Source organism: Diadema setosum, chromosome 14 (assembly GCF_964275005.1).
Source record: "Diadema setosum chromosome 14, eeDiaSeto1, whole genome shotgun sequence".
In the NCBI taxonomy this organism is placed as follows: Eukaryota; Metazoa; Echinodermata; class Echinoidea; order Diadematoida; family Diadematidae; genus Diadema; species Diadema setosum.
The window spans coordinates 15,641,391-15,785,569 of record NC_092698.1 but is presented as its reverse complement, the minus strand read 5'-3'; the positions used below and the strand labels follow the sequence as shown (position 1 = coordinate 15,785,569).

The following is a 144,179-nucleotide window of genomic DNA, read 5'->3' as shown; positions in this document are numbered from 1 at the left end:
ATACCATTTACAAATCACTTTCATTTCGTTTTAGGAGTGATCCAATCAATGTCAATTCTTGAGGTAAATGCCACGTGGGTCGATCATATCATATTGGAGCTCCGTCATGCTTGTTATCGATCCGTGTAATATCCGCCGTTTCTTGTTTCGGTGTTGCGCCCTCCTATCAAAACTTGCATGTCACTCATATATATAAATATACACACTTGTACCTGCATACAAAAATCCTCCAGCAAGGGGTAATATGACTCCAGCCTGGATGGTTTGACCACGGAGGCACCACCTCCTTGGACTAGCGGACAAGACATGCGCTGATTATTATAACTCAAATAACTCTCCTATTGGCTTGTATTTTTTATGTGAAAACCACATCTGTTTTTAAAGCAGAGAACAATTTGTGATGTCACAGGTGGGCAGTGATACAAAGAAACTAGAAAAGAGATTTTTTTTTTTTTTGGTAGCAGAATGAAAGAGCACCTGACTCTTTCAGAAAGCAGAAGGAATAATTATTGCCCATAACAATTTTTGTAGAACGATTTTGTTCCCTCAGACTTCACAAAGGATTATTAGTATGTACTAATAATATTGTTACATTCATTTGAATCCAAATGTAAAGGAAAATCTCCCCCTGTTAATTTTTTTTTTCTGTATGTGAATCCCTATGTATAATACACGTAAATTCGATCCCCCTTACATTTGTTTTTTCTTCATTCACTCAATCCACATGCATACTGAGGTTGATTTTCCTTATCCTTTTATGCCTCCGCCACGAAGTGGTGCGGGAGGCATTATGTTTTCGGGTTGTTCCTTCTTTGTTCCGTCCTTCCGTCCTTCCGTCCTTCCGTCCTTCCGTCCTTACCTTCGGGTTGTTCCGTCCTTCCGTCCGTCCGTAATTAACTTTGTGGACAGCGTAACTAAAAAACCTTTTGAGGAATCCTAATGAAACTTGGCATGTATGTGTATTAGGGGGTGAAGTTGTGCTTATCAACTTTTGGGTGCACATGCTCAAGGTCAAAAGGTCAAGGTCAAATAGGTAAAATTTCATTATTTCCACCATATCTATGCAATGCCTGAAGATATTTTCTTGAAACTTAGTGTATACATGTATTACCCACTTAAGGTTCCCTGGTGAAAGTTTGGGGTCATGTGGTCAAAGGTCCAAGGTCAAAAGGTCAAGTAAAATATTAAAACTTCACTTTTTTCTCCGTACCTTGGAAATTGTTCAAGGTATCTTCATGGAACATAGTATACAACAACTATATACATGTACTGACTGGCAGTGATAGAGAATTTAGGGCTCATGGGGTCAAAGGTCAAGGGCAACACTTCAAAATTTTACTTTTTCCCTCATATTTATGCAATGCCAGCAGGATTATTTTTTTTTTCAATTGGTGTATGCATGTATAACCTAATAGAGATTCTTTCTTTTTTTTTTGCCTCAAAGGTCAAAAGGTCAAAGATCAAGGGAATGTGCTGAACTAACTTTTTCCTCCATATCTCGGAAGTGGCTCAAGTTATATTGAAACTTACTACATATTTATGCATGTTCTGCCTGACAGTGATTATCCTATGAATTTTAGGGTCAAAGGCCAGATGAAAATGGTAACAATGTACTTTTCAATACAGAAATTGTACTTTTTCTCCATACCTTGAAAATTACTCAATGCATAAACTTATATGAATGGGTCAAAGCCAAGTTAAAGTCCTTAAATCCCCAAATACATGCTGTCCTATTCATCCAGGAAGATGAACATTCAACACATTTGTGACAAACTTGTCATTTTAATATTTTGCCAATTTTGTGAAAATGTAATCACACATTGTCCACATGTACTATAGACCTATTAGGAGAATCATGCATTATGGTGGAGGCATACCAGTCGCCTTAGCGACATTTCTAGTTTTCCACCTAGTGTTACACCTATCTTTCTACGTCCGCTGAGTCCACATGTACGTATAAATATGGGTATAAGTTAACCCTTCAAACATGATTAGATACTGTATTGCAATGACATCTAGCTGTTTGATTATGACATACGGGGGAAACCCCTTCAATATTGAAGGTGATATTGATAAACAATACTCTTTAAAGTTTATTAGTAATAATAGTTAAAAATGAAATGACCAAAAAAAAAAAATATGTCATAGAATTTTCAAAACTGTCTCACTTTCTCTCAATATGAAATCAGTTAGACTAATAAACATAAGCAAATTGACTACAGCGATGATGCCATTGTTTCAAAATTTTCTCATTGGCTTTCATAAGCACAGCTATAGAAAAAAAAAGTGACGTAATTCGTGAATTAATATAGCTCAATCAAAAGAGGTTCAACATTACTTGCAACTCCAGAATAAATCAACGCGAAGAATATGATTCCTATCAATCACTAGAAGAAAGTACGGAGTGCATGTGAATATTACTGATCGGTTGACCGTCGGTCAACTTGAACACGTTATGATTTTTTTTTTTCACTTGAAGTAGGCCTATAACGGTTGCCGTCTCACTTGAGATGAAGGACATCCGGTCGTCTTTTGCCCCTTGTTTCCCAGTTCCTTGAAGTCAACACTCTCTACGGCTATGACCTCCCCAGGAGTAACTTGACGCGCAGATTCGTGCTCGTATGCACAATGCATGCGATCACGTACGTGGTAAACTCACAGAATCTCACGAGTTCTGAACCCCGTTACACCTGTTCGATCCGCGTCGCGATTTCCTTTGTGCGCTTCCCCACACGCGGGTAACATGCGTGCGTGCGGTGCACCGCAGTTCTTCGTCGTGCCAATGTGCTGTCGGGTCGTGATCCATCACATCACGTCTAGGGCCGGTGTCACAGGCGATCCGTTCCGGCCAGTAGATAAGTTCCGCCGGTGTTACAGGCGATCCGTTCCGGGTTCCGGGGGATCCGATATACTGGCCGAATTCGGTCGATTGGTTCCGCCGGAACGATACCGCACAATTAATAGGTAGTACGCAGAAACGTTCCGCAACCGCCGATCCTATCCGGGTTGCGTGTTTTTTTTTTAGACGGCACAGATTGGGGAAACTAAAAATCTATCGGGGACCCTATCACTAAACCTAACCCTAATCCTAATCCTAACCCTAACCATCAAACCCTAACCCTAACCCTAACCCCAATCCTAACCCTAACCATAACCATAACCATAACCAAAAACCCTAACCCAACGTTTTTCCCATAGGTTTAACACGCGCCATGCCCCAATCTGTGCCGTCTTAAAAAAAAAAAAAAACGCATCCGGGTTGTGCGAGTAGGCCTCATTAAAAACAAAATAATATCTGTTTATTGTAGATGCCTATACCAGCCAAAAGAAAAAAAAAAAATCTAAGCAAGTTATTTCTTTATTTTTTAACTAATATTAATGACAAACCTATTTTTACGTTGTGATAATGTCCCTTTAAATGAATCATATTATAGCCTCGTACAAGTGGCGCGAAGAAATGAATTACTGCACAATGTATTAGTTAAATAGCATGCACACATACGTACGAGTCGATCTCTGGAGCCGTTGCATAGACAGTGTGGTGCAATTAGCCTTTACTTAGATAAAACTTCAAAGAATAGTTCAACGAAAGAGCATGATAATACTGAAGTTATATAGGCCCTACATTTGTAAGAAACTGCTTGAAGTGGGAAGGAAAAGAGAGGGAGGTTTTGCTGGTAGGGTACAGCGTGGAAAAACATGCTTTTTTAATGAGCTTTGTTCTGATGATACAGCTGTACTTTAAAAAAAAAAGAATGTTGCTTATGTTTAGTATGCAAACAAATTGTTAATGTGTATGCAGGGGACTAATGGAGCTGTACATGTGGATTTCATTTCATTTATTTCATCTATTTAATTCATTCTTATTTTTCTTTCAACAAAACATAACACAAAGTAAATCAAAAATTCAATCATAAGCATATATACATTACAAAGTTTGGCAATCAATAGTAATCAACAAACTAATAAAGATATGCACAACTACTGGAATTACAAAGTTATGTTTCAAGGGTAAAAATGAGAACTGAGAGGTCCACTAAAAAGCATTACTTGTAGATTGTGGACCACTCTAAATTATCTTCAAAAATACTTATTATAATTACATGAAAGTAGGCCCTACATAATAATACAAAAAAAGACAAACGAAACAAACAACAGAGACATAACAACTTGACATGACTAAACTAAGGGGGATACGATTGAAAGGAATAGAGCAAAGACAAAATTAAAGGAAGAAAGGAAAGAAAAGAAAGAGAGAGAAAGCCTACACGCTGAACAAGAGAAATGGAAGAGGGGGTTGAGGAAGTATTTCAGACAGCTGGTGACTGCATGCAGCTGTGGAAAAATTATGGAAATAATGCCGAATTTTATTACTTTGTAATGCTTTTTTTCATTGCGTAAGGATGAATTCAATAACTGATGATGAACCTTATGTTTGCTGTAACCTATAGAGATAATGAACATGAATATCTCAGCCAGAATTTAACACACATTAAAAAAAAAAAATCAAATTACGCTTAAAAGAGTATAACGATGGAGAATCTTTTATTTCAGAACTTAATGAATTCCAAAATGTAGGGCCGGTGTATATAAATGTATTCTGAGCTAATAAGGTTCTCAAAAGCGGTTGGTAAAACTCATTAGACCGCCTAGTAGGATAATCATGAAAACATTGATTTCGTGGAAACATTGAATTAAAACTTTTGAGGAGAGCATTTGTGTTGTGGTTGAACATGATCATTTACCCAGTAGAAATAGAAACAAATCTTTAATTTAAAAAGAAATAAAAAAGAATCTTATATTTGATGAATAATGAATCCGAGTGGGAACGTGGTGAAATCTCACAAATAATACGAAGTACTTTTTTTTTTTTTTTGCAATAACGATAATTATTTATCTAATAAAATTTGATGGGCGCTGTCCCATGCTAAAATTTCGTAATTGAGATAAGGTAATATTAAAGAAAATACAATGTTAACAAAGAAGACGATGGAATGTGAAACTTAAGTGTGTTAATAATACCAATATCACGTGAATTTTACTTATGTTAATGATATGAGGCCTCCACGAAAGTTTATCATCCACTGTGATACCAAGAAATTTTATATGGGATACACGTTCTAATCGAGTATCATCAAAATGATATCTGTGCTTAATATTTGAAGAGTTTGTTGGCAAAAAACCGATAAGTCCATATTTACCAAATGGAGATATTTGCGATTAAAGGTCAAGAAAAATATAAAAGAGAATAATAAGAAAAATGTTGCTTCTTTTGACCATAACTTTAAAAATGTGCCTTTATATGTAGTGACCGATATATCATTCAAAAGGTATTATTTTGTACTTTATGACAGAAACCGTACTTCAAAATCTTCAAAAATGGACTTATCTGTTTTTTGCGAACAAACTATTCATTCCTAAGGATTTACTAAAAAGCATATACTTAATTTTCTGAAGATTTTATGAAGATCTTATCCACTGAGTTACTTTTTTTTTCAATTCAGAGTTTACGGTGTCTAGAGTAACTGGGTTTTATGAGAAAAAAAAAAACCACATTTGAATCATCAGCAAAAAGTATAAATGAGATTATGTCAGACAATGATTTGCAGAAGTCATTGATATAAACAATGAAAAGTAAATGACCTTATATACTACCCTGAGGGACGCCACATTTAATAAATTTAAAACTTGAGTTATTCTCATTCAGAGATACATATTGTTTTTCGGTTCTCCTGAACCACTCCAAGGCCTTCCCCCGTATGCCATAATGAGACAATTTATGGATTAAAATTTAATGATTTAAAAGCTGTTGATTTAAAGCTGTTGTAACTCGAGATGAATAACATTTTCCTTTGTATCCTTTTCTCCTTATTTTTCTCCTTCGCACTCTCAATCTCTTCATTATTTTTTTATTTTTAACCATTTTCTCCGCTAGCCCACAGCTTTTACCATTTTTACTCTTTATAGATTCCATTTTGGGGTACATCAAACCATATTTCTGTCTGTTTCCTGTCAATTCATGTTACAGATACAATGTAGTTTAGTAGCTGTTTTTCGATTTTTTTTATCTCTTTTAATTTCTGTCTATCCCATTGCCACTATTGGCTTCACACCTTTTGCATGTGCATGTAATATGTATTTTCCATCGAAAAATGCATATAATGTATGTATGAAACTTAATGTGCACGAAGAGAAAATGCAACTTTTTTGTGGAACACCAGATTTCGGACACAGGTGCAATGTTTGGATATTCAAGGTAGGGTATTATTAGAAATCAAAAATTTACGTGAGTTTTTGATACCCCTTATTTTGCATGCACTCTACTTTCTTTAAACATCACAGAAGATCTGTTTAGAGGCCGCAGTCCCTATCATGAAAAGGGAAGGCGTTCAAGATTAGATGGATGGTACAGTATTGACTGAGATGGGGGTTCAGAACAAACAGATAATGAGAAACCTGCAATATAAAATAGCATTCAATTCTTTTAGGAATTCAGAGTTCATTTGACACAAATTAGCTTCAAATTGCTGTGCAGTGCGTATCCCCCTCACACAAAAATAAACCGCAACAATTTAATTTCAAATTTGTGAAGATTGTGTTAACTTACACCAAAGTGAGTAGCAACATCTTAAAGCCACATATCTCCTCTTTCCAATGATATCTTATTTATTCTTACACGGTCATGGATGGCTGAGTAATCATTCTTTTTGAACAATGGGTCAAATTGGACTTGGGACCAAGTTTCAGTCAGTAAGACCAGCATAAATCCTTTTCAATTCTCCTTTTTTTTTCTTTTTTGAATGTTCAGACAGGTGAGACATTATACCTAGGGCCCTTCTTCTTTGAAAACAACATGAACGGAAATGGATACTTACAAATTTTAAGTGAACATGTGATTCCTGAATTGATGGAGAATTCTCCTGTGCAACAAAGGAGTGTGTTCAGACCACGACTGACAGTGGTTCAGACGCCTATGGTTGGCACAGTATGGCGCACCAGCCCATCGATTAGTTGCAGTTGATAAAGAAACAGATTGACAGAGGTATTTGGAAATCGGGTGATTGCCTTGTATCATGATGTGGAGTGGCCACCACGATCTCCGGATCTGACTTCTTGTGACTTTTTTCTTTGGGGTTATCTCAGTGTTCATTACCCCTCCACCTGACATTGCAACTCTGAGACAAAGAATCATGATGAGTTTGTACGCCACCAAGCAGGGCTGTGCGTGAGATGGAGAAATCTCTGTATGGAAGGGAATGGTGGCCATGTTGAGGGGCATGGGATCTAATGTTAAAAAGAGATATCCGAAAGAAGACAATGGTTATAGGTTGCGATTATTAATTTCATTATTCCATTTGTTAAGTTATTTCTAATAAGGTGCATTAATTCTTGCAGTGTCTAAACTTTGTCCCAAGTCCAATTTGACCCATTGTCCAAAAGAATGATTACTCAGCCATCCATGACCGTGTATGCATAAATAAGATATCATTGGAAAGAGGAGATATGTGGTTTTAAGATGTTGCTACTCACTTTGGTGTAAAGTTAACACAATCTTGTTGCGTTTTTTGTGTTTTTTTTTTTTTGATACGCACTTTATAAACAAAGAGGCCCTAATTAAAGGATGGACCCACCTTATCTGCCCACTACACATGTATTTTTTTTCAGTCCAAACCGATTTTGTATAATGTGCTCTGAATTTGCTCTCTAATGTGCTCTCTAATGCTCTCTAATATTTCATATGTGCTTTCTGATTATCTTGCAAAACGTTAACTTTTCAATCGCCCATCTCAACCAAAAATATACGGTATCCCTTTAGAATACCTTGCCTGTTTGAAGTAATCTCTGTTTAAGACATTAATACCCCAGAAGAGATAGACCGCCCCCCCCCCCCAAAAAAAAAACCACACATACACACACAGACACACACATTCATATGCACATACACACGGACACAAAATAGAATGAAGACAACTGAACACACAAAAACAAAATTCACTCCGTCATTTGAAGTTGTTTACTGATTAAAAAAACAAAAACAAACTTGCATGTATAGACGTTGGCGATTATATTGATCGTTATATCGTACTAAATGATTAGATTCTGAACGCTGAAAAAAGACATTAAAATGAAGGTGGACTATTTGAGCTCATACGTGTATTTAATATGAAGCTCCTTGTATTAGTAGTTAACATGAAGCATGTCGAACATCCCGACTACAGTAACTCATTCGGTTATTCTGTTCAAGACGATTCAAAGCAGAGAGAGGTTGGCATGATCAACGTCATATCCTGCATGTACTGTATCATGGCCACCATGACGACAAAAGAGATAAGGGAGAAAAAAAAAAAAGAAATCGCTTTGTAGTCCGGGTCTCAAATTGGCAGCTTTGTTCGATTGGCTGGTTAGCGAGATTTGGAGAAGTTCATTGGCTGTGGAGGGAGACTGGAAGAGTATATTTTACTAAAGGGGTGTTTCCCCATTACCACTCTGTATGCATTGTACGGTAGAGACCCGGATCGAATCGGCGGTGGGGGATTGTATCGGCGGTGAGGCAAAAATCCCGCCGATTGGATCCGGGGGATCCGATATAATGGCCAAATTCCGCCGATTAGTTCCGGCGGAACTTATCTACTGGCCGGAACGGATCGCCTGTGACACAGGAACGAATCGGCGGAATTTGGCATCCGATCCCCCGGATCCAATCGATGGGATTTTTGCCTCACCGCCGATACGATCCCCCACCGTCGATTCGATCCGGGTCTCTACCGTTTACGATGTATACAATGTATACAAAGTGGTAATGGGGAACACCCCTTCAGTAAAATGTACTCTTCCAGTCTCCCACCACAACCAATGAACTTCTCCAAATCTCTCTAACCAGCCAATCGAACAAAGTTGCCAATTCGAGACCCGGACTGTACAAAGCGATTCCTCTTTTTTTTTCTCCCTAATCTCATGGTGGCCATGATACAGTACATGCACGCACCGGGTGCCGATATGACGTTGGTCATGCCAACCTCTCTCTGAATTGAATCATCTTGAACAGATCGAATGAGTTACTGTATAGTCGGGATGTTCGGCATGCTTCATGTTAACTGCTGTACTATAAAGGAGCTTCATATTAAATACACGTATGAGCTCAAATAGTCCACCTTCATTTTAATATCCATTTTCAGCGCTCGAATCTAATCATTTAGTATGATATATAACGACAAATATAACCGCCAACGTCTATGCATGCATGTTTGTGTGTTGTTGTTGTTGTTGTTGTTGTTGTTGTTTTAAATCAGTTGTAACAACTTCAAATGACGGGGTGAATTTTGTTTTTGTGTGTTCAGTTGTCTTTGGTTCTATTTTGTGTCCGTGTTTATATGCATATGAATGTGTGTGTCTGTGTGTGGGGGGGGGGAGGGGGGCGGTCTATCTCTTTTAAGGTATTAATGTCTTACACAGAAATAACTTCAAACAGGCAAGGTATTCTAAAGGGATAATATAGTTTTAGTTGAGATGGGCGATTGAAAATTTAACGTTTTGCAAGATAATTAGAAAGCACATATTAGGCCAAGAGTATTAGTTTTTACCTGGACAAAACTGGTAACAAGCTGATTTTTTTTCTTCAGGATAGCTCCAGGAATGTGTCTAGAATAACATACTTAAAGTCCTCATAAATCCTCTTTGAGCGTTTTCTGCAATCCAAGATGGCGTCCAAAACGGCCGCCATTTCCTGGAATTCTTATAACTTTTCAACCAGGTATCCTAAATACAAAATTCGAATGTCTAAATATAGTGTTTTGAAGCATGGAAAACTCAATAGAATGCATATTACGAGATGTTGACGCACACAAGTACCGTAATCCAAGATGACCTCCATTTTCTAAAATTCTTATAACTGTTCGACCAGGTAGCCCAAATACAAAATTTAGATGCCTAAGTCTATGTTTTGAAGCATGAAGGACTCAATGAAATACACATTAAAGGACAAGATCACCTTCATTAACATAAGGATTGAGAGGATGTAGCAATACAGTGTATTAGTAGAACACATCATTGAAAGTTTCAGGAAAATCGGACAATCCGTTCAAAAGTTATGAAGTTTTGAAGTTTTTGTGCAGTCACTGCTGGATGAGAAGACTGTACTGTAGTGTATGATGTCACATGCGTACAACAATATAAGGAAAATATAAAGAGAATTTCACAAAATTTCATTTTTTGAAAAAAGTACACATTCCCTTGACTCGTTACTGACATATGTTATGGGTAATATTATTCCCATTGCCTTTATAAAGAGGCAAGTCAAGTGCTGTTTTTTATGCGAAAAAAGTGAAAATATGTTGAATTTTCTTTACATTTTCTTTATGCTGTGACATCACGAGCCTTAGTAGTCTCCTCATCCAGCGGTTCAAACACAAAAGTTTTAAAAATTCATAACTTTTGCATCGATTGTCCAACTTTCCTCAAACTTTCACTGATTTGTTCTACTAATATTGCTGCATTCTCTTAATCCTTATGTTAATGAAGGTGAACTTGTCCTTTACGAGTTGTTGAAGCACGCAAGTGTCACACTCCAAGATGGTGTCCAAAATGGCAGCCATGTCCTCTTTTTCTTTTCTCATAACTTCGCAACTGGATTTCATCTGTACACACTTCAGATGTCGAAATATACATTTTGAGTCACAAGGAACCAAATAAATTACTTTTTCAGAGGTTCTGAAACACACATAAAGCGCTTAAGTGCTTTCAGAAATCCAAAATTGTGTCCAAAATGGCCGCCATTTCCTGTCTTTCTCATAACCCTGCGACTAAGTAACCCCGATACGCACTTAAATGTCTAAATACACATTCTAAGACATAAGTAACGCAATAAAATACTTATTCAGAGCTCATGAAACACCGTGACGTAAATACCAAAAAAAAAAAATAACAAACAAACAAACAAAACAAAACACGCGACTTCTTCCCGGAAACCAAATAGTGCCCAAAATGCCCATTTCCATAGTTTTATCAACACATTGCTGTTTTTAGCCTGTTTCAAAAGACAAATAAATTCAGTATTACAATGTTAGAGATTCAAAAACTCTGAAGGTCCAGCAGAATCTTTACTTTAAATGTGCACAACATGAGTATGGGTTGAGTTGGATTTATCCCCCCCCCCCACTTCCCCCCCCCCCCCGCTCTCGAGGAAGGGGGGGGGGGGGTGGCCTGTACAATCATTATTGTCCAATTCATTTAATCAGGACTATAATGCACTTTATCGTCGAATTGCAATCATAAAAATGCAAAACGTCCCTCGCTCGGCCCCTTAGTAGACTTTGTACACTTTTGCGATTGACAAATTTCCGAATATGTCATTAAAAAGTGCTCACCAGATCTTTCACTTACAAAATTATAAAGTTCCCTCATATTGGAGGGTGATATGCCCTTCCTATGTAACCCTTCAGCCGCTCAGTTCCCCGATATAAATTAAGTATCCCTTTGATTAACAAGTCCCAAATATTCCATCAAATATGTGTAAACTATGTAACTATTTTTATTTCAATTCAAGTGCAAAAGCTCCCCCGTGTTAGAGGGGTTGGGGATATACTGAGACTATGAATTATCTACTCTGAGAGGACGGACAATTTTCTCAATATTATAACATCAAGGGTGCACTGGGTCGTTTAACGACGATCATAAAAATGCAAGAACTCCCTCCAGTGGAAAGGGGTTTCCCCCTCCGAAATCTTCCACCAGCTCATTGCCTTGAATATGCTAGTCTTTATTCTACTTACACTTTTAATGGAAACAGAAATTCAGTTTTTCATCAACAATGTTCAATAATAAAACCCGAGATTTTCAGGTCTGAAAAAAAAAAAAAATCTCCCTCTTGTGGGAGGGTGCATCACCTCCTACACATTCCCCCGCGTATTTCCATAAATGTAAATTTTCTTACTTTATGATAAAAACAAATAAGAAATATTTCACCAAAACTGAGCGCTAAATCTCTGAGTTTGAAGTTGGAAAATTACAAAATCTCCATCGTATGGGAAAGAATATTCTCCTCCCACACCCCCCTCCCGACATTATCCTGAATATATATTGTCCAATTCTTTTTAACAAAAGAAAACAAATATCAAATATTTCACCAAAAGAGTGCACCAGATCTTTGAATTTCAAGTCTGAAAATACGAAAAATCTCCCTTGTGTGAGAGGGGGCAACCCTATACCACCACACCCTTCCATGCATATATCTTTTTGTTCCCTTCTGATGGAAACAAAAAATCGAATATTTCACCAATAGGGTGCATCAGATGTCTGAATATCAGGGGCCCGTTGCATAAAAGTTACAATTATGGTAACTTTCCCATTCAGTGGTAACTACCATGGCAACAATACTCAACAGCCAATCAAAATCAAGAATTCCATGGAAGTTACCATTGGATGGCAAAGTTACCATAATTGTAACTTTTATGCAACGGGCCCCAGGTCTGAAAATGCAAAATCTCCCTCATGTGTGTTTGTGGGGGGGGGGGGGTGATCCCCCTTCCAAACCCTCCTGTTGCCTGTTTCTCTGAATACTACTTTATATTTTTCTTACTCTTTGATGGAAACAATTCAACATTTTACCAAACGTGTGCACTACCATGTTTCAGCTTCAAATCTATAAAAAAAAAAAAAAAAAAAAAAAAAAAAAATCCCTCGTGTGGGAGGGGAGTATCTAATCTACATGAAATGAATGAAATAATTAAATCACTATGTTTTTTAAGTGGAGTAATAGACTGCAACACAGAAATTTACTGTCATGTGATAAATTGCACATTATTTTGTGGCACATGTATATGAACGTGTATGTAGTACAGATACCAAAAAGAATTGTTTTTACTTCCTAAGTGATAATTGACAGTTTCAATTGGAACTCACTTGATGGTAGACATCAAATGCGTTGGAAAAAAAAAGAAAGAGGCTAGCACTAAATTTTCATCTCATGTGCTTGAGGTGACGAAAATAGACCATTATGGTAAAAAATAGTAGGCTGTCTGTTTAGCAACAAAACAAAATAATGGTGAAATGTTTCTCTCATAACAAGGACACACTCCTTGATTTCAACATTCAAATCTCTTAATTTGTATACTTTACACATAAAAACTATTCTTAACAAAAAAAAAAAGTTTTTGAATATTTTTCGGATGAAAAATTACACGTTAATCATATACTGATATGTATTTACATAATCGTGAGATTAAATTGTTATTGCCGGCCATTTTAAACGCCATTTTGCATGCTAGGTAAAGTTCGAGCGGTTTTATCGGTACTTGAGTGCTTAAACATCTCTTAATATGTATTTTATTGTATTCAGCATGCTTCAAAACATATATTTAGACAATTAAATTTGGTATTTGGGTTACCTGGATGAAAGGTTATAAGAATTTCAGAAAATGGCGGTCATTTTGGACGCCATCTTGGATTACGGTACTTGTGTGAGTCAACATCTCTTGCTATGTATTTCATTGAGTTCTGCATGCTTCAAAACATGATATATTTAGACACTTAAATTTTGTATTGGGTTTCCTGCATGGTTGAAAGGTAATAAAGATATACAGGAAATGGCTGCCATTTTGGAGCCGTCTTGGATTACGGAACTTGTGTGCGTAAACATCTTTTAATATGTATTTTATTGAGTTCTTCATGCTTCAAAACATATATTTAGACATTTCAATTTGTATTTGGGTTACCTGGTTGAAAGGTTATAAGAATTTCAGAAAATGGCGGTCATTTTGGACGCCATCTTGGATTACGGTACGTGTGTGAGTCAACATCTCTTATCAATGGCGGTCATTTTGGACGCCATCTTGGATTACGGTACTTGGGTGAGCCAACATCTCTTATTGTGTATTTCATTGAGTTCTTCATGTCTCAAAACATGATATATTTAGACACTTAAATTTTGTATTGGGTTGCCTGGTTGAAAGGTAATAAAGATATTCAGGAAATGGCGGCCATCTTGGATTACGGTACTTGTGTGCGTAAACATCTCTTGACATGTATTTTATTGAGTTCTTCATGCTTAAAAACATATATTTAGACATTTGAATTTTGTATTTGGGTTCCCTGGTTGAAAAGTTAGAAGAATTTCAGGAAATGGCGGCCATTTTGGACGCCATCTTGGATTGCGGAAAACGCTCAGGGAGGATTTATGAGGACTTTAAGTATGTTATTCTACGCATCTGGACCTATCCTGAAAAAATCAGGTTGTTGCAAGAAATGTCCAGGTTTAAGCCTATTTTGAACTAATGCTCTTGGACTATATGAAATATTAGAGAGCATACGATTCTAAGAGAAATTCAAAGCACATTATACAAAATCGGTTTGGACTGAAAATAAAATATACATGTGTAGTGGGCAGATAAGGTGGGTTCATCCTTCAATTAGGGACTCTTTGTTTATGCATATTTATATCAGCAATTTGAAGCAAATTTGTATCAAATGAACTATGAATTCCTAAAAGAATTGAATGCTCTATTATATTGTAGGTTTCTTATTATTTGTTTGTTGATTTTTTTTTTTTTTTTTAGTTTTAAACCTGAACCCCCATCTCAGTCAATATTGTACCACCCATTTTAATCTTGAACGCCTTCCCTTTTCATGATAGTGACTGCGGCCCCTAAACAGATCTTCTGTTTAAGAAAGTAGAGTGCATGCAAAATATGGGGTATCAACAACTCACGTAATAACTTCTAATAATACCCTAACCTGAATATCCAAACAGTACCTGTGTCCAAAATCTGGTGTTCCACAAAAAAGTTACATTTTCTCTTCGTTCAAATTAAGTTTCATACATTCATGTCTACGCATTTTTTTTTTTCAGATGTGAAGCCAATAGTGGCAAGGGGATAGACAGAAATATTAAAAGAGATAAGAAAATGAAAAACAGCTAGTAAACTACCTGTAACATGAATTGACAGGAAACAGACAGAAATGTGGTTTAATGTACCCCAAAATGGAAACTATATGAATAAAAGTAAAAAAGGGTAAAAGTTGTGGGCTAATGGAGAAAAAAACAAACCATAGATTTAAGAATAAAAAATAAAGAAGAGATTGATAGTGCGAAGGAGAAGAATAAGGAGAAAAGGAAAATGTTAGTCATCTCGAGATATAACAGCTTTAAATTCACATGTATAGCTCCATTTTAGTCCCCTGCATACAAATTAACAATTTGTTTGCAGACCATGCAACATTTTTTTTTTAAGTACAGCTGTACAATCATTTTCTTATCAGAACAAAGCTCATTGAAAAAAGCCTGTTTATCCACGCTGTACCCTATAAGCAAAACCTCCCTCTCTTTTCCTTCTCACTGCAAGCAGTCTCTTATCAGGGGCGGATCCAGGGAGGACCGCAACCGGCGCACGCCCCCCCCCCTTTATTTTTTGTTGAAACAAAAGAAATAAAAAGAAAAAAAAATGGGGGGAGGGGTGCGTGCGCCCCCCCCCTTTAATTTTGTAAACACGCCCCCTCTTTACGGAATTCCTGGATCCGCCCCTGCTTATAAATGTATAACTACAGTATTATATATCATGCTCTTTCGTTGAACTATTCTTTGAAGTTTTATCCAAATAAAGGCTAATCCCATCATACTGTCTGTGCAACAGCTCCAGATTATCGACTCGTAGGTATGTGTGCATGCTATTTAGCTAATACATAGTACAGTAATTCATTTCACTTGTTCGAGCGCAATTAAAATTTAAGTACAATCGAGGCTATAATATAATTCAGTTAAAGGGACATAATCATATCATAACATAACGTAAACATAGATTTGTCATTAATATTGTTTAAGAAATGAAGAAATAGCTTACTCGGGTTAGGGTTTTTTTGTTTGGTATAGGCATTCACAATAAGCATATACTATTTTGTTTTTAATGAGGCCTACTCGGACCACCCGGATAGGATCGGCGGTTGCGGAACGTTTCTGCGTACTGCCTATTGTGCGGTATATTCGTTCCGGCGGAACCAATTGACTGAATTCGGCCAGTATCGGTTCTCCCGGATCCCGGAACGGATCGCCTGTGACACCGACAAGTGAAATGGAAACATCCATGGTTTAGTTCAATTCAGTAATGATATTAATAATTAGTTTTATTTCATTTTTTTTTTGATTTGTACAAATTTACACTCGCATGTTCGCATAAATGGAAAACGCACTCACACAAAAGCACACCACCATCCACGTACCTTCTACACATTTCACGCACTCGACGCAGCACATAATATTATTGTTGCTGGTGTTCATAATATCTCGACCCCACATTCTTCGATCAAAGTGTGTATTCCTCGACCGTACTCATGCACTTGTAATCCAATCTAACCGCAGGTCAACAGGTCATGCTTTTTCTCGGAATGTCGGAAAGCCGCAAGAAAAAGGAGGACGCAGAAACGAAAAATAGAAAAGAAGAAGCTGGGGGGGGGAATCATTTATGAAAAATAATACAAGAATCAAGTAAGCCATCGGGGAAAACATATACGAGTCAAATATGATAAACATACGCAAAATCATGGAGCGATATGTGTATACAGTGTATTGTATAGCGCTCCATGATAGAAGTATATATGTTTCCAATGTGCATGACTGCGTTTTCCTTGCATGTTGGCCTACGTATCATAAACTCCAGCATGACAACCAGCCCATTTCATGACACCTTTGCATATGAAAGCAGTTGATGGATATATTGACATTGAGCAGAGAAAGCACGGTGCTACATAACTTTATTTGACCACTTGCCCGGTCTGGCAAGCAGATTTTCAAATTTGCAGTGAAACACTTGCCCGAATATCAATTTTACTTGCCCGAAAAAAGAAGAAGAAAATAATGCAGAAAATAATTATTGTAAGCAAGGGCTTAATAGAACAATCAGTTGAATGAACAGCACACATTGATTCGTACGCTTGAAAACAATGGAGTTACAAACTTGGTCTGATCCAGTGTTGCCGTTGCATTGCATTGGGGCTTCTTGACATATGTGTTTGAAAGTTGCTAAAATAAGATATAAAGTGTGCTGCATCACTAAACAGCAATTATCTTTGGGCTTCTGTATGGTTGACTTTGTGTTTTTGTTGGGGGAAATAAGTGAAAAAGAGGTGGCTTCAATACTTTTTGCTTGCCCAATTCGGGCAAGCATTAATTTTGTTCTCATTGCTCAAAAACACTTGTCCGAATTTGATTTTTCACTTGCCCCAGGCAATCGGGCAAGTGCTTATATAGCACCCTGAGATAAAAAGGCGTAATCTTGAATATTTTCTGTGGGGATAAAGAGTCCCTCGAGCTAGTTATTACGCCTCCTGACAGACAGACAAGCAAAGGAGGAGATCGAGGAGGAGGACGGGAGAGGCGGAAGAATGTAAAAAAAAAAGGGGGGGGGGAGAAGTAACGACGGAGTTTGATAAAGATTTCAGTGGGTAAACTCACGTGTGGTACAGGTGCCATTAGTGCTGGTCCGCCAGCCGTCACAGCAGCCCAAGACCGAATTCTGTCGCACCTCGGTTATAATCCTCGTCTCTCTCGTTGTTCCTATTCTGGAGGTGACAGAGAGCAGGAAGTGCGATTTCATCAAGATCAGGAAAATAATATCCTCTCTTTTTTTCCCCAAACTTTTTAGTCCTCCATGGACTATTTTATTGTCTCCATTTCAACATAGTACAACTCAAAATATTCAACCATAATCTCTTTTTTTTTCTTAACATTTCTCTCGTAAACCTTCACACAATCAAAATTATTGTTGTTTGTGTAAATATCCTCTCTGCCATGTCTGCAGGTCGGACAGATTCTCGTCCCGAATGCTTCGACACACACACACAGACATTTTTTTTTGTGTGTGTGTGTATTGTTTTTGTTAATCTTTTATTTTTCTTTCTTTTTCATATGGACAATATAAATATAAAAATTAACAAGCTCCTTTCTTTGTTATTTATTTGGACACATGTCAACACAGTGGTGTGCAGACTATGCTAAGGGAAGTTTGATATTGTGCTAATGATGCAATCTGAAGCCACTCTCAAGTTAGTTCCCATTTTAATAAGATTATTCTTGTTTTTTTTTTCTTTTTTCTTTGCACAAAATCTTATCACTAGGGTAGTTCGATTACCAGTGTAATACCTGTTAAAATAGAGATAACATTCGGAGTTTTACATTGGCTGTACGGCGGTTTGATTCGTGGCTTCGCCCTCTTTTTATCTCCAAATTTCATGTTGCTCCATCATAGCGAGGTGCTAAGTTGCCGCTTGGTGGCGCTTTGTGCAAAACTGACAGTACATCATGCAGCACACAGCACTGTGAAGTTCCAATACCGCTAAACAATGCAATCGACATTTTTTTTTTTCCGGAGACTCTTATTATATACGCACCAGAGGTGATAAAGTAGATCTAAGACAATGTGTTTTGTATTGGAATTTGTTATTTTGTTTGTTTATTTACTTATTTTGATTTTTTTTTCTGGAAAAGAAAAAACTAACTAAAAACAAAATCGAAGGCAATAATAGTTGAAACGCCAGTTTTAGCAGGATGGAAATGATGTTTGGGTATATTTAAGTCGGAATCACAAATAACACCTTGTTGTTCAAGGACTAAAAGTAGATATCCATCCCAAAAATAAATAAACTTCAAAAGAAAAAGGAAGATATTCCCTACAGAACAATGCAAAAATGAAACAAAAAGAAATAAGAAAGATATGACAATTTGAAATTTCACATTTGTTCTTTTTTTTTCGGAAAATTGACCAGCCCTTATGAATATTCAAATGAGCGAGCAGCTGATGTCATACTCTCATAATTTTTCATGTATGTTATGTATGAAATTCGGGGAAAAAATTAATTTTTAACTAATACCAGTAAAAGAATGTTCTCATACCAAAATATATCAGAGTTAACATCTGTTCTTTTTTTATTCTTGGTGGTTCCGATTCAGTTGAAATATATGACATTTTTGTCATGTCTGTATACGAAATGAATAAGAAATTGTGAGAGCATGACATTAATTTGCTGATTTCAATATTCATATAACGACTGGTCAAGACTTGAAAATTGAAATCTCAAAATTTCATATCTTCTTTATCTCTTTTCCGATTTTTGTCATTTTTGTATCGTTCTGTAGGGAGTATGATATTTTCCGTTTTGAAGTTTATTATTTTTTTTGAGTGGATTTTCTCGTTAAAAGTGGTTGGTGAAAAATGAAAATGCTGTCGAATGAAATTAATGTTTTTGGAGCTCTGACTGACTGACTGCTTCGTGCGCCATAATATATGTTGAATAAACGGACATTTTTCTGTAATCAGGTACATAACTTTCAGTTTAAAGGCGCATCACGTGTTCAAAATCTACTAAATTCTTACTGTCTCAACTTGTTGACCGGACTCCGTGACATGTTTGAGTTCAAACAGATTGTCGGAGCTGAAGGGAGTTGACTTTGTGAGTTTATCTAGTATCTATTTACCTTTTTGCGGATTTATTTTTATTCATATTTTTGGAACGGTTGTTTCCCATTTTGTTCACATCTAACAGATTCGATCATGTTTTTCCTCCGATCTGTGCTGCTCAAATTAGGAGGTGCCAATCTAAGGAAGGGAAAAAATCTAAATTTCTGCTACTTGATGGGCTACTTGATGGGCTAAATTAAAGGGATGGTACAGTTTCAGTTGAGAGGGCCGGGCTTCACTTTTCCTGCATTCTTTGATGATGATTCTTTGAGGTAATGAAAAACCTCTTAATATGGAATATGGAAGAATGTATGATTCTAAGAAGAATTCTAAGTTTATTTGATGAAAATTGGTTTTCAAATGAAATGGCTGAGATATCCAAAACAAAGCGATCATGTAAAAGGTGGGACATTAGGATCGCTTTATTTTTGATTTGTTTTTGTATATCTCGGCCATTTCAAAACCGATTTCGTAAAATTAGTTTTTCGTTAACTTTTTCGTATTTTCGTTTGCCACTCCTACAACCTTCACCCGATTTCAGCCAAATTTGGTGACTTGACCTAAAATCTTATTGCACACATTTTGATGTATAATTTAGCTATGTCCGATATTGATGGTTGCCATGGCAACCATAAACTGACAACCATGTTCGTCAGATTTTGCATGATTTTCTGTTCTAATTTCAGTTAACAATATAATAGTGGATGAAATTAGGGTTTTCTTGGCTGTGATTTGCTGAAGGACCAAAGGGTGAAGTAATTATGGTTGCGAATTTCCCTGAAATGGTCTTCTTATTATTTCCTATATTTTCTATATGACATAGGCATCAAACAATAGATATGATAGAAATAATCGAAAATACAGCATTTTCCAAAGACTACCCTTTTATTTTGTGTTATCTTCACACAAGCTTTGCCTGTAATATCATTTGTTTATCATATCATCAATCTGCAAACTCAAAATTTCAATATTTTGGAAATATGAAATGCGATATCAATACACATCCATTCCAAGCAATACATCATAGGTTTTATATATTTCTTTATATTGTAATGAATGGCGTCCCCATATGTTGACCTTTAGAAATTTCAACCATAACAAAGAGTGAAGGTTGACTTGCTTTTCCTTTGTGGTAAATATGAAAATGACTGATATAAAATAAAAACATATATACTGGGGATAAAGAAATAAAAAGAATAAGCATGATTTTAGCGTATTGTCTGTGTATTTCTTTATATTTTGGTAAATAGCGCCCTCAATGGATGACCTTTAGAAATTTCAAATGTTGGGTCAAGAAGAGTATGAGTTACTACCCATGTGCTAAATATAACGGCCATACATCATATAATAACGAAGTTATACTAGGGGGGCACAATGTGTCCCTCACCCCCTTGAGCCTGGAAGGGATCAAAATAGCTTGGGCTTTAGGGTTAACCCTATAAAGCCCAAGCTATTTTGATCCCATTGTGCCCCCCCCCCCCCCCATATAACTTCTTTATTATATGATGTATGACCGTCATATTTGGCACATGGGTAGAGCAACTCATACTCTACAAGACCCAACATTTGAAATTTCCCAAGGTCATCCACTGAGGGCGCTATTAACCAAAATACAAAGAAATACATAGGAAATATGCTAAAATCATGTTTTTTCTTTTTATTTCTTTATTTCTTTCTTCTGAAATTTCTAAGGTCAACATGTGGGGGCGCTATTCAATACAATATAAAGAAATATATGAAACCTATGATGTATTGCTTGGAATGGGTACATATATTGGTATCATATTTCATATTTCCAAAATATTGAAATTTTGAGTTTGCAGATTGATAATATGATGAAGAAATGATATTACAGGCAAAGCTTGTGTGAAGATAACACAAAATAAAAGGGTAGTCTTTGGAAAATGCTGTATTTTCGATTATTTCTATTATGTCTATTGTTTGATGCCTATGTCATATAAAAAAAATAAAGGAAATAATAAGAAGACCATTTCAGGGTAATTCACAACCATAATAACTTCACATTTTGGTCCTTCAGCAAATTATAGCCAAGAAAACCCCCATTTCATCCATTATTATATTGTTAACTGAAATTTGAACAGAAAATCATGCAAAATCTGACGAACATGGTTGTCAGTTTACGGTTGCCATGGCAACCAGCAATATCGGGCATAGCTAAATTATATATCAAAATATTCGCAATAAGATTTTAGGAAAAGTCACCAAATTTGGTTGAAATCGAGTAAAAGGTGTAGGAGTGGCAAACGAAAATATGGTAGGGGGGGGCACAATGTGCCCCCCCCCCCCCCTTGGGCTTTATAGGGTTAAGGGGCGATGACTAACTTGGGCTTACCTGTACGTCACACAGTGATACCAGCCACATCTGTCTAGATAGCTCGTGAGTCTTGTTCTTGTGAACTCAACGGTAGATTGGATAGTTTCGCTTTGGTTGGGGGGAAAGGAAAGCATAAAGAACAAAGAGTTATCTGACAATGCCCTGATTTGCCCTGAAAGCAATTTCAATCAAGAAGTAGTAGCGAAACATTTTGGCGGGGCGTCAACTTTTTGAAAGATTGCTTACGCGCAAAACAAACAAACGAACGGAATCAAAACATAACAAACATAAGCACACAAAACGTTTATATATCTAAGTGAGTTTAGATGAGTCTTTTCTCACATTTAAAACTGCATTTTCTCCGGCTTGCTTTCTGGTCCTGAATAAGGCGCCTAGGTGAGATTTTAATTAGAAGTCGCCTTTATGCCTATTTATCTAAAACGCAGCGAGTTTCTTCTACAGCGGCCGCCGAAAACATACGTACCGATTAAAAAGAAAAAAAAAATAATAATGAGGCCTTTAATCACAAAACGGATCCGTCAAACCATCATCATGGCATTTTTTATTAACAGAGTGAATAATGCTTTATTATTCACAGAATTAAGTGTCTCATTTATCAGATCACCAATCAGGAAAATTCGAAGTGCAAGATTAACTGGAAGTTAAAGTATGGTTTTGGGGAGAAAATGAGATGTCAATTTTGGATGTCACAGGCGAAAAAAAAAAGAAGAAAAAGAAACAGTGATTTGGAGACATTTTATGAATTTTCCTTCGCTTCTGTCTTTTCAGATCCATTAGACAGTCTCTTTGCTTGAGTCTGTTATTGTAGGTGAATGCACGATTATATAACTTGCTGTTCCGGCAGAGTAATATTCCTCCCATGGCTCTCAATACACCCAGTGTAGAAGGTATACATGTATACATCAAGTGTTCTTTCCCTTTAGATTATGCACACAAGTAAAACCACAGCTTAGCCGTACCTTATTAAGATTATTCATTGTTGTATTACTTATACGTTTTGCTGTACATTGTGTATCGTTATAAAGGCAATGAAGAAAAATATTATGTGAACAACTTATGTTTATGTATGTATTATACATGAATGTGCATGTACAACCATGATACAGAAACCAATAAATCAAATCAAATCAAATCAACAGATAACAGAGTTTGGTTGCCGGAATTTGGTACACTGGAGGAGAGTTCTCCAAGATTGTTAACATCAGAGTAGGGGAGAATGAACACTGATGAGAAGAGAGAACAAAGGAACCTCTCTTCACTGCAAGGGGTTATTAGGGGAGTGTTCTGTTGTCTCAAGCCGATAATGTGCCACCATTCAATTGAAGACCGAGCAGTCTACAGCAGTCACTTCTGTTTCCATTAGGAAAACGGAGTTTAAAACAGTTGGTAAGTTCAGCCAATTCATTGTTTCATTAAATTATGTTTAAGCCTTTTCTCAATATCATATATTATCAGGGTAGCAACAACTATACAGCAGCTACCATAAGGTTAAAGTTATGAGTCTCAAAGAATACTCCATCATTTGATTATGGATCGTATGGAACTCATGACAAGATAGATTGCAATATTCAATACAGCCTTTTGAGTATACTTTGCTGTAAACAGATATCTAACATGAAGAGTGAACTAACTCTGTCGTTTGTTTTAGACAGAGGATACATACATGTAGCTGATCAAACATTATATAGATGATGACTGGCGGGGGAGGGAACATACCGAATGTTCCACCCGAAGGGTTTGAAATGCTATTGAGGGAGGTTATAAGTCCCGAGACGAAGGCGAGGGACTTATAGCCTCCCGAAATAGCATTTCAAACCCTGAGGGTGGAACGTTTGGTACATGTTCCCGACAACAAAAGTCATCATCTGTTATATTATATGGGTTAGTCAAATACGTAAAATACGTCAACGTCAATCCACCAGCACAACGCACTCGATCGCTCGCTCGCGCAGAGCCAAATTCACTGTGTGCGCGCGGTCCTAGGCCTTCTGTCATCTTGTTACGTGAAAATGTTTTCCCATGGGAGAACATTACAAGAATGTTCGCCCATGGGCGAACATAACGAATGTACCTTCATCACGTGACTGTGTTTAGCCAATCACTAACCGGTATTTGACTAACCCATTTAATATTGTAGTATGGATTTAGACCAGATTAATGGATAATTCATTGAAGTTTGCTACATGCTCTGATGTAAATAACACATAAGTGAGACGTTGTCGAGATGTTGTATGTAACAGTATCATACATTGTATTGTATATTCATGATCGATATAAGCTTATAATCGATATACTTGCATGCTGTTTACGAAGGCTCATATTTAGTTTGTATGATATGTTTTGCAGGATAGTCTGTAGCTTATTGATGTGTGATACATACACAAATATTGAGTTACATATTTACTTGGGTTGAGATACAAATTCATTGGAATTGTTACTTACAAGAAATACATTTTCACTTTCATATGGTAAGTTAATTGCTTTGGTTTATAAATAAATAAAGGTTATGTATTGAATAAGATATATTGAATTATATTTGGGCTTATCGTGCTTATGGCGATGTATACCAAATTCGCAGTAATAATGACAAACCATTATATAAGCTGTGTAAAATCACACAACTACACATGTATGCTTCAAGTGTAAATATGTAATATATTTGTAGGATAAGAGACCGTTGAACAATAGCTATAGCTATGAGTCGATTGGTATAGGAACCTGTATAATTCATTATTTGCTTATTTCAGTAAATCGTCTACACGTCATACCGTCAAATGCATCATCGCATAACGTTATCGTTGCATCGCCTTGTCAAGTCATGTCAGCATTACCTCTAAAACAATTTATGTGAAGCTACGTCACATCATATGATGTAACTGTCAATAGAAGTTTATACTGTAGCAGCATCGTTGTAATTTGTGTATGGTAATGATCATTGGGATCATCGTCTGACGCTGAATAACAAGAATCCAAGTTCAACGAAATTATGTGCGCTGACTGATTTATTGTTGTTGACGCGTTTGCAGAGTGATTAACCCCGGAGTTAGCAGCTTATGTAGCAGAGGCTACACTTGCCTTCCGCATTTACGACGAAAACTTTAGCAGAAGTATAATTATATTGATATTTATTATGGTACAATATATATATATAATAACACTGATATGCGTTCTGCTTCACCTTTGACTGATCAGATAACACGTAGACTGGCATTTATGATTATGTTAAATTTACCTTCTGTAAAATTTACTTTTATTATCCATTACCATATAGGCCTATATACAGCTAGGCCCTATTATAATGTTTAACCCTTTTTCCTGTCATGTTGATACAACTTTTGAGCTGCGCATGTTTGTAAAACAGTTGTGAATTCATCAGAAATAATTGCTTGAAAGAGTTCGAAATGCAAATATGACGATATCCCGCTTGGAATTTGTCCGGGAAACGAATCAACTGAATTCGGGGTATACTTGAATCATTCTAAAGCGTTTACGTATGTGAAGCCAAAGTCCCACTCCACGTTTGGACGAAGCACTGCACAGTGGCGGATCCAGGGGGAGCGCACCTGGCGTGCTCCCCTTATTTTTGTTAAAACAAAAGAAATAAAACAAAAAAATGAGGGAGGGTTACGTGCGCCTCTCTCCCTTTACGGGATTCCTGGATCCGCCCCTGCTGTATACTATAGTACGATCATCTCCAGTGGGCTTGAACCATGACCTTAAAGAAGAAATCCACCCCAAAATAAATAAATTTCAAAAGAAAGAGAAAATATTCCCTATACAGAATTATACAAAAATGACAAAAATTCGGATAAGAAGTAAAGTAAGGAAGATATTTCTTGATTAGTCCCTGTTAATATTCAAATGAGCGAGTTGATGATGTTATACCGTCACAATTTTTCTTGTATGTTATTATAAAGAATTCGGAAAATTAATGTTATTTTTAGCTAATACAGGAAAAAGCATGTTCCCATACCAAGATATCATATGAGAGCAAACATCGTTCTTTTTTTTTATTTTTTTATTTTTTTTTTGGTTATTTTGGCTTGAGACAAGTTTTATATTCAATACAGCTGATGAGATTTTTGTCATTTCTGTGTATTAAAGATGAAATGAATAAGAAATTGTGAGGGCATGACATCGTTAACTGACTGATTTTGGATGTTCCTCAAAAGGACTGGTCAAGAAATGTTCCCGAAAATTGTGAAATTTCAAATTGTCATAATTATCTTCCTCATTTCTTATCCAATTTTTGTCATTTTTGTATCGTTCTGTGGGGAATATTTTTCTCTTTCTTTTGAAGTTTTGTTATTTTGGGGTAGGTTTCTTCTTTAAGATGAAGAGTCCATGATAATATTATGGTGTTATGTCAACCGAGCCACAATGGTTATCTATTTGCTTTCATCATAACCGCTAATCAGTAGGACATTTTTTTCCAAAGTACCACTTTACGCCGGCCCAAGCAGCTTTAAAGGCAATGGAACAGCAGTGTTATTAATTCAACATGATAATCATATCTGGTACTATCTGTATCCCTTCTTTTATAAGTTGCCATAGTGAAAAGTTTTGTCATGCTACATTCAGGCACAAGTTCATGCGATAATTATAATCGGTCAAAACACAATTCTCTATCATCATCACTATAAATCTTTATCTGACATTCGAAGGACAAGAAATGGACAATAAAATTTACAAACTTATCATTTATCATCATTTAGATTAAGCGAGATAAACGAATAAGTATTTTTGCGTGTTACGGACCCTTTTCACAACAATGGGCTGGGGGAAAAAAAGACCCACACAATGGTTTGATTTTTTTGTGAAATAAAAGAGATAATTCAACGTACTTGACAGTTCTATTGCAGACGTTTTCATCATCCAGGGAGAGGGTGATGGCATCGCTGTGATGTAGAACAAAGGAGAGAAGGGCAACGCCGAGCAGCGTCCTGTAGCACCAGCTGGCCTTCATGGTTCCTCCAAGGCATTAATGATGATGTATTCCTCCGAGAAGTACTAGTATACACTTCACCCGATTCCCGCTCGGTTGTTATGGAATCTGCGAGATCGCAAACTTTTTAGGGAGCGTCCCGTTTTGTTCCCACCGTTTTTTGTCTCTGGTATATAAAGTGAGTCTCAGCGCGTAAGTAAAGTGATACGTCTAAGGTGTTGAGCTTCAAGAATCACAAAACGAATCTCTTCACTTGTCATTTATACATGCTGTCTTATCCGCTACCTCGGGAAAATGGGGTTAATACACGCGGATTTCGCAAGCAATCGACCTTTTCGTATGGGACTCTGACATGCACCATAACCCTTTCCATATAACTATGGGGAGATTTCATATAACACCGCTTGTTTTGTTGAGTTTCATTTGGAATAATCTAGACATCGCCAAAGAAAGAGCAAATTCCGAGATCCTGATCTACGAGCACAACGTCACAGTTCCATAAAAGATTATTATTCTATCCAACTTCTTGCGTCCTTATGAGACAGTCCAAATTCCTGTAAGGGCGATGATGGTCTTTTTTGTGACGTATGAAGGATTCCTGCAGCAACCTGAAAGGGACTCACGGATCTTCTATTATAGGTTCATGTGAGGTGGGCACAGCGGTCATGTCTAGACCACTGCTGATGGCACAGGTGGTCTGTGTTCGACCTGTGCAAGATAAAATAACAATCAATCAAAGTCACTGATCCAAGCGAGCCGATTTCAAACAAGAAGACGTACAATTGAAAGTACAATTACTATATACTTAGTATAATGCGAGGAGCAACATATCTTGAATGAGTGACTACCAGAGACAAAGCGAAAAAGAGACGGACCACAGAAGGGAAGTCGATTATATGATTTCATTCAGATAGGACTTTATACTTGTTTTGTCAAGATTAACCATTTTAAACTTGTCAAGACTAACCACTTTACACACTTCCATAGCTGTGTATTCTTTCACTTCGAAGGTGCATAACAACTTGTTTTTCTTTTTTTCGCAACGCGAAAGTCATGTGATCTGTAAACAATTTTCCTGTCATCCCTCCTTTTGACGTGAAACATATCAATTGCTGTGGCGTGTACCCAAGTTCTTTGGGTTTCTTTTTTTTTTTCCTCTTGTGTAGTTCGACACCAGCTAGAATCATGCGATGGTTGACAATGATAGAAAATAACCAAAATATGAGGAACAACAACAAATGTAAGGAAATAACAACTCGATTGCGTGTATACCGGAAAGTCTTGATCCTCTAGGCATTTTCCCATATTTTATAAGAGAGAACTGATACGAGCTTCTTTGTTGAAGGAAGTTTGATCAGGTACAACCGGATGAATGCCCGTGGATCTCATCATTCTGTTGCCAGTTGTAAATCACAAAGTGAGATGTTAATGAACCCAAAGTGCCGGTGACTTCGGTTCAATTGAAGTGAAATAATGTACCTACTGATTGCAACAGTTTTTATCGATATTGATAACACTGATTTGTTGTTATTTTAGTTTTTTATGTCTGTCTGTTGATGTGTTTGTGTGTTTGTGCAGTTGTGTGTGTCCGTGTGAGTGTGTGTGTGTGTGTGTGCGTGTGTGTGTGTGTGTGTTTTGTATAAGTCGGGAAGGAAAGACAATGGGTCCTGACATGGATGTTATTGCAGGGAGTTTTCAATAGAAAGATTCCTCCCTTACTTCCATGATCAGTACTGTTTATTATGCTGGGGTTTTTTATGTAGGGGATGGGGGGGGGACGTTTTTTGATTTGTTCGTTTGTAATTGTGTAATTAGTAGTTTATGCAGTAAATGATTTGTAAATGTAACTGGACCCTCCTGAAAAACAATAAGCCATGATGGCAATATTTACTGAGTGAGGCTCATCCAGCCGCTCTTAACATTGCATTATTTTTCATATTTGTATATGCCTGATTGATTGTGACGGAAATAGATCAACAAACAAAGAAACTGTGTTCTCTATAGGTATTGTTAGGTAGGCCCTCCCTACTTCAAGGTGGTTACAATACCCCCTCCTTGTTCACGAAATACAAAAGGGAAGGCATCATGTCTGATATGACACTTGGCCGGATACTTGCTGTATTTCGTGAGAACAGGAGGAGGTAACGATTTTATCTTCTCGTGGTATGTGATAGATTATGTCATCACGGAATACGGAAAATATTCATGGATGGAGTAGTTAATGTGCATAAAATATTAGCAATTATGCAAAACATAAAAACAACAACAGCGACACGGGACCTAATTTACGAAACACATTTAAAGCAAATCTTCAGTGGAAGATTAACCAATGATGATGCCCGGAATATACAGTCATGAAAAAAGTAAAGACAGTCACTTCTGCGCATTCCCTATGCTTTATAGAAAAAGGGAGCTTTCGATTTTAGACGCGCGGACGTTCAAAGAGAAAAAAAAACACGATCTGAGCGTGCGCAGTAGCGCGGATCAAGTTACTGCGCACACTCAGATCATGTTTTTTTCTCTTTGAACGTCCGCGCGTCTAAAATCTAAAGCTCCCTACCCTAGGCGAGCAGAAAGTAGGTTGTTATGACGTCACTAGCAAGCGCCATGTGGTATTTTGACGCGCGCTTCTATGGTGCATTATGCGCACTGAAAAAAGCATGACAGTCATCAAATGAAGATTGATCGTTGATGAAACAGCCAGGATTTCCATTACATTCTGCATCTCCGACTGATTCAACACAAAAAACCCAACGTCACAGCCTACAACGAAACGTGAGTAATATTATCAGCCTTCGTGTTTGCCAAAAGGGTCAACAGTTACCAGCATTGGTGCCTAATTAATGTTAATAATCGACATCATATTTCACATTTGGTTGGGGGGGGGGGGAGGTATAGATGAGGAAGATGCATCCAATTTTGGGTCGAATGTACCCTTCGATATTATTTCCTGGCGGTGGTTTTCCGAAAGCTTATCCGTGGTCTCGGGTTAATCGATCTCGTTGTCCTTTAACCCATAAAATCACTGGTTATTTCCTCGTTGTTTCTTCCTTCCTCATTATGGTGGGGGGGGGGGGGATAATAAGCCTCCCGTACTGTTTCCCTTAATACTGTTTGCTCGAGGTTCACGTGTCACTACCTCTGTTGCATCCTTCATGATTCACAAATTAGATTGTTACAATAATTGTTGCAAACTTTTGCAACATTTCTATGATCTGGAAACATAAAGTGGAAAACTTAGTCACGCCGTGTTTATTTAAATGTAGGCAGTGGCGTATCTAGGGAAAACGGCGCCCGGGGCAAGCAGGAAAATTGCGCCCCTAATTTCTGAAAAAGTGTTCAACCCCAACCCCATCCCGGTAGGGACTTTAAACAAAGTCCACATGATGCTTTTTCAAGCACTTAAAAGGGATCTTTTGAGGGTGATTTAAATGTAATGAATTTTGATACATTTTGGTGAGCGAGCGCAGCGAGCGAGCCGAAAATTTTTGTATTTCAGCTTACAAAACATGGAATTCTTGTCATTTTTTGCTTACCAAATCTTACAATTCTAATCAAGATATAGGGACGGCCTTATAGATAACGATTTATACCAAAAAAACTGAGGACTTAAAAAATATTCTTGATTAGTGCGCGCGAGTGAGCTGAAATTTGTATATGTCCTTGTCATCACCACGTATGTTCTCATCTTTTTTTATATAAATTTTGGCGAGCGAGCGCAGCGAGCGAGCCGAAAATTTTTGTATTTCAGCTTACAAAACATGGAATTCTTGTCATTTTTTGCTTATTAAATCTCACAATTATAGTGACGACCTTATAGATATCGATTTATACCAACAAACTGAGGACTTGAAAAAATACTCTAAATTAGTACGAGCAAGTGAGCCGAACTTTGTATATTTCTGCGTCATCATTACGTCTTTTTCTTATCTTTTTTATTTTTTTTTTGCGCCCCCTCCCCCGTATGTTTGAAACCGTTGGCGTCCTCTTTTGATTCAATCGGCGATCGCTTCAGAACGAATGAAATTGCAGTCGCTGCTCCGTGTAACATTTTTCCTGCTGAATATAAAATGACATGAGTGAACACAATATACATTATCATTTTGTCCGCCTCATCGTCACGTTTTGTTCTTATCTTGTTCTCTTTTTTTATACAAATTTTGGCGAAGCGAGCGCAGCGAGCGAGCCGAAAATTTTAGTATTTCATCTTACAAATCATGAAACTGTTGTCATTTTTTGCTTATTAAATCTTACAATTCTAATCAAGATATAGTGACGGCCTTATAGATAACGATTTATACCAACAAACTGAGGACTTGAAAAAATACTCTAAATTAGTACGAGCGAGTGAGCCGAAATTTGTATATTTCCGCGTCATCATTGCGTTTTGTTATTATCTTGTTTGATTCGGGGGTTTTTGCGCACCCCCCCCCCCCCCGTATGTTCGAAACCGTTGGCGCCTTCTTTTGATCCAATTGGCGATCGCTTCAGAACGAATGAAATTGCAGCCGCTGCTCCGTGAAACATTTTGCCTGCTAAATATAAAATGACATGTGCGAACACAATAGACACTGTCATTTTGTCATTATCACGTTTTGTTCTTACCTTCCTTTTTATGTACATTTTGGCGAGCGAGCGCAGCGAGCGAGCCGAAAATTGTTTTATTTCAGCTCACAGAACATGGATTTTTGTGTGAACACAATAAACATTGTCATTTTGTCCGCGTTATCTTCATGTTTTGTTTTTATCTTGTTTGATTTGGTTTTCTGCCCCCCACCAATCTCCCTCCCCCTTCCGGGCGATTTTTTTTCCTTCTTCTTCTTCTTTTCTTTTTTTTTTTCTTCTTCTTCGGTTTTTTTTTTCTTCTTCTTCTTCGTTTTTTTTTTCTCGTTTTTTTGCGCCCCCAAGGAGTGGCGCCCGGGGCACGTGCCCCCCTTGCCCCCCCCCCCCCCCTAGATACGCCTTTACCATAAACGTCATTCATTATAGTCATTTTAATTTTCCTCTCCTGTTTTTACCGTTTCACTCGATTTGGGCGACATCACGGTCATAGTAAATTTGAACCTTCTCAGAACCACTCCCAGCCGATATACCCTTGTAGTTTAAAATATGTTGTAGATCTGTATAGCAGTGACCTTCAGAGCAACGCTAGACACAACTGGGATGAGCTATCCAGACCACGGATGTTATATATCATACATGGCCACAAGGCCTGTGGTTCGAGTCCCATACAGCAACAGCTTTGCTCTCCATGATGGGGAAGGCACTTTACCAGCATTCCTTTGGAGGAGACTTCAAGCCGGTGTCCCCATTTTGCTTGCTTACTAGATATCATTGCTTTTTAAGTGACCACAATGAGCAAAAAAAAAATGATAATAATAATTTAATTCAATTCAATTCAACATAAAGCCCACCTTAGGGCCCCCTAGGATAACAGTGTGCAAACCACTGATGGGGCTATACCCTGGGTAAAGAAAACTGAAATAAATAGATAAATAAATAAACCTGATGGGAGCCAGAAACAAGGGTTTCCGAATCCTCCCCAACGTGATTTTCTTTCAAGACTCATTCACTACTTGTATATAATAATAATAATAATAATAATAATAATAATAATAATAATAATAATAATAATAATAATAATAGTGGCTACTTGTATAGCGCACAGGTCCACTTTTCAGTGCTCATGGCGCTTCAAAAATGAAAAAATTTCATATATTTACATGCATATACATATTCAAACATTTCAACAAAGAAAAAAAAATGGTAAACAAAAGCAAATATATACCAAATAAAGAATACATCATATATCAATTTAAAATACAATATTAATCCAATATTAATGACATACAGCAATTACATTCCTCAGTATGAAAGGAACAGATAAGTTTTAAGTTTGGATTTGAATGACTCTGTAGATGACAGTTCCCTTAACTGAAGAGGTAACTGATTCCACAATTTTGGTCCCATAACGGAAAAAGCACGATCACCATACCCATGTTTTACTCTGGGTGTTTGGAGTAAGAATGCATCTTATACGATTTTATATATATTATATACGATTTTAGATTTTGTATTGGACAAAAGTGGTACATGTAAGTGGTGAAAATTTTGTTGATTGTGATAAGATTTGGCGCCTAGCCCAGGCATACTCAAAACACAAAATGCACGACTTGAAATCTTAAAAAACTTCTTTTTAGGTTCATGAATGTATGCTCAGATCAGCTACAGGATTTGATGATGGGCGACACGTTCGTGCCATTCGTGCAAGTGGAATGCAACGTGCCACAGCCTCGTCACGAACAGGGAATTCCCCGCTTTATTCACCGGAGCGGTGGGGCTGCCCCTATAGTGCCTTCGCCCGGCGTTCTCATGACAACCCCACCTGAGGGAGTCGTCACCATTGATCGCAATGCTAATCAACCCTTGGCAGTTTTCACCACTTCGAAGCCTCGGTTACCAATGGCACCGCCAAATCTTCAGCCACCTACATATCCGCAATTTGGGTGTGGAATTCCGGGCTCCCAAGGGGTACCGTACGGAAGCTGCGACGGCCCGCAGAGCCCGTCTCAGTCCTCAAGCACGTCTAGCGTAAGCGTGTACGAAGACTGCATGTCGCTTCCGGCGTCATCACCACGGCAACACATGCCTGCTACTTTTGGCAGCAAACCGGATACCTTCACGGGGTCAGGGATTCGCTACATGCCCCAACATGGTCCGGATTCACACTCCCAACCATTCTCCGACATCACTCTGGGAAGAACGCCATCACTTGGTTCCGTTAGCAGCGATCACAGCGGCCAGGAGGCCGTAGCCGCCGATCAGGCGACATCGATCAAACCCGAGCAGGCAATGACGATGGTGAACGAGAAGCTGCGCGACAAGATTGCCGACCTGGAAAAGCAGCTTCAGCGAGCATTGGTGGAGGGGACGTTTTTGGGCGATCGTAACTGGCGTCTCGAAGCCTACCTTGACTCCTTGATGCACACTATGGAGCTGCTCAATATCACGGATGTTGAAGACTTGACCGGGAAATCGGTAGGTTTATATGGGACTAATGCATGCCGCTAGTGCTACTTTTACTACTACTACCACTACTACTCATGGGCGTAAATCCCGGGGGGGATGGGGGGGGGATATATCCCCCCCCCCCTGAAATGGAGGAGGGGGGGATGGCCTGTACAATCATCCCCCCCCCCCTGAATTTTGAAGGGAAAAAATGGAGGAAGCAGAAATGTGATTGTATCAATTTTGGCATATAGCATGACGTTTGTACGCCGGCCTTCAGACAGGTAACAGAGCTGAACAGTATTCTATCTTGTAGGAAAATGTATAATTTTCTCAAGCGCTCGCTCGCTTCGCTCGCTCGCGAAGAAAGTAACATCGACATACACTGTAAGGTATGGCTCAGGCGTTGACAACGTCAAATAGTATAGGTCTACATGTAAACATGCTATGACGCGAGTAACTGGGGACCATCTGCAAAATATGTACGAAAACATACAAACAAACAATAACAACAACTTTATCGCCATAATTGAATCCCCTCCATTTCCTGAATCATTCCTGAGAAACGACAGTGACTGATGACTCAGTCAGGATACATCTATGGGCATACCAAGGGAAGATCAGGGACGTCGAATCTATGGGGGGCAAAGGGGCATTTGCCCCGCCCCAAAGGAAGTGTTTAGACAGACAAATCATTTATCCCCCAAGCAATTCCCGAGATGAGGACAAATCTCGAACTTTCTTAATGGAAAATTATCCAAATATCGCCAGAACTATGCACCAGATCGTTGTATTGCAATCATGAACATGCAAAAGGTCCGCTATACAGGATAAGGGATAAACTTTGTACACTTTTGACATAGACGTATATTCCCTAATTTATCAAAGAGTGTGCAGCAGATCTTTCACTTAACAAAAGCAACCTAATTGTATAGAGGCGTCGATGGGGGGGGGATGGTTCTCAAATAAAAGTGGGACAAACAAAAGCGAAAAATATAGCTACAAACGGCAGTTTTTGGAGTGTAAAATTTTAAAATTTTAAAGCTCGCTCGCTCCGCTCGTTCGCATTTAACCGCTTTGCCATTCTCCTGATGTTGCTGCCAGTGATTGACAGCAGGCGCAGCCGGTGCGCCCCCCTTAATTTCCAAAGCGAAAATATAGCTACAAACGACAGTTTTTAGGACTGGAAAATGTCAAAATTTTCAAGCTCACTCGCTTCGCTCGCTAGCATTTAATCAGTATGCCATTCTCCTGATGTTGCTGCCAGTAATTGCCGGCAGTTGCGCCCGGTGTGCCCCCTTGATTTCCAAAGCGAAAAAATACAGCCACAAACGGCAGCCTTTGGACTGTAAAATGTCAAAATTTTCAAGCTCGCTCGCTCCGCTCGCTCGCATTTAACCGCTATGCCATTCTCCTGATGTTGCTGCCAGTAATTGCCGGCAGTTGCACTCGGTGTGCCCCCTAATTTAATTTCCAAAGCGAAAAAGTCATGATAGCTACAAACGGCAGTTTTTAGACTGTAAAATGTTAACATTTTCATGCTCACTCGCTCCGCTCGCTCGTATTTAATCGCTATGCCATTCTCGTGATGTTGCTGCCAGTGATTGTGAGCAGGTGCGCCCCCCTTAATTTCCAAAGCGAAAAATATAGCTACAAACGGCAGTTTGGGGACTGTAAAATGTCAAATTTTTGAAGCTCGCTCGCTTCGCTCGCTCGCATGTAATTATTATTCCACTCTCCTGATGTTTCTGCCAGTATAAATTGCCAGCAGTTTTCGCCCGGTGCGCCCCCTTAATTTCCAAAGCGAAAAATATAGCTACAAACGGCAGTTTTTGGACTGTCAAATGTCAAAATTTTGAAGCTCGCTCGCTTCGCTCGCTCGCATTTAATCATTATGCCATTCTCCTGATGTTTCTGCCAGTAATTGCCAACAGTTTTTACCCGGTGCGCCCCCTTAATTTCCAAAGCGAAAAATATAGCTACAAACGACAGTTTTTGGGACTGGAAATTGTCAAAATTTTCAAGCTCATTCGCTTCGCTCGCTCGCATTTAATCATTATGCCATTCTCCTGATGTTGCTGCCAGTAATTGCCAGCAGTTTTCGCCCGGTGCGCCCCCCCCCCCCTTAATTTCCAAAGCGAAAAAATACTAGTACAGCCACAAAGGACATGTGGGACTGTAAAATATCAAAATTTTCAAGCTCACTCGCTTCGCTCGCTCGCATTTAATCGTTATGCCATTCTGATGTTGCTGCCCGATTGCCGGCAGTTGCGCCTGATGCGGCCCCCCTTAATTTCCAAAGCGAAAAAGTATAGCTACAAACGGCAGTTTTTAGACTGTAAAATGTTAAAATTTTCATGCTCGCTCGCTCCGCTCGCTCGCATTTAATCGCTATGCCATTCTCCTGATGTTGCTGCCAGTGATTGACAGCAGTTGCGCCTGGTGTGCCCCCCTTAATTTCCAAAGCGAAGAATATAGCTACAAACGGCAGTTTTTGGACTGAAAAATGTCAAAATTTTCAACGCAAAGAGATTTTACCGTAGGAGGGGGAAACCCCCCTACCATACCCTCCCCCCTCGCTTTATTCGTTCCCTCACATAACCGCTCCTCCTAAGATCAAATCCTGTCTACGCCGATGATAGGCCCCATTATTTAGTAGGCCTTCACAGTGATGTCGCACAGCAAGAGCTGAAATACCACGATTTTGTCATTCAATTCAATTCGCAATTCAATTCAATTCGCGTTTATTTCATTCAAACAGATAAAAAACATTCAGACAAAGTATATAAATAAATTCAAATTGACAATAAAAATGTAACAGAATGTGGAGACAGCAAGAAAAACAAAGTTTTATAAGCAGCTGCCACCATAGCAAAAGCATTTATAATAAAAGTCATATCAAATTGTACAAATAAATATGCATAGATATTAAAACATATTCAACAATAGACACATAGAGACAAACAAACAACAAACAAACACAGAGTAATACCCGAATGTGTAGATTACTTTTCTTTTCCCAATAAGAATAATTTAAATCTTCGTTTAAAAACATTTAAAGATGGACTCATTTTAATTGACTGTGGCAAATTATTCCAAATTAGAGGTCCTCTATACAAAACAGAATATAAACCAACATTTGTTCTATTAAGAGGTAAATGATAATTCAGAGGATTTCTCAAACAATACGAATGAATAGCACTATTTAACTGAAACAAGGAAGAAAGACTTGGGGGAATACAATTTTTAAAACATAAATACATAAATACACCAATAATATATTTGTTCAATTCAAAAATATCTAAAACATTACATTTCATAAAAAGAGGTTTAGTGGAGGCAAGATAATTGGCGTGACATATAATTCTCATTGCTTTCTTCTGTAGACGGAAAAGTCTGACCATAGAATAATTTGATGTATTTGCCCAAGCAATGTTTCCATATTGAAGTTGACTTAATATAATAGCGTTATAAATCATGCATAAAATATTGTGAGGAAAATATCGTAATTTGTATAAAATACCGATACATTTAGAAATCTTATTGCAGACCGAATCAATATGTTTATGCCAAGATAATTTATTATCAATAATAACGCCAAGAAATGACAATGAACTCGTAATTTTCATAAGATTGTTATTCATATAAATTGCTGAATTCTGTATATCAATTTTCTTATTAGTAAAAATCATACATTGAGTTTTCTTTACATTCAAAACTAATTTGTTCATAAGAAGCCAATCATAAATTTTTTGAATCTCTTCATTAAAACGTAACAATAAAGTATTAATATTATCATCAGACATAAACAAACTGGTATCATCTGCATATAAAATGAACTGTATTTTTTCTGTGACATTGCAAATATCATTGATGTAAATGAGAAATAAAAGTGGACCAAGTATTGAACCCTGAGGCACTCCACATCCCAGGCTACACAACTCAGATTTACATCTATTAACCAATACAAATTGTTTCCGATTATCCAAATAACTTGAAAACAATTTGAACAAATTACCTCGGATACCATAAATATATAACTTATCTAATAAAATAGAATGATCTAAAGAATCAAAAGCCTTGCTTAAGTCTAAAAACAGACCAATAATTGATTGATGAAAATTAAGTGCATTAGTTACTTTTGAAATAAGGTTAATCAAAGCATGGGACGTGGAGTGCCCAGAACGAAATCCATATTGACATGGTGTTATTATATCATATTTGTCTAAAAATAACAGTAATCTATCATATATACATTTCTCAAGAATTTTAGAAAAAACAGATAACACAGATATAGGTCTATAGTTATTAACATCATGACTTTGACCACTTTTAAAAACTGGTATTACTTTGGCAATTTTAAGTTTGTTTGGAAAAATACCAGATTCAATAATATATTGTGAATATTTCATTTTCTTATTGTTTTTTTAAAGAAAAGAAAACAAAATTTTCACCACAAGTGAGCACCAGATCGCTGAATTTCAGGTCTGAAAATGCAAAATCTTCCTCGTGTGGGAGAGGGATACCCCCCCCCCCCCCATACACACCCTTCCCCCGTTCGGTCGTTCCGCTCCCTCTCACAGATATTTCCAAAAAGAAAATGTTTTCATACTTTTAAGGTCTGATTTTCCGCCGAAAGTCGTCTGACAAGGAAAAAAAAAAGCAACAAGAACAAAAAGTCTTTATGTTGTTGCTGCCACTTTTCTCCCACTTTATATTTCATGCAAAGGAGTGGGGCATCCGATCCCTGTAAAGTGTGTGTGTGTGGGGGGGGGGGAGGGGGGCACAAAGCTTCTCCCCCACCCCCCCCCCCCCAAAAAAAAAAGGCTGCGCCGGTCCGGTTATGGGCTTGTAATCGTGGTGATGGTGACCATCCCCCCCCCCCCCCCCCCACTCCTCAGTATGGATTTACGCCGTTGCTACTACTACTTACTACTACTTCTACTACTACTACTACTACCACTACTACCACTAATACTACTACTATACTACCGCTACCACCTGGGGCCCGTTGCATAAAAGTTACTATTATGGTAACTTTGCCATCCAGTGGTAACTTCCATGGAATTCTTAATTTTGATTGGTTGTTGAGTATTGTTGCCATGGTAGTTACCATTGGATGGCAAAATTACCATAACTGTAACTTTTATGCAACGGGCTTCTACTATCACTATACACCACTACTACTACTACCACCAACACATTACTACTACTACGTACTACTACTACTCTGACATATACCAACACATTTTGATTACGCATAAGACAATGAAAGCTGAATGCAAACCTGAAAGAAGTAGAATCACTAAAAGTTCAAATACAAATCAACTTCGAAATGAAAGTAAGTATTATACACTGTACAGCGGAAATATTATAACTTCATTAAACCAAGCATTCTCCAGGTAAAGTCAAATCGGGTAGAGCACAATCATTGCATAACTTCGATGTTGATTGTCATTCAATGCCGTCATGATCCAATTGTGACTTTCTAAGGTCATTATATTTTCTATCATGTCTATTGACGTTTTCAGAAGGTGTCATGCACCGATAAATCAATCGGGAACAGGCCAAACTCAAACACACTGCTCCGAGACTTGAACCTCGATTATAAAAATGACTACAACTTCTCATTACACCTATAATAGCTCCATGGGTATAGCCATCCGTCGTGCCCCAAATGAAAAAAAAAAAGATTTAGGTCTCACACAATCCGGTGTTTTGTAATGGACCAGCCCGATCGAACCCCATCATTTATTAAATTTTCGTACAAGAACTAAACGAATCTTGAAATAATTTTTTAAAAGCCGTACAAGCTAATTAGGTGTGGATGATGACAATGAACCCCTCTGCAAAATACACTTTATTCGGGGGCTGGACACGCTTTCGTTTAGACACGTTAGATAGAGGAATTCATTTGTTTTGGCTTCTCACAGATTCAAAAAACTTATGATATTTTTCAGTGGAAAAACCATATTCTTTATTTTTTTTTATATATCGATACGGATCTCTGGGAGAGGTTTTAGCTAAATAACAAGAAACAAAAACCCTAAAAATAACCCTTGGAAATGTGAGAACTGTATCGAACTGTAAGATGCTCTACAGAAGATAGAAACATGCCAAACACGAAACGGACTGAATCTTTCAATGTGTTTGCATGTGCATACGTGTGTGTCGCTTTCTAGTTGCCGTTGCCGATGTTCCGGGTGAAGGTAAAAGCCGGATACCGCTTGGGCCCTTTCAACCGTCTCCCGCGTCGCGCAGTGTGGAGTTTCGAGGAGGACGGCAAAGCATCCCCAAACATCGACTTGAGTGCCGACAGAGCCACAACCTTGCCGCCGGAAAAGACTGGTATGAGATTGATTTCCTTGATACATAGACAGAATGATCGATGGATATATACAGATGAGTAGATGGAAAGATAAATAGATAGATAGATAGATAGATAGATAGATAGATAGATAGATGAATATTACATACATAGATAAATAAATAAGCAAATAAAATAATAAAACAACACTACAAAAACAAACAAGATAAAACTTGCTCGTATTGTTGTACTGTTAATCTGATTTCTTGTTCCAAAGCATTCACGTGACATTATAACAACAAATGGATTTCTTTCTTTTTTTTCTAATGTTGCAATATTACCTAGAGCGATCTTCCTAATCAAACTAGTCTCGTGTGATTTACAACACAGGACCTTTGGTTGTAGGTTGCTTCCAGATCTGTAACTCTCTATTGTGATTATCAAAGGTTGTTTTATTGTAGCAGCCCATTATTTGCAAAGCCCCCTTTTGAATCACACTTCTTTGTGGTAATATGGCAGCTGCTATTGGAATAACGCTTAATACTGAAAAAAAAAAAAGAGAACACCTTGCATTCCTTGTTTAAGAACTCTTTAATCATATCACTTTTTCACTTGACTGCCAGGTTTGATACAAACCAAGAATAGCAACAACAGCATAGTCGTCAACATCATCTTCATCACCATTATTTCTGGCAGGGATCACATTCCAAAAAGAAAATCTCCAGTTTGGGGTATAAAGAGCTGGGTATTATATTTGACCAGTATTTTTCGTAAAATGTATATTCCAGAACTACATTACACCTGCAATTCTTATTCTATTGCTCATTTCTCGTAGCATCACACGAAAAGTGCGGAATATGACTTTTTTTTTTCTCTGCTGAATTTTCAATTCTTGTACACACTTTGAAATACGAATGATTGATAAAGTCATGGATCTGATCTTGTGATATTTAGCACAAGAATCCTTGCTGTAAGCAGATGCCACACATAATATCATCTAGAAAACCCGTTAAAATCACCAAAAACGATTCGCCTGACCGTGGTGTCACTAATGCTTCAAATCCGGTGGTGGTGGTGGTGGTGGTGGTGTGTGTGTGTGTGTGCGTGTGGGGGGTATATGCCAACAGACAGACACAAAGAGAAAAGGTCGATGACTCCCCTCCACCAACCCTCTCTTCCCCTCATACTAATACAGCTTATAAGTAGCTATCCAGGGATAGATTGCCTGCTGTATAGACTACCATGTGAAATGTCTTTTCTCATGATTGTTCCTACTCCTTGCACATTTTTTTTTTTTTTTTCGACGGTAGCCTTCCTAGAGCGAGACGACTTCCAGGTACCACCGGGGTCCGATATCGGTTTGAGTGTTCAACAGATGTTCCACTACGAGAGCCAGATCGAGGAGCTTCGGAGACAGAATCACGAGCTTTCGGCGAGACTCGGTCAGTCGGGAAAATCCGAGCAAAGAAGTAAAGCCGAAGCAAAGGAATCGCGACGGGGAGACAAGAAACTGAGAGCAGAACTTCAGAAAACTAAGGTATCTTTGTCGTTTGTAATACGTAAATGTTCATTATTCAATCTACTAGTAGTTGTTGTTGTTCTCTTCCCACCTTCAAAACACTATGGTCTTTTCAGCGACTGTGGTATCATTATCATTGCAACCAGTGCAACATACGACACTAATTGCAACGTAAGGTGCTTGTTGTGAATGGCCTCGGAGCTGCCCTTTATCAGAAAACAAAGGGGAATCCAAGGAAGTGAACATACAAACAGGAAAATGTAAATGCAGTATAGACTTCTTTCCCCCTCCCAGAATGAACTTCAACGGGTTCAGCAACGTTTGATCGTCTATGAGGATCGTACCAAAGAACATGCATCAATGCCACATCCTGACGACTTCAGCGATCGCGGCAGTGAGTCCTCGTCGTCCTGGTCGACGGTGTCTTCGTCTTCACACGGCAACCACCTTGAGCAGGACTACCGCGCGTGCGATGGCCGTGAGGTAAATTACCAGCAGTCCAGTCGCCCGGGACCGTACTACCGGCGAACACGAGCTGTCGCGACGGAGAGGGGAGGAAGAAAATACCGCGACTTCAGGGGACGTCACGGTGGATCAAGGAGAACGATGGTTGCCAATTACAAATGAATAATTCGAATATACATGAGGGCGCCAGCTATTGCTGAGGCATTGTTATGTGCTCAGATTCCCTTATGCCAGTCATAAAACGTATGTAGTCAAATGGAGTTATGCTTTCTTTTCGCTTTGATTTTCACTTTTTTAGGTGAGATATCTTGAAAGGAGGAATTTTCAAAGAATTAATTATTTATGCTGATGAATGATCATAGATTTCTGATAAACTATGAGAGATACAATTCTGGGATAGTGTCAGACTGACATTTTCACGAAGGTGTCCTTGTCATGTGGTGGCAATACCCTAAGAATATAGACATGAAAAATCATAAATCCTCACTTTCTTCTATTTCGCTGTATTTGAGCAAGGATGTTGTGGATTTTAAATACACCACAGTCTCCCTGATCGTGATTGTTCATTGCTGTGTTATCTTTGTTGACACTATATAAACAGAGAGATCAAAAAAGTTTATCAAGGCTTAACGTACACCTAAATTTAGCAACGATAGTTTGACTGGAAAATTATGACCAGTAGCTGACCTTTGAGTGAGTCTTATGGTGTGCATATTCAAGTGGTATCTCAATTATAAGGTTAAGTCATCATCACTTAAAAAAATAAATCACAAACTTTTGGCAAAGAAAATAGCAGCCTTGTGCCTTAATCTTTCTATCAATTTTGTCAATCACGTTTATCATCATTATCAAGGTTACATAATAAGATTCTTGAGTACCCTATGAGACCAAAATCAGAGTAACGGTCAACTGTCCTTTTTAGTCTCGTCAAACATTGAAGTGAACTCAGGAAAAGTTGATCATACAGACGTACTGTATAACATTACGGGGAATGAAATTGTTTATGTACGTATTTATTTCATATTCAATCGTTAAATTAATTTAATGATTCATTTTATTTATCTATTTATGATATTATTAATGAAATTACAGATGAAATTAATCTGTATTCAATTCTGCTGTAATTTTCGGGAAAATTTCCCAATCATAACCGTATAGACCGAACAGGAAGATGGCTCTATCCCCGTATAGTTTGTGTATTTAATTCTGTTTGATCGATGGTACACACGCCACTTTCTCAGCAGCATCAACTATATATCAGCTGTGTGCCTCACTCACTGTGATGTGGTCATACAATAAGTGAATAAATAGGCAACTCGTCAGCATCACATCCATTCTTGCAGTTTAAACAATTACTAGTATCATATTGATCGCTGAGCCACCGGTGGAATATTCATAGGTCGCAAAACAGTAATTTTTCATCCTTTTTTGAGTAATATTGGCTGCCCTGAAATGACTAGACATGCTAGATCGAGGTACGTATACACAGGTAAGCACTGCGTGACTGTACTTGATTGCGTTGTGTGGTTAGTTTCAGTCTCTAAAGCAAGGTGTATGGGAACCGTTTGGCATAAATTGTTCACATGGCAACAAGAATGGGCGTGGCAAATAGTCTCTGTTTGCTGTGGGTTGGTCTCGGAGCAGCCGTTTCATCGTGAAATCAGTGTGATGGAAGTGTTTCTAAGATAATATTGTAAGAGGTCAAATAGAAATAAAAGGGCTGGGAAGAAAGCTACAAGGTTCTTTCCATTCAAGGCATTTGTTTTTCTGAAACCATTGCTTCGAAACTCGCTCTTCTACTTTTCTAAAAGAAGTTTCTGTATATACATGTACATGTATAGATTGTTTGCATTATACACTTTGTACTAAGGAGGATTGCGCAATCTATATGATACAAACCTTATCAAGTTTTGAATTATGCCATGATCTATAAGAGGAAATGATTAATTTTGTAACACCAGACAATATATCTGTCGGTATTTTAAAGATATATTTCATTTCATTTTAATTTCATTTATTAATTCTCCGCACAAATTATACATTGTTGTATGTATAACATACATCCGGGACACCAATGAAAAGTGACACATATTTTGTAAATTCAATGTATGTGAAGAGTATGATAATATTACATGACACCAAATGAAATTAAATCAGTCTGAAGTAAGTTACATTCATACTGGATGATTAAGATTATGTGCAGGGGAACCTATACATGGAAACAGATGCTTGTGGGGGTAGGTCCCCAGAAAAAAAAAAAAGAGTCAAATACAATCAGTTACACTCACACATGCCACACTGCACGCACGCAAGTGCACACACACACACACACACACACATGAGTAAAGAAGGACATTACTTGCATTTCCATGCAGGAATGCATGATGCCAACACTTGATATGAAGATATGAATTATAACAAGGATATTCTAATCTTATATAACCATGTAAAACACATCTTTCATATTTATCTAGTCTTTGTGTGCGAGCGTACTCTCGTGGGAAATAGGAAAACTAATCACCGACAAGAAGGCACTGCAGGATAATGATGATGATGATGATAATAATAATAATGAATAATAATAATAATAACAACAACAATGATAATAATAATAATAATAATAATAATAATAATGCTCGTTTGAAACTGTCAGATGGAAACTCACGGGTGTATCCGATTAATATTGACGCAAGTTTCCTATTTGGACATGTAGTCACTCATATTTTAAGACAGATTGGGCAATGGGGAAGAAAACGTAACTTTATTTACGCTATTATAAGTTCACGCCACGTCACAACCGAAAACAAATATGCTCACGACACATGCTAGACATCCGCTGTTTTATTGTGACCAAATCTTACAAAAGCATTATGAGCAATATATTTCTTACAGTGCATTACGTTTGAACGTTTGGAAGAAACTTTTAGAGTAATAGGCATATTATAATCGTATTTTCTAACAAACACATCTCTCGCCGTCATTACTTATGATTCTATGTAGCGAGCGTCACTTTTGAGAAAAAGACGCAAAAAAAAAAGAAAGAAGAAAGAGATGTTATGAGACCAGACAGTTTCTTGATCAATTTTGAATAATGTATGTCTGTAGTAAATGGAAATTTACCTGTTTTGGATAATTGTACCGTTGTATACATTTGATATCAGTAGTGAAAGTCACATTTTATGTAATCCAACACAGAAAGTGATGCACTCTATAGAAGTCATTGAAATTCATTTTACAATTTAGATACCGCATGGTGAATTCATTCACTAATTTACCTGGTCACTGAAAAAAAAAAAAAAAAACGCTACGTAAATATAACTATATGAATGATAATAACATTATGTACACGACGCATGTGCCTTAGTCTAGCTTCATAACATACAAAGTAATCATATGCGTTGTTTTTGTTTTTGTTTCAAACAATATTTTATTTCGATTCCATCATCCATCCTTGATTACAATTGAACATTCAGTTGTTTTTGCTAGCTGTGTGACATTTCAAACATATTACAAAATATTACAAAGTAATTCTTAGGACTGTCATTGTGTCAATTTCTGATTATTCTACTATACACAAATAATACACAGTAACTGCGTCACAAATATACTCATCCCCACAATAACTATTAAATAATAAAATCATTTCTTGATAATGGGTCAGCAAAACCAATATGTATGTACAATACACAATACAATATATACCCATTGACTGCGTTCACATACTCGTCACAGCAGTAATTATTAAATAATAGAATCAATTATTGTTAAGGGGTCAACGAAAAGCCTACATACCTGTGTACACATATACATACAAAAGCTTTACAAATGTACATGATCAATGTCTTCACATAATCTATACCTATAAAGCATTACCCCTCCATCGCTCACCCGAATCACCTCATCAACACTTCCCACTCTAGGCCTACTCCAGGTATACCTCACTCCGCCACAGATACAAGTGCATACACCTGTATTTAAGCACACACACACACACACACACACACACACACACAAACACACACACACACAGAACCTGTTCACCAACAATCAACCACACAACAAACATGCACAAAAAGAGAGAAAAAAATACAAATGGTAGCAATAGATGTGGGGTAAGAATCACCGTGTTATAAATTGATTCCATTTCCTGTCGTGTAAGTCCAGCGTACCTCGTTTCATTGCTAATTTCCTTTCTTCTTCTTGACTTTCTAACATTCTTTCTTTAATATTTCTTATCAATGGGGGCCTTTCTTTTCCTTCGAAAATACAAATATCATCCATTTTATCAATAGTATCAAATGGTTTATGAGTTGCCCTTTTCCAATATCCTGTATTTTAATACCTACATGAACAGATTGTTAATCTAAATTTTGCATCTGGGGTAAAACAAAAACTTGACTGCACAATTTCCAAATCTGATTAGCTTTCCCGTATTCAAGAAACAAATGTTCAACCTCAGAATGACAAAATGTACATTGATTATCTCCTGCAAAACCAAAAGAAAATAACTTAGCTTTAGTATAACAGTGGATTGACAGTGAATTTTCCGATTATGCAGAAATCAAACGAGGTGTTCGTCAGGGATGCATCATGTCACCTAGTTTGTTTAATCTGTACACAGAATGCATTTTTCAAAGCATTGAAGGCATGCCTGGAATTAACGTTAGTGGAGTAATGATAAATAATCTGAGATATGCGGATGATACTGTGTTGCTAGCTGATAATGAACAAGACCTGCAAACAATTGTTGATGTCATATACCGCCAAAGTAAGGCATTTGGCTTGGACATGAATGTGACAAAGACCAAAACGATGGTAATATCTCGAAAGGTGGAAATACCAAGGGTAAACATCTCTATCAGCAACACTCTCCTGGAACAAGTCAGTGAATTCACATATTTAGGACAAAATGTTTATGAAGATGGGAAGAATGGTGGAGAAATTAGGAGAAGAATTGGAATAGCTAAAACTAAGTTTACCCAAATGAGTAAAATGTTAACATCAAGGAAGATATCTACTGCAACCAAGCTCAGGCTAGTAAGATGTTACGTGCATTCAAAGCTCCTTTACTGTTGTGAAACATGGACATTGTACTTGGATGATATGAAAAGGCTGGCTGCATTCGAGATGTGGATATTCAGACGCCTGGGCCGTATATCATGGTCAGACAGGAAAACAAATCAGTGTGTTCTAGATCAACTGAATGTCACAAAAACCTTGATGAAAGACATTAAATCAAGAAAACTCAAATATTTTGGCCTTGTTAAAAGACATCAGAACATCCGAAAAAAGTGTACTGGAAGGGATTATATATAGAAGGCAGGAGATGCAGAGGACGCCAGCGCAGTGTGTGGTGTAACAACATAAAGGAATGGACAGGAAAGAGTGTGGCCGCATGTAGTAAGGCGGCCATGAACAGAACAGAGTGGAGGTCCATAGTCGCCAACCTTCGAACGGCACTTTAAAAAAAAAGTATATATTAATCCATACAACATTTTATATTGAAATTCACGCAGCTTACAATGAAGAATAGACTTCCAAGGCCTTAGAAAAATCTATCTAATATCTATTTCCTCGAAATCATATAAACCAACTAAGTTATTAAATGCTGATGATGTTTCAATTCCATCCCGCATCAATACTTTATAAATAAGTTTTGATGTTATATCCTGTATATGATATATTTTATTCTGCAAATAATATTCAATTTTCATTTGATTATCCTCCATATTAATTTCTCGTTTTAATGTACCCTTCCGTGATGACGGTAAAGCTAAAAATATTTAATACATTTTACCAATCATTTCTTCACTAAATCCTAATCTTAAAAACTCTCTTCTCACCTTAAATTCCCCATTTACATCTACCAAGTGATGAACTTTATATACATTCCTTAAGGAATAACTCTTTATCAAATATTGTATTTCCATCAATCAAAATAAATTTATTATCAAAATTACCTCATTCCTTTTTTAATCAGCTTTCAGAATCAAACTCCTACTTTCCATCCAAACCTGCAACATGCCATTATAAAATTCTGGTAAAGTTGACTTCAACAACCCTAAAATCGCCTTATTATAAAAAAAATAAGAATATCTCCCACCGATTTAGTGAAAAACTTAAAACATAACTTCAACTTCAACTTCAACTTCAACTTCAACTTCAACTTTTATTTCCATTTCCATTAAATAAACAGGGAAAATTATATACAATGCATTAACAGAACATATTTGTAACAATTTCAAAGAAAACGTACATGTGATCACGAGTAACAACATAAGTTCCTTTTCTAAGGTATTACATAATACAAGGATTAGAATGGAAATGGAGGGTCCCACTAAAAAGCAAAGCTTGTAGGGTATGGGACCCTTGGAAAATACATACACAAAATCAAAGAAACCAATGTCAACTGACATGAAATTAACTTAGGAAGGGAAAAAAGAAAGAAAAAAAAAGGAAAAAGAAGAAAAAAGGGGAAATGAGACTATGGTGCAACACGCGCCATCGTGGACACAAGCACACTGGACTTCATGATGTAAGTGCAATCAAAACGCTCCCTGGATTGATATTGCGAAGGCTTGGGTACATATACCGGTATTAATGCAGAAGAACGGACATAAAAAAAAAAGAGAGAAAGAGAATAGAAACACTGTTGTCTGGTACAATAGAAATAATATGAGGAAAACTTATGTTTGACAGATTATTTTCTTAAAAAGATGATTTCTGTATGATTTCTTAATGCTTACAAAAAAGATGACTTCATTGAGACAATAAAACCGAACCTAATTCGGTTGTATATCATAAGATTTCAATAAAAAATAATTCTAATTTGTTCTTAAAAGAATTCAAAGTTTGTGCTGATACTATATCGTTGGGAAGTGAGTTCCAATACTTTGGCCCCTCGTAGATGAAGGTGTGCTGAGCCAGCAAAGTCCTAAAAAATGGCAAATGGAATTCATTGGATCGCCTTGTTGGATAATTGTGAACGGATTGATTTTTTGAAAACATTGTTTCAAATATATCTGGAAGATTATTTTTATTATAATTATACATAAATTGTCCTAAATCAAACAAATACAAATCTTTGATTTTGAATATTTTATTTTCAAAAAATAACGGATCAGTATGAGACAAAAATGCAGAGTGACATATAATACGCAGTGACTTCTTTTGTAGCAGAAGTAATTTATCCAAGAGTGTTTGATATGTATTTCCCCATACAAGAATACCATAATTTAAATAAGGCAATATGAGGGATGAATATAATGTAAACAGGGACGATAAAGGAAAACCAAATTTAACCTTGTTAATTATACCAATATTTCGTGAAATAATCATACATATACTATCAATATGCAATTTCCATGAAAGCTTATTATCAACACTGTTATTCCCAGAAATTTGACATAAGAAACATTTTCCAGTGGCGTGCCATCAACAGGTAGTGCCTATCAACAGGTAGTGCCTCTATGGAGTTGCTAAAAAGCATATATTTTGTTTTTTGAAGATTGAGAGATAATTTATTAGCTTTTATCCATTGAGCGACTTTTTTCTAATTCAGAATTTAATGTATTTACAAGGGTAAGAGGATTATTATGCGAAAAAATAGATTTGAATCATCCGCAAACAGAATGAAAGAAAGAATATCTGATGGTCTACAGAAATCATTTATGTAAACAAGAAACTTCCACTTCATACTATGATCCCCTAAAATCAAACGCCTAATCCACATAATTCTTTGTGCTTTAACAAACACTCGAAAATTAATGAACTTTAATCCTCCCCTATCATAATCTAAATACAAAATATACCTTTTTATTTTATTTCTTCCCCTCCAAATAAAATCAAACACTACCTTATCTAACTCCGCGAATACCCAATCGGGTGTAACCATGAGTAATGAAATATAAATCAGCTTTGGTAAAACAAAAAGCGTTACTAATTGAACTTTCCCCATCAGCGTTAAATCCCTCTTTTTCCACCATGATAATAATCTCTTTATCTTACTCAAAATCTCCTTATAATTCATAGCTTCTTTAACATCAGGGTTCAAAGAAAAATATATTCCTAATATTTTAACCATATGTTCTACTCTAAAAGGCAACGCACATTCATCCCTCGGAATACCTAATAACAACACATATGTTTTCTCATTATTAACTTTTAAACCGGAAATTTGATAAAATGCTTCAAATAATTTTTTAACCTCCTCAACAGAATTTCGATCCTTAAGAAATAAAGTAACATCATCAGCATAAAGAATTTGTTTAATTTCAACATTATCAACCATTAACCCATGAATATTAGAATTCTTCCTTATTGCCTGTGCCAAAATTTCAATACACATAATGAATAAATACGGGGATAAAGGATCTCCTTGCCTTACCCCCTTCTGTATTGGGAAATAACCAGTAGACTCCTTACCATTTATAACACAACTACAGCTATTCAAATACAATATTTCAACCCAATTATATAACATTGGTCCAAAACCAAATATATTCAAAACTTTTTGCAAAAATGTATGACGGATCGAATCGAAAGCTGTCTCAAAATCGATTGCAAACATATAACCAGGTAAGCCACAGCTCGATGTATAAAAAATCATATCATCAATCAATCGAATAGCCTCTCCAATATTTCTTCCTTTTACATATCCAACTTGATCAACATTAATTATTTCATGCAAAACATGCTTAATACGGTTTGACAAAACTTTCGCAAGTATCTTGTAATCTACAGTCAATAATGAAATAGGCCTGTAATTCTTTATGTATAAAGAATCTTTTCCTTCCTTATGTATCAAGGTTATTACACCTTGTTTTTGAGAAGCAGACAATTCTCTTCTATTATATGCCTCATTAAAACTTTCCAACACCACATCCCCTATTACTGACCAGAATGTAATATAAAATTCTATCATTTCCTGGAGATTTATTTGATTTCATCTGATTCAAAATGATTTTACTTTCTCTTTTAATTATATCCCTCTCACAGGATTGAATAGAATAGAATTCCTACTTAATGTTGGCAAATCTTGAAAAAAAAAATATCTGCTATTACCAAATGTATAAAAATCAAAATTCTCAACATTTCTCTAATTATTTCCTTAGAATCAAAAACTACCTCATCGTTAATACATACACTTTTAGCAATCATTTTCCTCTTATTCAATTCCATTAACTGTTTAAAATCAGATTAATCACCTACTCCACCTCAATACCACAAAGCTCTTGAACGAATTTTTATTCCTTCATTTACATAACCATAACACCTGCCATCAACATTTACTGCGCATGCAGAACGATCTATCTGTGTCGACTCGTTATCGGCGCTTGAGGGCGACAAACATGATAGACTGGTTACCAATAGGAGGGGTCATTGACTAAATCTACTAATACAAGAGAGTTTTCAGTAGTGTAGAACCCACAGGAAAATATGCCCCCCCCCCCATTTTTTTGTTATATAAGCTATGTCCTATGTGAAACATATAATCCCTCTGTGAGAGATCTTCTCTCACCCCTACACAAGAGTGGAAGAGTCGAGAACAAAGGAGAGGGTAGCATGTGGCCAAAGCAGCATCAGCTAACCCATCACTTTTTGATTGCTGCTTGTGCCCATACAACCCACTAAGACGTGTCTCCTCCCTTCTTCTTTTGTCAAGGTAAGAAACTTCTTGATACACCATATTCAATTCTACTTGTCTCCATTTCTACTTGTATGTATGATATACTGTATATAGTAAGTGGTGAAAGATGTGAGTTATAAGTGTGATTGCGTCAATTTGTAATCATGAATTACAGCTTGAGTGACGGGCGATATAATCAAGTTAGAGAACTTATGTTAGAGAGATTTTGGGTGTAACTTGTTCTGAGTATGTCTCTACTTCATCCATCTTCAGTATAAGTGATTCCTAAAGTATCTAAATGAGGGAAATATCTCAAACAAGGTATATCAAAAAAGGAAGATTTGTTGGTATCAAGATTTGCAGAAGAATACACAGGACTATAATATGTGCATTCTAGTGATATGTTTCATATCGGATTCACCTATGTATTTATATATTCTGTACATAACCATGTATATAAATATTTATCCATGTTCCTGTTAGTTTGGAGACCAATATATGTAGTTGCTGGAGTTAGTACAGCAATAGAGTTAACATAGGGTGGGGAATAGCTATGAGACAAAGATGTTAACGTGTTTGGTGTATACTGTGGGAACAGGCCAAGGGAGTTATATAGCAAAGGAAGTGGAAACAAAAGCCTGATTCAGATTAATCTGTTTGCCTGCTCCCCCTGCACCACCTTCCATTCACTACCCAGTAGATGAGAACAAAGCCAGCAAAGTGTGTGTGTGCAACAGGGTAGAGTGAGGGCAGAAATTAGTACCTTAATACCCCTACCCCTTGCATTCAGCATCTTGGGTCTGTGTAGACACATCTGCTAAGACAAAACAAAGGTAGCAGCATGCTCCTCACAGGGGAGGCACACTTAATGTAAGGTGTGAATTAGGTGTTCTTTATAGTGGATGCTGTCCAGCTAGAATAAAGGGATAAGCTGGGGCTGATAGAAACTCTGGCAGAGCTTGTCTCCAGCCACAAGCTAGTCTCACAAACTAGACCCATTAAGATTGTTCAGTAATATGATATATAATTTGTATGTTGTACTTGTCTCTAACATAATTATTTGGATGCGTGATTGGAATGAAGGAGCATTCTTCAATATAGTTGAAGTAGAATAAATATATACCTGTACATATAGTGTAGTAAACCTTGTGTGAATGAGAATAGAGAAGTTTATGGACACAGGGTCTGAAACATACACTATTCAGTACTGTACCAAGGAATGAGGTAAACCTGCTGGTACAAAGTTTACAAACAAATTCTTTGTCTTTGAACTTGCTGCAGAAGATTACAGTTTTCCGTGCTTTTCTCACTTGTGTGGTTCCTCATTTTTAAAGGAAACTGCACATCCCTTGTAAAGCATTAAATGAAATCAGATTGAGTGTAGCTATGTTGATATCTCATGTCCAGTGCCTTACATGAATATGCGAAAGAAGGTATAATTTTAGTTCCATTTCCATTTTATTTTCTGTCCATTTACAATTTATACCATTCTACTCACAGAACAGAGTACTAGAAGATGTGTTGGGTGAAGTTATTGTTGGTATGATTGTTTAGTAGCATTTTTAGTAGCATTGCACATTACTTATTAGATTATTAGATTTATTAACAGAATATGATTATTTTCAAAAGAGTAAAGAAGTTGTTTGATAAATCCTGGTGAATATTCTGTTGGTTCATAGTTAAAGTATCTATTAACTCTGTTGATTGTTAATGAGTTAATGAGTTAGATTAATATCGAAACTGTTTCATGCATAATTTGCAACATCATAATTAAGTTTGTATATAATATAATATATAGTTTGTTAGATTATTATTGGGAGTGACAGGTTAAAAGATTATTGCATTGATATGTTTTACATTTATTTGGATTAGAATAGATCAAAGTGTTATTGCAGGAGAACCGTAATGTTAATTCATTTTATTAATTAGTTAGTTATCAGTTATGTTGTGTTTTGATTGATTAGTTTTATTATAGAAGACCACACATACACAGGGTAGTATATATAACAGTGAAAATATAAGAGTTGGTATCATGTTACTACGAGCTGATGCTCGATCCATGTGATAACTATAACAGTGTGTGAGAAAGAGTTATCAAACGGATAACAGCGAATGATTATGAATAAATGATCACTTTTTGATTGCTGCTTGTGCCCATACAACCCACTAAGACGTGTCTCCTCCCTTCTTCTTTTGTCAAGTTTGATTGAGTATCACAGCCCACCCGGCCGCCCCTCGGCGCGGGTGCTACAGTAGTATTACAAGAGAGCTGCAATACAAGAGAGCTTCAAAAGACAGATACTTCCCATTGCTTCCATCTGCATGCAATCATTACACACCAACTGGGTTATGTAACAATCCCTTCCAATAGAACAAACAAAAAAACGACAAACATTCCTTAATACAGCGCAGTTTGTTCTAACTCGCTTAACTTAACTGTATCTTGTGTTAACAAGAACGTTTCCATTTACAAGAGATTGTAGTCAAAAGTAGGTATTCTACGATGAACATAATTAACACATAGGCTGTTACCTGATGAAGAGGAATAATGATGTCGAAAGACATGATATCCAACCTCTGTTGTCCAAGAACATTCGGTTAGAGGAAGAAAGAAAAAAAAACTGTGTATGAATTTAATACTGCCATAAGCAACCAACAAAATATTCCTATCTCGGTTACGAGGAATTGCTGTGCACATTAGAGAACATTATTGTTAACAATCAACGCACGGGCTGTTGCCCGATGACGAGGAAAATGACAATTAGATCAAAAGAAAAAAACCTCTGTAACTCAGAAACCTGTTTCAAAATCCTGTTAATATTACTTACAAAACTGTTGCACCAACTGTTGCTCTTCAATACTGGATTGGCTTGAGACAAGAAATCGTTGATGGACCCTATGCGTAAGGCTTTTATTTTGTTGTAGTTACTGACCCCTCCCCCCCCCCCCGGACTTTCTAATCTATCCCTTCTTTAAACGTTTGAAGATACAATGTGTCTGAGAATGCTGAGAAGAGTTAAAGTTGGGTCTGTTAGTGCTATCAGAATGACAAAGTTTAAAGGGACATTCCGGACGATTTTCATAATTTCACATCATGTAGTACATAAATTAAAAGCTCCATGTATAGATTCGTGGAATTTGTTGTGGTCCTTGAGCAGAGAAACCAATAAATTGAAAATCTCAAACAAATTACACTGAACAGTGTTGATGACATCAGAGCCTCATATATTTCAGAAATGTAGCAGTGCAATTCCATTACAATACCACTTGCTCAACAAGTTCACCTGTGAAGAATCTATGCATGCCTTCTTCTTTTGTTCTGCTTCCGTGAGCCCCAACTCATGCATTCCTATGGTGAGGCTGCCATGTCATCATCCTTGTTCATTGCAATTTGTTACAAATTTTGAAACTCTGTACTCAGTTTAACTGAATTATAGTTGTTCAAATGTAAAAGTCTGAAAATCATCCGGAGGTCCCCTTTAAACTCTGCCTCTGTTCACCCTTCCTGCAGTAATGGATGAAATTCATGTCCACGTGTTATCAGATGTTTGGAGACAAGCTCTCGTGGATCAATGCCCGGGACAGCTGCATCGTCAAGGGTGGCAAATTGGCAACAATGAACAACAAGTAAATACACTAAGCCATCAATTTCTCTCGTAATTCGATAGTTATGATGTTTCTTGTAATAGCTTCTCCTTTTTTAATTCTTTCAATTCTCTCCAGAGTCCATACAATTCACATTAAAAAGTAACAATTCTGTATGTATAATATAACTGAGTAAGCAAACATTGGCCAAACATCGCCTTTCTCTAATGATGTGAAAAGGGAAGAATGATCCAACAATATGAACATCAGAATTCAAACGTGAAGCAGAAATTTTTAAAGAACTGTTAAAAATCCCTAGCCCTATCTCAGGTAAGAATAATAAAAATGCTAAAACATAATTTCGCTAATTGTAGAACTCTAAAACTGCGAGAAAACTAATCGGGTTTCCTGGGAAACAGTTCTCATACATGTCATTGTTCCTGTTAACATAGGAGTCTTTTGATGTAGTTTTGACGATATGCTCGTTCCCTCCCCCCCCCCCCCCCCAATTATTAGGCCTACAGAGTTCATTAATTCATTGCCACATGATCTCTTAAAGATTCTCCACTGGATTTGCACCGCTTACCAAAGGTGATACAATGAAACATCCTTACAAAACCAACAAAACGGCTCCATCTTATAGTCACAAACAGTTGATGTACACATTACACATCGTGTCACACTCCTCCATACTTATATTACAGGCTCAACGCCATCATGATTACAAACACACTCAATGACAGTCCATAACTTCCGACCGCAAGCTAACTCTTAACATCACATTAAAAAACAAACAAACTGAATCAACGGAGAAATGAGTCTATGACATCATCGCAAGTTTCCTGCATTCATTCTTATGATACATTTATATCTGATTTGTTTTAGACAAAATTGATTTCCTCGCCAAAACCCATAAGCCAACCTTCAGCCAATTTCAATGGCAGCGTTGATAATGATCTCCCATAGGATGTATATCCCAAAAACTATTTCAGACAAAATTCCAATTTTTAATTTTCTCTTTATGGGGTTCTTTCTTATATGTATATCTATGTATATATATATTTTTCAAACTCATAAAACAATTCCTCACCATCAAAAATGTATGTATTTCACGCAGAATATCCACAAAATCTACCAAAATGTGTCAAATTATGTTCCAGTAAGCATGTTGTAAAATTAAACAAAGTCCAAACATCAAAATAAAAGTTCTGTCCCTGTTGCGTTCATTTTTCATTTCATTTTCATTTCATTTATTTCATTCCTTCTTTCTTTTTCGTCAAACATAACACGAAATGAATCAGAAGATATAACATAGGCATGTATTCGACTTTACATGGTAGATAATGTTTAACAAATACGAAATTATACATGCATATCGGCAAAATACAAAGTTATGTTTGGAGGGGAAAAAAGAAAGAAAGAACTGAGAGGTTCACTGAAAAAGCATGCTTGTAAATTGTGAACCACTCAAAGGATTCTTGTGAATACATTGAAATTTTTTTTTTTTACAAAGACAGGAGAGAACAAGACAGGACAGAACAAGACAGTAGAAACACAACGACTTTACATGACTTTACAGTAGGGTATACCATGACAGTAATAAAACACAAAAGAACAATGGAAAGAAAGGGGAGAAAGAAAAAGGAAGTGAAAGGAAAAGCCAACACGCTGAACATCGGGATCAGAAGATGGAATTGAGGTGCTGTACATCTGGATCAGAAGAGGGAATTGAGGTGTTTCAGCTCGGTCAGCCGAACAAAGTTTATACAAATAAGATAATGTAAAAAATACACAATGATGAAATCAATGATTGATGATGAACCCTTAGGCTGTAAAGACCAGCTAGGTAATGAATCATGTATAGCTTAATATGAGTTCAACAAAAAAAAAAAATTTAACTTACGCTTAAACGAATTCAAAGATAAAGAATTTTTTATATCACAACTTAAAGAATTCCAAAATCTAGGGCCACTGTATATAAATGTATTTTGTGCCAATAACGTTCTCAGAAGGGGTAAATGAAACTCATTTGATCGCCTGGTGGGATAATTATGAAAAGATTGATTTCGTGGAAACATTGAATCAAAAATGCTAGGAAGTGCATTTGTGTTATAATTAAACATAAACTGACCCAGCTGAAAGAAAAACAAATCTTTGATTTTTAAAATCTTATATCTGGCGAATAATGGATCTGCATGGGAACATGGAGAAACGCCACAAATGATACGAAGTGCCTTTTTTTGTAATAACAATAATCTATCTAATAAAGTTTGATGGGCACTGCCCCATGCTAAAATTCCATAATTCAAATAAGGTAATATCAATGAAAAATACAACGTCAGCAAGGAAGACAACGGGATATGAGATTTAAGTTTATTAATAATACCAATATTACGCGAAATTATTTTACTAATATTAATAATATGAGGCTTCCACGAAAGTTTGTCGTCTACTGTAATACCGAGAAACTTTGTATGTGATACACGCTCTAAATGAACGTCATCAAAGTTGATATCTGTGCGTAAAACTTCTATAGACTTACTGAATAACATGTAGTTAGTTTTCTGAAGATTCAGTGATAATTTATTGGCTCTTATCCATTGAGTCACTTTTTTTAATTCAGAATTAACAGTATCGACGAGAGTGATTGGATTTTGGTGGGAGAAGAAAATATTTGAATCATCGGCAAAAAGTATAAAAGAAAGTATATCGGATGATCTACAAAAATCATTTATGTAAATGATGAAAAGTAAAGCTACTAATATACTCCCCTGAGGGACGCCACATTTAATAACTTCAAAACTAGAACTGTGCTCGTTCAAAAATACATATTGTTTTCGGTTTTGCAGGTAACTCCTGAACCACTCCAAGGCCTTCCCTCGTATATCATAATGAGACAATTTATGAAGTAAAATTTCGTGATTAATTGTATCGAAGGCCTTGGAGAAGTCCAGGAAGATACCAACAAGATGAGAATGATCATCTATAGTATGTGCGGCGTTATCAATAAACTTCAAAAGAGCATGAATGGTGCTGTGTTTCTGACGAAACCCAAATTGAGAATTCGTAAAAACATTATAATAATTGAGAAATTTAATCGTTCTTGTAAATATCAATTTTTCCAAAACCTTAGATATGGATGAAAGTAGAGAAATAGGTCTATAATTACTTATATCAAAACTGTCTCCTTTTTTAAATAAAGGACACACCTTAGCTATTTTCATACAATCAGGAAAAACACTATGTAATATGGATTTATTAAAAATATGAGAAAGTGGGTCAGCAATAGAAAATATAATTCCCTTTATAATAAAATTACTTATATCACCATAACCGGCACTTCGTTTATCATTCATTGCAGTAACAATGTCTATTATTTCATATTTCGTAGTTGGAGCTAAGAAAATAGAACTGGGATTGGATTGACCTAAAAATTTTGCAAAATGCGTATCGGACTGCGGTACTTCTTTTGCCAGATTTTCCCCGATCATTGAAAAATAAGAATTAAAAATATTTGCTATATCACCAGGATCTTCAACAATTTTATCATCAAATCTTATTTTTGTAATATTCAATTTCTTTTTTGATATATTCATGGCCTGCTTTAATATCTTCCATGTATTCTTCACGTCATGTTTATATTTTTCTATCTGAATGGTATAATATTTCCGCTTTTCAGATCGTATGACCTTAATCAAAATATTCTTATATGATGTATATTTATTGTTTGACTCCTCAGTTTTTTTCATTTTTAATTTATAATACAACCTATTTTTTCTGTTAATTGAACGGAGAAGAGATTTCGAAATCCATGGAAGTTTAGGTGTTGTTTTATAATTTACTAACTTATCTTTTAGTTTAGGAATATAATCATCTATATGCTTATTGATTATCTCCATAAAATTATCAAATGATACATTATACAATGACACTCAAATCACTTCCCTTGTCCACCTGTAAAACGAAATGCGTTTTATATCCCCAGCACAAATATAATGATAATATCGGATGTCGCAAAAACACGAAAAAAAACCCCAAAACAATTACTTATCCTTTATCATAACAACTTTCTGCTTTCCATATTCATTCCCTTTTTGGCGATGAAATATCTTCTCCCATCTAAAATACCAGATAATAAATGATCTAGTTCATCGTCTGGGTTCATCTATACCCTTAATCTTAATACTGATATCGCATTCATTTTCTTATTACCAAAACTGGGCCGTCACTAGGTGTATGGAGCATTATAACTTCTGCCATTCAAATTAATCTATTTTCATTATTTTCATCACATTATAAATATCCTCTTAAGTTAATCATAAGTTCAAATTTTCAATATTTCCCCCCAAAAATATGCTTAAATAACATTCTCCGTTGTCAAACTAAGGAAGCCATCTACCTCTTCTCCAAACATTATATCAGGCAACCAGTGAATTCCCCTATCCATGCACTCACACATGCATAATTGTATACATGTATCTATATGTTATCTATATCGACTCGATGGATTTGCCAGATATCGCTATATTCTTGCGGACCCCACAAGGAAAAGAAAAATTGCCAAAATAAATAGATAGATAAATTAATAAACAATAAAAGTCATCCCGACAACTCTAGAGAATAACTATAACATACATACATCCGCCTCAAAATATTAACAAAATTACAGAACATGAACATGAAACAAACTCGTTGTAATCAAAATAATTATACAAACTATCCCTTTTTTTCCAGGAAATTATCAATCTTGCCTCCTCCCTAGTCTTTTCCTCCATGAGAGAAATATATATATATATATATATATATATATATATATATATGTGTGTGTGACAGTAACCCTGTACTGACTAGACATCGAAACCTAGCCACTTGGTGTCAGTGAGCACACAATATATCGCATCATTTTCTGTGAATATAATAACTCTAAATCTACATCGCAGATTTCGCTTCTGACCATGTATGCAACAAACATATTCCTTATGCCATAACTAAATTAAGTGTTTAATACAGCTCGACTGCAAACTCACGAGACCTCTTGAACCATTGCTGTTGTCTCCATATCCATCATACGTGGGCTGTTTGAGTTGGGGTCCGCATCGCTGGCGAATGCAGTTCCCGGCTTTCTGCTGGTGATTCTCTCTCATCTCGATCTCGTAGCCGGGCCCGCTCTCCTGTAATTCCCGTGACAAAACGTTCCTGCTGCTCTTTCCGTAGCCACACGCGATCCACATAAAGCTTGGTCGGTTCACTTCGTGAGAAATACAATGTATGCCAATTTCCCCGCACTTCTCGCCGCTTTCAGGGCTGGAATCTGGCTTTGTCGCTCTTCTCTCACTCGTTTCGGCAGGTCGTCTGTGATGAACATCTTGTCCCCGTTGCCTTTCAGATTCCGGGCGTGCTTCTGAATCAGCACCTTGTCCGCAAATTTTAAATGTCTGGCTTTGATGGGATTTGGTTGATTCACTGAGGGGACCCGATGAGCTCTCTGGTGTTCTATTCCCCTTGCTACGTCAGGAGGAATTTTCAGCTTCTGGACGTAAAGTCATGCAAAAGTTCATCCACATTCTCCTCCGATTTCCGTGGAATGCCAAGGAAAACTAAGTTTTCCCGTGTTATACATATGTCGCTAGTCGGTCGATCTCCTCATATCTTAGATCTGTAGCCATCATTTTGTACGTTCGGTAGTTTATAGCCTACAGTATTCTATTTGTACTTGCCAGTTTTTATTACAGTATTATATTCTGTGTATTGTAACTATGTATATAGCCCTTGTATTATATTTTTGAACATGTGTCGTACTCTCATACCCCTGAAGGGGGTCGACAGAGATAATAAAATATCAAATATCAAATATCAAATATCAAATTATTCTGTCCTTCTCCTTTAACTCCTTCTTCAGCCCAGCCACTTTTTCCTTTAAAACTTCCGTTTCCTGACTTTGGTAGTTGAGAGAATCTCTGATTTCTTGCAGACTCTCCGAAATCTCTTTCCCGTGGTCTTCCAACTTTTTCTCAAAGTCTTGTAACTTTCCGTCAGTCTTTCGAATGTGGTTTTCAAGGAGGGCACGGATTGACGGCATAAACTCAACACATTTCGGGCTATGGGGTGAACATGGTGAATTCGGTCTCGGCCTCTTCGTCACTGCCGTGGGTTTCGGCGCTGTGGTTTTGGGCACCACCGACCTTGCAGCAGACATCCGCGTACCTGTTGCCATGTCTACCGTAACTTGCATTAAAGTCTGTTGGAGGAGGAGAAGACTCGCTTGTACGTCCTTACTCGTCGAATGTCATAGTCATAGTCATAGAGTAAGTTGTAAGAGCGTGTAATTGATCAAATTCTAGTGAGGTATTTTCTCAACTTTGGAATTATGATATCAGCCAGTCCATTGATCAAAATGTGATACCACTAGATGGTTAATTTTACGCAAACAATACGCAGAATAGTATAAAGTGGATGAAATAAAACATAAAATAAGTTGAGGGGTAGATATGTTTGTTTTCTTTTTCACAAAAGAGAGGTATCCTAGTCGATGTTGTTGAAAATGCAAATGAGGTTTGATGTTGATGTCATCAGCTCATAAGCGTCCCATTGAACTGCTCACCAATTCAACTCTATTTTCTTCTCTCTTTTTTTTTTATGTACCTTATTGAATACCTCATACCCTTCATTTCAAATTACACTGTAACATTGGAAGTTCGAGTTGAAACGTTTGACGGATATACTGCAGTTGCTGAATATTATCGATAAGAAAAAACAAACAAACTATCAAACATTATTCGGATTTAAAAATTGCGTCAGTTTAGAGAAGTATTAATAGGTGATGACATCATTACCTCGATCAATTTGCCTTTGTGGTTGCAAACAGCATGGCCAGCAAAACAAAGCAAAAACTTTACATAATTACTGCCGTTTCGTCCTATTTGCTTTATTTTCCTATATAGATTTAAGCACACTTGAACAACATGTGCGTTTGCACATTCAATTTCACCGTGTACAAGGAATATTGCATTTATGTACATGATTTCCCATAAATGGATACGCATCAGTAACACATGAAACAATCTTATTTGCTATCGCGTGCAATATCTTGCAGTCTTGTTATGATTACTGTATTCTTTGCTTGGAATGTGCTCGTTAAATCATTCGTCTTACTCGGAGATTTATAAACAAACCTCTTAAACATTAAGCATATTTTCAGATAATGTAAAATTTCACACCTTGTATATTTTCATCTTTCTTGAATTTTGAAGAAAAAAAAATGAAAAATGCGATGACCTTTACCATTCCACAAAATCAGCGGTGATTGTCGAGTTCATTCCTAGCTCCATTATGTTCGTTGAGATTAACAGTTACGTTCAGTATTCAAATGCAGAGGAAGACCCAACTCCGCTTTCCTTGCGTGGAAATCATTGTGGGCGATATAAGGTTATAGATCACAAAATGTCCTTCAAAAGATCAGTCTTGAACAATTATTTTTTCATACTACAGAATACAACATACTTCACGTTATACTTTGTATTTCATATTAGAGCTACCTAAGAGCTGAGCAGAAAGAAAGAAGAGAAAAAAGCATAAACGAACTTCATATAACTTTTTCTTATCATAATCATCCATGACTATTAAACGAAGAATTCATTAATTCAGTTGACGACGACTTTTTTTCCCACGAGTCGACTTGATTCATTTCGTGTCGGCGTTGATCGAAGTCATATCACTGCAGTGCTAAAAATGGGAGTCGTAATCTTCAAAGTAAAAACGCAAAACGGAAACGCCAAATTGATTACAATTTCTGATGAAGAAGAAATGAGAAGCAATATATTGTTAAAGAGCGCAAATTTGGATTTCTAAAACACATATGCACATACACGCATGTACACACACACACACACACACACACATGTATATAGACATTCGTTTTGCGGGTATTTTCTAATTCGTTTACATAAAAATCACAAAACAGAACGACCTATAACAGCAGTGCGTAAATTTATACCCTGTTAGAGTTAAATAGAAAATAGTGCGGTGCATTTTCATATTGTATTTTCTAATCTTTGGTCTGTTTTTCTGATATTATAGCATAAAGACGTATTGTTTAACCACCTGTTATTGTGAGTGAGAAAGTTGCTCTATGAAATGATAATATTGCCGAGTTATTATCATGGTGCTAACAAACGACAACTAAGGTTTTTTTTTTGTTTTTCTATTTTGGTTTTTCATGTATCCGAGCCAAAAACGAGCTTTTAAAGAGCTTTGTCGCTTTCTCTATACACCTCCTGATTTGGAGGGGGACGTTTTTTTGTTTTTTTTTTTTTGTTTTTTTTTTTTCGTTTGGTCAACATTATTTACAAATAAATGAAATCAGTGAAATTATAGTTCAAAGTAAACGTCGTTCAGGGAAGGCAATGACAGGGAAGATCCTTTCTTCGTAAAAGCAAGACTTGACTAAATGCCATCATCAAAATGACTGTCTTTGTCATATGTGTGACGTCATGTGAGCAACTTTCCTCGACCAATCAGGTGCTGAGGGAATCTGCCATAAGTAACTCTATCAATGTGAAATTATATTTAAACAAAAATAACAATAAGAGAACTCAGCGTAATAGTACTTTGGTATCAAGCAGTGCCATTAAAATTTGTGGAGCAGTTGAAGGGCCCATTCCAGAATTTCACATTCTGTTCTTCCTGCCAGTGAGACTGGATGGCCAGGTAGGGACCGACAAGGGCAAAAACTATCGTCCACTTCAGCTCTGGACTGCCGATATTATTGATGTATAAGGTATGCAGCTGAATCATGGTCCAGAACGAACGATGTTGGTAAGTGCGCATCCGCTCCAAGACATACCGGAATCTCTGCCACAGGTACTCCAAGTTCATCCCTCCCAGGGCAATACAGGGATAGACAAGGAACATGGTTTTCTCAGACCAGATGACGGCTTCGAGGTAAATTCGGGCTCTCGATTCCGCTGCTGACTCGTCCTCCGTGGAGATTGAGTAGTCCCAGGATAATCTCGACATGATGCCCCAAGTGGCGGTTACCATGGTATAGGCCATCCATACCCCCATCAGTTCGCGCATAGCGAGGTAATCATGATGAATGCGACGGATATTTCGGCGCGCAGCATCGACATTGAGGGTGTAGGAACTTCGCTGGATGATGCGCAAAGCGTGATTCATTTGGAGGTGGAGAGAAATACGATTGACGAGCACGATGTACCAGAAAAAGCCATAGCACACGAAGCCGACAACGGCGGCAACATCGCTGAAAATGAAAAAGCGCATTTGACAGTGGTGTTCGACCACCAGGGATTCCACGCCTCTGAGAAGAGCATGCGCAGTTGGCCAGCTCATGAAGAGGAGTGCGAATCGAGTTTTGATTGCAGCCTGATGCGGAGAAGCGCGAATGACGCGCAAACGACGGCGAACGAAGCGGGGATCAAGGGGACACCGCAGAATTTTCTTCGGAGACAGCAAGAGAGCCCGGGTTCTGACGAAGAGGGCATAGACAGGGATGATTATCACTTGGAGAAGGTAGGTTAGGTATGAAATCATGAAAAGCAGCTGTCGAGACTTGCCCCATAGTTCGTGGAGGTACACGTAGCCATCGGCAATCAACATTGATGTCACCAGAGAGAGGTACAGTAGAGTGACGATGTCTATCGCGATGGAAAGCCAGGTACCTGTGAGCAAGCGGGGGAAATTCATAAATCAAGAAGCCTTCAGTAACGACAAAAATTCAGACAAGATTATACAAAAGACGAAATAAACCGTTTGACAAGTGCATTAAAAAAGAAGTAAATACCCTCACTTTTTATGTACCGTTTGCAAACAATTATTTTTGTTATATTTCATCTAAACCTTTCCTGTATGCGAGACTGTAATAATTGTTCTCTTATGGGGAGGCATTTCATATGAATCCTAGGAAAAAAGACCAATTGGCATTCAAACTGAGAATGCACCCCTCTCTTTTATTTCAGCAATTTGCGATTATGATGACAAAAGCGGATTTCGAATTTACTGTTTCAGCGGCAAGTTTCAACAAGCACCACTAAACTATGTTTCCGTCAGGAAATTCAAGGCGTCTGTTTTTATCCATGATTAATAACACAATATTTGGCCAGACATGCCTGTGCTAAAAACTTCTCGATTAAACATTTTGGCTTTGCTGGAGAAAAATCCAATTTTTGCCCTCAAAAGTCCTCAAGTCAGAATCCTTATTTACAATTTAAGATTATTTGTCTAAATGTATCTTTCAATGCTTAGGTATGCTGGTAGGATGATTAAATTACAATTCCGACGGTGGCCTAGATCCATCGTTAATACAATAATTGAATACAATCAAAATAACATTAAAAAACGGTGTTTTTCCCTCTTGAAGGCATAAAATTCTGTTCAACGACGCCTTCCGTTTCCCACCCGCTCATAGAAACTGTTTGCTTAAGATATGACTTAAACAAAACAAGCGATTCTTTTTATCATACAAAAATGTCAAGAATTTACGCTCAGACTTAGATGATAGGCTGATTTTGGAGTTCTTTGAATACAGTTCTAGAGTGTTATGTACATGTAAAAAAATGTCTTTGACAACACTCTGAGTAACGATAACTGCAATTATAATTGCAACATTTGTAAACGATATCAAACTGTCCGTTTTTTAGGTAAAATCTCAATATTCTTATATAATGGGCTACACCGCTTACATATAGAAGTTTTTCGACTTCATAATGTCTACAACTTTATAATGATAATGATTCCACATTACTGTCAGACAAACGTACGTGCATATGGTTCCTTCTCTGAGTCAAATTCTTCGAGAGAGAGAAAATTTATGTCGTCATCGTCACCACTTCCGGCTTCGTTTGAGGGGGATCTTCGACGTCTCCTCCAAGTGCCCAAAATCAGGAGCGACAAGGAGATAAACGGTGTTAAACTTTCTTCCTTGTCGTCCTCGTCCTCTTTGTCCATCGCGGCTGAGGTGGTGTACGAGTTCGCATCGTCTCCACACTGAGACACGCGCCCGTCGACCAGGGAGGTGGACGTAGAGGACGGCACTTCCACCTCACCCTTGGCCGACACCGTAGGGTTGAAGGTACCGTAGATGGCAAATTGGGTGTCAATGAGCTGGGGATCCATCCTCGTCCAGTCCAAAGCTGTACCAATAGGCTTTACTATCAACAATCGCTCTCTAATGAAAGATGCAAAAGGAAAGCCTCGCACCTGACAAATGGCTGGTCAGAAAGAAACACAATTACTGTCTCACAGTGTGTGTAATAATATCACACGTCTGTGAGTTATTGCTTTCAGAAACATGATTGTCGCATTACCAGTGGTTTCGATTCCACTGTAGCCTCTCAAAACATTGCGAAACTCAATACAATTATCATAAACAATTCACATCAGAAAAAAAAAAATCTCGAGAATCGATACCCGGCTCTACGAGGTTGCAAGGGGGAAAAACCAAGGAAGATTCAGATAATGAGGTATTTAAGCATGTTACTGCTGATGTACAAGCTCTCAAAATACAACAATGGGAATTTTAGTTCGGAACAAATTGGTAATCTGTTGATATGATCCATCATTTGGTAGACGAGCTGCACAGAAAGAACTAGCTCTTTAAAAAAAAATCGAAGGATAACATATTTGCTTACTATACTTTCAATAATTGTAGTAATAATATCAATAATTACACAAACAAAAGCAAAAGGCATGTTCATGTATTGATATTAATAATACCCCCAATCACATGAGCCTCAGAAAGGAAGGTAGCATATAGAGTCAGGCTCTGCCATTTATATTTTCAACATAAACGACCTCGTTTTAGAAATCAGAATACGAGTATATAACTCTAATTTTTGAGCACCTGAATAAAAATCACCACGATATGTATCATCCTACCATCTGCAAGTGATTTAACTTGGGTTGTTTCACACACACACACACACAGTAAACACACACACATACACACAAATTCCTGCTAGAGTTTGCTCACAAACATTGATGCCAGCAATCTGACGTCCTGAACTTGACAAACACAATGAAAATGACACTGAATAATTATCATTTTTGAACACCCCATCCTGAGGTCATGGAAGAATAACAAACGAGTTTATCAGTATACTTTACAGAAATGTGAAAACGCTGACAGCTGGAGTAGTACAATGGGAATACATGCATGGTATACTTTGTATTTTTGTAATGGCAAAGTAACATAGGAACTAAACGTACAGTATAAGATATAGGGCCACATCCAAGTCTAGCTATGCTTGTGATGACGGTCCCCTGTATTGACATGATTCATTTCTCCCTTCTTTACGTACTACAGCCCTTTATGCATTACAATGTTGTTATTTTCACACATGTTGACTTATGGTTGCAGGGACAGTGTTGTTACGAAATTGACAGTTCCTAAATTGACTTATATGTTTTACTTTATTTTGGCATTTGTTGTATCAATTATTTGTCACTGTGCTTGGAGGAAAAAGAAAATACAGAAATAAAACCAAACCAAATCAAACCAAACCAATCCTATACAACACCAATATAGGCCTTTACCGTGTTTACACATCAGTATATTTAACAATGGTAGCAAAAAGATACAATCGCATACGTTGTAGGCTTGATACCGAATCCAGGCATGATGAACTGACAGAAACGTGATGATTTGTTTCTAGAGTTAAAAAGCTTCAACATTTCTAGAACATATGGTGGAGAAGAGAAATTTGCACTAACATGATTAATGGGGTCCACTGCTCCCCCCCCCCCCCCGATTTTGCGGCTTCTGCTGTACTTGTATATACCATTGGATAGGTGAGCAAATAAATTAATGAACAGCGTAACTTTCATGTGTACATATGGACAGGTGCGTAAAATGAATGTAGACAATAACAATGGCACACCAGTGCATATACAAATATGCGTGTTAGTGATGTGTTTACATTTTGTGTGTGTGTTAATCCGTGTTAGATATTATTATGTGTGTGTGAACATTTCTAACATTGTTTATATGCGTATGTGCGAACATGTTTCACTACTATCTTTCTCTTGTGAGTATAGAGAATTAATTTTCTTTTTTAAAGAAACAAAATAGTCTTAAAAGGCGAAATTCTTTTGTGTTTCGTTATGGTTTAATCCATTGAGCACAAACTGATTTTGCTATAACACGCATTTTCCATAGACACCTGCCCGACTATACTCAGGACTAGACATTAATGGGTTAAATATTTGTTAAGTTCCTTGGTCCACTGTTATTCATTATTTATATCAATGATTTTCATAGATCCTCGGAGAAACTATCTTTCATATTATTCGCGGATGACTCTAACCTTTTCTTTTCCTACCCAGACCCAAATATCTTAACAAGAACAGTAAACGAAGAATTGAAAAAGGTTATACAATGGATATACGCAAATAAATTGTCACTAAATATTCAAAAAACAAAATTTACGCTTTTTAGTAACTCTTTAGACAGCCTCCCAGGCAATATAACATTTGATACTACTCCCCTAGAAGAAGTTTCTTCCTTTAGATTTCTTGGTGTTTGTGTTGATAACAAGCTTTCATGGAGGAATCATATCAATAACATATGTAAAATTATTTCACGTAATATTGGCGTCATGAACAGATTAAAATATAATCTTCCTTCATCTGCATTATTAACTCTTTATTCTAGTTTGATATTACCTTATTTAAACTATGGGATTCTTGCTTGGGGTAATACATATCAGATATTACTAGATAAACTTTTTTTATTGCAAAAGAAAGCGCTCAGAATTGTTTTTAATCTACATACCCGAGAACATACAGATGCTTTGTTTTTTGACCATAAAATACTAGAATAAAAGATTTGTATGTGTTTCAGCTTGGCCAGTTTATGTTTAATTATAACAGTAATTTTTTACCTAAAGTATTTCATGACTTATTTCATCGAAACAGTACATAACTACCCCACGAGACGATCCGATGAATTTCATCTTCCATTAATGAGAACCGCACATGCCCAAAGTACATTTCTTTATACCGGACCCAAACTTTGGAATAATCTAGATAATAGTTTAAAAGATTCCCCCAAATTCGTCACATTTAAATACAAATTCAGAAAACATCTACTCTCATAATTTTAGATAATTCAAATTGTTTTAATTCATGCTTGAGCTTTCACATGTCCTGATGTCGCAGCACTTTGCGTGTTCTGTATGCAGACCTCTCTTCTTTCTTCTCTCCTCTTCCTTTCCTGTCTTTCGTTCTTCGTAGACTTCTATTGTTACCGTCTTCTCTCCTCTCGGTACTGTCTCGCGTCTTATATGTGCGTGGGTAATGTGCGTACGTCCTTGTCATATTTTCCCGGTACACGAGGTTCAGTGAACAGTGTCCGGGCATTAGCATTTATATTTTATATATTTTTTTCCCGACCTGCGTATCTCAATGTAACTACATATATATTTTTTTACAAATGACTTAAATAATCTATATCAAATATGATAGCTATAAAAAACCCTCGAATAATATATTATTTACTCATTACTTATCTAGAGATCCACGTCCCACAAGCTTTGCTTTTTAGTGGATCACTATTTTCCATAATCGAATCTATTTTCCGCACGTCCACGAAGTATATATGTATTACATATGTTGTTATATAATTTACCTCGGATACTACATGAATCTTTTGCAAATGTTTGAACAATATCATTTCATGACATGTATACTTTGTACTCTGTTTTGATTTTCCTTGATTGGAAATTTGTACTATGTTTTCTCTTGATTCTCGTTGATCGATTGGAAATAAACTATGATTGAATTGAAAAGTAAATGTACGTGGACGTTGCGACATCCCTTTTGTAACTATTTTCCCTGTAAAAACAGCATAAATAGAAACGATAATTATGTTGTTAAAAACTTTGTTATTGATAGCACTATTTTTTCTGTGTCTTGTGGTGCAGGTTGAATTGTCGTCAGAAAGTAATTGTATCCCACGTGCACCTTTTTATTTCTAGAGTTGCAAAGTTGTCAAAGCTACGTAGGCCTGGATTTACTCATACAATATTTCAGCACTATAAAGACTCTGGCTCTACTATAAGATTTGAAATGAATTAACGCTTGATTTTTTTTTTTTTTGTGTGTGTGTGTGTGCGTGTTTTTCTGGGGGGAGGGGTTCAATATCAATTCATATTTGCTATCTTTATCGCAAATATATTTGCCCATAGTAGAAGGCTGAAGTACCGAATTACACACACACACACACACACACACACACACACGCACACGCACACTCATTGCATCTCATACGTTCACACAAGAAAAAAGTATAAGGTCGATGACATTGCGTCATCCTCTAGCCACTGAGACCACTTATCAACAATACTTCAAGGAAAACTATTAAAGGGATGGTGCAGTATTGGTGGAGATGAGAATTGGGCTTTTAACGTTTTGCGAGATACCGAGAAAACACTTTAGTAATAGTACAGAGCATACCATTTTAAGAGGAATTCAAAGTTTATTTGATGAAAATCGGGTTTGGAAAGAATGAAACATCCAAAAACAAAGTAAAACAAAGCGATCGTAATAAAATGTGGGTCCCACACTTTATTAGAATCTCTCTGTTTTGGATAACTCAGCCATTTCAAAACCAATTTTTATCAAATAAACGTTGAATTCCTCATGGAATTACATGTTCTTTCATATTTCATAGGAGGTTTCTCCTTATCTCACCAAAAAGTGTTAGAAACCTGAAATTAGGTCTCAACCAAACCTGCACGATCCCTTTAAACTCTCCCAGGTCCAAGTAGATGATATAGGACGAACACTTCAAGGAAAACCATTAAAATCTGACAGGTCCAAGTACATAAAGGACGAACTCTTCCAATAACAATGAAAAAAATGATACCTAAATTAACAGGGGAAGTGAAAGAGAGGAGAAAGAGAGCGAGAAAAAAAAAATCTCAAGGGGAGAGAGCACAGAAAGAGAAAATAAACTTGTACGAGTAGAGAGAGAGAAGAGGGAGAGGGAGAGAGAGAGATTCGGTACAAATTTCTGTCACGCTCTTCTGGCATTGTCTGAAATGCTAGGTTTTGGTATTCACACACTTCACCTGTACAGAATGAATCACAACACGCAAAGCTGATATCTAATGCTGCATATAATTCTACTTTATTCATTTAAGTTACATTTTTCTTTGTCTCTTTTTTTATCAATCACTGAATGCTATGTTCTTCTCTGTCAGGACAGAGAGTTAAGAAGTCCTTCTACAAATTAATTTTGACATGTGTTTTCTCTTTTCATCAACACATAAATTATATGGAACCAGATATAGCAAGGAGGAACGTGGAAAGGGAGAGGGGGTAGAGATAGCGAACTAGAAACGTATGATACCAGTGCTGATACAACGATCTTCCCTACGAAATGGCATGAATCTATCATCGCCTAAATACTTCATGGCACACAAGAATGTGCAAAGTTATAACGTAAACTCCTGATACTCGTTGCGTCATAATGTGATAATATGTTTTCAAAGCAATAAAACGCCTTTAATTTGTCTTATTTTGACTTGGAAGGTCCGAAGTGGGAAATACAGTATAATTGACCAATATAAATGTCGTAAAAATTGTTTTGAACTGTTACCAATCCTAGCCTTTCGTTAGGATACACAAACACCCTTTCTGCCTCCCCAAGGAAATATGCAGTACGGGTATCTGCATTATTATAACACATTGCAGATACTGCGTTTTTCCTTTGGGCAGCTTTACATTAACAATTAATGCAAACTAATCGTGATAAACGACAAAGCTCTGGCTTAGCTGTAGAAAAAAAAAAACATAAAAAAAAGGGAAGTTGTTTGGAAGTTGCCGTGACGTCTCCTATATATAGCTCAAGTTCATGGGGAAAAAAAACTTTGTCTGATTTGATGCTGTATTTTAATTCGACTCGTGACTTTTACTCTTCATTATTTGCTAGTACATGTATTTGAAGACCTCAAGCGTAAAACGAGTTAACTCTATTCTTTTTAATTCCAGGTATTTGCAAAGGAAATATTGAGAAAACGTAGGATATCTTTAATCATGACCCAAAGAATATACCTAGTTATGCATGTTATACGTGAAAAGTGAAGTATCACTGGAAATGTTTGTGTTCTAGCTGATTATAGAGTTGCATTAAAATGCTCAAAAATGGTCCATAACCCGTTTTGAAACTAAAACTGAAACTAAAACTATTTATTTCATCATGTAAAATAAAAACTGCTCTCTCATTTAAGCCCTTGTATTGGTCAATGTTATCGTTTCCTTGGGGATCACAATGACCATACGTCTCTAAATGGCTACACTTTAAATTGATCATTTGATTGAGAAGACCACATAAATTGAGGATCCGTCTCGTGTTGACTTTGTTTAAAAAGGATTTAATGAATTTAAGCAGTTCTTCTTAATTTTTCACTTAATACAAAGTATTGTGGAAGAAATTCAGATTTGCCAACAATACTGAAGACGAGATGATAATCATATTGTTTCAGAATCGCCCATGACTTCAATTGATAAATTGAATACAGTTTGCGACGTTACCAGGGGAGCTAATAATATGAGTAGGATAAAGAGACGGTAGCATGGTCAGAATGGGCTCTAGGGCTACATGGCCCTACTCTTTCAAGTTGGTCGTCTACGAAATTTCGACTGACAAATACAATAGTCTTCAATTTCTCAAAGGTCCTGTTTACCTTTGGGAGCAGTGATAATCTTCAAGATATCAGTTTTGAAGCATATATGTAGGTCAGTTTTATCACAAAACATCCTACCATATTTCTTTTTTGCAATAAAGCCTAAAATATAAGGAGACATCACTATTTTTCTTACTTAACCATAAGTGTGGATGGTTTAGCCTGGAAACATTTGTATTATAACTATTGTTCACATTTTGTATTTTAACAATACTTATCATCGACTATACTGGTTCAAATTTTACATTGGTTGTTTCTATCCCTAACTCAAATTTTAAAACTATTTTGAAACAATAATGCTGGGTTTTTGTTTCATCTGCAAATGTTAAATTATGCCTTTGATATCGCCTGATTGGTCAATTTGACGTTGTCTATACATTTTGCATCGGAGGGATCTCTGTACTACTCTACATGCATTACTCTTTTTGTTTTTTCAGTTTCACTCTGTCGGTGTAATGGAATGCGTAGATTATTTTCAATCGATCATTAATATTCTCCTTATCCCTGGCAATAGGGTTCATCTCCGTTCGTGGTGAGATAAAAGGCGCCCTCACCGTCGGCTTTGTCGGCCCTGTAGCCCATTTGTGGGCAGACGGAGTCGTCGCAATTCTGGCCCGAACCATTGTCGATATCTTCCCACGTCTCGGCTTTCTGTTTAGCCATGAACGAGCACGGGTTCCAAATGCTCTCGATGTAATATTCCACAGCTCGACTGTGATCACATGTTACCGAAAAAAACGGGCAACCCGGCATGTCCATTCCTCCATTGGGGTAGAAATCCTGATGGCCGAGCTAAAATGGCAGATAAACGGCACAACCACAAAGGTGAGTGTGATCGAAATAATACAAACCATACCGCTATACTTTTCTCTTCTTGTCTTCATTTCCCCACTTTAACTTATCTACCCATTATTGAGTCGAATTGAATTTGAATAAAAAAAAAAAAAAATAAGAATCAGCAACGTTTCTGAAGAAAGAAGAAATAAAAAAAAATCAAAACGAGACATGTTTGTTGCCGGGCAAGGCAAGTAGTTCCCAACACAGAGTTGATTTCTTATATGCCTAACAATCTATTGTAGAATAGAAAATCTGGGCATTGTTCCGTCTCATGTTGAACGTATTAGAACACCGAGGGCGCTGTATAACCGGGTGCTGTTCGATATTCCGAAGGTTCGCTATTCCGAAGGTTCGTTATTCCGAAGGTTCGTTAATCCGAAACACGCAAATTCCCTATACCTAGATGTTCGTTAATCCGAACATTATTTTGTGGCGTTATTCCGAAGGTTCGTTATTCCGAAGATTCCTTAATCCGAAAATGAAATTCGGAACAACGAACCTTCGGAATAACGAATCTTCGGACTAAAGAGCCTTCGGAATAACGAACCTTCGGAATAACGAGCTGTAACCAAATCGATAAGTAGCCACATTTTCCCATGACACACTGCCATAAAATCTGACGAGAACCTTAGCCACACTTGAGAAATATGACTCGGATGCGTGTATTAAGAGTGTTACGTTTGCAACCTATAATGGTCAACATCGAGAAAAACAATAGAAGCCTACAAAATTATTGACCACCAAGACATTCCCACAAATTTGAACGAATCAGTACGCGGGGTAGTCATCACAAAGTTTGCTATTGCATTATTTTATAAAGCATTAATGGCAATGTAAAAGGCAAATCAATATGGCAGGTACTGCTGTAAAACATAAAGATGTCATTTCAAGCGAAAATACTCTTCTATGCACATTCGTTTTAAAAAAATGCATTTAATAATAAATGCAGTTTGCAGAGTGCACAAAAAGGGATCCTCCAAAATTCCTGATACACTTTCAAAAAAAAAAGAAAAGAAGATCATCATCATCATCATCATCATCATCATCATCATCATCGTCATCATCGTTGTCACGAAAACTGGCTAGAATTTTGCTCGGTAAAACCCCCACAAAAATAATGCCGCGAGGACAACGTATAACGCCAATGACTCCGTAATGTACTGCGGCTGGCTCGTCACCATGGAGATACGTTGAATTGGACACCAGGGACGAGGCTTTTGATTTTCTCTAGTTTACAAAAAGATGCTGATCAATTTGGCTATCGAGTCGATTGGGTCGGTATTTTTTATTATTCATTTATTTCCTTGACTAAGGAAACCAAAACCCAAAGAGAAATGTGGATTGAGTGAAAGCAGCAACATACATTAAGAACACATCAGTGAAAGTTTGAGGAAAACCAGACAATCGATGCAAAAGTTATGATTTTTTAAAGTTTTGGTGTTAGAAGCGATGGATGAGGAGACTACTAGAGGTAATATGACATCATGCATGGACAATAATTATTTTAAAAAAAATGTAAAGGGAATTCCACATAATTCACTTTTTTAGCATAATGAAAGAGCACTTGACTAACCGCTTTCAGAAAGCAGGGGGAATAATTGCTATCCTTAACACATGTCAGTATCAAGTTGATGAAATGCGTAATTTTCTTGAAAAATGAATTCTTGTGGAATTCCCTTTTATATTTCCTTTACATTGTTGTCCACTATGACGTCATAACCTCTTGTAGTCTCCTCATCCAGCGGTTCCAACACCAAAACTTTAAAAATTCATAACTTCTGCGTAGATTGTCTGATTTTCCTCAAACTTTCACTGATGTGTTCTACTAACACTAACCAAAATTTGTTGGATAGAGTTTTTCTTTTGCAAAAGAAAGCTCTCCGCGTCATTTTATTTTGTTATCCTCCCATTCGCTCTCATACATGTGTATCGTTTGCTTCTAATAAGCTATTAAAATTCAGAGATTTGTTTTTATTCAATTTAGGACAATTTATGTGTATGTATGATAATAACTCTCTTCCTGATATTTTTCATTCCATGTTCCTAAAAAAAAAATCAGTCATTTCATGAATATCCAACTCGACGTTCTAATGAATATTATTTACCTCTTCTTCGTACGATTTTAGCCAATAACACATTTTCTTTATACCGGCCCAAATTATTGGAATTTCTTGCATTCCGATATTAAAAATGCCCCCTCTATATACATGATATACTCATTTAAAAGGAAACTGAAAATTGTTCTACTGCAATCTTATAATTCTACCGACTTGAATTAACCAGCTGTTATAACCCCTTATCTAAGAACCACGTATTGATTGCTACGTATATTCTCTTATTATTATACTCATGTAATAAGGCTAGGATATTTCCGCGATTATATCTCTAGTACATTGTTCTTTCTCGCGTCGCTTTCTCTCTCTCTCTCTCTCCATACTTCCGACGAGATCGCTGTCTCTGCTGAACGTTTTTGTCTTTTTTGTCTGTCACCTGTTCTGTCCTGTTCTCTTACTGTTGTTAGTTTTGTCTCATTTTGTCTCGTCTCATAGTCAACTCTCTGTTGTACTGTTACTCCTGTTTCAGTCCCGTTTCATGTTTTTACGTGTGTACATGTGTCTGTTTTGTTGATCTGTCTCTCTAGTGGGCTTCAAGACCTTCTCTTTGCTTTCAACTTATGTTTTTCTTCTGAGGGGCCCACATTCTACAAGCTTTGTCTTTTAATGGGTCCCTCCATTTTTCGAATTATCCACATTGTTTACTTACTTCAAATCACTTGAGTTTTATGATAATGTGTAATTATTGTAAGGTGCTACAATCGTTGTATATTATTTTCATCCCACATAGTTTTACGCACCTTATTTTCTGTTGCAAAAAGTGAAGTGATGTTTATATGTTCATGTCGAAAAATGAAATAAAACATCGAATTGAATTGAATGTAGCTGCTTTCACTCAACAGTGCTCAATCCACATTATTCTTTGGGTTTTTGGTTTCATTCAAACAATATCTTATGGTGCATATTTCCATGAAGTTTATCGATTTGTATATGTACAGACCAAAATTTATCAATGGCGGTCAACATACTTGGATGGAAAGGACATTTTAAATGCTGGAGTGTCTGAGGCCTAGTCTAAGACCAAAAAGGCCTACCTCGTCCATGAGTCCAAGGCCACCAAGTGCGATGATGTCACCGTCTGTGTGAAGCACATCGACGAAGAGGGCGTCTGTCGGATCCAGTCGACATTCCGGGTCCAAATCACCACCGAACTCGGGACCGGCTGGATCCATACCTAGATCAAGGCAGATTGAAAGAAAGACTTAGAGATGGAAAAACTTATAAATATGTGGAGAGACATTTATTATGACCCCCCCCCCCCCCCAAAAAAAAAAAAAAAAAATACGTTAAAAGTTTCGAAATGATTGAATGACGTGAAAAGTGTTAATCAATACTCGCCATGCTGTATGCAGGTATACATACACGCTAAAGAAAAAAAAAATACGCTTAAATTGACAGCCTGCTCATTGTCCTTTTCATATTAATATGCGAGACAGAATTACAGACAAAATGATTCATGCTATCCGTTTTTGCATGAGACTGATTCAAATAAGACATATTGGGACTGCCATGCCTGCTATACAATCCACCATTTAAAAGGAGAGACCGTACTGTTATGTCTTTTACTGCGTTCGAGCATAAACATGTATGCGGCATGTAAGGGATTGGAGGAAAAGTGCAACTGAAAATTCCAGTAATCTTCGCTCAAAAAGCCAACCAATCAAAGAAAGAAAGAAACGCAATCGAATAAACAAAAAGACAACCAAAGATCTCACCGGAAATTCGACCAATCATGCCGCCACACGCCTCCCCAGCGTAGCCCCCCGTGTGGGCGCCGAGGCTGTGGCCAATGATGTGCATAGAGCTGAGGGCTGCATATTTCACCGTGTTGAATGCTTGAATGAGCGCCGCTACTTCTCGCCCAACGACTCGAGTGTTCGCCCTGCTCTTAGCATAACCGCGGGATGCACCTGGGTTCCAGTCAACCATCACCACATTTACGTCGTACTGGACGTTATTACAGTGAAGTAGAACAGGACCATAGACCATGGGAATAAAAGAGCCAAAGACAAACATTAAGATGGATGAATCATGTGCAAACATATTAAAATCAGTTGGGCTAATCTTGTTATTGTCTATTGCTATGTTATAAGGCTCTGGGAGAACACCGACTTGTATTAGCGACATGGTGCTAGGAAATCAGTTCTACTTAGACAAAAAGAGCGGAAGGCTCATTGGCAGCCAAGTTTGGGATCATCACGAAGCTAAGACACTAATTATTTGTCACAATCTCTGGCCTACAATAGAGGGGGTTATCGACGAGTTGTGACCTCATTCTGGTTCGCTCCTCGTTACTTTGCCTGACAAACTCCAGAAAGGTATTAACGTGGTTTGTTCGGGTGCACTGTGCTTAACAAATAGTAATGACAATGGGACTAGTTTGTAGCATATCAGCTGAGTATAGTGTTATTTCATAGTAATAAATGTATATATATATATATATATATATATATATATATATATATATATATATATATATAATATACATATATATATATATAATATACACATATATATATATATATATATATATATATATATATATATATATATATATATATCGCAAAATACCATGTTTAGGTGGAGGAAATTAACACTCTTCAACAATTTTTAAGAACATTCCAGTGAGATGTACAGGAGTAAAGAGGTCGGAACGGTCAGTTGTTGTTGTTTTTTTTTATTGACTATTTTGGCCTAATACTGTGTGCGTGAAGTCTCAACGAGCAATATGAACTATGAAGTGCAAGATAATCTTAAATGTATTTGAAGGACATTCTACAAACTATCTGACCCTACTGACAAAATTAAAACAACAACAACAAAACAAACTTCGTTATTGAGGATTTTGGCCTACGTTTTGAAGAAGAGTGTTCTTCATCTCTATCCATGATGCTCCCCCCATGCTGTCCGTGTAACCGTGGATCAAAAACTTCGTGTCTCTGTCAGCCTGGAAATGTGAAGCCGTGATGGTTGCTGCGTTCTCGTGGTCAATGGCGTCGCCAGTGTTTTGGTTGTCTCGGGTGTACAACTTGAACGAGGTACCGACATCATCGGGCGAGTCGGGTGTTCGCCAATGACATGCACGGGAAGTTTCGAAACACCAATCATCGTAACATACCGAACCTAATGATGCTGGGTAAAGGGAAAACAAAAAATAGACAAACAAGCAGAGGCAATAAGCCTATTAGTGATCTAAAGTGAAACTGCTTAATCTCCATGAAATTCAGTCCAAAGACCGAAAGGCCCTAATATGCTGTGTTTACCCACAAGATCCCGGCGGCCATGGCAGTTTCAAGCCACCGTGAACAAAACGGAGGGCATGAGACAGCGTTGGGGATGGGATTGACAAACGTAACAGGCCGTCATTGCCGTGGAAGCCCTGTCATATTTTTAAACTGTCAAAAAAAAAAAAATGCCACGGCAGTCCCGGTAGGGCCTACTTATGAGATTAAAGTTTGTAATGAAACGGGGTGAACGAAAGAAAAAGAAGAAAGTAATAATTAAATTAAAAAAAAGAAAAGTGACAGCATTTAATATGCCGTAACAGAACTTGGAGGCTGTCCGCAATGGGACTTGACAGGAAATATTGTGTAGCCTAGCCTGATAAGACGCTTTAAGGATAGCTGCATGTTCACCGGAGCCAGGTCTGGAAAGAACTAGACTAGAATACGGAGGAGAAAAAACAAACAAACAAACAGGAGAATATCTCATCTACCAACAGCACACTACGTTCTGGGCAAACGTTGTTAGCCTTGGGACATTACAAACATAAATAACTTTTTGATGGGTAACTTCTTCTTGAATGGAAGTTATTTCAAAAGACCTGATGAGTTATATTATGATCCAATAAAGATTATGCGCTTTTGTACAAGCATGAGGAGAGAACTGAATGCTACTGTCTGGTATCGTATAATAATAAATAGATATATCAATAAGGGGCGGAGTCATTGGGTGTTGTCGATATCATTAAGTTAACACTAAGATTTGACATGAATAAACTTCTAATTTTGGTTATAATTAGCTGAATACCAATACAACTAGGCAAAATCCACAGCTGAAATCCACTATCGGAATGATTACGTAGGCCTACTTATTTCTTACATTTGTTGCCATATTCCGACAGTCTGACAGATAAAACAAAAATTATTAGGTCGTGTCCATAGGGAGACCATGGAGATATTATAGCTCTGTGGGGGAGACCAGATCAGGGCACGGTTTAAAACTAAACAAACAAACAAACAAACAAACAAAAACTAAAACTAAACTAAACTATGATTTTATTTGATCTGTCGTCTTTGGGACATGATACATAGATGGTATAAGTTTGAAATTGATAGGCAGAGAACTTTCTGAGCTAACCTCTGCACAACTTTCGTCCAGAAATAAAGAAAAAGAAGAAGAAAAACAAAGAATCAGTACAGATACTGAAGGTGATCCGAGAGGATACTCGGATCACCTAACAAAAACAAACAAAACAAAACAAAAATGCCAAACTCGACAGGGCACAAACGTGGACAAGGCAAGTTCAGCCGAGCAGCGCCGACTCCGCGGGTCTCTCGCGCTGTATGAGACCGCCCCCCCCCCCCCCCCCATCTCGATTTTTCTTTTCTTTTCTCCGGACAGTCCTATTTACAGTGTGAGTAATGAATATACTGACCTTAAACCAAGCTCCTCATTAAGAAATCCTTGACAGCTCGGAAAGAGAGTTAGCAGTCATTCCTATAAACTAGTTGATACAGAGTGAAATTACTTATAATAAACAAAGTGAAAATTCACAATACAGCCAACGTTAGCATAAACCAGGGAGGTGAGAGAAAACTCACCTCCCTGCATAAACAAACGAGTAACAATGGTTTTCCCACGCGAACGTACAACATGTAATTTTACTATCTCCTCCATAGCCCCTTCTTTTGTACTTTCATGAAAGTTTAACACAAAATTAATAAGATTCACTAATATATATATATATATATATATATATATATATATATATATATATATATATAAATGCATACCGATGTAAAATCACTCCCGCCCTCCAAGACTGAGAAAATAATTTCTTGATAAAAATGGTCTCATGAGAAAGACTTGACTTTGTAAATTTCTTTAAGTCTTTGTCATGTTCGTGCGGCAGTAAAATGATTGGTGGGCAGTTTACACTTTTCATTGAAATCAGTCTCTAAAGTCTAATTTTCCTACTCGTCAAACTAACCATGCCTCCTCAACTTACAACTACTAGTTAGGAGCTAGTAACTTTTAACTATACCTGGAAGAAAAAAAAATAGAAAAAAGTTCTTACAGAATCGCAGAACTTACACGTTGCAATGCAACTCAAGATTGCGATGACAAGTCCAGGAGATTTCATGATGACCGTATGCATAGCCACGGGTTAGCAGCAGCTGTATTGAATCTCAGGATATGTTCTGCTGGAAGGCTGGAGTGGGTCTTCTTTTTATACCCTTCACAATCTCTGTAGTGCCTTATCTGGCCGCAGTTAGTGACATCAGCCAGTGTAAATTCTGGTCACAGTTTATTCTTTTCATTGAAACCCCACGTGGTGGACAGGATGTGATTATGAGATAAGTATAGTTATTATTACTCATAAATTTCCAAGATATCTATATAAGCTGCTGTTTTACGCATAATTACAACGTAATAACCGAACTCGAATCGGCAAAGTTATGAGGCCATTAGTAGTAATTGTGTAATGCTATCACACACACCACCTGTGAAACGATGGAACATTTAAATATTTTCACACGTTTTGTTCCCGTTTTTTGTTTCGTTTTATTTTTCAAGGCACGACAGATGTGGGTCTTAGCTTTGACCCCATTAGTTCATTCCCTACTATAGTTTTAGCTTTAGTTTTAAAAGTTTCCTGTTCAAAACATCCCATCTTGACCTTCCATTCTGCAATGATTTGCACATTGGAAGCACATATCAATGGTATGAATACAAATTCTCATTATGATGGATAAAGTATTTATTTATATAGGGAATGGCCGATCTAATTATTAATTGACAGTCGCAGTAGCCTGCTCCCCTCCTCTTCCTAAAACATCATTGTGTAGAAAAGGACGGAAATAGAGCTTTGACTGTGAGAGATGTACTACTATATTCAATTTGAATGTACTGTGTATGCCTCGGCAAGATGCTTATGATTCAGGGAAAAAAAAATTCGAGAGGCTGCTGCTACGCAGTGGGTTTTCGTGAGTGTGTTTCTCCTAACTCATAGTTAAAGATAAATGTTAACACAAATTCCCACTGAAACTCTAATAGGATACAAGATATTATTCCAATTTCTTTAAAGTATGCCTCGGCATGAATTACGTATGTTTCGAACTTTTCCGTGTGATTCCATTGGTTTTCTTTTCTGTCGTATTCGTGCCATTGTGACAATATTGATTTGATTGGCAGGATTTTCCTTTGGCTTCTGTATTTGAATAATCAAATCCTACAACAAATGACTCTATACGTATTGTCATTTTGAAAGAAGGAGTTATTAATAGCTACAAGGTTTTGCTGAGACGAATGTTAATTGATTCACTAATTACCGTCTCATTAGCTTAATAGCTGCCCTAATGTTGCAGGTAAGAGGTGTAATTGATGAAGCCGCGTGTGTTTTATGTCCCGCATTCACACATGTGTTGAACTAATTGTAGCTGTAATGTCATTGGCACTCTGTTGTGTTGAATGATAGAACAATATTTGGAAATGTGAAAAATGGGTTAGTGAATATATTGTGTGCCTGTGTCCATGTGTGTGTAGTATACTTAAAGGACTAGTTCACCTTCATAGACATGTGCGTTGAGTGAATGCAGCATTATTAGTAGGACACATCAGTGAGGGTTTGAGGAAAATCAGACAATCATAGCTTGTGATGTCATATGTGTACAACGATATAAAGAAACTATAAAGAAAATTCAAAATATTTTCACTTTTCTCGCATAACAAAAGGTCACTCGACTTTTCTCTTTTAGAAGGCAGGAGTAATGATATTACCTTTGATATACGTCAGTAACAAGTTAAAGAAATGTGCACTTTATTCAGAAAGTAATGTTTTGAGAAATTCTCTTTTTATTTTCCTTATATCGTTGTACGCATCTGACATCATACGCTGTAGTAGTCTTCTCATCCAGCAGTGATCGCGCAGACATTTTAAACATTCATAACTTTTGAACAGATTTTGAGCAGATATTCTCCAAACTTTCACCAATGTGTTATACTAATATTGCTGCATTCACCCAACCCACATGTCTATGAAGGTGAACTTGTCCTTTAAAGTCATAAAAGGACGCCAAGAATACAAAAAGAAAATAATCAAATCCTTTTTCTCCCATACAACTCATGGTATACAAGGAGGCAACAACTAACCTCAAACTCACAGCTTTGAAGTATGTAGTTGAACATTCATGCTAAGGACTATGCAAATCTCAAAGAAATAGATACACTACATTAGGGAATAAAAGATTCATGCAAACTGAATAAGACATTGTTGTAGATGTGAACTGTTACGAGTTATGGAATAGCCAATTGGCGATCAACAAATCGATCCATTGTTCTTTCGGTCCATTTGACCACTCCTCCATACACCAATAGGCCAATCAACAACTAATTTACTGATTCTTCAAATGCAGGGTCGTAACTTTGAGTCAAGACTGATCGCTATAGGTGAAGTAAACAATCCATCAAATCATTAGGTAACATGTCAAATGATACCATGTCCCGTGTTTTGACGTTCATTCGTGATGTAGTGCAAAGGAACATTGCTTCGGACATGACATTGTTTGATTTCCTTTGCATACAATACATTATCAGAGCTGACTCAGTGCAAAGTTAGAATCATCTAGCTTTTTTTTTTCATACCCCTCCCCTCCCCTTTCTCTCGCGCTCCCTCCCCCTTGCTTTCTCTCTGCATCAAATCGCATGAGGGCGCCCTCCAGGGAATTCGTCCATGCCCTCGGATGGACGAAGTTTTGATCCGTGCCGTAACATATTTTGATGCACTCAGTGACTTGCGCTGCAGTTGCGACGGAAAAATAAACAAACAGAGAAACAGCCGTCAAAAAGTCCAGACTCTAGACTATGTTCGTCCAACATGCAAAACAAAAGTAACATTAGGAGACCGAGCGTTCGTGCCTGTGTAGCTCCTTAACTGTGGAATGACCTCTCATTAGAAGTCGGGAAACTCCCAACTGACATAGTCAGTATTTCAATTCTATGATCTCTTAATTCATTCAAATTCATTTTGGAGCATTCATATTACCGTTAACCTCATTCTAATGAACACTTTTTTTTTCAACTGAAATTCATAAGACTAGCACCTTTTCACCATTCATTCATTCAATTTAGAATGATATAGCCACGTGATCACGTATTAAACATTGCGAAGAAAAAAAATTACTACCAGGAGGTCCCCGCAGATGACCCGCACATGACAGTACCTAGCACGTATCTCACCCGTAGTCGCCCGGAGTTGCGCACGCACATCTTTTTTCCCGCAACCATGTTTCGGCCCTGTCACACTTTTCCGGGCAAGCTACGCGGGCTTGTTGCGTGTAGGGATTTTCCAGCATACCGGACAATTTTTGAGGGGGACAAGGATTTGGGCGAGTCAGTGCATGTGTCTTACTTGCTGGACGCGTTCTACTTAAATTCTACTTGCGGGTATACTGTGTGACCTGTGTACCAGTCGCATGGGGGGCTGACAACTCAGTGAAGGAATTCCTCTAAAGGAAAGGCAGAAGTCCTACAGAATGCCATTATCTGCGTGGGAGTTGCCTGCGAGGTGCTGCCGCTACGGGCCTCTTACTGGCGTTCTGCGTGGACCTCTCCGGCTATCCCCGCTACTCACCCGGAAAAAAAAGGTTTGGTCATGCTCAAAACGTAGCTGCGGTTAAATTGGACTTGCGTGCGCACCTCCGTGCAACTACAGGCGAGTTACGCGCTATAGGTACTGTCAGGTGCCGACCAACTCTGTGGAGAGCTCCGGGTAGCAAATTTGTTTCCCCGCAAGTCAAGCCGCAAAACTTCCCAGATACGGTATGACAAGGCCTTGAGCATGCTCAAAACTTGTTCTGAGTGAGTCGTGGGGGTTCGCTCGCAGAGGTACACGCAGAACAACAGTAGGAGACCCTTACTGGCAGCACCTCGCATGCAACTCTAACGCAGGTACTTCTCAGTACCTGTAAGTCGCTCAAAACAGAAAATGGATCGGTTTCAAAGCTCTCACGCAGGTCACACGGAATACACGCAAGTAGCAGGTAAGTAGCACACGTCTAGTAGGTAAGAAAAAAGTACGAAGATCGCTAACATCGGTTTGAATCGTGTGAGCTGTATAACTCGTGGGTGTCGATCTCGTGACATGCACCCGAAAATTGGGGGGGGGGGAGGGGGTGGGCTATCAAGGTAGAAATAATTGAAAGTGTAATTGATTGACCGAATATGTAGTGACCGAGTTCCAAACGTATAGTATACAAATGATGCACAGGATAGAGTGCGTTAGTGGAGATGTAGCGCACTCGAGGGTATTTAGAATTGTGAAACATGCACGAGGCGAAGCCGAGTGCATGTTGCACTACATTGTAAATACCCGAGAGTGAGCTGCATCTCCACTAACGCCACGAAATAATCCTGTGCATCATTTGTTTTATAAAATGGGTCGAAAACTAACAGCATTTTTCACGTACCTTTGTGGATCAAGATGTCAGAAGATGTTCGTCCCAAACATTTACGCACGTCGCACTCGGAAATCCCGCACACATATAAGTACTGTACGTATAAGAGTATACGTACGCCACACATGTTATGCCAAAGAGATTATACCTATAGAGTAAGTAGTCGCCATACGCGTGCGTACAAATAGTGCGTCCAAAATTGAAGAGGGAGCGCACACTCAGCTCCTGGCACTGGATCTAAGTCTACGTTCAAGTCATATCTTCTCATATCATATCTGGAGTGATATGTTATTCTTCATTACACATTTTCATTTTCAGAATCGCAATGTGGTTAATTGTTTAAATATTAGTTTCTGCGATGATACCATATCATTTGAACCATTTAGTAGAGTCCAGACCTTTTTGCTGTTCGCAAAATTAACAGTGGGAACTTGGGTGTAGACTAGACAGTAGTTGAGCACTATGACGTTTGTTTCGCGTACATTCCCACTCACGCCATAAAATCAAACAACATCAGCACCATTATGACGCTTAAACATGACCATTGTGACGTCACAATAAAACAACGCAAGGTCACTGCGCCGAATATTCAAGTCGAGCGCATTTAACAGTGCGCTGCCATCTACTGTACATGATCCGTGCAATGGCGGCTCCCACAACGCAAAATGGCAGCTCCCTCGCGCGGCTGCCTCTCTACTGGACTACGCCCTCTTGTGGTATAATCTCTTTGTGTTATGCACACAAGAAAGGCCGGCCGGCAGCCCGAACTGGAAGTTGTTTACAGGATTGACAGCGCGTATAGTAGCGCGCGACGCACTTGTAACAACTGATTGAGTGCGCACTACTAGTGCAAACATTGTGACGTCAGGCCGTGCATGTTAGTGAAAAATTAATACAAGCACACGTGACTCATTTCAGCGCTTCCAATTGGCTACATTCTTGAACCCATTTTATAATATACAAATGATGCACAGGATAGAGTGCGTTAGTGGAGATGTAGCGCACTCGAGGGTATTTACAATTGTGAAACATGCACCGAGGCGAAGCCGAGTGCATGTTGCACTACATTGTAAATACCCGAGAGTGAGCTGCATCTCCACTAACGCCACGAAATAATCCTGTGCATCATTTGTTTTATAAAATGGGTCGAAAACTAACAGCATTTTTCACGTACCTTTTTGGATCACTACCAATCAGCTACATAAAAAGTCAAGATGTCAGAAGATGTTCGTCCCAAACATATTACGCACGTCGCGTCGCACTCGCATCCCGCACATATAAGTACTGTACGTATAAGAGTATACGTACGCCACACATGTTATGCACACAAGAAAGGCCGGCCGGCAGCCCGAACTAGAAGTAAACTTGTTGTTTACAGGATTGACAGCGCGTATAGTAGCGCGCGACGCACTTGTAACAACTGATTGAGTGCGCACTGCGAGTTTAAACATTGTGACGTCAGGCCGTGCATGTTAGTGAGAAATTAATGCAGGCACACGTGACTCATTTCAGCGCTTCCAATTGGCTACATTCTTGAACCCATTTTATAAACGACAATAATAAAATAACAGCTTTGGTGTCATTGTGGTTTCTTTTCCAGGCGCGCTATCAATGCAAGTGAACTTTGGATGGACTTTGTTGATATAGCTAACAAAGCACCTTTACGAGTAATGATCACGAGGTAAAATATTCTTGAGATATGGAAAAGATTATTGGCTCACATATCATGTGACATGGTCCTTATTCGTGTAATTTGTTTTCTTAATTATTATGTTCTTGTGGTACTAGATCTTAGTACATAGCAGTGATCAGTATCACACAATTTTGAATGACTGTGTTATTTTAATGTATTTCTTTGTTTTGGCTACCACTGAAACAGCTCAAAATACATAAGTTAGTCTGTTTGACAAAACAAAGTCTTATCAAGTACTTTGTAGGCTGTAAGGTGATGATGACACCCCCATAATCAAGGATAACTGCCTGGATCTATGTATTCATCTTATGAAGAACTGATCAAAACTAGAAGATTTATTATAAAAAAAAAAAAAAAAAAAAAAACTCCAAAGGCATGATTTTCAAAAGTGTCCCTTTGAGAAGCTTTATAACCCTTGAATGTGTAATTTCTCATATGATGTAGGGGCAAATATCATCAAAAACACATTTATGATGTTAAAAAGTCAAATAAGAAATATGGCCTCCACTATAGGGCTCACACCTGTAAATAAAATGGACTGTCCCAGACCCCTTCAAAAATTCATACCAAAGATACCAAAATAAATGAAGAAAAAAATTAATTAAAAATCAATGATGTAGTTTGGCGAAAAACTGAATAGCTGTAGATATTGAGTATGAATTCCTCTCCAAACTGCATTTTGGTTGGAAGATGAAAGCTTTTCTGATGGAATTTAAGGGGACTATATTTCATTGGATACGTGTACGGAAAATGGGTGATTTTTTGAGTGACAAGAACTCGTAGTCTGGCTTTGCGGACCCTTGGACAGAATTTGAGCCGAAGAACCCACCCTGGAAATTTGCTGGATGAAATGTAATATCTCACTTATCCAGGTTAGTGAAGATGAAACATCTCATTTCTCCCATTTTCTCCTATTTTACAGAATTTTTTTGAAATTTGAATTTTAACACATGTCTCTAAGGGGAATTATTTACCCGTGTGAGCCCTATAATGCAAACGAACTTGAACGCCATCGATGCATCGCGTGTTGATGATCATCATCGCATGTGTTACATTCGACATTCGACAGACATCAATCAAAGACAAGTTCATGAGAAGTGAGAAATGAAAGTAATCTGGTGTTTGTAAGTAAACTGAAGGTTTTTATTATTTGTGATGTCACGATGTCGCACATACAGTACAAAATCAACGGCGATTTCGTGGTTTAGGTCCCCACTCGCTGAAAGTGAGAGCACACGCATTCCTTTTATTTACAATTTGTGCCGCGTACTGCCGACTGGACTGTTGTCCCACACATAAAAATCTGTGTTGCCTAGTTAGCGTTCAACTCTTCCAACCTGCGTACCGCTGGCGTGTTTTTTTTTTAGACGGCACAGATTGGGGAAACTAAAAATCTATCGGGGACCCTATTCCTAAACCTAACCCTAATCCTAATCCTAACCCTAACCATCAAACCCTAACCCTAACGCTAACCCCAACCCTAACCCTAACCATCAAACCCTAACCCTAACGCTAATCCTAACCCTAACCCTAACCCTAACCCTAACCATAACCATAACCAAAAACCCTAACCCAACGTTTTTCCCATAGGTTTAACACGCGCCATGCCCCAATCTGTGCCGTCTTAAAAAAAAAAAAAAAAAAAAAAAAAACACGCGTACCGCTGCACGGTGGTTCTAGACCACAGAACTCTGTGTTCTAGACCTAACTATACACAGCCCTGTCGCTGTATACACAAGTGTAAGTCGCGACAGGGCTGTACGGTGTGGACACTCCGTAATCTTTGTATTCTGGGGCGCCGACGCGATTTTGAATTTACTGCACCATATTTGTTACTAAGACTACATAAGGTGAAAACTTTATCCATTTAGCTACCGTTTTCAGCTATTGATATTGATATACTCATTTTATAACTTACCAAAAACTGCACCTTTTTTAATCCTGAACGCCGCAGAAATCGTAGAAATTGCAGAAATGATTCGAACTGTCGGCGCAGCACTGGGCAAAGAGGGCGCTGTCGACTTCGCGGGCGTACAAATTCTAGCAGCGCAATTTGCATCGTTCAAAGCTGGGAAAGGTATATTTTGAATGGCCCCGAGATGATCACAGCATTCCGGGTTAAGATTGGACTTTTTGCTCAGTGTATGTAGCATGAGGGCTCACTATGGACTGAAATACCATGCTCATAGTCCAAGTATCTCAGTTCACGTGAGTGATTCCTAAAATTTATGAAAAGAATGTAGAAATTTTCAATAGTTTTGTTGTTGTGTGGCCGTGTTCGAGGGGTTTAGTAGATATGTGTATGGGGTTCCGTAGATATGTGTATCACACACCGTCAGACCCCGTGCTAGCTTAGCGCACGGGGTCTGGTCGGGCTATTCTAGACCTAACTGTATTATCAACTCTTCTTCGTGAAGCATGGCTATAACGCAAAGGCAATGGAGGTGGATTGGAGGGTACCGATTGAAGTCCCCATTGCGTACACTGTACAGCGATAGTGTTAAAGGGATCGTATAGTTTTGGTTGAGACCTAATTTCAGGTTTCTAACATTTTTAGTGAGATAATGAGAAACCTCTTATGAAATATGAAACAGCATGTAATTCTATGAGGAATTCAACGTTTATTTGATGAAAATTGGTTTTGAAATTGCTGAGATATCCAAAAAAGAAAGATTCTAATAAAGTGTGGGACCCACACTTTATTACGATCGCTTTGTTTTACCTTGTTTTTGGATGTTTCAGTCATTCAAAACCCGAATTTCATCAAATAAGCTTTGAATTCCTCTTAAAATGGTATGCTCTGTACTATATCATAGGTGTTTTCTTGGTATCTCGCAAAAAGTTAAAAGCCCATTTCTCATCTCCACCAATACTGTACTACCCCTTTAATGTGTTACGTGTGCGAGGTGAATTGAATGAGGGCGACCCAAGGCCTAAACTACGATTTTAAGCCAAATCAACATGTTCATTTAAAATACTGTAATAGCCTAGATAGTATTTCTATTTCACTTTAAAGTTATACCGAAGAAAGACTAAGGCTGACCACTTTTGAAAAAAGAAGAGAGGAGACATACCTCTAGTCTACTCCAATCATACAGAACATCGAACACGCAGAACATGGCAGAATATTCAAAAACATTGTCATTGACAATTCAAAACCTGAGATTGAGAACTATTTTGAACTTGCCACTTGCATTCGTGGTTATCATAGAACAAGAGGCCGTTCCATGAAACTAGCGAAAGCAAGGAGTCGCCTGGACATTAGGAAAAAAAAACAAAAACAAAAACAACAACAACACTTTTATAGCCAAAGAGAATATGCCTAGTAAATGAGTGGAACAAGCTTCCACAATCGGCATCAGCTGTTGATGCCCCCACACTCATTAACCTGAAGAAGCAACTATCCAACTTTGGTTTTTAAAATGGGCCCCATGGGACCCCCTTAACCCGCCACACCGTGCTACATTTAGTGTTTAAACTAATTATAGATGATATCCTATCGCCAAGAACGACTACATCATATGTAGCTGTGGCCTTCAATAAAATTCAAGGTAAAAATTTGTGTTACGTCGTAGCTGTAGCCGCTCTGCACCACTTGCACTGTTTACCTCCCTCGCGAAGGCTTGGGCCAGGCTTGGCCTGCAGCATTGCTGCAAATAGTACTTTTAAATGGATTTTGGGGTACCTTCAAACTAAATAAATATCTCCAGTTTAGTTAGGGGGCATAAATGATACGAGTTCCAAATATTCTTCAGGTTAAAAGAAAAATTAAGTTTAATTTCACAGAAAACAAAATGTCAATTTAAAGATTAAAATACTTGATTAGGGGGCCCAAAATAAATGCCTGTTGGTAGGGAGGACAGTGAAATCTAGTTAGTTTGAAATAATATCTGTCAGTACACAAAAATGTCCTATTGAACATTTTTCTAGTTTTTGTCAAATTTGGAATGGGATATGAAGGACTTTTAGAAATCCATATGGAAGTGGTATCACATGAAAGCATGAAGTATGGGGATCATTTTCCAATCATTTATTTCACTGCTAGTCTTGTTTTAGAGGGTCCGATTTTGCAGCAGAATTTTTAAATGTAATCTTTAAGTTAAAAGATTGTAACTTTACCAATTTTTTATCGATTTAGCTGATCCTTTGTCTTTCTCTTATAGGACCTTTCCAGTGATACCAAACTTGTCTGGTTTTTATAAGAGAATCCAAGCAAAAGTCATTGGCCTCCCTACTGTTGGCTTTTTGATTTCCTGCCACCCTGTGGCCATACATTGCCATAAGAAAAACTTTTTTAAAATGTCCAGGAATACACTATTTCTAATAAAAAAAAACATGATAGATATGAATACGAAAAAGATACTTTTTTTAATGAGTTCTTTATGCGGGAGCCTTCTTTGCTGCTCAAAAATGTTAAATGGATATTCAGGTCCCTTCAAACTCATCCCTCTCGTCCACACTATATTCTAATCATCCCCACATTAGAATTTCACATTGAACTTAAGAATATTTCTGGGTGGCTCCCACAAAAGGAATTTGTGCTGTTGCTGTATTATTTTTTACCAGAATCTGGCAACTCTTAAAAAATACCCTAAAGAACAATGTGTCCACATCTGCCTATAATCGCAGTTTTACTGTTTCCAATAATATCAAGTTTCAAGTCAGTAGGTGAGAGGATGCATTTCCTTTGGGCAGCATTTACAATGCTCATGTACACATTTGAAAAAAAAAACAAAAAAAAAAACAATCATTTCAAATTTGAAGTCAATAGGTGAGAGGGTGCATTTCCCTTAGGTAATGCATCCTCTCACCTCCAAACAACCAGGAACATAGTCATCCCCATGTTTCCAATTTTCATATTGTCGAAAAGAAACATTCCCACGTTCTGTGTAATTTTTAACTACATCATAGCAAGTTTCACTCTACCTCAAAGTCCACTGCAACATTCGTCTTGTGCACTCATAACATACATTCATTTGAAACCAATACCTCAATTAAATTCAATTTGTTCACTTTTATAATTGCATGATTCTGGCATACAACTCGTCAATTGCCCTGCAGAAGGGCCTTACCTGATGCGTTATACACAAAAAAGGTACTTTTTTAGATAATCACATTTTTGATGTTCTAATGTCTCTGTAAAATGGAGTTCTTAATTTTCTGGGCTAAAAATTTATCTCCATTAATTAGTCAATATTATTGTACACTGTTCTTCAGAATTTGAATCAATAATCTTATGATAGTTTTTACGCTACACTCACTTTTATGCTAAGACCTTTCTGCCAGGAACATTTACCTAAGCTAAGGCCCTTCTGCAGGGCAACCAACGAACTGTGCACGTCTCATGTAAAGTGCTCATTCAGAGCATACATGCTTTTCTTAGACAACATAAAAAAAAATGACAGCATCTATGACATGACACCAAAGACAGGAGATTTCTCATTAGCATTTGATTATATTAAACTCATTTCCACAAGAGATATATCATTACCTTTCACTTTCTAGCAATATCAGCATGGAACTTCACTAATGCAATTCAGCTGTCTGTACCTTTGACCCAATAATCATTGTCATGAAATTTCATAGTCATTTAAATGCCCACTCAACTCAAAATTATTGTGCCATGATTGAGCAAGAACAAAGAACCAGGACGCAAACTAATGCGGTTTACTCAAAGCACTTTGTCGGAAACTTAAAAGCATATCTTCTTATCAGTCCACCAATCTACTCTCTGCTATACCAATACCCAACCCTAGTTCCGACATCTCTGGGTCAGTTCACTTCGTGAGAAATACAATGTATGCCAATTTCCCCGCGCTTCTCACCGCTTTCAGGGCTGGAATCTGGCTTTGTCGCTCTTCTCTCACTCGTTTCGGCAGGTCGTCTGTGATGGTCATCTTGTCCCCGTTGCCTTTCAGATTCCGAGCGTGCTTCTGAATCAGCACCTTGTCCGCAAATTTCACATATCTGGCTTTGATGGGGTTTGGTTGAGTCACTGAGGGGACCCATGAGCTCTCTGGTGTTCTATTCCCCTTGCTACGTCAGAAGGAATTTTCAGCTTCTGGACGTAAAAGTCATGCAAAAGTTCATCCACATTCTCCTCCTCCGATTTCCGTGGAATGCCAAGGAAAACTTTTTCGTGCTATACATATGTCGCTAGTCATTGCTAGTCGGTCGATCTCCTCATGTATTATTCTGTCCTTCTCCTTTAACTCCTTCTTCAGCCCAACCACTTTCTCCTTTAACTTCCGTTTCCTGACTTTGGTAGTTGAGAGAATCTCTGGTTTCTTGCAGACTCTCCGAAATCTCTTTGCCGTGGTCATCCAACTTTTCTCAAAGAATGTGGTTTTCAAGGAGGGCACGGATTGACGGCATAGACTCAACACATTCCGGGCTATGGGGTGAACATGGTGAATTCGGTCTCGGCCTCTTCGTCACTGCCGTGGGTTTCGGCGCTGTGGTTTTGGGCACCACCGACCTTGCAGCAGACATCCACGTACCTGTTGCCATGTCTACCGTAACTTGCATTAAAGTCTGTGGGAGGAGGAGAAGACTGACTTGTACGTCCTTTACTCGTCGAATGTCATAGTAGTCCAGTCAAAATAGGGTTTCACCAACCACTAATTGCAACAGTAGGAATTCCACTGCAGTACAACTTGTTATGGGCTTTTAAACACCATACTAAAAGTCCCAAGAAATCCTGTGGGGCAAAGTGGCTAAATTTGCATAATATGCAAATTAGCTCCCATAATGATAAAAATACAATGTTTCTATGAAAACCAGGCTGCTAGGTTTCAGATTGGAACACCGAAAGTGTTGAAACCTACTAGTATGTTTGCAATGTTAGTTAGTGCGATGCAAACATTTCCATGTACATAATCTGAACATCATTTGCATAATATGCAAATTAGCTCTTATAATGATAAGACTACAGTGTTTCCATGAAAACTATGCTTCTAGGTTTCAGATTGGAACACCGAAAGTGTTGAAACCTATGTTTACAATGTCAGTTAGTGCGATGCAAACATTTCCATGTACACAATCTGGGCCTCATTTGCATGATATGGAAATGGTCCCGCGCCAACGGAATATTCAAATGCTTCAAAGCGCCCGATATGACCATATTAAGAATGTTCAAATATGATATTTCAGTTTCTCTTCACCAAAAACAAACTCTACAGCATTAGTAACCTAGCATGAATGATATTATGAAAATTAGAGTTTGTTATCAGACAGATAATGATAGCTTATCCATTAATTACGTAGAATCAAAGTACGAAATTAAACAAGTGTCAACATCAACTTGTCCAATTTTGTAATGGATGAACTCTATTTGGAGGGTGGTTATTCGAATCTTAATGATTCAGCTCTTGCATTCTTGAGGGTTTTGAGATATTGAAGATGGCACAGTCAAAGGAAACCCTATGGGTAGTGCCCAAAGTTACCCCTATCGATCATATTATTATCCCCACAATCATTTACAGAACATGCATAAACCAACGCGATTTCCGTTGTTCTAAGCGTACAATATTTTTTTTTTTCTTTTTAAAGTCGTTCGGCCGTCTAGCAAAGACTCTTATTTCCATGAAATAGAATTGGCACTGACAGCGGAGACATTTTTCTACAATGTGTATATCTTTTTAAATAAAAGGTGGTGCACAGTCAAAGCCGCTCGCAGGGAGGTACCCGAATTTATCACTATACCCTCACGGCCCGGTACAAAACATAATCATACGCACGTGAATACAGCTGTTTGAAGCGAAAAGCCTCTATAACGTCCTCTTTGTTTCATTCCCATTAAGATTCAGAGGAAGTTATAGAATAATTATTGTTTTACAATACCTATAAGGTGAAAATGGTTCACATACGAAGGCAACCACGTGGAGAGTACCCAAAATTACCCCACCTAAAGGCAGTCTAAGACCTGCAATAATCATGTACCAACGCAAATACATGATTATGCTTTATGGGTACATGCCTTTAAACAGTCCTTCTGGTCCTCTAGCAAAGAAACTTTTATTCAATGAAATTCAGTGAGGTTAACGGAAGATATATTGCTCTGCAATTTTGACTTACACTGACATAGTTAAAGTGGTGATCATTCGAAGAGAGCCTACACTCTGTACTATATGGGAAGTGCCCACATTAAATGGCTCTGTACCCTTATAACCGCAAATACCAACGCAATTACAGTCGTTCCAAAAGTGCATGTCTCAAAAAGTTTTATGACTTTCACTTGAGTTTTATGACTATGTATGATTATTTTAAGGTGCTATACAATCATTGTACATTCTTTTCATCCGACATAGTTTTACGCACCTCATTTTCTGTTACAAAAAAAAAAGTGATGTCTATTATGTTCTTGTCGAAAAATGAAATAAGAATTGAATTGCATTGTATTGAATTGAATTTCTGCCATATCAAGACATGAATGTCGTGGAAATGATAGAAGAAGCATTGCTTCACAATATCTATACAGTGAGAGGATGCACATTAAATGTCAATCCTGTGGGATTTGCCCCAAAGTACACCACCCTCATGGCAATATTAAAAAAAAAAACCTTGAATATCATTAACGCGAATGTATATATGTTCCAAACGTACATGTTTTCGAAATTCCATCGTGCCGTATAGCAAAGGCACTTTTGTTTCCAAGAAATACAACTTATTAATAGAGGAGACATTGTTCTACAATATCTATATTGTCAAGAGGGTGAACATTCAAAAGTAATCCCTTGGGAAGTGTCCAACTTAACACCTACGCTCACGCCCCCTAATTGCAAAACACAGATTAGCAACGCAAATACCGTTGTTCTAGCGTAAATGGTTATGAAAGTAGTCCCGGCAATACAGCAAATACAATTTTCATCGATGACAAGTAATGGAAATGATAGAAGATTCTTAACTTTACAAGATCTATACAGTGAAGAGGGTGCGCATTAAATGGCAACCCTGTGGGATGTGCCAAAAATAATCCACCCTCACAACAATATAGAACACATATAATATCATATAACGCGAACATACGTTCCAAACGTACATGCTTTCGAAATTCCATCTAGCCTTATAGCAAAGGCACTTTTGTTTCCAAAAATGCAACTAATTAATAGAAGAAACATTGCTCTACAATAACTACATTGTCAAAAAGGTGAACATTCACAGGTAATCTCTAGGGAGGTGTCTAAATTTACACCTACGCACGCCCTTTATTACAAAATACAGATATCAGCAACCCAAATACAGTTGTTCTAGTGTGAGTAGTTTTAAAAGTAGGTCCGGCAATACAGCAAACACACTGTTATATGAATGAAAAAACACGAAAATGATAGAAGAAGATTTTGCTTTACAAGATCTACACAATAAAGAGGGTGCTTATTGAAGGGCGATCCTGAGGCGCGTGCCCCCAAAATGCCCTTTATCCACTTGGCAATATAGAAAACATATAATATCATATGACGCAAATATATATGTTCCAAACGTACATGCTGTCAAAATTCGATCGTGCCTTATAGCAAGGGTACTTTTGTTTCCAAGAAAAGCAATGTAATCAATACAGGAGACATTGCTTTACAATACTTGTATAGTAAAGAGGGGTGCACATTTAAAGCGGCCCCTTGGGAGGCGCCCAAAGTTACCCCCTCAACCCCGCGTCACCATATTATGCAAAAAGTGCATTATGCCAACATGAGTACCGTTGTTAAGAATGTACTCTTAGAGCTACCGCTAATTTGCATTTTATGTAAATTATTTTTGTATGACCAATTCGAAAAGGCATCTATCGTGTTCATTGACCTACAAAATATAAGTTCATAGATTTTAATCTTGAAAATTGGATAACGGGAAGCTGAGATCTGTCAATTTTCTCTCATTACAGTTGCTAATTTGCATATTATGTAAATTAGACTATTTTGCCCCACTGGATTTTTTGGGACTTTTAGTATGGTGTTCTGGAGGCCTCAACGACTTTCACTGCAGTGAAATTCCTACTGTTGCAATTAGTGGTGGGTTACCCCCTAAAAAGCGCTAGATTGACTGGACTATAGTCATAGTCATAGAGTAAGTTGTAAGAGCGTGTAATCGATCAAATTCTAGTGAGGTATTTTCTCAACTATGGAATTATGATATCAGCCAGTCCATTGATCAAAATATGATACCTCTAGATGGTTAATTTTACGCAAACAATACGCAGAATAGTATAAAGTGGATAAAATAAAACATAAAATAAGTTGAGGGGTAGATATGTTTGTTTTCTTTTTCACAAAAGAGAGGTATCCTAATCGATGTTGTTGAAAATGCAAATGAGGTTTGATGTTGATGTCATCAGCTCATAAGCGTCCCATTGAACTGCTCACCAATTCAACTCTATTTTCTTCTCTTTTTTTTTAATGTACCTTATTGCATACCCTTACCCTTCATTTCAAATTACACTGTAACAATGGAAGGTCGAGTTGAAACGTTTGACGGATAATTGCGTGGAAATCTTTGTGGGCGATAAAAGGCTATAGATCACAAAATGTCCTTCAAAAGATCGGTCTTGAATAATTATTTTATCATACTACAGAATACAACATACTTCACGATATACTTTGCATTTTATATCAGAGCTACCTATGAGCTGAGCAGAAAGAAAGAAGAGAAAAAAACAAAAACGAACTTCATATAACTTTTTCTTATCATAATTATCCATGACTATTAAACGGAGAATTCATTAATTCAGTTGACGACGACTTTTTTTTTTCCCACGAGTCGACTTGACTCATTTCGTGTCGGCGTTGATCGAAGTCATATCACTGCAGTGCTAAAAATGGGAGTCGTAATCTTCAAAGTAAAAACGCAAAACGAAAACGCCAAATTGATTACAATTTCTGATGAAGAAGAAATGAGAAGCAATGCAATGTTAAAGAGCGCAGATTTGGATTTCTAAAACACATACACACATACACGCATATACACACACACACACCACACACACACACACACACACACACAACACTAACGTTTACATAAAAATCACAAAACAGAACGACCTATAACAGCAGTGCGTATATACCATATTAGAGTTAAATAGAAAATAGTGCGGTGCATTTTCATATTGTATTTTCTAATCTTTGGTCTGTTTTTCTGATATTATAGCATAAAGACGTATTGTTTAACCACCTGTTATTGCGAGTGAGAAAGTTGCTCTATGAAATGATAATATTGCCGAGTTATTATCATGGTGCTAACAAACGACAACTAAGGTTTTTTTCTATTTTGGTTTTTCATGTATCCGAGCCAAAAACGAGCTTTTAAAAAGCCTTGTCGCTTTCGCTATACACCTCCTGATTTGGAGGGGGACTTTTTTTTTTTCATTTGGTCAACATTCTTTACAAATGAATGAAATCAGTGAAAATATAGTTCAAAGTAAACGTCGTTCAGGGAAGGCAATGAGAGGGAAGATCCTTTCTTCGTAAAAGCAAGACTTGACTAAATGCCATCATCAAAATGACTGTCTTTGACGTATGTGTGACGTCATGTGAGCAACTTTCCTCGACCAATCAGGTGCTGAGGGAATCTGCCATAAGTAACTCTATCAATGTGAAATTATAGCTAAAAAAAAAAAAAAACCAATAACAATAAGAGAACTCAACGTAATATTACTTTGGTATCAAGCAGTGCCATTAAAATTTGTGGAGCAGTTGAAGGGCCCATTCCAGAATTTCACATTCTGTTCTTCCTGCCAGTGAGACTGGATGGCCAGGTAGGGACCGATAAGGGCGAAAACTATCGTCCACTTCAGCTCTGGACTGCCGATATTATTGATGTATAAGGTGTGCAACTGAATCATGGTCCAGAACGAACGATGTTGGTAAGTGCGCATCCGCTCCAAGACATACCGGAATCTCTGCCACAGGTACTCCAAGTTCATCCCTCCCAGGGCAATACAGGGATAGACAAGGAACATGGTTTTCTCAGACCAGATGACGGCTTCGAGGTAAATTCGGGCTCTCGATTCCGCTGCTGACTCGTCCTCCGTGGAGATTGAGTAGTCCCAGGATAATCTCGACATGATGCCCCAAGTGGCGGTTACCATGGTATAGGCCATCCACACCCCCATTAGTTCGCGCATAGCGAGGTAGTCATGATGAATGCGACGGATATTTCGGCGCGCAGCATCAACATTGAGGGTGTAGGAACTTCGCTGGATGATGCGCAAAGCGTGATTCATTTGGAGGTGGAGAGAAATACGATTGACGAGCACGATGTACCAGAAAAAGCCATAGCACACGAAGCCGACAACGGCGGCAACATCGCTGAAAATGAAAAAGCGCATTTGACAGTAGTGTTCGACCACCAGGGATTCCACGCCTCTGAGAAGAGCATGCGCAATTGGCCAGCTCATGAAGAGGAGTGCGAATCGAGTTTTGATTGCAGCCTGATGCGGAGAAGCGCGAATGACGCGCAAACGACGGCGAACGAAGCGGGGATCAAGGGGACACCGCAGAATTTTCTTCGGAGACAGCAAGAGAGCCCGGGTTCTGACGAAGAGGGCATAGACAGGGATGATTATCACTTGGAGAAGGTAGGTCAGGTATGAAATCATGAAAAGCAGCTGTCGAGACTTGCCCCATAGTTCGTGGAGGTACACGTAGCCATCGGCAATCAACATTGATGTCACCAGAGAGAGGTACAGTAGAGTGACGATGTCTATCGCGATGGAAAGCCAGGTACCTGTGAGCAAGCGGGGGAAATTCATAAATCAAGAAGCCTTCGGTAACGATAAAAATTCAGACAAGATTATACAGAAGACGAAATAAACCGTTTGACAAGTGCATTAAAAAAGAAGTAAATATCCTCATTTTTTATGTACCGTTTGCAAACAATTATTTTTTTTCTATTTCATCTAAACCTTTCCTGTATGCGAGACTGTAATAATTGTTCTCTTATGGGAAGGCATTTCATATGAATCCTAGGAAAAAAAGACCAATTGGCATTCAAACTGAGAATGCACCCCCTCTCTTTTATTTCAGCAATTTGCGATTATGATGACAAAAGCGGATTTCGAATTGACTGCTTCAGCGGCAAGTTTCAACAAGCACCACTAAACTATGTTTCCGTCAGGAAATTCAAGGCGTCTGTTTTTATCCATGATTAATAAGACAATATTTGGCCAGACATGCCTGTGTCAAAAATTTCTCGATTAAATATTTTGGCTTTGCTGGAGAAAATCAAATTTTTGCCCTCAAAAGTTCTAAAGTCAGAATCCTTATTTACAATTTAAGATTATTTGTCTAAGATGTATCTTTAAATGCTTAGGTATGCTGGTAGGATGATCAAATTACAATTCCGACGGTGGCCTAGATCCATCGTTGATACAATAATTAAATACAATCAAAATAACATTAAAAAACGGTGATTTTTCCCTCTTGATGCGAGGCATATAATTCTGTTCAACGACGCCTTCCGTTTCCCACCCGCTCATAGAAACTGTTTGCATAAGATATGACTTAAACAAAACAAGCGATTCTTTTTATCATACAAAAGTGTCAAGAATTTACGCTCAGACTTAGATGATAGGCTGATTTTGGAGTTCTTTGAATACAGTTCTAGAGTGTTATGTACATTTAAAAAAAAAATGTCTTTGACAACACTGTGAGTAACGATAACTGCAATTATAATTGCAACATTTGTAAACGATATCATACTGTCCGTTTTTTAGGTAAAATCTCAATATTCTTATATAATGGGCTACACCGCTTACATATAGAAGTTTTTCGGCTTCACAATGTCTACAACTTTATAATGATAATGATTCCACGTTACTGTCAGACAAACGTACGTGCATATGGTTCCTTCTCTGAGTCAAATTCTTCGAGAGAGAGAAAATTTATGTCGTCATCGTCACCACTTCCGGCTTCGTTTGAGGGGGATCTTCGACGTCTCCTCCAAGTGCCCAAAATCAGGAGCGACAAGGAGATAAACGGTGTTAAACTTTCTTCCTTGTCGTCCTCGTCCTCTTTGTCCATCGCGGCTGAGGTGGTGTACGAGTTTGCATCGTCTCCACACTGAGACACGCGCCCGTCGACCAGGGAGGTGGACGTAGAGAACGGCACTTCCACCTCACCCTTGGCCGACACCGTAGGGTTGAAGGTACCGTAGATGGCAAATTGGGTGTCAATGAGCTGGGGATCCATCCTCGTCCAGTCCAAAGCTGTACCAATAGGCTTTACTATCAACAATCGCTCTCTAATGAAAGATGCAAAAGGAAAGCCTCGCACCTGACAAATGGCTGGTCAGAAAGAAACACAATTACTGTCTCACAGTGTGTAATAATATCACACGTCTGTGAGTTATTGCTAATCAGAAACATGATTGTCGCATTACCAGTGGTTTCGATTCCACTGTAGCCTCTAAAAACATTGCGGAACTCAATACAATTATTATAAACAATTCACATCAGGAAAAAAAAAAATCTCGAGAATCGATACCCGGCTCTACGAGGTTGCAAGGGGGAAAAACCAAGGAAGATTCAGATAATGAGGTATTTAAGCATGTTACTGCTGATGTACAAGCTCTCAAAATACAACAATGGGAATTTTAGTTCTGAACAAATGGTAATCTGTTGATATGATCCATCATTTGGTAGACGAGCTGCACAGAAAGAACTAGCTCTTTAAAAAAATCGAAGGATAACATATTTGCTTACTATACTTTCAATAATTGTAGTAATAATATCAATAATTACACAAACAATAGCAAAAGGCATGTTCATGTATTGATGTTAATAATTCCCCCAATCACATGAGCCTCAAGAAAGGAAGGTAGCATATAGAGTCAGGCTCTGCCATTTATATTTTCAACATAAACGATCTCGTTTTAGAAATCAGAATACGAGTATATAACTCTAATTTTTGAGCACCTGAATAAAAATCACCACGATATGTGTCATCCTACCATCTGCAAGTGATTTAACTTGGGTTGTTTCACACACACACAAACGCACACATACACACAAATTCCTGCTAGAGTTTGCTCACAAACATTGATGCCAGCAATCTGACATTCTGAACTTGACAAAAACAATGAAAATGACACTGAATAATTATCATTTTTGAACAGCCCATCCTGAGGTCATGGAAGAATAACAAATGAGTCTCTACTTTACAGAAATGTGAAAACGCTGACAGCTGGAGTAGTAAAATGGGAATACATGCATCGTATACTTTGTATTTTTGTAATGGTAAGGTAACATAGGAACTAAACGTACAGTATAAGATATAGGGCCACATCCAAGTCTAGCTATGCTTGTGATGACGGTCCCCTGTATTGACATGATTCATTTCTACCTTCTTTACGTACTACAGCCCTTCATGCATTACAATGTTGTTATTTTCACATATGTTGACTTATGGTTGCAGGGACAGTGTTGTTACGAAATTGACAGTTCCTAAAGTGACTTATATGTTTTACTTTATTTTGGCATTTGTTGTATCAATTATTTGTCACTGTGCTCGGAGGAAAAAGAAAATACAGAAATAAAACCAAACCAAATCAAACCAAACTAATCCTATACAACACCAATATAGGCCTTTACCGTGTTTACACATCTGTATATTTAACAATGGTAGCAAAAAGGTACAAACGCATACGTTGTAGGCCTGATACCGAATCCAGGCATGATGAACTGACAGAAACGTGATGATTTGTTTCTAGAGTTAAAAAGCTTCAACATTTCAGAACATTTGGTGGAGAAGAGAAATACTAATGGGGGTTCACCCTCCCCCCCCCCCCCCCCCGATTTTGCGGCTTCTGCTATACTTGTATTTACCTTTGGATAGGTGAGCAAATAAATTAATGAACGGCGTAACTTTCATGTGTACATATGGACAGGTGCGTAAAATGAATGTAGACAATAACAATGGCACACCAGTGCATATACAAATATGCGTGTTAGTGATGTGTTTACATTTTGTGTGTGTGTTAATCCGTGTTAGATATTATTATGTGTGTGTGAACATTTCTAACATTGTTTATATGCGTATGTGCGAACATGTTTCACTACTATCTTTCTCTTGTGAGTATAGAGAATTAATTTTCTTTTTTAAAGAAACAAAATATTCTTAAAAGTCGAAATTCTTTTGTGTTTCGTTATGGTTTAATCCATTGAGCACAAACTGATTTTGCTATAACACGCATTTTCCATAGACACCTGCCCGACTATACTCAGGACTAGACATTAATGGGTTAAATATTTGTTAAGTTCCTTGGTCCACTGTTATTCATTATTTATATCAATGATTTTCATAGATCCTCGGAGAAACTATCTTTCATATTATTCGCGGATGACTCTAACCTTTTCTTTTCCCACCCAGACCCAAATATCTTAACAAGAACAGTAAAAGAATAATTGAAAAAGGTTATACAATGGATATACGCAAATAAATTGTCACTAAATATTCAAAAAACAAAATTTATGCTTTTTAGTAACTCTTTAGACAGCCTCCCAGCAATATAACATTTGATACTACTCCCCTAGAAGAAGTTTCTTCCTTTAAATTTCTTGGTGTTTGTGTTGATAACAAGCTTTCATGGAGGAATCATATCAATAACATATGTAAAATTATTTCACGTAATATTGGCGTCATGAACAGATTAAAATATTATTTTCCTTCATCTGCATTATTAACTCTTTATTCTAGTTTGATATTACCTTATTTAAACTATGGGATTCTTGCTTGGGGTAATACATATCAGATATTACTAGATAAACTTTTTCTATTGCAAAAGAAAGCGCTCAGAATTGTTTTTAATCTACATACCCGAGAACATACAGATGCTTTGTTTTTTGACCATAAAATACTAAGAATAAAAGATTTGTATGTGTTTCAGCTTGGCCAGTTTATGTTTAATTATAACAGTAATTTTTTACCTAAAATATTTCATGACTTATTTCATCGAAACAGTACATAACTACCCAACACGACGATCCGATGGATTTCATCTTCCATTAATGAGAACCGCACATGCCCAAAGTACATTTTTTTATACCGGACCCAAACTTTGGAATAATCTAGATAATAGTTTAAAAGATTCCCCCAAATTCGTCACATTTAAATACAAATTCAGAAAACATCTACTCTCTACTTATAATTTTAGATAATTCAAATTGTTTTAATTCATGCTTGAGCTTTCACCTGTCCTGATGTCGCAGCACTTTGCGTGTTCTGTGTGCAGACCGCTCTTCTTTCTTCTCTCCTCTTCCTTTCCTGTCTTTTGTTCTTCGTAGACTTCTATTGTTACCGTCTTCTCTCCTCTCGGTACTGTCTCGCGTCTTATATGTGCGTGGGTAGTGTGCGTACGTCCTTGTCATATTTTCCCGGTACACGAGGTTCAGTGAACAGTGTCCGGGCATTAGCATTGATATTTTATATATTTTTTTCCCGACCTGCGTATCTCAATGTAACTACATATATATATATATATATATATATATATATATATATATATATATATATATATTTTACAAATGACTTAAATAATCTATATCAAATATAATAGCTATAAAAAACCCTCAAATAATATATTATTTACTCATCTCTTATCTAGAGATCCACGTCCCACAAGCTTTGCTTTTTAGTGGATCACTATTTTCCATAATCGAATCTATTTTCCGCACGTCCACGAAGTATATATGTATTGTTCCTCCTAATTATTGTATATATATATATATATATATATGTTCATCTTGGAATTTTCCACGTGTTGGACTTCGAATGTTGTAATTATTAGAAGAAAGAGTCTCAAGTACGCCATGGATCCAACGATTACAAAAAAATTTTATTACAAAATTTTCGGTCTGCCTCAGACCTTCGTCAGTGCAAAGACAATCTTTGCACTGACGAAGGTCTGAGGCAGACCGAAAATTTTGTAATAAAATTTTTTTGTAATCGTTGGATCCATGGCGTACTTGAGACTCTTTCTTCTAATAATTATATATATATATATATATATATATATATATATATATATATAAACATATGTTGTTATATAATTTACCTCGGATACTACATGAATCTTTTGCAAATGTTTGAACAATATCATTTCATGACATGTATACTTTGTACTATGTTTTGATTTTCCTTGATTGGAAATTTGTACTATGTTTTCTCTTGATTCTCGTTGATCGATTGGAAATAAACTATGATTGAATTGAAAAGTAAATGTACGTGGACGTTGCGACATCCCTTTTGTAACTATTTTCCCTGTAAAAACAGCATAAAATAATTAATAGAAACGATAATTATGTTGTTAAAAAAAACTTTGTTATTGATAGCACTATTTTGTCTGTGTCTTGTGGTGCAGGTTGAATTGTCGTCAGAAAGTAATTGTATCCCACGTGCACCTTTTTATTTCTAGAGTTGCAAAGTTGTCAAAGCTACGTAAGCCTGGATTTACTCATACAATATTTCAGCACTATAAAGACTTTGGCTCTATTATAAGATTTGAAATGAATTAATGCTTGATTTGTTCGGGTTTTTTTTTTTTTTCTTGGGTGAGGGGTTCAATATCAATTTATATTTGCTATCTTTATCGCAAATAATTATATTTTGCCCATAGTAGAATACTGAAGTACCGAATTACACACACACACATACACACACACACACACACACACACGCACGCACACTCATTGCATCTCATACGTTCACACAAGAAAAAAGTATAAGGTTGATGACATTGCGTCATCCTCTAGCCACTGAGACCACTTATCAACAATACTTCAAGGAAAATCATTAAAGGGATGATACAGTATTGGTGGAGATGAGAATTGGGCTTTTAACGTTTTGCGAGATACCGAGAAAACACTTTAGTAATAGTACAGAGCATACCATTTTAAGAGGAATTCAAAGTTTATTTGATGAAAATCGGGTTTGGAAAGAATGAAACATCCAAGAAAGAAGTAAAACAAAGCGATCGTAATAAAATGTGGGTCCCACACTTTATTAGAATCGCTCTGTTTTGGATAACTTGGCCATTTCAAAACCAATTTTCATCAAATAAACGTTGAATTCCTCATGGAATTACATGTTCTTTCATATTTCATGAGAGGTTTCTCCTTATCTCACCAAAAAGTGTTAGAAACCTGAAATTAGGTCTCCATCAAAACTACACGATCCCTTTAAACCCTCCCAGGTCCAAGTAGATGATATAGGACGAACACTTCAAGGAAAACCAGTAAACTCTGACAGGTCCAAGTATAGGACGAACGCTTCAAGGAAAACCATTAAACTCTGACAGGTCCAAGTACATATAGGACGCACTCTTCCAATAACAATTACAAAAATGATAACTAAATTAACAGGGGAAGTGAAAGAGAGGAGAAAGCGAGCGAGAAAAAAAAAATCTCAAGGGGAGAGAGCACAGAAAGAGAAAATAAACTTGTACGAGTAGAGAGAGGGAGAGAGAGATTCGGTACAAATTTCTGTCACGCTCTTCTGGCATTGTCTGAAATGCTAGGTTTTGATATTCACACACTTCACCTGTACAGAATGAATCACGACAAGCAAAGCTGATATCTAATGCTGCATATAATTCTACTTTATTCATTTAAGTTATATTTTTCTTTGTCTCTTTTTTTTATTAGTCACTGAATGCAATGTTCTTCTCTGTCAGGACAGAGAGTTAAGAAGTCCTTCTACAAATTTGACATGTGTTTTCTCTTTTCATCAACATATAAATTATATAGAACCAGATATGGCAAGGAGGAACGTGGAAAGGGAGAGGGGGTAGAGATAGCGAACTAGAAACTAGGAACTAGATACTAGATACCAGTGCTGATACAGCGATCTTCCCTGCGTTTTTCCTTTGGGCAGCTTTACATTAACAATTAATGCAAACTAATCGTGATAAACGACAAAGCTCTGGCTTAGCTTTAGAAAAAAAAAAAACATAAAAAAGGGAAGTTGTTTGGAAGTTGCCGTGACGTCTCCTATATTAAAGGTGAACAGCTGAAGTCCAAGGGGAAAAAAACTTTCTCTGATTTGATGCTGTATTTTAATTCGACTCATGACTTTTACTCTTCATTATTTGCTAGTACATGTATTTGAAGACCTCAAGCGTAAAACGAGTTAACTCTATTCTTTTTAATTTCAGATATTTGCAAAGGAAATATTGAGAAAACGTGAAAAGTGAAGTATCACTGGAAATGTTTGTGTTCTAGCTGATTATAGAGTTGCATTAAAATGTTCAAAAATGGTCCATAACCCGTTTTGAAACTAAAACTGAAACTAAAACTATTTATTTCATCATGTAAAATGAAAACTGCTCTCTCATTTAAGCCCTTGTATTGGTCGATGTTATCGTTTCCTTGGGGATTACAATGACCATACGTCTCTAAATGGCTACACTTTAAATTGATCATTTAATTGAGAAGACCACATAAATTGAGGATCCGTCTCGTGTTGACTTTATTTAAAAAAAGATTTAATGAATTTAAGCAGTTCTTGTTAATTTTTCACTTAATACAAAGTATTGTGGAAGAAATTCAGATTTACCAACAACACTGAAGACGAGATGATAATCATATTGTTTCAGAATCCCCCATGACCTCAATTGATAAATTGAATACAGTTTGCGACGTTACCAGGGGAGCTAAATATGAGTAGGATAAAGAGACGGTAGCATGGTCAGAATGGGCTTTAGGGTTACAGGGCCCTACTCTTTCAAGTTGGTCGTCTACGAGATTTCGACTGACAAATACAATAGTCTTCAATTTCTCAAAGGTCCTGTTTACCTTTGGGAGCAGTGATAATCTTCAAGGTATCAGTTTTGAAGCATATTGTATGTAGGTCAGTTTTATCACAAAACATCCTACTATATTTCTTTTTTGCAATAAAGCCTAAAATATAAGGAGATATCACTATTAGTTTTCTTACTTAACCATAAGTGTGGACGGTTTAGCCTGGAAACATTTTTATTATAACTATTGTTCACATTTTGTATTTTAACAATACTTATCATCGATTATACTGGTTCAAATTTTTACATTGGTTGTTTCTATCCCTAACTCAAATTTTAAAACTATTTTGAAACAATAATGCTGGGTTTTTGTTTCATCTGCAAATGGTAAATTATGCCTTTAATATCGTCTGATTGGTCAATTTGACGTTGTCTATACACTTTGCATCGGAGGGATCTCTGTACTACTCTACATGCATTACTCTTTTTGTTTTTTCAGTTTCACTCTGTCGGTGTAATGGAATGCGTAGATTATTTTCAATCGATCATTAATATTCTCCTTATCCCTGGCAATAGGGTTCATCTCCGTTCGTGGTGAGGTAGAAGGCGCCCTCACCGTCGGCTTTGTCGGCCCTATAGCCCATTTGTGGGCAGACGGTGTCATCGCAATTCTGGGCCGACCCATTGTCGATATCTTCCCACGTCTCGGCTTTCTGTTTAGCCATGAACGAGCACGGGTTCCAAATGCTCTCGATGTAATATTCCACAGCTCGACTGTGATCACATGTTACCGACAAAAACGGGCAACCCGGCATGTCCATTCCTCCATTGGGGTAGAAATCCTGATGGCCGAGCTAAAATGGCAGATAAACGGCACAACCACAAAGGTGAGTGTGATCGAAATAATACAAACCATACCGCTATACTTTTCTCTTCTTGTCTTCATTTCCCCACTTTAACTTATTTACCCATTATTGAGTCGAACTGAATTTGAATTAACATTCTCTTTAAAAGAAAAAAAAAAGAATTAGCAACATTTCTGAAGAAAGAAGAAATAAAAAATCAAAACGAGACATGTTTGTTGCCGGGCAAGGCAAGTAGTTCCCAAACAGAGTTGATTTCTTATATGTCTAACAATCTATTGTAGAATAGAAAATCTGGGCATTGTTTCGTCTCATGTTGAACGTATTAGAACACCGAGGGCGCTGGAACCAAATCGATAAGCAGCCACATTTTCCCATGACACACTGCCATAAAATCTGACGAGAACCTTAGCTACACTCGAGAAATATGACTCGGATGCGTGTATTAAGAGTGTAACATCGAGAAAAATAATAGAAGCCTATAATATTATTGACTATCAAGACATTCCCAAAAATTTGAACGAATCAGGTGCGCGGGGTAGTCATCACAAAGTTTGCTATTGCATTATTTTATAAAGCATTAATGGCAATGTAAAAGGCAAATCAATATTGCAGGTACTGCTAAAAGATAAAGATGTCATTTCAAGCGAAAATACTCTTCTATACACATTTGTAGCAAATGCATTTAATAATAAATGCAGTTTGCAGAGTGCACAAAAAGGGATCCTCCAAAATTCATATTCTGGCTTAAAACTATACGATTTTGGATTATTTTTGGATAATTATTGTCGGCTAGAATTTCTCCTGATACACTTTCAAACAAAAAGAAAGATCATCATCATCATCATCAACATTATCGTCATCATCACGAAAACTGGCAAGAATTTTGCTCGGTAAACCCCCGCAAAAAAAAAAAAAAAAAAAAAAAAAATTATAATAATGCCGCGAGGACAACGTATAACGCCAATGACTCCATAATGTACTGCGGCTTGCTCGTCATCCAGGGGATACATTGAATTGGACATCAGGGACGAGGCTTTTGTCTTGTTTACAAAAAGATGCTGATCAATTTGGCTATCGAGTCGATTGAGTCGGTATTTTTTATTATTCATTTATTTCCTTGACTAAGGAAACCAAAACCCAAAGAGAAATGTGGATTGAGTGAAAGCAGCAACATACATTAAGAACACATCAGTGAAAGTTTGAGGAAAACCAGACAATCGATGCAAAAGTTATGTTTTTTTTTAAGTTTCGGTGTTAGAAGCGATGGATGGGGAGACTAATAGAGGTTATGACATCGTGCATGGACAATAATCATAAAGAAAATATAAAGGGAATTCCACATAATTCACTTTTTTTTAGCGTAATGAAAGAGAACTTGACTAACCGCTTTCAGAAAGCAGGGGGACCATTGCTACCCTTGACATATGTCAGTATCAAGTTGATGAAATGTGTAATTTTCTTGAAAAATGAATTCTTGTGGAATTCCCTTTTATATTTTCTTTATATTGTTGTCCTCATATGACGTCATAACCTTTTGTAGTCTCCTCATCCAGCGGTTCCAACACCAAAACTTTAAAAATTCATAACTTCTGCGTCGATTGTCTGATTTTCCTCAAACTTTCACTGATGTGTTCTACTAATGTAGCTGCTTTCACTCAACAGTGCTCAATCCACATTATTCTTTGGGTTTTGGTTTTATTCAAACAAAATGCATGTTTCCATGAAGTTTATCGATTTGTATATGTACAGACCAAAATTCATCAATAGCGGTCAACATACTTGGATGGAAGAGACATTTTAAATGCTGGAGTGTCTGAGGCCTAGTCTAAGACCCAAAAGGCCTACCTCGTCCATGAGTCCAGCGCCACCAAGTGCGATGATGTCACCGTCTGTGTGAAGCACATCGACGAAGAGGGCGTCTGTCGGATCCAGGCGACATTCCGGTTCCAAATCACCACCGAACTCAGGACCGGCTGGATCCATACCTAGATCAAGACACATTGAAAGAAAGACTTAGAGATGGAAAAGCTTGAAAATATGTGGAGAGAAAATAATTATGACAATTAATTACGTTAAAAGTTCCGAAAAGATTGAACAACGTGATAAGTGTTAAATTGATACTTGCCATACTGTATGCAGGTACATACACGCTTTAAAAAAACCCGCTTAGATTGGCAGTTCTTTCTTTGTCCTTTTCATGTTAATATGCGAGACATAATTACAGAGAAAATGATTCAAGCTAATCCGGTTTTGCATTTGACTGATTCAAATAAGAAATACTGGGACTGTCACATGCCCCCCCCCCCACTTTTTTTGCACCATACAAAGGAATGCATAAGGTGTCGCCACTTTGGCCCTCCCCCCCCCCCCCCCCCACACACACCTTTTTTTTTTACCCCTGAAGAAATAGCTAGAAACCTTAAAGTGTGAGCGCGGTAAGGTTAGTCAGTATTGGCTTGTCAGCTGAGGAAACCCCGGAAGTGGCACCAGAAGTTGCGCTGAAGACCGTTTTAATTAATTATTTTATTTTATTTTTTTTATTTTTATTTCATTTTATTTTATTTTATTTTTTTTTTTGCTCGTCGGCGGAAGAAATCCGGAAGTGGAATGAGAAAGATGAGATAAAGACCTTTAATTTAATTTCATTTTTTTAATTTTTTTAAAATATTTTTTGCTTGTTACCTCATGAAACCCGGAAGTGCCCCCCCCCCCCACACACACACACACACACTTTTGAAAAAGTTCCGCCGGCCGTGTCATACATGCTATACAATCCACCATTTACGCATAGCACAGACCGTGACAGTTATGTCGTTATTGCGTGAAGACACCGTCCTGTGCGAGTATAAATGGATGCGACATGTAAGGGATTGGAGGAATAGTGCAACTGAAAATTCAGATACTCTTCGCACAAAAAAAAAAAAAAAAAAAAAAAAAAAAAAAAAAAAAAAACCATCAAACAAAGAAAGAAACGCAATCGAAAAAACCGAAATAAAATGACAACCAAAAATCTCACCGGAAATTCGACCAATCATGCCGCCACACGCCTCCCCAGCGTAGCCCCCCGTGTGGGCACCGAGGCTGTGGCCAATGATGTGCATAGAGCTGAGGGCTGCATATTTCAGCGTGTGGAATGCTTGAATGAGCGCCGCTACTTCTCGCCCAACGACTCGAGTGTTCGCCCTGCTCTGAGTATAACCGCGGGATGCACCTGGGTTCCAGTCAACCATTACCACATTTACGTCGTACTGGACGTTATTACAGTGAAGTAGAACAGGACCATAGACCATGGGAATAAAAGAGCCAAAGACAAACATTAAGATGGATGAATCATGTGCAAACATATTAAAATCAGTTGGGCTAATCTTGTTATTGTCTATTGCTAAGTTATAAGTCTCTGGGAGAACACCGACTTGTATTAGCGACATGGTGCTAGGAAATCAGTTCTATTTATTTAGACAAAAACAGCGGAAGGCTCATTGGCAGCCAAGTTTGGGATCATCACGAAGCTAAGACACAAATTATTTGTCACAATCTCTGGCCTACAATAGAGGGGGTTATCGAATAGTGCTTAACAAATAGTAATGATAATTGGACTAGTTTGTAGCATATCAGCTTAGTATAGTGTTATTTCATAATAATAAATGTATATATATATATATATATATATATATATATACATATACATGATATATATCATATATATATATATATATGTATATATATATATATATATATACATGATATATATCATATATATATATATATATATATATATATGAAGGGTTTGTTTGCAAAAACCGATGTCCATTTTTGAAGATTTTGAAGTACGATCTCTGTTATAAAGTACAAAATAATACCTTTTAAATGATATATTGGTCACTACATAAAAAGGTATATTTTTCAAATTATGGTCAAAAGAAGCAAAATTTTTCTTATTATTCTCTTTATTTTTCTTGACCTTTAATCGCAAATATCTCCATTTGACAAATATGGACTTATCGGTTTTTGCAAACAAACTTTTCATAAATATCGCAAAATACCATGTTTAGGTGAGGAAATTAACACTCTTTAACAATTTTTAAGAACATTCCAGTAAGCTGTACTGGAGTAAAGAGGTCGGAACGGTCATGTTTTTTTTTTTTTTTTATTATTATTATTGACTATTTTGGCCTAATACTGTGCGTGAAGTCTCAACGAGCAATATGAACTATGAAGTGCAAGATAATCTTAAATGTATTTGAAGGACATTCTACAAACTATCTGACCCTACTGACAAAATTAAAACAACAACAACAAAACAAACTTCGTTATTGAGGATTTTGGCCTACGTTTTGAAGAAACGTGTTCTTCATCTCTATCCATGATGCTCCCCCCATGCTGTCCGTGTAACCGTGGATCAAAAACTTCGTGTCTCTGTCAGCCTGGAAATGTGAAGCCGTGATGGTTGCTGCGTTCTCGTGGTCAATGGCGTCGCCAGTGTTTTGGTTGTCTCGGGTGTACAACTTGAACGAGGTACCGACATCATCGGGCGAGTCGGGTGTTCGCCAATGACATGCACGGGAAGTTTCGAAACACCAATCATCGTAACATACCGAACCTAATGATGCTGGGTAAAGGGAAAACAAAAAATAGACAAACAAGCAGAGGCAATAAGCCTATTAGTAATCTAAAGTGAAACTGATTAATCTCCATGAAATTCAGTCCAAAGACCAAAAGGCCCTAATATGCTGTGTTTACCCACAAGATCCCGGCGGCCATGGCAGTTTCAAGCCACCGTGAACAAAACGGAGGGCATGACACAGCGTTGGGGATGGGATTGACAAACGTAACAGGCCGTTAGTGCCATGGAAGCCGGGTCAGATTTTTAAACTGTCAAAAACAAGAGACCCGCGGGTCTAGCGCTCACCTGAGTATCGCAAGGTCACCTTTCACGCAGTCACTAGTCTAAATTATTCACAGCTCTACCAAAATTTGACCAGGCATTCTCAGGTAGAAGATGAAAATGTACAATAAGGGCCCAAATTTTTTAAGATTCCTTAATTATTGGGGATTGGGGCCCCCTGGGGCCCTCTGGGTGGGGCATGGTGCCCATTTTGATAAATTTATATCCTGACCCCCTAGGGATGCTACCTGTCAAGTTTGACGAAAATCCATCATGAGGTTTTCAGGAAGAAGATGAAAATGTACAATTCAGGCCCCCATTTGGACCTTCCCAACCACCCCCCCCCCCAACCCCTGCCCCCAAGAGGTGCACCCCTGGATCTCCTATGAACAAAATTAAAACTACAGTCATTAATGTACTCACTCATAGTATTATCGTACCTCTATAACTTCTGATTCTAGAGAAGATTTTTAAAGATTCCTTCATTTTGGGGGTTTGGACCCCCCTGGGGGCCCCCTGGGTGGGGCATGGTGCCCATTTTAACAAATTGAGATCCTAACCCCTTAGGGATGCTACATGTACCTGCCAAGTTTGGTGAAAATGGGTCATGGGGTTCTAAAGAAGAAGATGAAAATGTACAATTTAGGCCCCATTAGGACCCCTCCTCACCCCCTCCCCTGGGTCCCAAGGGGGGCACCCCTGATTCTGCCATGAACAAACTTAAAACTACAGTCATCAATGTACTAACTCATAGTATTAACTTAGCTCCATCACTTCTGGTTCTAGAGAAGAAGATTTTTAAAGATTCCTTAATTTGGGGGGGTTGCCCCCCTGGGGGCCCCCTGGGTGGGGGCATGGTGCCCATTTTAACAAATTGAGTTCCTAACCCCCCTAGGATGCTACATGCCAAGTTTGGTGAAAATGGGTCATGGGGTTCTCAAGAAGAAGATGAAAATGTACAATTTAGGCCCCATTAGAACCCCTCCCCACCCCCTCCCCTGGGTCCCAAGGGGGGCACCCCTGATCCTGCCATGAACAAACTTGAAACTACAGTCATCAATGTACTAACTCATAGTATTAACTTAGCTCTATCACTTCTGGTTCTAGAGAAGAAGATTTTTACAGATTCCTTAATTTTGGGGGGTTTGGCCCCCCTGTGGCCCCCTGGGTAGGGCATGGTGCCCATTTTAACAAATTGACTTTCTAACCCCCTAGGGATGCTACCTGCCAAGTTTGATGAAAATCGGTCCTGGGGTTTTCAAGAAGAAGATGAAAATGTAAAAAGTTTACGCACGACGCACGACGCACGACGGACGACGGACGACGGACGACGGACGCCAGATGAAGGGCGACCGCAATAGCTCACTTGAGCCTTTGGCTCAGGTGAGCTAAAAATGCTACGGCAGTCCCGGTAGGGCCTACTTATGAGATTAAAGTTTGTAATGAAACGGGGTGAACGAAAGAAAAAGAAGAAAGTAATAATTAGATTAAAAAAAGAAAAGTGACAGCATTTAATATGCCGTAACAGATTTTGGAGGCTGTCCGCAATGGGACTTGACAGGAAATATTGCGTAGCCTAGCCTGATAAGACGCTTTAATGATAGCTGCATGTTCACCGGAGCCAGGTCTGGAAAGAACTAGACTAGAATACGGAGGAGAAAAAACAAACAAACAAACAAACAGGAGAATATCTCATCTAGAACAGCACACTACGTTCTGGGCAAACGTTGTTAGCCTTGGGACATTACAAACATAAATAACTTTTTGATGGGTAACTTCGTCTTGAATGGAAGTTATTTCAGGAGAACTGATGAGTTATATTATGATCCAATAAAGATTATGCACTTTTGTGCAAGCATGAGGAGAGAGCTGAATGCTACTTTCTGGTATCGTATAATAATAAATAGATATATCAATAAGGGGCGGAGTCATTGGGTGTTGTCGATATCAGTAAGTCAACACTAAGATTTGACATGAATAAAATTCTGATTTTGGTTATAATTAGCTGAATACCAATACAACTAGGCAAAATCCACTATAGGTATGATTACGTAGGCCTACTTATTTCTTCCATTTGTTGCCATATTCCGACAGTCTGACAGATAAAACAAAAATTATTATGTCGTGTAATAGGGAGACCATGGAGATAATTATTATAGCTCCGTGGGGGAGACCAGATCAGGGCACGGTTTGAAACTAAACAAACAAACAACCAAAACAAAACAAAAATGCCAAACTCGACAGGGCACAAACGTGGACTAGGCAAGTTCAGCCGAGCAGCACTGACTCCGCGGGTCTGCGCAGATGTATGAGACCGCCCACCCCCCCCCCCCCCCATCTCAATTTTTCTTTTCTTTTCTCCGGACCTATCTATATAGTGTGAGTAAACTATCTCAAGGCATTCAGTAGCCGAAACGTTCTTGGTAATGAATGTACTGACCTTAAACCAAGCTCCTCATTAAGAAATCCTTGAGGACTCAGAAAGAGAGTTAGCAGTCATCCCTAAACTAGTTGATACAGAGTGAAATTACTTATTCATAATGAACAAAGAGGAAATTCACAATACAACCAACGTTAGCATAAACAAACAAGTAAATGGTTTTCCCATGCGAACGTACAACATATAATTTTACTATCTCCTCCATAGCCCCCTCTTTTGTACTTTCATGAAGGTTTAACACAAAAGTAATAAGATTCACTTACACACACACACACACACACAAACATATGTATATATATATATATATATATATATATATATATATATATATATATATGTTAAACAATACATACCGATACGATGTAAAATCACTCCCGCCCTCAAAGACTGAGAAAATAATTTCGTGATAAAAATGGTCTCATGAGAAAGGCATGACTTTGTAAATTTCTTTAAGTCTTTGTCATGTTCGTGCGGCAGCAAAATGATTGGTGGGCAGTTTACACTGTTCATCGAAATCAGTCTATAAAGTCTAATTTTCCTACTCGACAAACTATCCATGCCTCCTCAACTTACAACTACTAGTTGGGAGCTAGTAACTTTTAACTACCTGGAAGAAGAAAACAAAAACAGAAAAAAGATCTTCCAGAATCGCTGAACTTACACGTTGCAATACAACTCAAGATTGCGATGACAAGTCCAGGAGATTTCATGATGACCGTATGAATAGCCACGGGTTAGCAGCAGCTGTATTGAATCTCAGGATATGTTCTGCGGGAAGGCTGGAGTGGATCTTCTTTTTATACCCTTCACAATCTCTGTAGCGCCTTATCTGGCCGCAGTTAGTGACGTCAGCCTGTGTAAATTCTGGTCACAGTTTATTCTTTTCATTGAAACCCTACGTGGTGGACAGGAGGTGATTATGAGATAAGTATAGTTCTTATTACTCATTAATTTCCAAGATATCTATATAAGCTGCTGTTTTACGTATAATTACGACGTAATGACCGAACTCGAATCGGCAAAGTTATGAGGCCATTAGTGGTAATTGTGTAATGCTATCACACACACCACCTGTGAAACAGTGGAACATTTAAATATTTTCACACGTTTTGTTCCCGTTTTTTTGTTTCGTTTTATTTTTCAAGGCACGACAGATGTGGGTCTTAGCTTTGACCCCATTAGTTCATACCCTACTTTAGTTTTAGCTTTAGTTTTAAAAGTTTCCTGTTCAAAACATCCCATCTTGACCTTCCATTCTGCAATGATTTCCACATTGGAAGCAAATGTCAATGGTATGAATACAAATTCTCATTATGATGGATAAAGTATTTAATTATATAGGAAATGGCCGGTCTAATTATTAATCGACAGTCGCAGTAGCCTGCTCCCCTCCTCTTCCTAAAACATCATTGTATAGAAAAGGACGGAAATAGAGCTATGACTTTGAGAGATGTACTACTATATCAAATTTGAATGTACTGTGTATGCCTCGGCAAGATGCTTATGATTCAGGGAAAAAAAAATCGAGAGGCTGCTGCTACGCAGTGGGTTTTCGTGAGTGTGTTTCTCCTAACTCATACTTAAAGATAAATGTTAACACAAATTCCCACTGAAACTCTAATAGGATACAAGATATTATTCCAATTTCTTTAAAGTATGCCTTGGCATGAATTACATATGTTTCGAACTTTTCCGTGTGATTCCACACACTAAGAAATCAGGGTTCAAAATTGAACCTCTAGGCGTGATGCAATAGCAGCACCCCTTTTCCCTCAAAATTTGAACCCCTGTCTAGGGTTCAATTTTGAACCCCATAAAAATGAACCCTTTTCCCTCAAAATTTGAACCCCTGTCTAGGGTTCAATTTTGAATTCCATAAAAATGAACCCTCTGAGTTCAAAACTGAACCTCAAGGTTTATTTTTTGCACCCAGGCAGGTTAAAAATTGAACCTCTGAAGGATACATTGTTTAACCTCAAGGTTGTAAAAAGGTTCATTCTTCCACCCAAAAGGGTTAATTTTTGAACTTTTCAGATATCAAAATTGAACCCTTTGTGGTGCAGTTACGCTCCCTGGTTTTTATTTTTCCTCCTTAATGGGTTACATATATTATATATATATATATATAATATACATGTATTAAATAGACATATATATAATATACAATATTACATACAATATTATATGTATTATATATCCTGCTGAAATAATGGAGATGTTCAAGCTTAAAGTACAGCACAGTGTTCACAGTTGTTCAATCAAACACATACTCCTTAGCAATGCCAACACATACTCCTTAACAATGCCACCACCAATTCATTGTACATGCTGCTCATACTTCATGTTTGGCACACACTTTGTACAGAGAAATTAAAACATCTCTGCATCACAGATGATTACATTTCATGTTTGTTTAATAAAGTCTTGGGATGATAAAAAACGAGGAAAATTAGATAAAGAGAAAATCCCCATTTTCGTACATTATCTAAGTACAGTTCATCATTTGGTACATACAAACTTGTCACTTTCATTTGTCAAGATGGATGCATTTCTGCATTCACACAAAAATGCACATGTATTGATTTTATAGGCTAGGTTTTTATCATTCAAAACAAAGATTAAGTCAAATCAAGTTTTTGCATTATAATGTAATACATGTACAATAGAAAAAGTTAAATACAATACATGTACATAACATATACTCATACAGTAATGAAATACAATGTATATTCAAATTTTGTAAATAAGGGAAAACAATATTCCCTGATGAAAAAAGAAATGTATCAAAGGTCTGTCATTATATTATCATTACATCATTTTATTTCCCTATAAGAATTTCTTTATGACAAAAAATAAACATAAAAATCTCCCCCAAGCAGAAGAAAAAAATGAAACATTTGCAATCCATATGTGTTGTGCAAAAAGTACACTTTTATCATCTAAAGAAAGCAGAGCTGTTAATTCCAGATGTTGCATGTGCAAGCAGTTACAACACAGTGAATTCAGGTAAAACAAATAAAACAGTCGAATAAAAAGTATACATGTACATTACAAAACCTTCATGGTTAGTTTCCACATGCATAGAAGGAAACAAAATGGCCACAATACTTTCCAGCTACATGTCTATGCAAATGAATGAAAATACTTCTAGAAACCTTCAAAAAAGATAAAGATCATTAACAAGTAATCAAAGCACAGTACACAAATATTAGTAGGATTTCCGTGAACACATCTTTACACGGCTAATGTTTACATACAATAATTGTAAAGGTTAGTATCCTCACCTGTTACATAACAGATGGAAAAGAAGGATACCAAGTTTGCTGAAACTGCAATAAAATATATAATCAACACCACTAATACACACACATGCAAATTGTGACAAGCAAAAAAGGAAAAAGGACCCCCCCCCTCCCTCCTTCCTCTAACAGCATCCAATTAACCAAAAGTATGGGGATATGTCTATTCCATCGATATAGGGATGGCATTTGTAACTAGAATCACATTGTATATAGTACGAGATATGATAGAAGACAGAGGAACACTCAGAGATAATAGTACGATAGCATAGGCAGGATAGGAGAGGCATAAAACAGGAAGGTACAGGAATTGTCCAGCTTTATACAGAAACTTGAATGATACCACTGTACTACAGTGTAATTCTCAGTGCTGGCTCAAGGCTAAAATTCATCTTCCACCCAAAACATCAAAATGCAGCTTATATTCATAAGCGAGAATGACAAGAAAACCAAACTACTCTATTATAGCTGCAAGAATTTCTATAACAACCTCGAGGATGATAGTACTGTACAAAGTGTCAGCATACAAAACAATACATTTTTTTAATGTTTTAGTCATTTAGGCAGAGGATGATACACAATGCAAAGCAGATACAAGTATTAACTCATCATCATACAAGTAGCCACAGGGTTGTAAATCTACAGTGATTTCTTTAAAATCATTCCATGAAGTGTTCTTCACAATATTACCTGCCAGTATTCTACATTGATTTTATGAAGACTGTTTCAGACTGTAGTTGATTGCCCTGGACAAAGGTTTCATCATGGATGCATCTGTAGAACTGAGTGAAGTGGTAGCGATTCATTCCACGAAGACAGCTGAAGAAGGTGCCTCAGTCATGCAGAATACCTGGGGGAAAACAACAACAACAACAAAAGTGTTACACTCTCCTCTGTATAGTGATACAAAAATGTACAATATATCATACATTTATTGAGAAGATTAATTTCTGGGAAGAAGGAAAACACCAAATTGAACATTTCTATGGGTTGCACTTTCCTGACAAATCACAAGCACAACACACTCTACACACCCTCTTAAGCTTAAATTTGATTGTAGGGTAACAATCTCAAAACAATGCTATACTACATGTACAATGTAATTCTAGAACTTTAATAGACCATACACTCTACACTGAAAATTTGAAAATGTTCTGCCATCTGGATGAAATATATGCCAATGAAGAACAGGTGAAGTCAAAATTACTTGTGGGGGCCATCAACCCTCTCCATGAAAAATGCCATACTGATCATGTACAGAGTTTTCACATTCAATGCAAAAATGCAGATTAACCTTGAACTGGGAACAACTGTTGATTGAGAGAAGAGAGATGACCAGTCCAGTCGTATACTGGGACAAATGTCTTGTCCAGGATCATCCTCCTTTTATGTTGATGCAGTGACTGCATCAGCAATTCGGTACAGCGTATTTGGCCCAGTATACACTGGACTCCTGTTATAATGAGGTCCTCAGGGCCTACAGTTTTCTTTCGTTTTATCACAGTTTTGTTACAACCAAACAAATAAACAATAAAGCAACAAATGTAGAGCCAATAACATTATGGCCTCAATTTCAATTTTGTTGTAACGTTATTTATTAGAACATGAGTGCACTGTGTGTATGTATAAAGATTGATGCATTAAAGAGTTCCATAAATAATACATCTGAACATACAATGCAAAAAAAAAAAATGAGGCACAGCAGTTTCGTGATCAACTCACAGTATTGTTCTTTGGTAGATCCATTACAGGTCAGTTGCAGGTTAGGTGGCAGCGACATATGGCAGCAGACCTTTCCGGACTTTGCGAAATGTTGGCAAGGTTTATTTCTTCCTTGGCGTTGTAGTGTTGCGATTCCTGCGTTAAATCTATTAAGTACAAAAGTAAACCAAATACATGGTATGTCATCTTTGATAATCGAACTAAAAAACAACAGTAATGTAGAGCTGTGCAAGAAAGAATTGGATGCTATACATATGGCCACAGGAACCAGGGGGACTCGGGCCCCTACTTTTTCGGCACCATACAAAGGAAAACATTATAAGGTGTACCCACTTCGGGTCCCAACCCCCCCCCCCCCAACTTTCTTTACCCGAAAGTGTGTAAGTGGCACTAGAAAGAAATACATGTAGATAAAAACCTCGAAGTGTGAGCACCATAAGGATCTGTTTTTGCGCTGAATACTTTTTTGTTTTGTTTTGTTGGTGTTTTGTTTTTTTTTGCTTGTAAGCTGAAACCTGGAAGTGGCACCAGAAGTTGCATTCGCGGCCTTTTTTTTTTTTTGCTTGTTAGCTCATGAAACTAGGAAGTCCCCCCCCCCCACTTTTGAAAACCTTCCGCCAACAGTGATACAAAGACTCTGCATGGCATACTGCAATTAATCTTACAAGATTAACCATTCCATCTTTGCAACTCTTACAGATAATTAATGCTGCATTTGCAACATTCATAAGAAAACAGTTTTTATATCAAAGGGAGCAAATGTGCATTTTCCTGGCCTGCAGAGAAAACTCACCTTTGCCTTGGTGTCACAAGTAGAGAAGAAGCTTTGACATCAGGTTTCATACCACGAATACTCCCAGGGAGTAGGATGCAATTCAGCGCAGCATAGTCCATAATGAAACAAACAACATCCTTCATTTGTTGTAAGGACAAGGATGCTTCAAACACCTTTGACCTGAAGAAAGAAAGAAAGGGGAAAAAGAAAGAAACTTGCAATGACAACACAGAAATTTGAATTTATATTGAACTGTTCATGTGCAGTAGGCCCTATAACAAATCTGCAGGTAACAGTGCCGTCAATGCAATACAAAGCACAGGGGTCTGAGTAACGTACATTTGTTGTACCACTTGTAACCTCAAATTTACCACCACCCACCAGTTTAATATGTAGATCAATGATGTCTGCACAGCGCATGGCGATGTCAATAGGCTATTATATAGATTGCCCACACTTAATACTAGTCTGCTACATGACTTACAACGCTGCTGGCAACTTGTATTTTCACCTCGAAATCAGTATAATTTGACTGTTGTTCACCATGTCCATAGATATAGAGTGTATACATGTAATGTAGATCTACTTGAAATATCTCTTCTTTGTTTTTTTTTTTTTTTTGTGTGTGTTTTTTTTTATAATCAGTACAGGTATCATCAGCTTCACACCCTTGCCACACTGACACAGCTAAACCTTTTTAGTCTAGCTAGTCGGCCACTACATACCGTACAGGAAACTTTTGTACTCAGTCTGCACTGTGTACTGTAATTGGTACAGACTGCGGCACTGTACAACCAAACCCAAGTAAGAAGGAATTTCTTTCACACTGATGATTACTAGCTGTACCTCCTCTGCCTTTGTACAGTTTGATGCACATTCTCTCATTCAGTGTTTCAATCACCGGTATCCCTCCGTATCATGTCACCGCGGACCGCGACTCTCACACAGCTTATCATGCAGACTGTATCAGGGTACAGGGGCATGCAGATATATGACTAGTGACAGTGCGCGATCGAGTCTTAGTCCCATACACAGTTGTAAAAGAGCCCGAACGCTTCGAGTTCGGGCAGGTCGCAACAGTTAGCTTACTGACTCTGTAGACTGTACAGTAAGTCAGTCTCGACTGTCTCATAAGCACATGCAATAGAAGACAAAACAGTATCACAAATCACTATACATTAAACTACCATTAGATTAAACAATGCAAACTGGTTTGCCTTATTTCTTGTCGATCCCTAAATGGCAGTATAGTAACCGTAAAAAGGCCCGTATTACTCCCCATTACTGCATTAGGTCATGTGATTTTACATACAGTGTATTTATACACGCGTGAACGTGGTAACAAAGAACGGCACGATAAACGATTGAAATTATTACCGAAGAAATGAAAGATCTAGCCGCACAGAAGCGCAACCCAAATAAGTCATGATTTGTGATCATTTACTCACCTTAATCTTGTATAAATCAGCAAGTCTTGCAACGAGAAAGCCCCGCTTCAATGCAATTGCATGGGAGTTCTAGAACGAATGGAAGTGAACTGTCGCGACGCTTTGCTTTGTGACACGTATGTACACATACCTAGCTAGCTCGCTGTATGTATGCGGTGGCGATGCGAGCTTACAAAAAAAAAAAAACGGAGCCTCGATCGTCTTCTCTGATGTGATTGGTTAATTTCCGGGATTGGCGTGTTAGTCTTTGCTCACGTACTGTTTATGAAACTGGCACGAACAAAAAATGCTATATCATTTTATCAAACACCAACAAACATCTTTATATTGATTGATTTGCAATCTTAAAGATGAACATCATCCACAATTCAAATCACTACTGATACTGCATTACAAATCCTAACATGTTTGAACGCAACAGTATGATCTAGATTTTTGTAGCAGACTAACTCTTCTATTTGGAGGTTCAAAAATTAATCTTTCTCAAAAATGAACCCCTTTTGGAGTAAATAGCACCCATAGAAGTTAAATATTCAACCCTAGTCCACGCAAGGGTGCATTGGGTCAAACTCAACCCCAAATTGAACCCTGATTTCTTAGTGTGCATTGGTTTTCTTTTCTGTCGTATTCGTGCCATTGTGACAATATTGATTTGATTGGCAGGATTTTCCTTTGGCTTCTGTATTTGAATAATCAAATCCTACAACAAATGACTCTATACGTATTGTCATTTTGAAAGAAGGAGTTATTAATAACTACAAGGTTTTGCTGAGACGAATGTTAATTGATTCACTAATTACCGTCTCATTAGCTTAATAGCTGCCCTAATGTTGCAGGTAAGAGGTGTAATTGATGAAGCCGCGTGTGTTTTATGTCCCGCATTCACACATGAGTTGAACTAATTGTAGCTGTAATGTCATTGGCACTCTGTTGTGTTGAATGATAGAACAATATTTGGAAATGTGAAAAATGGGTTAGTGAATATATTGTGTGCCTGTGTCCATGTGTGTGTAGTATACTTAAAGGACTAGTTCACCTTCATAGACATGTGCGTTGAGTGAATGCAGCATTATTAGTCGAACACATAAGTGAGGGTTTGAGGGAAATCAGACAATCATAGTTTGTGATGTCACATGTGTACAACGATATAAAGAAACTATAAAGAAAATTCAAAATATTTTCACTTTTCTCGCATAACAAAAGGTCACTTGACTTTTCTCTTTTAGAAGGAAGGGGTAATTATTACCTTTAATATACGTCAATAACAAGTTAAAGAAATGTGCACTTTATTTAAAAAAAGTAATGTTTTGTGAAATTCTCTTTTTATTTTCCTTATATCGTTGTACGCATCTGACATCATACGCTGTAGTAGTCTTCTCATCCAGCAGTGATTGCGCAGACACTTTAAAAATTCATAACTTTTAAACAGATTTTGAGCAGATATTCCCCAAACTTTCACCGATGTGTTATACTAATATTGCTGCAATCACCCAACCCACATGTCTATGAAGGTGAACTTGTCCGTTAAAGTCATAAAAAGATGCCAAGAATACCAAAAAAAAAAATAATAATAATAATCAAATCCTTTTCAACCATACAACTCATGGTATACAAGGAGGCAACAACTAACCTCAAACTCTCAGCTTTGAAACTATGTAGTTGAACATTCATGCTGATCGTAAGGACTATGCAAATCTCGAAGAAATAAGAGACACTACGTTAGGGAATAAAAGATTCAGGCAAACTGAATAAGACATTGTTGTAGATGTGAACTGTCACTTAACGTGCTTATGAGTTATGGAATAGCCAATTGGCAATCAACAAATCGATCCATTGTTCTTTCGGTCCATTTGACCACTCCTCCGTACACCAATAGGTCAATCAACAGATTTACTGATTCTTCAAATGCAGGGTCGTAACTTTGAGTCAAGACTGATCGCTATAGGTGAAGTAAACAATCCATCAAATCATTAGGTAACATGTCAAATGATATCATGTCCCGTGTTTTGACTTTCATTCGTGACGTATAGTACAAAGGAACATTGCTTCGGACATGACATTGTTTGATTTCCTTTGCATACAATACATTATCAGAGCTGACTCAGTGCAAAGTTAGAATCATCTAGCTTTTTTTTTTTTTTTTCATACCCCTCCCCTTCCCTTTCTCTCGCGCTCCCTCCCCCTTGCTTTCTCTCTGCATCAAATCGCATGAGGGCGCCCTCCAGGGAATTCGTCCATGCCCTCGGACGGACGAAGTTTTGATCCGTGCCGTAACACATTTTGATGCACTCAGTGACTTGCGCTGTAGTTGCAACGGAAAAACAAACAAACAGAGAAACAACCGTCAAAAAGTCCAGAATCTAGACTATGTTCGTCCAACATGCAAAATAAAAGTAACATTAGGAGACCAAGCGTTCGTGCCTGTGCAGCTCCTTAACTGTGGAATGACCTCTCATTGGAAGTCGGGAAACTCCCAACTGACATACTCAGTATTTCAATTCTATGATCTCTTAATTCATTCAAATTCATTTTGGACCATTCATATTACCGTTAACCTCATTCTAATGAACACTTTTTTTCCAATGAAATTCATAAGACTAGCACCTTTTCACCATTCATTCATTCAGTTTAGAATGATATAGCCACGTGATCACGTATTAAACATTGCGAAGAAAAAATTTTACTACCCGGAGGTCCCCGCAGATGACCCGCACATGACAGTACCTAGCACGTATCTCACCCGTAGTCGCCCGGAGTTGCGCACGCAAATCTTTTTTCCCGCAACCATGTTTAGGCGCTGTCACACTTTTCCAGCATACCGGACAATTTTTGAGGGGGACAAGGATTTGGGCGAGTCAGTGCATGTGTCTTACATGCTGGACGCGTTCTACTTAAATTCTACTTGCGGGTATACTGTGTGACCTGTGTACCAGTCGCATGGGGGGCTGACAACTCAGTGAAGGAATTCCTCTAAAGGAAAGGCAGAAGTCCTACAGAATGCCATTATCTGCGTGGGAGTTGCCTACGAGGTGCTGCCGCTACGGGCCTCTTACTGGCGTTCTGCGGGGACCTCTCCGGCCATCCCCGCTACTCACCCGGAAAAAAAGTTTTGGTCATGCTCAAAACGTAGCTGCGGTTAAATTGGACTTGCGTGCGCACCTCCGTGCAACTACAGGCGAGTTACGCGCTATAGGTACTGTCAGGTGCCGACCAACTGTGGAGAGGTACGGGTAGCAAATTTGTTTCCCCGCAAGTCAAGCCGCAAAACTTCCCAGATACGGTATGACAAGGCCTAATTGAGCATGCTCAAAACTTGTTCTGAGTGAGTCGTTGGGGGTTCGCTCGCAGAGGTACACGCAGAACAACAGTAGGAGACCCTTACTGGCAGCACCTCGCATGCAACTCTAACGCAGGTACTTCTCAGTACCTGTAAGTCGCTCAAAACAGAAAATGGATCGGTTTCAAAGCTCTCACGCAGGTCACACGGAATACACGCAAGTAGCAGGTAAGTAGCACACGTCTAGTAGGTAAGAAACAAGTACGAAAATTGGAAGGGGAGCTATCAAGGTAGAAATACAGCAGCAAAACAACGAAAGTGTAATTGATTGACCGAATATGTAGTGACCGAGCTCCAAACGTATTAATAGACGACAATAATAAAATAACAGCTTTGGTGTCATTGTGGTTTCTTTTCCAGGCGTGCTATCAATGCAAGTGAACTTTGGATCGACTTTGTTGATATAGCTAACAAAGCACCTTTACGAGTAGTGATCACGAGGTAAAATATTCTTGAGATATGGAAAAGATTATTGGCTCACATATCAGGTGACATGGTCCTTATTCGTGTAACGTGTGTATTCTGTCGATTCCTGGTAAATCGTATGTCTTTAAACATATAGTATTATCGTAGCGTTGTGTGTGGCTAATTGTAGCACCTTTTGGTTTCTTTTCGAGACGAATGACTTGCGATAGAACCTCTACGCGGATACTGCACACCATTTCTTATATTCCTTGGAATAATTTGATACGTGCCGTAGCAGTGACGTCTTTATATCCATAGCTCATGAAGAAAGCGTAGTGGAAAACATAATTCTGTGTTGCTGACAATGTCAATGGTCTTTGCAGTGTCGGGAATTCTTTCTTTGTTCTTTTTGCTGACTGACGCTATGCTGAAAAGAAATGAAACCCCAACGTATCATCGATAACCTGTAAAGAGCTTTTTAAGCCATTAAGGAGTGCCCGTTCCATCCTCTCACAACCCACTCCTTTGGCAAGGGGAGTTCAGGATCCGCCCCCTTGTAACACTTGCTGGAAACTCGCCACCTATATTGGTGTAACAAAGTGCCTTGGAAGAAGAGTTTTGCACCTTCAACAGCCTCCGTCAGGCCCCTTGAAATCATGATGTATTTCCTTCACCTTCTTTGCGTGGTGATGTTTCTTCATCAAGTAAGAGGACAGGCAACGTGTAATGGGGTTTTAGGAAACGAGTGTTCATGCAGCTACAATAACCCCAGTACAGGCACTAGGAAGACATTCAACTTCAATGCGTTGGGAAGCAAGACAGGTGAACCGGCGTAAGTACAGAAAAGATCCTGTATGTCTTGTGCCGTTAGTTCTCTCTCTTTCTCACCAATACCACAGGCCTATATCTAGCTGCGCATATTAATTAATTGTTAGCCATACCTAAAATGTACCACATTGCCTTATACAAACTCAAAGCTATTTTGTAACCTGAACCTTTTGATGATCGAAGGATAACACAATGGCAGGATTTAGGTTCACGATATTTGAGTCCATTATAGTGACTATAATATTACTTCCCTTATTCCGTCGGTAGTATAATTACCATTTCAAGGTCTGCGGCATCAAGAATCCGGCGAAGGGCTGATGCCATATCTATAGACGCCCAACCTTCCTGAATTCACAGTTATGGCTACAATAATTATACAACATTTTAGTCAAATTCCTTGGATACTTTAAAAAAATATTTTGTCACATTAACGTATTGCTCTGTAAAGAGAGTGGGTTTGTCAAAGTGATAGATCTATGAAAGCATAAATTTCATAGCATAATCACAAAGCCGTTGACATATCTCCTTCAGAAGAGATGGGGAATGATATTATCCTTGACATAAATGTCAGTGTAAAATAACAAGTTAAGGGAATGATTTATAAACGTGACAAGCAGTAAATTCATCTTCCTATTTTCTTTATAATCATTTCGCTATGATTGTTCTGACTTCACTTACACGTTTGAGGTATAAATTCAAGTTTAACCCTATTCTGTCATGACTGGCACTGTAAAGGCATGGAATGGAATTAATTTGTATACTGTAGTAGATGAAAGTAGTTTTCACCAGTTTATAATGCAATGGGAACACAGTAACATCTTCGCATGTCGTTGACTCGAAACACATGGGACCATGCAGACTAAATGAATTTAACTGGCATGCATTTTGCAGATTTCCCTACCAACAGCCTACAACACCCGACGATTTCCAGTATGCTTACAACCCCTGCTTTCCCTTCACTGACGAGGACAGTACGGAATGTCAGGATGTTGCTGTAAGTCGACAGCTGTCGAGCTGTTTCCAAATCTTAAAGTCACCTTAAAGTGAGCATTCAAAGAAAGTCACCATTCGAACAAGATCTAGTGCATGATATGTTGTGTTTATGTCAGAACTTTGGAGAGTACTAAAATGTACTTGAGCTTTTTGCTCATTCCAAAATGGGGAATGCAATAACAGCACCGAGAACATTCATACGATGTCTGCGGTAGTGGAAGCACTTCGGATGAATTCGGGAAAGTTTTTTACAGGCGTCATAAAATGGACTAATCTAACAGCAGCAGACGACATGTCACAGCTAAAACACAAATCAAAGGTACATTCATTGGTACTGAAGAAGAGGTTAAAGTACTTTGAGTTACGCTAATTTCAATATTATTCCAAAGAAAAGGTGACACAGAACGCTACCTTGCCAGTGCCAAGCTTATAGAAACCATCACCGGAATTGAAGATTTTAGTATGCAATGGCCATCTCATTTTTTAGTTTGAAATCCCGTCTAACAATGGTGAATGTAAATGAATAGCAAACCATCCGGCGTGGCAGTGCGGCTGAATGCATAACTCAGAAGCAAAAGGCCCAGCAAACGCTGCTTATTTGCCGAAATGTTCGGGGCGGGCAAGTGCATGAGAGACGTGGAATTTTACTTTCTATTCGAAAGATTGTCCATACTGTTGATGTTTTTAAAGCAGATCATTCAAATGACACGGTTAGATTCACTTTGCATTGGTATGGCATTTATCCCGGCTACATATCAATAAAACCCTCACCTTTGAACCTGAACATTGTCTTTAGGACGTGATCTGCTTCTTCTTGCTAATTCCATTCAATGAGGTCACAAATATTAGACATGTTCGGCAAGTTTCGGTAGGTTTTCGAAATAGAAAGGATATTGACATTTATGTCACACAAAGTGTTTTCCGTGAGGTCGGGAATTGTAATAACTGGGGCTGGCTTAAACTCTATTTGCAATTTCATTAAATATTATTCATGTTTAATATTTTTGAATGGACAGTTTAAGTATTAAAAGAGAAAAATATAGACAATTTATGGTAGGGCAAAAAGACATAAAAATCTTTCTCTGTTGATTTCGTTTCATAAAAGAAAAGAAATTTAGTTGCTGTTTGAGTCCAGGTTTTGGGGGCTTTGTGAGGTCACGATAGGATCGCTCTATCTTATTGGGCATAATGCAATGTATAGTTGCAACTAGTATTAAAGTTTGATGAAAACGTGGGAAATACCGAAAGTCTCATTACTTTCCGAATTCATGTGTGATTTCGATGAAACTCCAGTGATTTAGTATATGAATTGATCAACTCTAATCTATCAAAGCCTATACGTAATTTCAAGGTTGAGCTGAACTTCTCATATTATAAGTTACTCACTCTATTCATCTCTTATAATTATACATGAGAATTCAGTGAGGGCACTGAAACCGATGCGGAAACACAGGCGTGTGTGAGTGGGACCACACCATTATAATGCGCCTTTTTAAAAAGCCTTACTTAACGAAAAAAAAAAAAACACCACACTAATAATTCTCGTCTATTCACGATTTGTAACATAATGATGACACAATGGTAACTAGCTAACTTTTGTTTTTAATTAATTACATGAAAAGATATCATATTGTAGGTCGAGGTAATCAAATTATGGTTATAATGAAACTGCTACCTAAAAATCAGTGATTTGTAATGGGAATTGACTCTCAAAATAAAATGAAAGATTAGTCATTGTTTTATTATTGTATGTATGTATGTATGTATGTATGTGTAAATGTATGTATACCTATATTTGGTCTTGTAGGCATGCCAGAGATCAGACGATGAGCAGCACTATTACAGCCTCGGCGATCCGACCCCGAAAGAGTACTCTGTGGGAACAAACAATGATATCATCATAACTTACACGACAGATGTCAGGTCGGCGCTATGTTTTGTTTATCACATTTCATGAGCTGTGGCATTTTGTCTTTAATTCAAATCCATTTTTAAAGTTTGATGTCGAGAAAAATACTCTCGGCACATATCAATGCAGACACAAAAACACACGTACATACTCCTTTTGCCATGTATTTTTTTTAATTAACTTATATTCCACTAATATAATAATTATCAAATAGTTAGGCATTAACTTGTGCTGAGTGATAAAATTACAGTTTTATCTTTACAAATAAAATGACACAAAGGATGGATGGAAAACCCTTTGTTCTTTTTAATGTATTCTTCTCAACAAAAGAATACAAAACACACTTATATTCACAGACCCTTAATTTTTGTTGGCCTTTTTTTGTCATTATAAAATGAGAAAAAAACGCTCTTTCGTTGTATTCCTTGAACGGAAGTTGAAATTTTGTTTGCTGGAGTCCTACTGAGGCGGTGTTTTTTTTTTTATAAAACCATAATGATTTTGATTATCATCATCCTCAGAAAAATTAAATGCATGCTATATTTTGTCAGCATAGTTATTGAAGCAAAGTTCTTGATTATCCCTGTTCCGATTCTTCAATAGCAGCTTGTAGGCACTATACACTCATTGCATTTCTGGGTTTTTGTTTTTGTTTTTGTTGTTGTTCTCTTGATCCTATTTGTTCTGTAACGTTTGTATTGTTCCGAATTACTTAATTTTTTTATTTTATAAGTTTTTGAGTCGATTGTATGAGTTATCCACAGTGCTTTTAATAGAACGTGGATAATATAATATGTAACAAGGTTGATAAAACTACGTAAATATATATGCATTGAATTCATAATTACCTTTAATTTTCATGGTACCGTCAACTCTAATGTACTTAGATCATCTGTGAATTTGCTTTCGTATAATTATGTTCTGTGGTAGAAAATGAAATAGATTGAATTGAAAGTCAAGTGAATATTAAGTCACTTAAATTAAAAGTCAAACACACCATTGTATAATAAAAAAGGTAAAAGGCAATGGTAATCTGACTTTATCAAAAGAATGCATAGCAGGACGATACCCCCTCCGTCAACACCGCATTTCAAGTTACCCCTTTCCCTAACACGCCAACCGTAACATTTTGCCCCTTGTATACTCTCGACAGCCACCTTCGCACTCTATTTATGTCCCATAATATCCCAACTTCCGTTCTCCCTCGTCTGTGTATATCTGCCCCAACCTTCCAGTAAGAACGACATTTGCTCACTCTCATTATTTATACACTTTTGGTGATGTTTCAGACATTATAAGGGAGTTTTTCATTTGTTTAGTTCAAACATTCCCATTTATGTTGTTGAATTCTTACTTTACTGCTTTCTTTCCTTCTCAGTCAATCCAAAACAAATATCTTTCTGATCTCTTTACTTGGTACTGCACAAAAGTGAAAAAAAAAAAACAAACAAACAAAGGAGAAAAAACTAAAAATGCTCAAACCAACTTTATTCTACCCAAGTTTCCTTTCAAACACAATAACCATACAGGAGGTTTTTTTTTTTTTTTTGTCTTTTATATACCAACTTTATCCTTTTCATTGCAATTGTTTGATTTCCCATGATTTTTCATTATAAACTAACAGAAAAAAGCCACATTAGAAATCGAATTTTGACCTTGTAAATGTGCATCAGCTATTGCCTCTGGGTGAAGAATATCCATGACTCACAAATCCACTCCTTCCTGTAACAGTAATGGGGAAACAAAACGAACCGAATGGACAAAAGTATTGAAAGTGAATCACAATCTTACAGCTGATGTTAGCAGATTTTGACAGAAGAATTTTTAGCCTTGAACGCAGACTAGTACATTTCAATTTCAGAGAGCAGCCCCCCCCCCCCCCCCCCCCCCCGCTTGGCACGAGCATATGAAATACGTCTGCAAAAATGGTCTATGAAAGTATGTTATTACATTATGCAAGCTTTTCTGCACAGGTGTATCTGAGTGTTTTATTTTCATTATATCGTGTGCTATACTTTATACGAGATTCAAACGTGTTCTATACGGTCAGGTTTAAACTCCCAGATATAAATCCAGGGGTAGGAATGAAGGTGATTGTCTATTTTTTTCTTTCAGAATCATGAAATTAATTATGTGATACAGTATTTGAAGAACAGGGACCTCATACTGTACTTGGATATTTTGTCGGCTTCGTTAATTGTTTAAGTGTTTGAATATATCGTGGGACATTGACTGTTTCATTAAATTTCAGGACATCATTAGTGACCTTTCACTGCGATGCAAACGCAAAGACTAAAGCCGTATATGTGGTTAATGGCGAAACATCGGGTGATAATAAATACGTAAGTATCACGTCAGTTTGCTTTGAATATTACCTCCTGTCCGTTTATACCATGAAATGATGTACCGCTAATGTCACCAATGGTATTTAAGAGAAATACAACAAAAATATAAGTCACGATGACTATTGAAAGTTCTGGTGTATAGAGTAAGTCATAATCTATGATTTGTACTTTTTTGCCAGTATGCATTCTTTTGTTTATCTGTATCATTTATCCTTTACAAAGTCGAATGTTTATGTTTATGATGTAATTCCAGATTTATTATGTGTTATGTTTTGTTGGAAAAAGAAGAATGAAAAAATAAATGAATTGAATTGAATTCAACACGTTTCTTATAAAACACACTTACAGAAAAAAAAACTCTCTTTTTTTTTGTTCTTTGGGCATGGTTGTATATACTATTAATGTAACTTTGTAAATGTGTAATCATGAATATAACATATATCACATGACGGAGTATATACGATATTGTCGATTGTGATTAGTAATTACATTTTGTGACAAGTTAATTGTTTATCATTTCCATACATTATCCTTATAATGTTATTCACAAAACGCTGTCACAAACTATGAATGAATTCATATTTAAAGACATTCACTTATCGCTAAAGAGTAGATTGAAGTAACGTATAAATTAAGCGATTAAACAGATGAATAGGAAAAAAAAAATTAAAAAAGAAGTAGAATAATATGGAACTCATTGCAACCAAACTCAACTCTTTTCTAGTACTTCACCATTAACACCTGCTTGGCGTGTCTAGACGACGTGGAAGGGTGTCACGGCTCATCTTCCGGTGGAGGCGGTGGGCTAACCGTGGGTGGAATTCTCTGTATAATGTGAGAGGAGTGACCCTTTTGATTTTTAATTTTACAATTAAACCATTTCTCATTAACCGGTCGATTTGTATCTGCTCATGCATGTCGAAAGCATCCATGTCATTATGTACAGCAAGTCAAACGAGAAACGGAAATCAAATCTAAAGTTTCAAAGTTCAAATTTTCTTATCATACACAATACAAACAGAAATCATAGTAACGTGTTTGAAATGTGAATACAACTCGTAACGTAGAAATACACACAAAAAGTGTATGTATGTATGTATGTATGTAAACATATAAAATGTACATGGATCCCTTGTAGTTACAAGGCAGAAATGAATCTGAATACCTGGATAAATATGAGAACATACCTTTCCGTGTGTGTGTGTGTGTGTGTGTGTGTGTGTCTAGGTATCTATGAATTCATGAAGACTGTCAATGCGACATCATTTCTCTTTGAGAGTGGCTCTTTTGACGGAAAAGGAAGTTTATCTAAAAACTTTTATAGCATTTTCAATCATTGCTTCTTTTATGTTAAGCCTGCAAAAGTTTACATTTCAACAAAAATTTAAACAAGTATCTATTTTTTTTTCTTTTCAGTAATTGCCTCGCGCTTGCTTATCATAATCATGTTCAGTAAATTTCATTTTGTTTCATTCGTCGTTCGTAGGCTTCCGTGTAAAGACTACATTGTATCCCGTCAGCACGATTTACCCAAGCAAACCTTCAGTTATCGCTGAACCTTGCAAATTATCCTCGTCCCCCCCCCCCCCACACACACACATAAATACGAAAATCTGAATTTCGTCTGTAAATAACAATAATCGCATGCCCATGTTTATTGTGTGTGTGTGTGTGTGTGCGTGTTTGTAGAGCCTGTCTCACGGGTGGTTTCTAATGAGTGTTTAATGCTTTTCTTCTGCTAAGTGTGTCAGCATTAAACTTTGCCAGCATTAAACTTTATTCAAACTGTCCGTTTGTGGTGGCCGAGTTTCTTTCATTTTCTACCACATATACGGAGACACCTTAAATACTTAATTATGAGCAAGCGATTACGGAGCCGACAATTCTAAGGCTCCTCTGTCAGACTTAGCAATGATCATAAAGTGCCTTGCCTAAAACACAGCCACTGCTTTCAGCTGCTTCGAACCGGGGACCTCAGGATTGAGATGCCGTGGTCATGTCCACTAAACCTCAACGGCTCCTGCAAGGTTTTAGTGAAGCAGTAAAATATTATTTTCACCAGTACCGAATTGAACCTACTTATTTGTCGATATTTGTTATTTACAGTTTTGGTTATTGCTATTTCAAATGCATACATGCAGATTCACTGTATTGGTGGTAGTCTACGTCATTGGTGGCGTCCTATTCATGAAGTATGTGAGAGGGGCCCAAGGAAAGGAACTGGTACCAAACTACAGCTTTTGGATAGACTTGCCTGGTCTCATCAAGGTATGAGTCATAAGAAGGTTGCTGCTACATGTCGCACAAGAATACAAAATTCAGACTGTGTAACCCTTGCTCCATGGTTTTACACTCACACACTAGGTCAATTATCCATTCATTCATTTATCTACTTATCTATTTATGTATGCATTCATTTATTCATTCATTCAATTGTTTTTGTTTCAGTAGGGTAGCTCTTTCAGTGGCTACAAACACTGCTATACTCAGAGGCCCTACACTTACATCACAAAATACAGATATGGAAGAAAGAAAGAAAGAAAGAAATAGCATATACATAATACAGTTGCACTAAACTTACAACATAGCCACATTGCTGAGTATTGTTGAGACAGAAAATATATAAATAACTTTTTTTTTTACCATTGGTAATATCATAGAACTCCAACTCAAACACTGAATTATTCCTCGTGCAGTTCTATCCACCTCGGATTGTGGCCTCTGTGAAACAAAAAGGCGCTCCAGATAATTCAGAATTTGTTGTTTTGTAATCCAGTATAGCGCATGATAAAGCATGCAACAACTGTATAATAGATAACTTTATGTGTATTTAATATATAAAATGTTTGAATTTCTTCATACTAGACGAAATCTAAAAACTGAAATGTTCATTTTTGCTGGATATGGAAGTTGCGGTTGTAAATGTTAATTCAATAAGTTTATTACAGACATTGTAGTATGGTAGATCTATGGAAATGAAAAATAAATGACTCTCCAACAGTGTGAGGGTGTAATTTGACAATTCGAACATCACAGCAACTTCTTTTTTTGTGTCTCATGGTGAACACGCTTCGAGACGACTGTTCACTTTAATAATATAGCGTCTAGTTTTCATTAGTTTAGAGCCGCCTGAGGTTGCTAAATCTTATCCGCCTATAGTGAATGATTCTAGAGCTGTAATGAATATCTTTCCTCTTGAGGTGGTACTTGGAAGACGACTTTTTGGACGCATTGAACAGTGTTCAACCTATCATGAAGTCCCAGAAAGCATATTTCTGTGCACATCTCAGTGAAAGTTTGAGGTAAATCAGACAATCCGTTCAAAACTTGCGACTTTTTAAAGTTTCTGCGCAATCATTGCTGGATGAGAAGACTATTATAATTAAGTTTATATAGAATGTCACACGCTGAGACGATATAAGGAAGATATGAAGAGAATTTCACAAAATTTCAGATTTTGAAAAATGTACACATCCTTTGACTTGTCACTGATGTATGTTAAGGGTAATATTAGCCCCCTGTCTTCTAAAAGATTCAGGTCAAGAGTTCTTTTACCATGTCTACTGAGCAGGAAAAGTGAAAATTATATGCTTAATTTTATTCTTATTTTCTATACATCGTTCTAGACATAAGCTATAATAGTCTTCTCATCCAGCGATGGTAAAATTGGAACTTCAAAATATATAGATTTTGAACGGATTGTCCGATTTTCCACAAACTTTCACTGGTGTTTCTATCAATATTGATGCATCTCAGTCAAGCGCGCCGGAACACTTCTGGTTTTGGGGGGGGGGGGGGGCAAAATCTCAAGGGGGGCACATTGTGACGATGTGAGATCCTCGGCGCGTGAGCGAAGCGAATGAGCGGGGGGGGGTGGAAAGGGGGATACCCCCCCCCCCCCCCCACTGTAGGGAGCTTTTGTAAAACAGGGTACAAAAGTCGCGTTTATAGACCAAATTTCTAAGGAATTAAACATGGTGAAAATAATCAGTGCGTAGGACTGTGATTATTACATACGGGAGTACATAATAATGTGATGGTGTGAGATCCTCGGCGAGGGAGCGAAGTGACCGAGCAGGGGGAGGGTGTGGGAGGGGGGATACCCCCTCCCACGGTGGGGACTTTTTGTAAAAAGAGAGTATAAAAGTCGCGTTTACAGAGAATTAAAGCAAATTTCTGGGGAATTAACATGTTGAAAAAATCAGTTGTTACTATGATCATAATATACGGGAGTACATTAATAATGTGATGGTGCGAGATCTTCGGCGAGGGTGTGGGAGGGGGATACTCCCTCCCACGGTAGGGAATTTTTGTAAAAACAGAGTATAAAAGTCGCCTTTATAGAACATTTAAAAGCAAATTTCTATGGAATTAACATATTGAAAAAAATCAGTTGGAAGGACCATGATCTTAACATACGGGGGTATATTATGTGATGTTGTGAGATCCTCGTCGAGGGAGCGAAGCAACCGAGCGGGGGAGGGTGTGGGAGGGGGATACCCCCTCCCACGGTAGGGAATTTTTGTAAAAGGGACTTTTTATAAAAGTCGCTTTTATAGAGCGAGCCACTTTCACTTTGCAATTTATCTGAAATGTACTCATTAAAAGCTTAAACGTGATCGCATCGTTCGAACAATAAAAAATATTCTTATACTACTAGAAAGCAAAGAAGAAAATGAAATATGTAAGGTTTACTAAAGTTATGTTTCAGCGGGTACACTCAAGGACACGAGGCTACCATCTATACACAAAATTTACTCATAAGTTACTATTAGTGTATAGATACAATAATGTATGTTGTTAGTGCACTTTCGCCCCGTTAGGGGCGAAAAATTTGCATTTTCAGTTATGAAATTACAACATTTAGACAAGAAATATGCCTTTATTGTTCATTTTGGTCTTTAAATCAGTGATTAATTATTTGTTACAGGGGGCACTTTGGGGGGGGGGGGGGGCAAAAACTCGTTTTGCCCCCCCCCCCCCCCAACATTTTGTTTGGGGGCAAGTGCCACCCCTGCCCCCCCCCCCCCCCCCGCTTCCGGCGCCCTTGATCTCAGTTCACATACATCGGTACATACTGACATATGAAGGTGAACAGGCAGAATGCATGAAAGTATAGAGGTGTGTTGGATATAGTATATGCCAAACCAAAGCACAAACGTGATAGAGAAGAGTTGGAAAAAACCTCACAAACGGAGTTTGTAATGCTTATGAAGTGAAAAGAGGTGCATACCGTAAAAAGAAGAGAAAACAAACAAACAAACAAACACGATCATAGGAACAACAAAAAAAAAACTGTTTCACACTTTGCTCACTTAGGTTTACACCAAATTGTTTATGGAAGTATAATTGTGTTCACCCTTGAGGGTTGGTGAATACATTTTACTATCATTCGCAGTGTGCAAAATTCTATCTTTCTGTTTATTTCAGGATGGCTGCATGTTCCTGGTAGGATTGTGTAAAGGTGGTTGCAGAGGACAAAACTATCAGTCTTTCGATTAACGTGAGTATAATGATTACTATACTTCTTCGCATTTCTCGAGTACGATGTTTCAAAATGATTATGCTTTAATTGGTGGGTGCGATTGGTATACTTAAAGGGATGGTACAGTATTGGTGGAGATGAGAAATGGGCTTTTAACTTTTTGTGAGATATCAATAAAGCACTTATGAAATAGTACAGAGCGTATCATTCTAGGAGGAATTCAAAGTTTATTTGAGTAGAGTCGGTCTTGGAATGGCTGAAACATCAAAAAAACAAAGTAAAACAAAGCGACCGCAATAAAAGGTGGGTCCCACCATTTATTAAAATAGCTCTGTTTTGCATATCTCAGCCATTTCAAAACCAATTATCATCAAATGAAATGTTGAATTCCTCGTAGAATTACACGCTCTTTCATATTTCATAAGAGGTTTCTCATTATCTCACCAAGAAATGTTAGAATCCTGAAATTAGGTCTCAACCAAAATTATACAATCTCTTTAAGGCTCACCAACAACACTGAAAATGAATGTGTATATATAGTAAGTCTGTTGGTATGAAATGTCTTCATAGCCAGCTCTACCGTAATACAATCAACAAACAAAACTGCAGCTCTTGTATTTATGTTTATTTGTTCTATTGTGCTCTAAATCGTAAATCGGGTTAATAAATCTTATCACCTGGATGTTGAAGGTGTGCAATTCGTCAGGAAATTTATCTTACACAAAGACTGCAATAAATGATGAAAATAAAGCCGTGTCCCACAGGCCCTTCACAATAATATATCATTATGTATTTTCACGGTAAAATAACAGTGTTGTTTTGTTTTTGCCTACTATAGATCTTGGCTGGACTCCACGCTGACTGTCGGCTGTCTAATTTCCAAGCATGGATAACTCACATTTTCTCATGAGAAAGACATATTAAACAGACGTTTGTGAAATGGGCCACTTTCACATCCGAAATCTGTTCCTATCATCTCGATTTAGTATCATAATAATGATTGTTGCCAATATCACTGTTGTGTGGATACTTGCGATAACAAAATGCTTTGTAACTTTTGCTATTTTTCCGTTTTCATTTAATCCTTAACTCTTGTGTTTGTTTGCTCTTACATACCTTGCCAAGATCAAAGTATATATCGGAGTTTCTCTGTAAATTATTGTACCAATGGAAGTGCGTGAAAATCTATTTAATACACCTGAAATATGTGTGTTGGTAACATGCTGCACGATATACTGCAAATTTGGTAATACGACCCTTGAACTGGAATAAAAATTGTTGGAGGTATTCGAAGAGAAACACGTATCAAGTGCAATCAAGATATTTGACTCACCTTACCTCCGCGGAAAACGTCTTATGCAACATAGAAAGTGTACATTTTCATATTTTTGAAGCGAGAGTATGTAAGCATATAGCTCTCATTAAGAGAGGAGAAACGTAGTTATACAGTGTACTTCAAAACTTCAAATAACCAATATTGTTTCAAGTTTTACTTTTAAAGAGTCTATGAAACGAATTTTATTTGTGTTGATTTATGATATCATGATTATCACTTATGTGTCTAAATGAATATCCAAATACGTGCCATGTATCCTGAAACTACTTTCCCATTTTTTAAAGGGATGGTATAGTTTTGGTTGAGACCTAATTTCACGTTTCTAACATTTTTTGGTGAGATAATGAGATACCTCTTATAAAATATGAAAGAGCATGTAATTCTATGAGGAATTCAGCGTTTATTTAATGAAAATTGGTTTTGAAATGGCTGAGATATCCCAAAAAAAAAGAGCGATTCTTATTAAGTGTGGGACCCACATTTTATTACGATCGCTTTGTTTTACTTTGTTTTTGGATGTTTCAGTCATTCCAAACCCGATTTTTATCAAATAAACTTTGAATTCCTCTTAAAGGGGATGGCTAGTAACTGATCAGTTGGAATCAGTGGGAACGCTGGGGGATGATTGTTGCAATCCTTGTGGGATTCATTTAAGAGTACCTTATATATCTATTGTTGTGTGAAAATTATTTGCTTCAGAATGCAGAATGCTCATATTCGAGTAATGTGCAGTTTAATGTTTCCAGGTTAGCATGCCTGTACAATGACGGGGCATTAAACTGCACATTACTTGAATATGAGACCATTCTGAAGCAAATAATTTTTACACAACAATAGAATGTACTCTTAAAAGAACTGTTCCACTGATTCCCACTGATCAGTTACTAGCCATCCCCTTTTAAATGGTATGTTCTGTATTATATCCCTCATGTAAAGTTTCTTGCCATAATAGGATTTAATACACAGAGCACGAAAATGGTGTAGTTTTATACAAATGATGCACAGGAAAGAGTGTGTTAGTGAAGGTGCGGCGCGCTCGAGAGTATTGACAATGGTGCGACATGCACGAGGCGCAGCCGAGTGCATGTTTGCAACCGTTGTCAATACTCGAGAGCGCGCCGCACCTTCACTAACGCCACGAAATAATCCTGTGCATCATTTGTTTTATAAAATGGGTCGAAAACTAACAGCATTATTCACGTACCTTTGTGGATCAATACCAGTCAGCTACATGTAGCACTCGCTCAAAAGTCAAGATGTCCGAAGATGTTCGTCCCAAACATTTACGCACGTCGCACTCGGAAATCCTGCACATAAGTACTGTACGTACGTATAAGAGTATACGTACGCCACGTACTGTTATGCACAAGGAAGGCCGCCGGCTGTTGTGGCAGCCCGCGGCGGCCCGAACTAGAAGTTGTTTACAGGATTGACAGCGCGTATAGTAGCGCGTGACGCACTTGTAACAACTGATTGAGTGCGCACTGCTAGTGTAAAACATTGTGACGTACGTCAGGCCAGGGAGGTGGAAGAGAGACTCTTCTTAGTGCATACCTGAAGAAATTAATGCACGCACACGTGACTCATTTCAGCGCTTCCAATTGGCTACATTCTTGAACCCATTTTCTGTACTAGCTAGCTCACGAGCAGCTGGATGCGGTGCAATTGGTTTCTAGCCAGCGTGATATAGTACTTTTGGGAATCCACGATCTGCACCCAATCGCGATCGTGTGATCGATATCTACATTTCTCACACCATGATGTACGCAGTCCGCGTAGTAGCGATACTTTAGCTAGCGACAATCCTGTGGCTTGTAGCTAGCTAGCGCTAGCAGCGCGGTGCGCGACGGCATTACAGAAATCTGTGGTGCGATGGCGTGTGTATTGTGTGTAACGTTAGTGTGATCAATGCAGTTCAGCTCAATTGACAAAGTGACTGCTTCAAGTAACAGAGGAATGATCGCAGCAGAAGGACAGCATATCAGGTACGAATTAGGAATAAACTGAAACCGATTTTGAAGATGATCTGGGTAACGACGCCGCTTTAGGCCTACTCTAACGTAGTCCTGGACCTCCTCGATCTTTCGGAGTTTTGCACGCTGTAGGGTAGCTCGTGTGTAGGAATCAACAACGTTGTAATACTCGGTGGCCTATACATACACAATACAGCGCAGCGGTGTCGTTCGCTACGCGCTGCACGCACTGCTGCTGCACTGCTACGTCCTAACGTTAGATTTAATTAAACCTGCACATTTTTCCAAAAGGGAACCTTGTCATCACTCAAGTAAAATGCTCGAGAGGGATATAAAACAAATATCGACTGCTTTCTTTCGGGCCATGGTAAAACTATTTGACCTCGGTGATTTTCAACAGTGCCATGTCCCTCGACTTCGTCTCGGGACATAGCACTGTTGAGAAATCACCTCGGTGCAAATAGTTTTACCATCTCCCTCTGTAGCAGTCGATATTTGTATACTATATCATAAGTGTTTTCTTGGTATCTCGCGAAAAGGTAAAAGCCCAAATCTCATCTCCACCAATACTGTACCATCCCTTTAACGTCAGACTACATGGATATGCCAACAAAAGCCTTCCAAACCTATATTCTTCTTTAGTATGATCCCCTCTGTCAATTACTGCTAAAGTATTGATATGATTTACAAAAGACAGAGGAATGCACCTCCACCTTAACTGAGTAAACGCATGTTTCCATGTTACTGAGAAGAGACATTGTATTGAAACATGCAGGTCATTTCTTAATTAGTATTGTAAAAGTGATTGACACATACGTCGATTAAACGTAATAAAATTGTCTATCAGTTGTAGTGAAAAAAAATCGACGCAAAATCATTGATTTGATTAGATATGATCCTTGATGTTATATTAAAATCTTAGAGCAAGCGTTTAGACAACGCCTCACTTGTGTTGTTTAATCTAAGGAAATTGATTAGATGTTTATTTGGACTATTACGTTGTCTTTTTTTCTAATATACAGCCGCTTTGTAAAGTGACCAAACAGTGCACTTGAATATTGTGGTCTTCAAATATCATTTAAAAAAGAGGCTTATATCAATGAAATCTGAAATAAGTGCCGTAATACATGCACCTCATACTATGACAACTATTCTCAGGAGAATGAATGTGATCGCAAAAAGTTTATTGTTATTACTTGATGTGTACGTCTGTAGATTTCGATAAGATTATCTGATGCTTGCTACATCCCGTTTAGTTAATGTCTTTTTCCACTACCCTAATGCAAATATGTTGTTGAAAATAATAGATTGAACAAACAGTATAATTGTTGATATGACTTGTATCTTATGTACGTTAAGTGCGTTAGTATTAAATTCATTTTTGATGTTTTCGTGTGTTTTTTTTTGTGTGTGTGTGTTTGCCTTATTCGTTGGTTGTGGAAAGGCAAAGAAATGTAATGAATAGTCCACAGGTGTTTTTGATATTTTTTTTCATGGATGTTGTGAACAGAAAAACAAAAGATATTAACAGGGCGTAGAACGCCCTGTTAGTGTTTCCAGGTAAGCATGACTGTACAGTGTCGGGCAGTTAACGATCGCCCCGACACTGTATAATCATGCTAACCTGGAAACATTGAACTGCACATTACTTGAATATGAGACCAATCTGAAGCAAATAATTTTCACACAACAATAGATATATAATGTAGGCCCTACTCTTAAATGAATCCCACAAGGATTGGAACAATCATCCCCCAGCATTCCCACTGATTCCCACTGATCAGTTATAATAGCCATCCCCTTTAAGTTCTTAGTCGGTGATAGGAATATCAGGATTAAGAGTGATTAGCATGATATATTCTACATTCAATTCAATTCAATTCAAACGTTTATTTATTTCCATCATCAAAAAGAAAAGAAAAGAAAAAGTTGACATAATCCAAAGTGATACAATTTTTTTTTCATTTCTCTTACACTCGTCTGATAAAGGATTTTTTTTAATACAATATAATGAATATACACATATGATGTCGTAAAAAAGAAACAATGCACTTTGCCATGGCAACAAAAATAGTAAATAATCACAATGATGCAAAACAGTGTTCCACTCAAAAAACCAAGCTTGTAAGACGTGGAACAC

At 37.6% G+C, this 144,179-nt stretch overlaps 6 protein-coding genes, 1 long non-coding RNA gene and 1 pseudogene across 7 annotated transcripts; 2 read left to right on the top strand and 6 right to left on the bottom strand.

Annotated features, from left to right (window-relative positions):
- The first annotated feature begins 29,509 nt into the window (after window positions 1-29,509).
- Window positions 29,510-43,812, top strand: LOC140237647 (uncharacterized). Its single transcript, XM_072317574.1, has 5 exons — window positions 29,510-29,515; window positions 32,966-33,778; window positions 39,931-40,096; window positions 41,366-41,592; window positions 41,869-43,812. Exons 2-5 carry the CDS (start codon window positions 32,978-32,980, stop codon window positions 42,199-42,201), a joined length of 1,527 nt encoding a protein of 508 aa, XP_072173675.1. The 5' UTR covers window positions 29,510-29,515; window positions 32,966-32,977; the 3' UTR covers window positions 42,202-43,812.
- Window positions 43,813-60,316: 16,504 nt separating this feature from the next.
- LOC140238164 (uncharacterized) lies at window positions 60,317-61,466 on the bottom strand (annotated as a pseudogene).
- A 2,399-nt stretch (window positions 61,467-63,865) lies between these two features.
- Window positions 63,866-66,382, bottom strand: LOC140238163 (uncharacterized). Its single transcript, XM_072318102.1, has 2 exons — window positions 66,028-66,382; window positions 63,866-64,929 (listed from the first exon to the last, which is right to left on the bottom strand). The coding sequence occupies exons 1-2, from the start codon at window positions 66,380-66,382 to the stop codon at window positions 63,866-63,868; spliced, it is 1,419 nt and encodes a 472-aa protein (XP_072174203.1).
- Window positions 66,383-73,452: 7,070 nt separating this feature from the next.
- LOC140238162 (pancreatic lipase-related protein 2-like) lies at window positions 73,453-93,785 on the bottom strand. The gene is made up of 7 exons (XM_072318101.1): window positions 93,776-93,785; window positions 93,101-93,246; window positions 83,772-83,925; window positions 78,760-79,037; window positions 77,621-77,852; window positions 76,940-77,079; window positions 73,453-73,746 (listed from the first exon to the last, which is right to left on the bottom strand). Exons 1-7 carry the CDS (start codon window positions 93,783-93,785, stop codon window positions 73,453-73,455), a joined length of 1,254 nt encoding a protein of 417 aa, XP_072174202.1.
- A 5,137-nt stretch (window positions 93,786-98,922) lies between these two features.
- On the bottom strand, window positions 98,923-101,449 carry LOC140238161 (uncharacterized). Its single transcript, XM_072318100.1, has 2 exons — window positions 101,095-101,449; window positions 98,923-99,986 (listed from the first exon to the last, which is right to left on the bottom strand). Exons 1-2 carry the CDS (start codon window positions 101,447-101,449, stop codon window positions 98,923-98,925), a joined length of 1,419 nt encoding a protein of 472 aa, XP_072174201.1.
- Window positions 101,450-108,553: 7,104 nt separating this feature from the next.
- On the bottom strand, window positions 108,554-116,894 carry LOC140237960 (pancreatic lipase-related protein 2-like). The gene is made up of 5 exons (XM_072317890.1): window positions 116,846-116,894; window positions 113,191-113,468; window positions 111,876-112,107; window positions 110,705-110,844; window positions 108,554-108,847 (listed from the first exon to the last, which is right to left on the bottom strand). Exons 1-5 carry the CDS (start codon window positions 116,892-116,894, stop codon window positions 108,554-108,556), a joined length of 993 nt encoding a protein of 330 aa, XP_072173991.1.
- A 2,703-nt stretch (window positions 116,895-119,597) lies between these two features.
- Window positions 119,598-123,523, bottom strand: LOC140237986 (uncharacterized). Its single transcript, XR_011901873.1, has 4 exons — window positions 123,429-123,523; window positions 121,999-122,160; window positions 121,206-121,351; window positions 119,598-120,333 (listed from the first exon to the last, which is right to left on the bottom strand). It is a non-coding gene; the product is annotated as an uncharacterized lncRNA (long non-coding RNA).
- Window positions 123,524-127,826: 4,303 nt separating this feature from the next.
- LOC140238373 (uncharacterized) lies at window positions 127,827-138,747 on the top strand. The gene is made up of 7 exons (XM_072318310.1): window positions 127,827-128,002; window positions 128,890-128,992; window positions 130,799-130,914; window positions 133,152-133,242; window positions 133,970-134,079; window positions 135,387-135,513; window positions 138,676-138,747. The coding sequence occupies exons 1-7, from the start codon at window positions 127,827-127,829 to the stop codon at window positions 138,745-138,747; spliced, it is 795 nt and encodes a 264-aa protein (XP_072174411.1).
- Window positions 138,748-144,179: the final 5,432 nt, after the last annotated feature.

What these genes read in the sequence shown, in the direction of transcription:
- LOC140238373 (XM_072318310.1), top strand. Translation starts at nt 127,827, where the DNA reads ATGATGTATTTCCTTCACCTTCTTTGCGTGGTGATGTTTCTTCATCAA. An exon ending in ACTTACACGACAGATGTCAG is followed by an intron (nt 130,915 to 133,151) that starts GTCGGCGCTATG and finishes ATTAAATTTCAG; the next exon opens with GACATCATTAGTGACCTTTC. An exon ending in GGTGGAATTCTCTGTATAAT is followed by an intron (nt 134,080 to 135,386) that starts GTGAGAGGAGTG and finishes GCATACATGCAG; the next exon opens with ATTCACTGTATTGGTGGTAG.
- LOC140238161 (XM_072318100.1), bottom strand. Translation starts at nt 101,449, where the DNA reads ATGGATCCCCAGCTCATTGACACCCAATTTGCCATCTACGGTACCTTC. An exon ending in AGAGAAGGAACCATATGCAC is followed by an intron (nt 99,987 to 101,094) that starts GTACGTTTGTCT and finishes GCTTGCTCACAG; the next exon opens with GTACCTGGCTTTCCATCGCG.
- LOC140237960 (XM_072317890.1), bottom strand. Translation starts at nt 116,894, where the DNA reads ATGAAATCTCCTGGACTTGTCATCGCAATCTTGAGTTGTATTGCAACG. An exon ending in CTTGAGTTGTATTGCAACGT is followed by an intron (nt 113,469 to 116,845) that starts GTAAGTTCAGCG and finishes CCCTTTACCCAG; the next exon opens with CATCATTAGGTTCGGTATGT. An exon ending in CATGATTGGTCGAATTTCCG is followed by an intron (nt 110,845 to 111,875) that starts GTGAGATTTTTG and finishes GTCTTGATCTAG; the next exon opens with GTATGGATCCAGCCGGTCCT.
- LOC140238162 (XM_072318101.1), bottom strand. An exon ending in AGATTCCAGCCCTGAAAGCG is followed by an intron (nt 83,926 to 93,100) that starts GTGAGAAGCGCG and finishes TCGCAACTGCAG; the next exon opens with CGCAAGTCACTGAGTGCATC. An exon ending in AGAACACTCTTCTTCAAAAC is followed by an intron (nt 77,853 to 78,759) that starts GTAGGCCAAAAT and finishes AATAACGTCCAG; the next exon opens with TACGACGTAAATGTGGTGAT.
- LOC140237647 (XM_072317574.1), top strand. Translation starts at nt 32,978, where the DNA reads ATGATGGGCGACACGTTCGTGCCATTCGTGCAAGTGGAATGCAACGTG. An exon ending in CTTGCCGCCGGAAAAGACTG is followed by an intron (nt 40,097 to 41,365) that starts GTATGAGATTGA and finishes TTTCGACGGTAG; the next exon opens with CCTTCCTAGAGCGAGACGAC. An exon ending in CAGAACTTCAGAAAACTAAG is followed by an intron (nt 41,593 to 41,868) that starts GTATCTTTGTCG and finishes TCCCCCTCCCAG; the next exon opens with AATGAACTTCAACGGGTTCA.
- LOC140238163 (XM_072318102.1), bottom strand. Translation starts at nt 66,382, where the DNA reads ATGGATCCCCAGCTCATTGACACCCAATTTGCCATCTACGGTACCTTC. An exon ending in AGAGAAGGAACCATATGCAC is followed by an intron (nt 64,930 to 66,027) that starts GTACGTTTGTCT and finishes GCTTGCTCACAG; the next exon opens with GTACCTGGCTTTCCATCGCG.